The 144,179-nt window shown below is 36.2% G+C and overlaps 8 protein-coding genes across 11 annotated transcripts in view; 2 read left to right on the top strand and 6 right to left on the bottom strand.

The window, feature by feature from the left end:
* Positions 1–14,575, bottom strand: part of LOC110445252 (dynein regulatory complex subunit 7-like) — a 30,082-nt gene extending 15,507 nt beyond the window's left edge. The window contains exons 1-15 of one of the 2 annotated variants that reach the window (XM_021489754.1): positions 14,251–14,575; positions 12,055–12,226; positions 11,710–11,835; positions 11,126–11,320; positions 10,601–10,759; positions 9,945–10,163; positions 9,373–9,492; positions 7,614–7,673; positions 5,383–5,458; positions 5,137–5,265; positions 3,697–3,825; positions 3,193–3,425; positions 2,659–2,874; positions 2,249–2,359; positions 1,965–2,075 (exon numbers count right to left, since the gene is read on the bottom strand). In XM_021489754.1, coding sequence (XP_021345429.1) covers positions 1,965–2,075; positions 2,249–2,359; positions 2,659–2,874; positions 3,193–3,425; positions 3,697–3,825; positions 5,137–5,265; positions 5,383–5,458; positions 7,614–7,673; positions 9,373–9,492; positions 9,945–10,163; positions 10,601–10,759; positions 11,126–11,320; positions 11,710–11,835; positions 12,055–12,226; positions 14,251–14,447 — 2,253 coding nt within the window. In that variant the 5' untranslated portion in view covers positions 14,448–14,575. The remainder of the gene's footprint in view (positions 1–1,964; positions 2,076–2,248; positions 2,360–2,658; positions 2,875–3,192; positions 3,426–3,696; positions 3,826–5,136; positions 5,266–5,382; positions 5,459–7,613; positions 7,674–9,372; positions 9,493–9,944; positions 10,164–10,600; positions 10,760–11,125; positions 11,321–11,709; positions 11,836–12,054; positions 12,227–14,250) is intronic. The other variant, XM_021489755.1, reaches the window with a different exon arrangement.
* Positions 14,576–16,573: 1,998 nt separating this feature from the next.
* On the bottom strand, positions 16,574–28,658 carry LOC110445251 (kanadaptin-like). Its single transcript, XM_021489753.1, has 12 exons — positions 27,817–28,658; positions 26,158–26,335; positions 25,123–25,266; positions 24,465–24,528; positions 23,757–23,899; positions 22,939–23,099; positions 22,267–22,336; positions 19,568–19,760; positions 19,076–19,178; positions 18,476–18,904; positions 17,838–17,931; positions 16,574–17,236 (listed from the first exon to the last, which is right to left on the bottom strand). The coding sequence occupies exons 1-12, from the start codon at positions 28,636–28,638 to the stop codon at positions 17,187–17,189; spliced, it is 2,451 nt and encodes an 816-aa protein (XP_021345428.1). The 5' UTR covers positions 28,639–28,658; the 3' UTR covers positions 16,574–17,186.
* Positions 28,659–44,319: 15,661 nt separating this feature from the next.
* On the bottom strand, positions 44,320–46,847 carry LOC110445250 (GTP cyclohydrolase 1 feedback regulatory protein-like). Its single transcript, XM_021489752.1, has 3 exons — positions 46,710–46,847; positions 46,023–46,117; positions 44,320–45,622 (listed from the first exon to the last, which is right to left on the bottom strand). The coding sequence occupies exons 1-3, from the start codon at positions 46,743–46,745 to the stop codon at positions 45,481–45,483; spliced, it is 273 nt and encodes a 90-aa protein (XP_021345427.1). The 5' UTR covers positions 46,746–46,847; the 3' UTR covers positions 44,320–45,480.
* Positions 46,848–47,050: 203 nt separating this feature from the next.
* LOC110445249 (regulator of microtubule dynamics protein 1-like) lies at positions 47,051–59,378 on the top strand. 2 transcript variants are annotated; one of them, XR_002462339.1, is made up of 10 exons: positions 47,051–47,422; positions 49,074–49,284; positions 50,048–50,220; positions 50,552–50,627; positions 50,992–51,069; positions 52,164–52,262; positions 53,429–53,482; positions 53,697–53,777; positions 54,439–56,951; positions 57,639–59,378. XR_002462339.1 is itself a non-coding variant. In XM_021489751.1 (9 exons), the coding sequence occupies exons 1-9, from the start codon at positions 47,142–47,144 to the stop codon at positions 54,490–54,492; spliced, it is 1,107 nt and encodes a 368-aa protein (XP_021345426.1). In that variant the 5' UTR covers positions 47,051–47,141; the 3' UTR covers positions 54,493–59,378. The 2 variants fall into 2 exon arrangements, 1 of the variants encoding a protein (XP_021345426.1); XM_021489751.1 differs by having other exon boundaries at positions 54,439–59,378.
* Positions 59,379–62,749: 3,371 nt separating this feature from the next.
* On the bottom strand, positions 62,750–66,777 carry LOC110445242 (3-oxo-5-alpha-steroid 4-dehydrogenase 1-like). The gene is made up of 5 exons (XM_021489745.1): positions 66,337–66,777; positions 65,115–65,281; positions 64,474–64,575; positions 64,009–64,159; positions 62,750–62,940 (listed from the first exon to the last, which is right to left on the bottom strand). The coding sequence occupies exons 1-5, from the start codon at positions 66,639–66,641 to the stop codon at positions 62,874–62,876; spliced, it is 792 nt and encodes a 263-aa protein (XP_021345420.1). The 5' UTR covers positions 66,642–66,777; the 3' UTR covers positions 62,750–62,873.
* Positions 66,778–77,245: 10,468 nt separating this feature from the next.
* Positions 77,246–88,347, bottom strand: LOC110445241 (calmodulin-lysine N-methyltransferase-like). Its single transcript, XM_021489744.1, has 11 exons — positions 88,197–88,347; positions 86,400–86,578; positions 85,612–85,673; positions 83,064–83,124; positions 82,315–82,369; positions 81,782–81,845; positions 81,126–81,186; positions 80,662–80,736; positions 79,915–79,978; positions 79,291–79,419; positions 77,246–79,060 (listed from the first exon to the last, which is right to left on the bottom strand). The coding sequence occupies exons 1-11, from the start codon at positions 88,254–88,256 to the stop codon at positions 78,974–78,976; spliced, it is 897 nt and encodes a 298-aa protein (XP_021345419.1). The 5' UTR covers positions 88,257–88,347; the 3' UTR covers positions 77,246–78,973.
* A 249-nt stretch (positions 88,348–88,596) lies between these two features.
* LOC110445248 (probable 3-hydroxybutyryl-CoA dehydrogenase) lies at positions 88,597–104,553 on the top strand. 2 transcript variants are annotated; one of them, XR_002462338.1, is made up of 9 exons: positions 88,597–88,816; positions 92,088–92,224; positions 93,013–93,118; positions 93,529–93,623; positions 94,642–94,738; positions 94,923–95,021; positions 95,217–95,324; positions 101,697–102,290; positions 102,340–104,553. XR_002462338.1 is itself a non-coding variant. In XM_021489750.1 (8 exons), exons 1-8 carry the CDS (start codon positions 88,765–88,767, stop codon positions 101,882–101,884), a joined length of 882 nt encoding a protein of 293 aa, XP_021345425.1. In that variant the 5' UTR covers positions 88,597–88,764; the 3' UTR covers positions 101,885–104,553. The 2 variants fall into 2 exon arrangements, 1 of the variants encoding a protein (XP_021345425.1); XM_021489750.1 differs by having other exon boundaries at positions 101,697–104,553.
* Positions 104,554–108,165: 3,612 nt separating this feature from the next.
* The window catches only part of LOC110445247, a 46,922-nt gene continuing 10,908 nt past the window's right edge, over positions 108,166–144,179 (bottom strand). The window contains exons 2-6 of the mRNA XM_021489749.1: positions 130,902–131,030; positions 122,288–122,340; positions 117,449–117,574; positions 113,888–114,032; positions 108,166–113,377 (exon numbers count right to left, since the gene is read on the bottom strand). Of these exons, the coding sequence (XP_021345424.1) occupies positions 110,985–113,377; positions 113,888–114,032; positions 117,449–117,574; positions 122,288–122,340; positions 130,902–131,030 (2,846 nt within the window). The 3' untranslated portion in view covers positions 108,166–110,984. The remainder of the gene's footprint in view (positions 113,378–113,887; positions 114,033–117,448; positions 117,575–122,287; positions 122,341–130,901; positions 131,031–144,179) is intronic.

The raw sequence follows: 144,179 nt of genomic DNA, 5'->3' as shown, positions 1-144,179 counted from the left end.
CTTACTGGTATGTCTTTGTGGTCTTTGATCATAAATCAAACTAATTGTCTTTATGTTGAATGTCCTATTATCAAGATCACTGGAATCTATGTTCTATGAGCAAGACCAATCTAATTGACATCTAATTACGATACATGTACAAGGTTACTGAAGTCAGTATGATACAGAACCTTTATACATTTAGGTATGACCATTACTTCAATGACCATACAACAATAAAAAGGTCAAGTGGAGGGGACATGATTGATGGGAATGCAGGCTTCAGTCAACAACACATTTCATACACACTAACAAAGTTAGCATCACCATCTGTAAATAATGTTTTTGATTGGCTAAGCAGCCTTGACAATGACATCCCACATCTTAACTTTTATAATTAGAGGAAACCTGGAGAAGTACCCGCACATAACAAACACTAATTGAAGAAAACATTCAATGAAAAATATCACCGCCTTCAGCAAAACAATATGGAAGTGGTGCATGATTCGTCGGGACTAATCAGGAGAGATCTGCCATTGTACTTGCTGTACGGAGAGATTTGTGAGAATCTAACCGCTACATCATGGCTTCTTTGTTATCCAACATTTTCACGTTTTGTAAAATTCTGACTACTGCTGTCAATTTCTGATTCTGTTTGAGAAATCCAATTTCAATTTAACATGTTTCTATAGTTTCCAACAGTGCAGGGTTGCATCACTGTAAATTCAATGCCAGTTTAACTGCAGCAATAAATATCAAACAACGTTCCACAAACCTCATGGTTCTGTTGAGCTCAGAAAACAAATCCACAGTTGTTTATATCTTTCATATAGCAGCAGATAGATTTCAGTTTCAAAATGCAATGGTAGTAAGGTTGGTTAAAGGCACAGGGTTGACAAGTAGGACAGTAATTTAATACTTAGATAAGAGATAAGTAGCTAGTGTAGGGGAGGATGATAGTGGGGAGTGGAGGTTTGGAGGTTGGTAGTGGGGAGTGAAGGGGTAGTGTGAGTGGAAGTTGGTAGTGGGGATTGGAGGTTGGTAGTAGGGAGTGGAGGTTAGTAGTGGGGAGTGGAGGTTGGTAGTGGGGAGTGGAGGTTGGTAGTAGGGAGTGGAGGTTGGTAGTGGGGAGTGGATGTTGGTAGTGGGGAGTGGAGGTTGGTAGTAGGGAGTGGAGGTTAGTAGTGGGGAGTGGAGGTTGGTAGGGGGGAGTGGAGGTTGGAGGTTGGTAGTGGGGAGTGGAGGTTGGTTTTGGGGAATGGAGGTTGGTTGTGGGGATTGGATGTTGGCTGTGGGGAATGGAGTAGTGAAGAAGTGGATGTTGGTAGTGGGTAGTGGAGGTGAGGTTGGTAGTGGGGAATGGAGGTTGGTAGTGGGGAGTGGAGGTTGGATGTTGGTAGTGGGGAGTGGAGGTTGGAGGTTGGTAGTGAGTGGAGGTTGGTAGTGGAGAGTGGAGGTTGGTAGTGGGGAGTGGAGGTTGGTAGTGGGGAGTGGAGGTTGGAGGTTGGTAGTGGGGAGTGGAGGTTGGTTTTGGGGAATGGAGGTTGGTTGTGGGGATTGGATGTTGGCTGTGGGGAATGGAGTAGTGAAGAAGTGGATGTTGGTAGTGGGTAGTGGAGGTGAGGTTGGTAGTGGGGAATGGAGGTTGGTAGTGGGGAGTGGAGGTTGGATGTTGGTAGTGGGGAGTGGAGGTTGGTAGTGGAGAGTGGAGGTTGGAGGTTGGTAGTGGGGAGTTGAGGTTGGTTTTGGGGAATGGAGGTTGGTTGTGGGGATTGGATGTTGGTTGTGGGGAATGGAGTAGTGAGGAAGTGGATGTTGGTAGTGGGTAGTGGAGGTGAGGTTGGTAGTGGGGAATGGAGGTTGATAGTGAAGAGTGAAGCTGAGGTTGGTAGTGTACTAATGGGGAATGAAGGTTGGTTGTTGGACATGGAGGTTGCTAGCAAATTGAGGAAGGAGGGATGAATGAGACATCAGCTAGGACTTACCAGTTCTCTCCTATGTTTCTTTGCCTTCTCATTCCTGTCAGTGTCATACACAGAAATGTCCAGCTCTGATGCAGTCTCCTCTTTAGTTCTCTCATTTAGTACCTCACGAACCTGTAACAAGATCTAGATTATATTTGAGTTGTCTTTTTAACATCAAATTTTAAACTAGATTCATTATGAGACATATGATGAATTCAATAATTTATACTAAAAATGAAAGTTGTTTAAAACTATAAGTTAAATAAACAAGATGTAACATAAGGAAACCAGAAAACAGATTGTACCTCCTCCTCAGAATCTCGGACATCATTACGACATTTCTCTTCTGCCTTGAGCAGTTCCAGCAGCATCTCGTACAGTTCTACATTCTTGTTCATTGGTGAAGTAGGGTCCACCTGTCCAGACAGACAAAGAACATATATATATCGTAATTCTGTAGATTTTCGATCAGAAAATCATTTTGACACTTGAAACAGGTCAAATACAGGTAAAATATCATGACTGTATTTTGGTTCTTTATAGCAATGGGTAAAGAAAGACAACTTTTACAAGATGATACTTTTCACTTTCTCACAGAAAATTGTTATGATAGTCAAAAAGAACAATTCTCGCTCAACACTGAGCTGAAATTTCTATTAGAAAAGTAAAATTTTGTTTAAATAAAAAGACAGTTAGCAGAGTAATTATGCCATACCTGGAAAGTTTGATGCATCTCCGAGTTGAATGTTAGGGTAGCACCTTTCTCATCCCAGTTTGCAGGTTTGAGGTACTCGCGCGTGGAGGAGGCTATCCGTGGGTCCTCTGTGTGGTATGTTAGCTGGATCTTGTCCTCTGACACCAGAAACACCAATTCAGAAATGTCCTCACTAGCTGACTTTTTAGGGTTTCTGTCAAACTTCTGAATCATCTTCTGCAACCCCAAACATTCACAACCAATTTAATGAATGTTTCAAAAACAATGTAAAATGATGGTCATCATCGCATTGAAAATATAACTGTTACACAAACATAAAATAACACATACAACTGTATCCAATGTTATTTTACAAACACATCTTTTGAAGTTATTATAGTTTTTTTACATTACGTAGAAAATAAAGGTAAAACCTTTGTGTTACACCATCATCTTTTCAATGTGCTATATATACACCATGTTTTAAAGTGCTTATCAAAGAAATGAACAGAATATAGATGCATTTGTAGCCAGGAACTTAAAGTGGAGCCCTACCACAATGGGTCGCATGTTGTTGGCACCAGTTCCATCCTGTGGACCAAACTTCTTTGTCCGTTTCCCAAACTCTACTTGTTTGAAGTACAGGTAGTCATCCCTGTGTCTGTACTCTTCGGTCATCTCAGACAGACTCTCAACTCGCTTCAACAGTCCATCCACTCTCGCGTCATCGTAAAACAGCATGATTCTGTCATTCTCCGGCCCTGGGCTGCTTGCCTTGAACTGGTGCTCTATATGCAGAGACATACTGGTTGGTCAGTATATAACAAAAGCCAGTACAACATAAGAACTGATGCTCAGAGATATATTCTATTTAGGGAGGTATAGCAAATGTCAGGTGTTACATTTTCCATTTACTGTGTTATCTTGCATTGGCTATCAGATGGAAAAATGTTTAAAAAAAATAATATTGAAAACACATGAAGTATACCTACTCAAGATAAATAATGATAACTGGTACAAAAAATATTTGAATCCAAATTAAAATGAATGCTGTGTCACCTTTGAGACACTTGAGTCGTCCAGGGTCAAAATACTCCGTGTTCCAGCCAGTTCTCTGGTTGTGGACTTTGGTACACAGCTTGTCTATACGGTAAGCAAAGTACTCTCGTATCATGATCAGGTCTGTCACTGAAACATACACCTCAGTTTGTAATATGTTTCTACCCTGACCATACACCACAGTTTGTGATATGTTACTACACTGACCATATACTACAGTTTGTAATATGTTACTTCACTGACCATACACCACAGTTCGTAATATGTTACTACACTGACTATACACCAAGGTTTGTAATATGTTACTACACTAACCATACACCAAAGTTTGTAATATGTTACTACAATGACCATACACCACAGTTTGTTATATGTTACTACACTGACCATAAACCACAGTTTGTAATATGTTACTACACTGACCATACACCAAGGTTTGTAATATGTTACTACACTGACCATACACCACAGTTTGTAATACGTTACTACAATGACCATACACCACAGTTTGTAATATGTTACTTCACTGACCATACACCACTGTTTTTAATATGTGACTACACTGACCATACACCAGTGTGTAATATGTTACTTCACTGACCATACACCACAGTTTGTAATATGTTACTTCACTGACCATACACCACAGTTTTTAATATGTGACTACACTGACCATACACCAGTTTGTAATATGTTACTTCACTGACCATACACCACAGTTTGTAATATGTTACTTATTTCATATAAAAATACCTTATAGATTTAATAAAGAAATTGATTGGACAATTTTTTCAAAGTTATAACATTACAAGTAGATCAATCCGATTTGCTATCAAAAGTGGATACAAAATTGTGAAAACCCTTTTTTTAAACTATTAGGGAGCACTCAGTTGCTCTCCAAAATGTATACAAACATAGATCCCTGTTAAATATAACCTCCATCAAGTTTTAGCTTCCACAAAATATATATATCTGGTCATAAGTTCTGATATAAGCCAAAAGCACACTTTTTAAGCTTTCCATGCAGAAATATCTGTTTTAGAGACAATCAATTATTTGTCTACTAGGTTTTGGTATAAGTGCTGTTTCTGGGCCAAATATTTTGCAAAAATAACACCAGCATTTTACAAAACAAATGTTTTGACGGGTAATAGGTACTGGTTTTCAGTTTTATATCTTTAAACCCTTTCTAAAACCTACTATTTCGTAATGTTAGTTTGTAGTGTAGTAAAGGAGATGCATTATGGAGGGTGATTCTACTCCAATGTTAGGGATATAGATATTAATATTTGGCAGTGACCTATATTACATTATTTTTGTCTATGTATTTTTGGGTCAGCTTAGAGATAGTCTCTGGCACCAACGTACATGGCATTCCTGTAAGGATTGAAGTCTCTACTGCCTATAATCACAGTCTGAACACAAGGAAAGACCACCTACATTCACGGTTATCATACATGGATAGTTTGGAGACCAGGCCATCCTTCATCAGGTAGTGGGCAAACTTCTCCAGCTTGGCACGTTTATACAGCTTGGTCTTCTTTCCTTGCGGACACCTCATCTGGAAGTCTGGAAGTCACAAACCAGTTAGCAAAGGACATTTATCATCACATCATAGACAACAGCCATTATTGCATACAATACAAATTTCAACACCATATTCTAGTGCGACATAAGAATACCCACCCCGTAAGGAGAGTTTGATTGGCTCCACCCAGGATGGCGGCATGTCCAGGTGTTTGTCCATCTCATTCTCCTCCTCCTGTGAAACATAATGCATCAGATATTAGTTTGAACTCCTAGAATATATATACAGGTTTGTTCATTGACATCTCAGTAAGGAAATGCATGAGTAAATAACATCAACAAATGAACAAGACATCATGAATAATTTGCTAAAGTGCAGATGTTGATTCTAAACATGGAAAAGGAAAATAAAAGATTGAGTTATGTTTTGTCAGAGTATGAATATGAAACTTAAAGTCTCTGACACAGTAGATAAAGTACACAGGAATCCTCTAATGAACTTAACCTTGACCATAAAAAATTGTAAGCAGGTACTCATGATTTTATTTGATGAAGTGTTTATGTACTCTTTCAACATTTGCATCAACCTTTTATACCCCACGCAATAAACATCCCAGAACCATTGGTAGTGTGTAAAACAGACAGAAATAATTAAACCAATTTCAAACTAAATACCAGCTAGTGTATTATAAGTTATCACCAGTGTTACAACATGCAATTAGGGAATATAAATTAAAAATATTTTTTAAAGGTAAATATTGTATTTATGAACTGACATGTGGGAATACACCGTCATGTGTGAGACATATTTGCTTTATCAGTTCAAAAACCTTCACTGAATACCTAGGTCTGTAATTATCTGACAGCAAATTGAGAAAGCACAAGCAATCAGTCAGCATATAAGCCGTCACTCCCAATACCAGTCGATAGTTACTGCTGCTTTGTGAATTATCATTTCAATTCAGCACATCCAGACATATTGTCAGGAATTTCATGCAAGCATACATATCAATTGAATCTGTATAAAGCAATTCTTTATAAAAGAATAAACTCAATATATGAGCATTCTTAAAGATTTGCCTTAAATAAAATGTTAACGTTTTAAATATGTTTCTCTAAAAATACCATTATTCCTGAAGTGTGCTCAAGGCCAATAGCAGGGTTACTATAAGTGCATGCAAAGAGAACATGTTTACCACTTGTTAATCTGAAATAGCTTGTATACATATGAATTTACCAAAACAGCACAACACACAACACCGTCCGCCATTTATCTGTCACAACTTTACAATATGGCGATACCACACTATAATAATTAAGCAAATCACTCTGCTGGATAATGATGATACATTTTTGTCCAATGTTAGAAAACGCCTTTTGAAATGCCATTTAACACAACACAACACTGTCTTTATAGGCGCCTTTATTAAAACAGTGATTCGGAAGGGTTCAAATTGATACTTTGTACCTTCTAATTTTGACCCAATTATGATGTCAATGTATTTGTTGATACATGTTTGCGGAGGTGAAAAGATCATAAAAAGTGTCGGACTAGATATTTATCTACTCTTCCCATCTTCACAATATCAAAGTAAGTACTACAATAGTTACATCCCACCAGATAATCAATGAATCTTGTCAAGTTTGTAATGAGACAGATATAACCTTGAGGAGATACAATAAGCCTACTAACAACTTATCCCTATTGTTGTGACATACACACATAAATTTAGCCATTTAATCATCCAATACCAACAATGCATTACTGACGGCCTGATCATCAAGGTCACCGTCGAATAAAATCTCAATGTGATACAAAATGTGTTGTTTCTTTTAACTTTTCTTCACAGTCAAAAACAATATTGAAATCCTTGAGACTACCATACCACCACTACATGTGTATAGATTCTAAAAGATCATTTGAGGACCAGAAACGAGGACAACTTGTATGGACAGGAGCAGAAACGAGGACAACTTGTATGGACAGGACCAGAAACGAGGACAACTTGTATGGACAGGAGCAGAAACCTGCATCATTGCTGTAGAACCAGAACATTTAACAACTTGTATCTACAGAACAAAAAACATGGAAAACTTGTATCCATAGGACTAGAGGACTAGATACATTAAACTACTTGACTCTTTTGAACTACAAACATGAAACTGCAGGTATTTATACAACAAGAACCAGTATGGAGTAACTGGACCAATTAGGACCAGAAACATAAAACTACTGGCATATATAGAGCCAGACACAGAGAAACAGACTTTGATATTGTGACGAGGAAGAGTCCCCCTCCCCCTACCCTCTTACTCCTACTCTCCTAATCACTGTGCCAATGATGAGTAGATATAATTATAATGTACACAGTTTATGTGATAAAAAGAACCTCGGAGAAGGTGATCTGTGTGTTGTCACGGTGCAGTGCATTCAACCTCTCACTGCCATTCTGAAAAGTTGACACTTTCATGCATTACATATTGAATCATGGATCTGGTTATCCACACACTATAGTTGCAACATGCACAAACAAAATTAAAAAAAAAAAGATAAAGAAAGTTCTTTCTGCAAAAAAACCCTACTTTACATGTTTATAGGTAGTATGAGACTATACGACTATTAATAAGTATATCAATAAACATTACAACACTTAATACAGCTCAGCATAGCATCTACAATAGTTAACTAAGTCAATGATAAGTCAACGATAAGTCAATGATAAGTCAACGATAAGTCAACGATAAGTCAACGATAAGTCAATGATAAGTCAACGATAAGTCAATGATAAATCAATGATAAGTCAATGATAAGTTAGCAGGGTCAACTAAAAATATAAAGTAATTCTTTCGCCAATGAAAAGTTATTTTTTAAATACTTCATGGGTCAATTAATTGAACAGTAAGCCAGGTTTTTACTGGTTCCTGCACAATTGAATGCTATTAATAATTCATACTTTCTGAGGTCAACTGTAAACTCACACTCAAGGGAAGCAATCAATATCTAGTACCTGAAGTAAAATCACAACAAGAGAGACAACCCTAACAATATTGTCATCCTAAAGTAAAGTATAGTTTATTTCTGAAATCTCCACATTACCATAGAAAGAAGGGTAAGTTTTTATATCAGGCATATTAAATCTTAATTTTAAAATGTTAAACAGTCACTAACAAGAAATTACCTTAAAAAATTAAAGGACTGTTCTCCCTATCGGTAATAAACAAGGACGAAATGTATTTCAAATTTGTTCAATATATAGACATTTACTAACCCTACATCGTTTTGTTTTTGTGGAAAACAACTATAGCACAGGGGAGGCAACTCATACACAAACTGAAGTTGTGGCAGAGGGGAAAAAAATATGCATCAACATGCACGAACAAATCACATTATAAACGACCTGTAAATTATCTACGATCTCTAATGCACCAGTTGAAATCAACTAAGGGAAGCTAACTACTCGAATAAAATTATGAAAAATAAAAATACGGTCGTCTTGGGGCAATGCCATCATGATTGGGATGAAAAGTACGTTATTTTTTATACTTTAAAGAAGTGTTACTTTGTCAGCATTCGTGTGAACAGTGCATAATACCACGATAATGAGTTCCCCAACCAACTGAGTAGCTGTCATTCAATTATTACCAAACATTTTGTTAAATAAACCAAGGTACCATATACAGCATTACCAGCGAAAGTATCATGGCGTTTTCTAACATTACGGAAGTATAAGAGTTATCTACCTTGGAGCGACCCCTGCTGACAATTGACATGCCTAGATAAGTCATGATAAGTCAATGATAAGTCAACGATAAGTCAATGATAAGTCAAGGATAAGTCAACGATATATACATTTACACAGCAATGATTTCATTTCAAATGAAAATGAGATCAAGACTTCAACACTCCAAACAACATTAACCGATATCACTACTTGATGATTAAGGGATAAGTGTAATATTTCTCCCGAGGAATTGAGTTAGAAACATATAGACAAATAGGCGTGTAACTTTAGCAGGAATGTCAGTGTATCTGATATCATCCCTGATTCGTCATAAATAAACCTCAAATATGTTAGACAAGTTACGCAACAACATCCAACCTGTCATCTTCACATCAAAACCTCGACCACCATCTGTATCGTCGCTTACCTCATCGTCATCCAGGTCACCGATATCATCATCCACATCGGGGATCTTCAGCAGGGGCTTCTCCGTGATAGGAAACATGTACTCCCACCTAGTGCAGTCTCCAAGGTCATAGCTGAGACCCTGAAGGTCAAATGGTGCAGGGAACAGGTTAATATAGGCAATACTGTACTTGTTTCTGAACTTAAATCTACTTTTTGTCACACAACTATCTATTATCGAAGTATGTTAACAAAACATGAACATTACATTTAAATATTTATATATCAGTATGCTTCATCATGTATAGGTGTGTTTTAATGTAACTTCAAAGTTTAAAGAGTAAAACAGGTCTTATAATGAAGACCAATGGGGCCAAATTAAGCACTGTTTATTAGCTGGGATTCACAAAACGTTTTATTAAATATTTTCATATAGGATTTGAACAGTCTTCTGCAGTAATTTCACCCAGTTTTTACAATGGAAACATTACAGTAGTTCACAGGTAATTTGTAAATAGTAAACCTAACTCTATTCCATTGTCAGTTGAATGTACATGCCATAAAAAGTGTTTTAAGTCCAGCACATTGACCCACCTTGACCCCGTCGGAGCAGTCCTGCATGTTGACCCAGAAGTTGGAGGCATTCCATACCGATTCAATTCCAAGGTAACTCTGACTGTCCACAGGATGGGACAAACCAGTAAAGGGCTCAATGAAGAAGCTCTCCGGGACTTCCCTACGCCCGGCCAACACAAGTACCCAGGCATGTACACGTAGACCATATAGCGGATCTGGAGGGGGCTTTTCTAGCTCCTACAACACAAACATGAACAGCTCATCAAATCAACAACACATCTACTAGAACAGGTGTCCTATTGTGTAACTATTACTATGTCATTCTGTGATATATGTTCAGCCACACATTATTTACATGCTAAGCTTTGTTAATTATGTTAACATGTCATAATTAACATTAGTGCTGTTGAAAGCCAAAATATGTACTTTTGAAATCGTTCAAATTAAACAACCCAAACTTTTCAATGTTTAGTATTTCGGACTGTAATGTCATTCATGTTCAAGTTCTAAATGGAATAGTATGGACTTATCCTCTTTGATGGTTATTTGTAATGCACTGGGCATTAGTTCTCTCATCACTCATAACAGAAACAGCAACCAGTATTTTTCGTACAATGATCCAAATATACTGTACAAGTTACATTATTATTAATCACACCTCCCAGCAAACTTACTGCTTGTTTCTCCTCCGCTTCTTTTTTCCGTTGCTCTTCCTCTGCCTCTTTTACAGCTTTTGATTTTGATTCTTGTTTGAGTTCAAACTTGCTGCGTAAATCTTTAGGAGCCTTTACTGCATACTTCTTCTGTTCTTTCTTCTGAACCTCTTGCTTCACCTGTAGGGTTGAAAGAAATACCGATATTTCAATTTCACAAAGCAGACAGGGCACAATCTATATAAACTATCATCTCCAGTTTTTGATCATTCATTTCAATGAGTATCCACAGTGGTATATATGTTATCCTGATCAAATACATATGCAAACATAAACCTTCTGACAACAGTTTTTATAAAGCCGGTACAAGCACTGTAGAATGTCAAAGGCAATTTGATTGCACAAAAGAGTGAAGACCCATGTTAAATAGGGTACTCAAAACATTTTAGGACATATTTCAAATAAAATGAAACAAGTCAAAAATATCATTTGAATATCAATTACATTTAGCAAAGCCCATATATACTTATTGAAGTTTTACTGTACCTCCTCCTTTTTCTTCATTAAAGGACAGATTTCCCGTGACTCATCAGCCAGACAAGTTTCACGTGTTGCATAACCATTGACCACCAGGGCATCATACCCCACCCCTATCAGCAGGGAGCACAGTAATGTACTGTAGTCAAAACAGTTTCCTCTCTGACGCTTCAGGATGGTAGTTGGGGACAGCAGTCTCCGAGGCTACAATAGTATTAATATTCATCGGCTTGATTACTAGTCCAGAGAAATGATGAAAATTACATAAATGATTCCTGGATGCAGGCCTCAGGTCTCTGAATCAAGAACTTCTGCTTTGACCTGTGGTGCTGCTCTGTCAATGGAAAAGTCTATTCACGTCAGCTTTAAAATCCTAATAACACTGGCTTTATCACTAGTTTTGCTTCATTTGGGGATGAAACTACATGATCTGCTGGCAGGATGTTTCAATGATATACCACCCACTCATTTTCTCATACCTTTAATCTGTCCTTTCTGTAATCTTTAAGGTGTTATGTCTTATTTTCAAAATGAAAATAAGTATTAAAGAAAACTAGTAAGGTGTCCATTGTTGATGATAATAAAACTCCTACCAGTTCAGTTTGTGGCTCCAAGGTCTCAAAGTTGAGATAATCTGCAACAAACTCAGCAGCCCCTTCCCAGTTATACAGCTCCTTGAATTCCAGTTGTGTGGGTCTTATTGTGGTACACACAAATTTCTAAACAGAAATTAATCATACAATGTCAATTATTTTCTTTTCATTGATTAAAACCTTTTACAGTCAAAGAGCATAACACCTAGAAAGCATTTAGTATTTAATTTGTCATGTCATAATTTGTTTTCTATTTTGCAGTTATTTTGAAAGATTCTATGGCATCAGCTCAGATCTGATACACATTGCTGATAAAAAAAATATTCATGTTAAACTTGGTATTACCTCTGTTCCACATTCATTGACAGGGTTGAGTAACAATGGCTTCCTGTCCCTGTACAAATGCACGTATTGTCTCCGGAAATTCTCTGCATATTGTAAAATCAGATTCTCTTTTGGCAAATTTTCTTTGTATGAGGCAGGAAACTCTGTTTGGTCAAACTCTTTCATTGGTATTCTGAAACAGAATATCAGTAAAACAGAGAATTACGGATAAACAAATCCAAAACATATGACATCAATACAGCCATTGCTCCCAGAGGCACACAAGACATTAATGATTGATTGCTGCAATTAGAAATATCTGCAGTTAGTATTTCAGCTTACCCAGGCCGCATGTACCCCTGGTACATTGACTTCCAGAGTTTCATATAGCATTATATGCCAATCCGTCATGAAACATTAAGAATGCATCAACATACATGCTACCCTAAACCTTTAGGGATGGGTGAATTCCTGTGAAACCTTATTAACTCACTATCACCATGGAGGATCTGCTCCAAGTATTTGACAAAAATATTAGTCTAGCTGACTGTGCAATTTTAGGCCCTTGACATGGTACCTTACAAAAAGCTGTTACATAAACAGACAACATCTGGAATACATGGTTCCATGCTCATGCATGGCCAACACAGTTCCTCACTGCTAGGACAATTAATGAATTCATATTCAATGGATAGATCACCAACCAAATAAGAGTTGATTCTGGCATTCTACAAGGTACAGTCCTTGTCCCAATCCTGTTTTTGTACCATATTAATGATTTGACTGACTGCTTCAAATCACAACCTTGCTAATTTGCAGATGACTGTCAGACTGTATCAAGGAATAAAAACCTAGCTAACACAACCTTGCTAATTTGCAGATGACTGTCAGACTGTAACAAGGAATAAAAACCTAGCTAGCACAACCTTGCTAATTTACAGATGACTGTCAGACTGTATCAAGGAATAAAAACCTAGCTAACACAACCTTGCTAATTTGCAGATGACTGTCAGACTGTATCAAGAAATAAAAACCTAGCTAACACAATCTTATAACTCTCCAACAAGATCTCTAACAAATGAAAAATTGTCAAAATCATGCTACAAAAAATGTACATGAAATTCAATGCCAATTATATGAGCAGTAATTCTGAAAAAAAAGTAAACACTTCTATACCCTAGATGAAACATCATCCAGTAAGTATCATCTAATTCCAAATCCTTAATTAGCACTACCATCACTTGAGGATAGTCGTCATAACTTCAGACTGACATATATGTACTATTAAAAAGTTGTTAGAGCGGTTAATTTGTTACCAGCCATAACCACCTCGTTAATGCTTGTCAGTGAGAAAACTGGAGGAACATTGAAACAAGAGACAGCAAAATGTTATTGGTAAACTAATTACCTATGCTACAGCAGAGGATTCACTGTACCATGATATGTAGGACAGAACAATATTTAACAGAACTCATTTAGACTGGACTCATCTTAACTACTCACTTATGAAATGTGAGTGTGGTTAAGGCATTAAGATTCTCACCCTCTCTCATCGACTGCAATCTTAACAATATTTGGGATAAGCAGTGTATAGCGGACCTGGGCTAGGTACCATGTACCACCTACCAGGTCGCACAATTGGTTTTGAGCATCCATTTAGATAAAGGAGGCCATATTATGCAGGGTTCTGGGTTCAAATACTGGTCCGACAGTGTATTTTTCTTCTCCTTTTACAGTGTATCACCAACTCTTGTTTTAAGTACTGGCCATGGATCTAGGTTGTAAATAGAGATGTCTTTGGTAGCAATGGAAAGATTTAGAAAATTTAAGGAAGGAAGGATGGAGGAATTAATGTAGGAGACCTGGATTGGGTTGTTCGCCCAGGCAGCTCAAGTGGTTGAGCATCTGTCTAGAGTTAGGAGGGTCACTGGTTCGAATCCCAGTCTGGCAATGCATTTTTCTTTTCCTTTTTACTGCAGTTTAACCTTATACAGTACAGTAGCTCATGTTTCTCTGGCCCTGACATCAGATTTGGACATTTTCGCGGATAGATGTCCCACACCAGTACAGTGGATACAATACAGATCAAATGTGACTCATTGATCACTAACAGAGCAGCTGTGTCAGGTATCACTCACTTTGCAATCTTAATCAGTTAATAAGAATCTATTGGAAAAATATATTTCAAAACAACAGTTCCCAAAAATATATACTTACGAAAAATCTATTGTTGGAGGATGCACGATGATTTTGTTGAGCTCATTCTTCAACGCTTCAGCATCTTCCGTCAGCTCTTCAGTAACGGTAACTTCTGGGATTTCTTTTTGACCATCGACACCATTTTCCTCTTTTTCTTGATTTTCTTCCTCTTCTTCTGCTATGTTATCTGGTTGTTGCTCTGGGTCGTCTGCCATGTTGTTTAATTTATGTACCGTATATGCAGTCGATCTCTAGTTTATTTACACAATATAGAAGCATCCATCACAAACCGATCACAACGTGTGCCAAACAACACACTGTTTAAGATTGTTACGCTATCGTAGCAACCATACTAAATAGTTCGGGTATTTATTGAACTACACAAAACATAATAATTTGAAAGGGACTTAAATGTTTATTCAATTTAAATCAATGATTCATGAACAAGGAAAACGTATGTCAGCAATGACAAAAGTTAAAAGATATCAATCATAAAATACACGCGTATTAATACAATGAAAAATATAACTACTTCCTGTAGGAGTTACCTCCCTTGACTCTATGGTCTAGGTTGCAACCCACCGATAATAAAAGATAGGGTTTTTTTGGCCTCTAGATTTCCGATTGTTCAGTGCAAATAATACATAATGTACGTTGCCAATATAACTTTTAAATATATATGATGAATTGAACACACAGTGTTTCTGAGGGGCTACCTGATTATGGTAGAGGATGCTTTTTAATTGTTTTTAAAAATACAAGCAGTAACAATTTTTTTTTGTTTTCAAATATATGTTCAAATGTTAATCATAAAGAAAAAAATAACTTTAAATACACTTTGTTAAGATTAACTAGAACAATATGACCCAATATATCAGGAAGGGCTTAAATTACATAATGCAACATAGGTTAAATAATTTGATGCTTGTTAATCTCCAGGGAATGTTCTATGGGGTATAATCAAAACCATTTGAACAAGAAACTAATATATCAAATATTGTTATAAATAGTTGTTGTTGTTTTTTTACAAAAATATTTTGTCAGTTAGTTAAAAGTAACAAAACATTTATCATCTTCACTAAAAGTTTTCATTTGGCCTTATCGTTATAAAACAAGAGGCACAGAGGGCCTGTATCGCTCTCCTGGATATTTGAGCAATCATGGGAAAATATTTTCATTAAAAGTACTTATGCAAATATTTCCATATATTTGAGTCTCCTTTGCTTAAGAATGTTCCAGACTAAATGAAACTTTATAACATATATCATCACCCAGGACCTCCTTGTAATGCCGAAAAAGTTGTTTAAAGATATTTACATATTTGACCCCTGTGACCTGTGATCGTGAAAGTAGGTCAGTCATTTATTTGAGGAAACTTACAAGCACTTTGTGCAAGGTAATGTCCCAGGTACCTACTGGCCAAGTTATCATTACCCCGGGCCTCCTGGTTATTCTGAAGAGGTTGTTTAAACATGTTTACATATTTGACCCCTGTGACCTTGAACGTAGGTCAAGGTCATTTATTTAGGAACACTTTATATCACTCTGTCCTAGGTACCTACTGGCCAAATATCATTGCTATAGGCCTCTTGGTTATTCAAAAGATGTTTAAAAGTGTTTAACACGTTTTTACCCTTGTTACCTCGAAAGTAGGTCAAGGTTATATATATGAGGAAAGTTTAAATCACTCTCTCTGATCAAGGTACCAACTGGCTAAGTATCAGTACTCTTGGCCTCCTGGTTATTCTAAATATGTTTAAAGATTTTAGCTTGGTGTTCTTTAATGTAGGTCATGGTCATTTATTTTAGGAAAGTTTATAGCACTTCATGCCAGGTACCTACTTGCCAAGTATTAATACTCTTGGCCTCCTGGTTATTCAGAAGAAGTTGCTTAAAGGTTTTACACATTTGACACCTGTGACCTTGAAAGTAGGTCAAGGTAATTTATTTGAGGACAGTTTATAGCACTCTGTCCCAGGTACAATGTACCTACTGGCCAAATATCATAGCTCTAGAACTTGAGTTCTTAAGAAGTCATTAAAAAAAAGTTGACTTTGTGCTAGGTGTGGTAAAAGGGCCATCAAAACATCTGTTATCTTTTCTTTATACAATTCTTGTCTAATTTTCACACCATTGTACATATTTTTATATCTATTTTTCATTTTATGTCAATATTCCATTTTCCTATTTGTATATGTGAAATTCTGACTTGCATCAAAAATAGGAAATTTTATGTTACAATTTAGTGGCTATTTTTGCTTTATACACCAAAAAAATCAAACTACTTGATCAGGATCATTTCCTTTATCAGAATTGAATCAACAACACAACACCATACATATTCTCATCAAATGATTTTAATGATTGAGGGTCACTTGAAAAATTGTGTGAAGTCGGGAGATTAATCCATCGTCCTAATTGGCATCACACAATATACTTATCTACTCAAATTTAGAATTGCATTAAATATCCCATTTTAAAGCTATGTACTTTATGTACATGTAACAAAATTAGTGATAAATTTTATTACATACCTTCAAATGTGTAGACATCATTTTTTTCACAATCGGCTTTAACGGTGAATACAAAATACATTGCTTTTGTAAAATTATCTTCAATTATATACACCTACAGAATCTGTCTCCCTGGTTAATTCATGTCCATGTTACTTTGTATAAAAGTCGATATTGTTATTATACACTGCATGACTTTGATACCATCATATCATGCCATAACATGATACCAGTCAATACCCGGGTCATTACGACAGCTTCAATCACACCCAGGTAATCACAATTGCTTCAACACCCTGGTTAATTATTACCCAGGGTTTTCACAAATGTACCAGCACCACTGTTTCTATACAGGTCAATGGGGAAACTTTGTTGGTGTTGTCAATTCTGCCTCAATAACCATTATTGTGGTTGAGATATTTTGTCAAAATCTGGACTGCTTCAATACCCAAACCTGTCATTGAGATGTGTTTTGCCATCTCCTGATTGGTCTACAAAGAAAATATAAAATCATCAATATACAAATGATCAGATATCACAGGGACAGGATCCCAATAGTCACTAAACCTAGTTAATCATATAATAACTAAAGCAAATTATTATAAACAAAATCTAGACGATTAATCTAACTTAATATAAACATAACTTTACCATAGTTAATTTCAACATGATAATTATATATGCTTTACAGTATAAATAATCTTGACTTCTCATGATTTTTTTTTGTGATGTATTGTGACTAAATATACACATAGATATATACATTAATGGTCAGCTCTCTTCAAAATTAAATACAAAAAAAATACACCTTGCTAGGTGTAACAATTACAATAAAACCTCAAAATATCAAATGCCCCTCGTTTTATTTGCCACCTTGCTTACTGCCAACCAATGCCCCTTATTTTAGTTGCCACTTTGCTAACAAATTTCAAAGTCCCTTATTGTTTTTTTTCCATAAAAAATCTTGTGTATTTTCCCCATAATTAGTGAATTTACTGCCAAATCTCTTTATAATGCCATTGTTTCTCTGGCCAAGTTGTGGCAGTATAACAAGGTGCTACTGTACTGTTAATGTAGAGGTAAGGTACATACTTGATGGTGGCATCCACACAGCATAGTCTGGGTCTGTGCTGTCATATGTTGTTGCTGTCAAATCAGGGTCAGGTTTTCTCTTCTTACTTTTTTTCTAAATGTAAAACAACATAATTTAAGTAACTGTTCATCAACACATTAAACATACCTATCAAAGTTATTTAAATTCTGTAGGTAAATGCAAAGGCCAGTTTATGCTTCTATAGGACTCCAATAAGGTAATAGTTGCCACCAGCAACCTCTTGACCCTACCTTTAAAGTTTAAGATTTGAAAAGAGTGTTCAGTGAGTATTAATGATTAAATGAAAATTTGGATAGCATGAAATAAAACAATATCACTTAACATCAATTTAGTATAAAAGGAAGTATGTGCACTCACATGTAAGGTAAGTAAAATATGTAAGATATTTGTTTTTGTTGAACCTAGCATAGATATAAACACACATGATGAATCCATGAAATTTATTTCTCATTTCTCTACAATGAAAATGATTCTACCTTTTTTAAGAAACAAAAGAATTTTTGTCATAATCCATACAATATAATCTAAAGTTATGCAGTCAAATGCTCTTCACCTATTGGTCAATCAAACCGCTTTGAAATGAGATACCAGGAAATAAGTATAGATATATGCTTACATCTGTTGTTTCTGCCTTGCGTTGTCTCTTCGTTTGTACTGCCTGCTGATCAACTTTCTCTTCTTCTTCTGTCACTTGTGAAAATTCACTGATAACATCTACAGTTTCTACTTTATCCCCTTTCTGAGTGAGTACACTTTCACACACTGAGCCTCCAGCACTCTCTGGTACCTCATCAGGGAACACAGCCCTGTGCTGTGTGGGGTTTGACACAGGGGGTCTGGGTGACTCCTTTAACTCACTTGACTTAGTGGCAGTCTTTATCACAGGTTTTGCAGCACTGATTTCTCGTTTACCAACAGAGACTGGGGTTTTCACATCAGATTTATCTTTTTGACTAATATTTTCTTCCTCCTCCTCCTCCTCCTCCTCTTCTTCTTCCTCTTCCACCTCTGTCATTTTGTTGTTGTCAAAACTCAAAGGAATGTTCTGTGTAAGGAGGTAATAAAGCAAGTAATTTATCATTTTCAGTAATTAAGTTCCATTCTTTACCTGTAAGTAGAATTGATGTCCAGAATAAATTTGAGGTGAAAGTATCTTTAAATTAAAATGTATTATTCTAAATCATTGTTTCTCTGGGATTATCAAATTTTAACTTACCACAGGTGCTGTAGGCTTTTTAGTGGCTTTTTGTAAACTTTTTAATTTCCCAAAAGCAGGAAGTCCTTTCACATCAGCTTTCTTGATCGTAGAGGGATCTGGTCTATCAAAAATCAAACGAAAAACAGTTAAAAAGAATCATGCATTTAACAATTTTATTTGTAATTTTGAAAAATATCACTATTGAGAAGTAAAACTACCCTTTAAATTAGTCCAATACAAATCTAAATTTCATTACTGAGAGACATTATAACATATTGGTAACTTTGTCTGTTATGACAAACTTCGTAGTATTACTGTGTACCCCACCTCTCTAGTGAACAGCATGCTGGTGATCTCAACAAAATTTCTCAAGCTATACCTTGTTTTACTTAATGGGATTGGGATCACACATAAGTGACTCCCTGCCCCACTCCCACAAACCCACACCCTGTCTACCTATTCCTGGAATAGCCCTTAAAAACATCATTTCAATTAGGTCCTGTGCGTTACCTTTTCAGCTCAGGTAACGCGGCCGGTTTAGCGATGTTGACAAGTTTACGTGTTTTCTGTTCCTCCTGTTTCAGCTCCATAAGACGACGTTTCATCTTCATCTTGGTCTTCGTGTCCATCATTCCGGCTTTTATGGCAGACATGTATGCATCGAGGGCATCCACCTCACCCTCATTTGCCGCTGCAGCTGCATCTGTAAGGAACAACTTATTTTTCAGATCAATGGAACAAGACTTTTGTTATAACCCCCTAAGGAGAGAGTTTTTCTACATTACTGAAATCAGGATTACACATAGTCCATCTTGTACCACTATATGTATACCATGCAACATGAAGAGAATGAGAAACTATTTCCTGTTACTGTTTTTGTTCAATGTGAACAAAGCAGTCCTATGCCGTGCAACAATATTTTGAAAGGAAACTACTGGAAAAGGTTTCTCTTGAGCTTAAATGCAGCAGGACAGTCAATACTCAGGAATCCATAACAGGTTCATTAAAGAAAACAGAACTGCAGTATCTCACTGCATGATAGTATGAGGTAACTACGTATACTGTCGGGGCTTCTAAAGAAGCAGGTGCTTCTTCCTGTGTGAGGTAACTATGTATACTGTCGGGGCTTCTAAACAAGCAGGTGCTTCTTCCTGTGTGAGGTAACTACGTATACTGTCGGGGCTTCTAAACAAGCAGGTGCTTCTTCCTGTGTGAGGTAACTACGTATACTGTCGGGGCTTCTAAACAAGCAGGTGCTTCTTCCTGTGTGAGGTAACTACGTATACTGTCGGGGCTTCTAAACAAGCAGGTGCTTCTTCCTGTGTGAGGTAACTACGTATACTGTCGGGGCTTCTAAACAAGCAGGTGCTTCTTCCTGTGTGAGGTAACTACGTATACTGTCGGGGCTTCTAAACAAGCAGGTGCTTCTTCCTGTGTGAGGTAACTACGTATACTGTCGGGGCTTCTAAACAAGCAGGTGCTTCTTCCTGTGTGAGGTAACTACGTATACTGTCGGGGCTTCTAAACAAGCAGGTGCTTCTTCCTGTGTGAGGTAACTACGTATACTGTCGGGGCTTCTAAACAAGCAGGTGCTTCTTCCTGTGTGAGGTAACTACGTATACTGTCGGGGCTTCTAAACAAGCAGGTGCTTCTTCCTGTGTGAGGTAACTACGTATACTGTCGGGGCTTCTAAACAAGCAGGTGCTTCTTCCTGTGTGAGGTAACTACGTATACTGTCGGGGCTTCTAAACAAGCAGGTGCTTCTTCCTGTGTGAGGTAACTACGTATACTGTCGGGGCTTCTAAACAAGCAGGTGCTTCTTCCTGTGTGAGGTAACTACGTATACTGTCGGGGCTTCTAAACAAGCAGGTGCTTCTTCCTGTGTGAGGTAACTACGTATACTGTCGGGGCTTCTAAACAAGCAGGTGCTTCTTCCTGTGTGAGGTAACTACGTATACTGTCGGGGCTTCTAAACAAGCAGGTGCTTCTTCCTGTGTGAGGTAACTACGTATACTGTCGGGGCTTCTAAACAAGCAGGTGCTTCTTCCTGTGTGAGGTAACTACGTATACTGTCGGGGCTTCTAAACAAGCAGGTGCTTCTTCCTGTGTGAGGTAACTACGTATACTGTCGGGGCTTCTAAACAAGCAGGTGCTTCTTCCTGTGTGAGGTAACTACGTATACTGTCGGGGCTTCTAAACAAGCAGGTGCTTCTTCCTGTGTGAGGTAACTACGTATACTGTCGGGGCTTCTAAACAAGCAGGTGCTTCTTCCTGTGTGAGGTAACTACGTATACTGTCGGGGCTTCTAAACAAGCAGGTGCTTCTTCCTGTGTGAGGTAACTACGTATACTGTCGGGGCTTCTAAACAAGCAGGTGCTTCTTCCTGTGTGAGGTAACTACGTATACTGTCGGGGCTTCTAAACAAGCAGGTGCTTCTTCCTGTGTGAGGTAACTACGTATACTGTCGGGGCTTCTAAACAAGCAGGTGCTTCTTCCTGTGTGAGGTAACTACGTATACTGTCGGGGCTTCTAAACAAGCAGGTGCTTCTTCCTGTGTGAGGTAACTACGTATACTGTCGGGGCTTCTAAACAAGCAGGTGCTTCTTCCTGTGTGAGGTAACTACGTATACTGTCGGGGCTTCTAAACAAGCAGGTGCTTCTTCCTGTGTGAGGTAACTACGTATACTGTCGGGGCTTCTAAACAAGCAGGTGCTTCTTCCTGTATGAGGTAACTATGTATACTGTCGGGGCTTCTAAACAAGCAGGTGCTTCTTCCTGTGTGAGGTAACTATGTATACTGTCGGGGCTTCTAAACAAGCAGGTGCTTCTTCCTGTGTGAGGTAACTACGTATACTGTCGGGGCTTCTAAACAAGCAGGTGCTTCTTCCTGTGTGAGGTAACTACGTATACTGTCGGGGCTTCTAAACAAGCAGGTGCTTCTTCCTGTGTGAGGTAACTACGTATACTGTCGGGGCTTCTAAACAAGCAGGTGCTTCTTCCTGTGCATTTTTGCTTTAAAGTAGACATTTAAGAAATAAAATAAAATTGATTTGCTGCACAAATTACAACATTTGAAACCTTCACTTTATCTATCCTGTTTATTTTTTTTTTCTACATCATGTATACTTCTATGTCCCTTTAACTTGTTTATCCATTTTTAGTGTTTGGTTCTATGTTGCCTTTGTTGAGTGGACAGGACGACACTTTACCTGCTTTTGCCTTTTCCAGTTTTGCCTCTATTTCTTTTATTTCTAGAAGGATGTTTTGATGTTTTTCCATCTGTAAATACACTACTAAATATAAGTACATCATACAATATTTAATTACACATCTAAAACAAACCTTTTGATATATTATTAACATGTTTTAAGGAAATTATTAAGACAAAATACAAAAATATTTAGAAAATGAAATCATACACTGGAATTGCATGTTGTAACAATCTATCCATGTACACTTTTATCAGATTTATTTTACACTCGATCATTTTCATATTCAAAAACATAAAACACCAAATTCTTTTTAACACAGAATAGATTGACCATTTTTACTTTCTTTCCATGAACTATTAAGATATCTAACTGTACATGAATTTGTTGATATTTGTCTGATAACATAACACTAGTACTTGATGAAATTCAATATAAGTGAATTATGTATCAGATAAGTATCTAGAAGTTTAAGACATAAAACAACACAGCCAAGAATGATTCACAAAATAAAATTACACTGGCTAATGGCAACACTGACAGCATTAGAAAGCCTACATACATATGTTCTTTAAATTCAAAGGTTTATAGTATTAGATAATGAAAATCTAGCATAACTGCCATTTCCAGTTGTACAGAATTGGCCAGGAGAGTGCACGTGCTGCTACATACCAGTGTGTTGTAAGTCTGTGCTGCTTCTCCACTCTTGCCTGCCTTGTCCATTCTCTGTTTCCGTTTCTTCTCTATATCTCCTGTCCGGTCGAGATATATATCCTCGTCACTATCATAGAAGTCATCATCAGCCCAATTCTTCTTTTTCTTCTTTCTACTTTCTGTGATGTAAATGAATCTAACATCAGGAACAAATACAATGTATATAGTGATGTGATATCTGAAACCAAACATTTGTTTCATATTCATGTAGTTTGAATTTTATTAAAGAAGATACCTTAAACGTTTTTGCAAAAGTATTGTATCTGCAAACATTTTTAACATTCCAAGTCAAGCAACAGAACATGGACTTTATGAGATTTCATTCTGTCCACTTTTGTCCACGAGATCTTGTTAGCACTACACTGAGACCAACTATCTAGAAATTGTCGAAGCAAATAGGCTTTACTTTATAATCAGGGTCGTTTTGTTATTTTACAGATTAAATGTCTGTAAGAAATTTAAGAAAACATAATTTTGTTAAGTTAAATAAACTGTCACAGATTAATATCTATATAATTTATTAATTAAATATACAATACAAGCATTTATCATAATATCATTTACATCAGGATAATAAAAGCTAGGAAAACATTTTAAACAACATATCACAATATGTATCATGATAAGACTACCTGGTACAATGTATAACCATATCAATATTAATTACAATAAATTTTATCGTGATACCAAAAACTAATAAGTCCTGGTAGAACATGTTTTCAAAAAATAAGGCTTCTCCAGAACATGTGGTATCACTAAGAGGATATCCAGCTTACCGTGTTTAGACGCCCTAAGCAGTCCCTGCTTGTCCAGGATTCTGCAGGCCTCCAATGCACATTGCACCACAGCATCCCTCTTCTTACCCGACACAACTGCCTCAGCAACCATAGGCTCTCCTGATGCTGTGTCCACTGGCAACCTGAGGTCACATGGAATAGTTTCTAATGACATTAATAAATAAATGTCAGTCATTATTCCACAACCTTCATACGGCAAAGTTATCATACATGTACATACAGAATAGGCTTGTCCTCATCCAGTAATTAACAAATTACAACATATTCCATGCAGATATTGTGTCAAGGTATACAGGATACGCCTGTTGTACACACTTCTTTTCACAACTTACAAACAGAAGTTGATCCTGGTTCCAAAATGACAAACAAATATCTTCTTGTTACTCGACTTATATATACTTGTTCCCAACAAACATTCTCCCCATGGCTTACATGTATACATTCTAATACACAGGTTTAAATCCCTGTTCCACATCTAACATGCAGACCTATACAGTACCTAACCTTATACTCTGGGACACAACATATTGGTCTGATTAGACAGTATGACTTAATAAACAGGTGATATTAGGTAGTCTTCATTAAAATGTGATTACAGAAATATATAGGAATAGACAGGATGTTGGAATACTCAGATGTCATATTTGACAGGTTTCACTGTATGCGTGTTAGTTCCATGTCACTTACTCCACTGTACACTTGTATTTTCCCCGTCCAGCATCCACTACTTCATATTCAGGCTCTTCACAACCTGTAAAACCAATGTAAACCCATTGTAAATCCAATATAAACCCTACTTAAAACCTATAACTCCATGTGAACCCTATGTAAATCTGAAGTAAACTTAATAGTGGTATTAACACTAAGAAGACCTAATGTAAACCTATGTAAGCCTGGTGTTAACCCAAAGTTAACCCAATTAAAAACCACTGTAAATCCAATATAAATCTAATACTAGACTTTTCATAGAATATTGAAATACAAAATTGTATTCTACATGGTTTATGATGCACAGACTTGATTACATTCCCTTACTAGAATTTTTTTTTCCTTTTCATGATTTATTGAAGATTTAAAGAATGATAGAGTCTGACCTTGTTAGTATTATATAGCTAGTTGTTGTCACCTGTATACAAAGTTACAGGTAGAAAACTACATTTAGTGTTCTAGACATTTTCAAAGGATGTTGTTTACACTTCTACAAATATTACTCTGTAAAGTTGAGTGAATACAAACAATTAATATGTTATATCTATACAACTTCTAGCCATAATTATATGTTTTAGTCACTTTAAAACTATGCTGGTACATATGTACAGATAATTATTACACAAAGATCGTTTACCTTCTCGGTCGAAGTATCCTTTTAGAGCTTTCTTTGGATCGTTAATGTAGAGAGCTTCACTTTCTGGAGTAAGGACATTCAGGGCCTGTTGCATTGCACTTTCTCCTTTGTCTTCCTCCTCATCTTCCTCCGCAGCATCATCACCTGTTACGCATGTATAATCTGATCATTATCATGTTGAAAATCGTTTTGGAAAATGAGTCTTGGCTGAATTGATGAAATCATTTGTCCATAAATGATGGTTGAATGGATAGACAAATTGTATGTGTTATGAACTGCAAGAAGTAATGAAGATATATTCTGAAAAAGAGGCCCCAGGGCCTTGAATTTCTTACTATTTTGAAAATGAGGTTGAAATCTGTCTAGTTATTTGAGAATGACCCCATAAATGTTAGCCACCTTTATTTATAGAACTTTTGATCCCCTGGGGTAAGGATATTACGACTATATATTTTAGTTAAACCTGGCTAGTTGTTTGGGAAGAGATGTTGTTCAAATCAAATCTTTGCATTCTTCTGCCTCTTTTGATCCTGCCCTCAGCCCCAAGGAGTCAGCCTCTTATCTGTATAATTTAAATTTATCTATCCCCAGGGGCTAAACACGACACAAATATAATTTGGTTTAAATCTACCAAGTAGTTTGAAAGACGAAGCAATTAACAGCAAATCGGCCAATTTTACACCTTTTAACTGACCCCTAATGATCATTAGCCCCCAATTTAAAGAGTCTGCTCAATTATTTGTATACCTTTGTATCCCTATGGGCTAAAGCATGCTATCACTACAGTTTGGTTGAAAACTGCCAGTAGATTCAGCCCCTTTAATTTGTATTTATAATTCTCATGCTCTAAGGATGCATGCTCCAAACTTCCATTGAATTCTGCCCTTTAGTTTGGGAGAAATGTAGTTTAATCCAATAGTTGAGAGGTGACAAACGATCAACAAACCACCACCTCAAAGGGTTTACAAGAATGAAGAATATGGATCACTCAAGATACATATAATACAATGTATACACTGTATATAAAAACATTACCAATTCCCCAAGAGCATCCTCTAGCTGCTTCAATTCTTTTCATTTCTTCTAGTTTCTGTTCCTCTGCAGCTATCTCTGCTTGGCGTAGTATCTCTGCTTCTCGCTTCTGTCTCTCATACTGTTCCTTCATCTCTGCAGGTGTCAAGTCAGACTCTTCTTCTGTGTCTTCATCTGGGCCCTACAGGAGCAAAGCATCCCATTGTAATGTTAACGTTATGTACAACAAATTACCAAAACCTACTAGAACACTGATCACATGTCAGGTCTGGCCCCACCATGCCCAGAATGTGAACTCACACTGCATACATGTAAAGTAATAACCTATAAATCCTAGATTAGATTATGCTCCCACTGTATGAGAAATTCCAATATACCCCGGTAAACAACAAAATACATGGGACCTAATAAATAACAAACTGGCAATTTAAAGTGTTGTAGCAGAAATGGACTGGGTTGATCGTGGGCGACCAGGTAGCTCAATTGATATAGCGTCCGTCTAGCTAGGGTTCAGAGATTCCCGGGTTGGAACCCCGGTCTGGCCGTGCACCTTTTCCTCTTGTTACAGTGGTGCCTGTGATCAACCCTTGTTTCAAGCATTTGGTGTATGCTTGGCAATTTCAAGGGGATATATATATATACCCGAACTTTTGTTGTAAATAGTTGTGTCTTCGGGGTCGAAGATTTAGAAAAAGGAGGGAAGGATGTAGTGGAACTGAACAGGTATGTACGTAGCTCAATTAGAAAAAGGAGGGAGGGATGTAGTGGAACTGAACAGGTATGTACGTAGCTCAATTGGTAGAGCGTACATGTGACATCCTATTTATATCTTTTGGTATGTTTTAAGAAATTATTCTGGAATGAAATTTATATACAAGTGTAACTTACTGCAGTGAAAAATAACATTACTTATAATTGAAAGATTTTGTTATTTTTTTCTTAATAGGAACATGTGAGTTCCATGGATTCCTATCGATTGCATAGCCCAATATTTTTCAAAGAAAATAAGCTATAAGGCAATGAGCTTTCAAAGTTTTCTTTTAAAATGTAACATTAAAAATTGACTTAACTTAACCCAATATATAAGTGTCTTACTTTTGTGAACCATTTTTAACCATGATCAGAAATAGGTCATATTTGATAAACAAGGAAAAAAAGCCACAAAATTATCTCCCTTTTTAAGCTTGGTAATAATTTCAAGATAAGACCATAATAAGCAGCAAAAGAATGATAATTCATAATTACTAAGAAATTTGATATCAAAACTTTGATAAACTATATTGATTTTATTCTGGCTTTAAATAATCTAATAAACTTTGGCCAATTTGACATGAAAATGGGTTCCAGGTTGTTTCGCCCGAAATTCTGTTCGCCCTAGGTTGTTTCGCGATAGGTTGTTTCGCCCTAAAACAGAAATATTAGGACGAAATATTGTATGGTATTGTCTTTCAATTTTAGTAGTTTTAAGTCACAAATTAAGTCTTCTTAGTCTTCCATATCATTAAAATCAATTTCATAGAAAAAATGTGTTTGTCTTATTTTTAAGCGAATGTGACAAACGGCAGCTGTGACAAGCTGACTACGCTCTCACATACTCTACATGAAATATAGCGAAACAACCTGTTACCCCGAAAATGTAAGGTATGAAATTCATATACGTACTTGTAAAATATGAATGCGGGTACTTCCTCCAAACTTGACCATGTGTCCAACCCGTATTCTGTAGTATTTATTTGGGTAAGTCTTGTGCTTGTTTATCCATGTCCCATGGGTGCTGTCAAGGTCGTACAGGTACCATCCCCTCTCCTGTCCTTCTATTGGATTCTTACAATATTGTATGACAGCATGGTACCTTGACAGTGAAGGGTGCTCCATAGTAACATCACAGCTAGGCAGTCTACCAAACACATAATATGGCTTCTCTAGGTTGAAAGTGGACACAATTGTGCCATTCTTTAGGACATCAAATGAATACTTATCTTCAGGCAGGCCACTCCAACTAGGCTCTTTATAAGGAATTACCACCTGTGTTTGCTTGAGTTGTTCTGCAGGAGAAAGTGTAGAATTCTTTGCCGTGTCTTGACTGCTTGTCTTTACCAGATTTATATTGGGTTTAATATCTACTTCTACACTAACATTTTGGTCTCCTAAAACTGCTCCATTTGATTCTGTAGAAGGTTTACCAAATGAATCTTCGTCTTTTTGCTTAAGGTCACATTCATTATTATCATTATCATTATTATCAACTGACGTTGATTCAACTTTTAATTTTCCGGATGTTTTCGTACCCGTTTTCGTGGTGTCGTGTTTAGGAGAAACTGCCGGTAATCCTGGCATTTTAAAAGAATCTGGAGTGGATTTAGGTGACTTAAATAGTATTTTGAACTCTACTTTTGTATCTGGATTAATCATTTTCTCGTCCAGTTTGGTTGTTTCGCTTTGACTTGTGTGGTCAATTCGCTCCAGTTTGTTTTTGTCCGCCATGCTGTAAGGTGTACTTCCGGTTCACCGAGGTCAAACGTGATCCTAATATTACAGCCCGAGATAGTAGGAAAGCCGGTGGATAAAGTACCTTTTTTTTTTATTAAACTATATATGAATCGAGGGAGGGTTATAATAATAATAATACTATTTATTCAGGTAAAAGGCAAATAATACACTTCTATCACATTTTGCAGATTGGACATAAATATATATATTATCACAGAATGAGATCTTCTTTATAAGTTATTTATGCCATAAGACTAGAAGTCAGTCAGGTGTTAAAACTGGATTGGATTAGATTGATTTAGGCCTTTACCTGGGATGACCCATAAAGCGTCATTTGGCTTAATTCCTATGGGGTCCCTTATATTAGATCTAAATAAATCAATTCAATTCATAAAATAGTTACATAATTATATAGTATATATTGATAATTTGATAAGACTCTAAGACACTTCTTTTATAAAAAATAGATATAAAATGTTACATGTGCCATAGGCTATAATCATTAAAATAATGCTGGTAATGAATTAAGAAGTAATAGAGTAGTTCACTGAAGTTTCACCATTACCCTTTTTTTGTTCTGATCTAAAATTTGATGTCAAATGTTGTCTGACCAGAAATTTGAATCTATGTAAGTTCTTGGTTGCCTTAATATTTTCTGGTAATGCATTCCAGTCCTTTATTGCATTATAAGAGAAAGATGTGGACTCTACCCCACTTATATTATTTATATAAAAGTTATATTGGCTTGATCTTGTACACCTCTTGTTGTTCCTTTCAAAACCTTCCTTCATATAAGCTGGACATTTTTCATGATTTTTTTTAAAAACATGGGTTAATCTCAGTTGAGACACTCTATTACTTACATTCAACATGTTTAATTTTTCCAGTTCTGCAAAAGTTATTCTTTCCCTCCAATCTAAATTCAAAATAAAACGAGCAACCTTGTTTTGTGTAACTTGAAGTTTGTGTTTAAGATTTTTAGAGATACCCTCGTACCAAGACGAACAAGCATAGTCAAAATGACATTGGATAAGTGCCGAGAAGAGTGTTTTTCTTGATTACAGCCTAGATAGACGTTTTTCTGGTTCGGTATACAAAGTTTAGTCTCCGAATAATTTTCTGTATTGCATTGTTCACAATATGTTGTCCTGAAAGAAACTGGTCTAAGATTACACCCAAATATTTTACATGTGGTTTGAACTCAATAGTATGTCCATATTGGTTATATCATATTTATGCGGTTTAAGTTTCGTTTGCGAACCTTTCTTGTTTCTGTCTATTTTATTTTAATAATTTGTTTTATTTTATATATTACTACGATGGAACATTATCAGGGCAATTTAGCAAAAAAACTGTGTTACCAACTCGAAATTTCGTGTTAACAACACGAACAAAATACACTTGTTATTTTTCTAATCGCGATCGGTACTAATGCTCTTCCGTCTATTACATTAAAATGTAAAAAGCAAAGTACATAATGTATCTGTAAACAGTCCATATAGTCTCCATCTAATTAAAGGGTCATAGGGTCACTATGAAGGCGTATAGTGGGGCACTAAGACTGAGGTATGCCATGACAAAGTGACGGACGGACGGACAAAATGCAAACTATTGTCTGGTAGAATACACCATATACTGCATATGACACATATATTTCTGGAGAAGTAGTGTTGAATCCACTGGGAACCGACATGTTCTAGGTAAAATTTAGTTAGATGTACTTTCCACCAATCTTCCCGACGGTACTAAACACCTTTTTTTGTACGTCCACTATAGAATGTCATGTGATTTATTTTGTGATTCCGACATCGAGACCTTTCCTTCTCGTTTTTCTGGAGCAGACGTCTTGTAGTGAAGGCACAGTGAAGGCACGTGTTATAGAGAAGACGTGTTGTAATGAAGGCACGTGTTCCAGAGAAGACGTGTTGTAGTGAAGGCACGTGTTATAGAGAAGACGTGTTGAAGAGAAGGCACGTGTTCTAGAGAAGACGTATTGTAGTGAATGCACATGTTCTAGAGAAGACGTGTTGTAGTGAAGGCACGTGTTCTAGCGAAGACGTGTTGTAGTGAATGCACGTGTTCTAGAGAAGACGTGTTGTAGTGAAGGCACGTGTTCCAGAGAAGACGTGTTGTAGTGAAGTCACGTGTTCTAGAGAAGACGTGTTGAAGTGAAGGCACGTGTTATAGAGAAGACGTGTTGACGTGAATGCACGTGTTATAGAGAAGACGTGTTGTAGTGAAGGCTCGTGTTCTAGAGAAGACGTGTTGTAGTGAAGGCACGTGTTATAGCGAAGACGTGTTGTAGTGAATGCGCGTGTTCTAGCGAAGACGTGTTGTAATGAATGCACGTGTTCTAGAGAAGACGTGTTGTAATGAAGGCACGTGTTCTAGAGAAGACGTGTTGAAGTGAATGCACGTGTTATAGAGAAGACGTGTTGAAGTGAATGAACGTGTTCCAGAGAAGACGTGTTGTAGTGAAGTCACATGTTCTAGAGAAGACGTGTTGTAGTGAAGGCACGTGTCCAATGACTTAGAGAAGTCGCGAGTTCTAGAGAAAAGACCAGTATGAAACCGTTCTCATGTTCAAACTCAGCTTTTGTGCTCAAATCGAATTTCTTTATCCGTTTATAAATCGGGGAAGAATTCGAAAGAGGATTAAAGCAGAAAATGTTTTAAGGACCGCCAAAATAACATATATTCAAATAATTGCGCATGTCTTCAAATAATTGAAGATAGGTACAGTTCAATTGAAAATAGGTTCAATTCAATTGAGGATATGCTGTATTATCTATTTGAACCTAGGTTTCATTTATTTGTACTTAGGTTCAATTCAATTGAAGATACACTAGACCATCTCGTATCTTTTAAAATCAATCTCTTTCCATGTTTCACTCCTAGTCTGATATTTTATCTTAAAATTGTTGAAGTTGGTCAGTACCATTTAGAAGTAGAAGTACACGCGCATGGCAGTTGGGCGCCATTCTCAACACATGCGCTATCCAACCCCATCGTCTTCTTATGATGTCACTGATTCTGTCAGTTTCTGCAAGCTCTCTTATTTTTTTTGTTTTTAACTTTTTATGGCCAGACTATTCTAAGTATCTTTCTGAGACATTTATGTAATAAGGTGTCTAGAATTTTTTCGTCTCCTTTGGTCTTTTTTCATGTTTCTGCTCCATATAAAAGCACAGATAATACATTTGAATCTTTAACTTTGTCTTCCTGTTGATTTGATTGCTTGCCCAGATTTCTGTAAGCTTATGAAAGCCTAATCTTGCTAGTCCTAGCCTTCTTCTTATATCTTCATCTGCACCGCCTGTTGTATTAATGATTGCTCTAAGATCTCTCCAATCAGCTTGTGCATCTCTTTAACAGTTGTTACAATGTCTGCTTTTAGAATTTCTGTTGTGATGTTATCAATACCTTGGGCTTTACCCGACCTCATCTCTCTTATAGTAAGCTTTGTATCTTCTATAGTAGGTGGACCTGTATCAATATCTTATTCCTAAATACTATCTGTGTCAACATGTGCAGGCTCTGTTGGATCAGGCCTATTTGATATTTCGTGAAAATTTTCCTTCCATTTCTTTTTCACATCACTGTCCTTCATTAAGATATTCCCTTCCTTGCTCTTTACCATTCCTATGCTCTTTGGTCTTTCATTACATAATTGCTTTGTGACGTCATACACACCCTCCATGTTTCCCTGGTTTGCTGCTGTCTCTGGCTCTGTAGCCAGTCTATCAAGCCATTGCCGCTAATCTCTCCCCATGTTCCTTTTAACATCTTTGTCTTTCTCCCTCAGTCTCTCGTTGACTCTCTCTCTGATTTTGTGCTATCTATTTTATTGTTAGGGATCTTCGTTCTTCCACCCTTTTCCAACTTTCTTCACTAATCCATTCGTGATTTTTCCTTCTACGATACCCAAGTACAGCTAAAGTTTCGATGGATGCTGTCTTGAAATTATTCCATCTGTTTTCTAAATCTGTGTCATCATTTGTCTGCTCACTCAGAATGATGAGTCTGTTTCTAAGCTCGATCTTGAACTGCTGTTTCACCTCGGTTGTTTTCAGCTCACATGTTTCATATCTGGTAGATGTTGTTACCTTTCCAGCAGCCTTATCAAGTTGCAGTTTTGTCTTGATCACGATACGGTTGTGATTGCTGCCTGCACCCTGTATGTTCTGAGATCTATGATTGATCTCTTGGACTTCCCATTTACTGCCACATGGTCTATTTGGTTATGGTAAAGTCCATTTGGCGATGTCCATGTGTGTAGATGAATATCTTTATGTGTGAGCATTGTTGATGCAATGCTAGGTTGTTGATGGCACAGAAAGAGACAAATCTTTCTCCATTGTACAAATAATTATATCTATATTTAATTATTTAAAGATAGATACAATTGAATTGAACCTATCTTCAATTGATTGTACCTTTCTTCAATTACAGTATCGTTTTTTAAGTTTACATCTGACGTTTTTTTATATGTTTTTTTTTTTTTATTTAAGCGAGCTACAAGAAAATTGGTTTAAGCACAGAATCCATGAATACGGGCCCAGTTTTCGGTGATTCAGTGAAAACCTGTGCTCTGGAGAAGACAATCATTTTGTTCTAGAAAACATTGACCAGTGTAATATAGAAGACCTGTATTTCAGAGAAAGCTTCTTTTCTCATGATAGAAGACTGTATTTCGGCGAAGGCCTCTGTTCTGTAGAAGACTGTATTTCAGAGAAGGCCGCTCTTCTATAGAAGACATGTATTTCAGAAAAGGTCTCTGTTCTATAGAAGACAAGTTTTCTAGAGAAGACCAAACCCGGGTTTTCATACCAGAGAAGATTTCTGCTCTAGAGAAGACACGCGTGATATACTGAAGACTTGTGCTCCATAGATAATACCCGCGTTGTGTTTAAACTTGTAGTCAGTAACTATGTGTTCTTGACAATCGCAGGCCACCTGTTCATGAATCTGTATTTGTTAGACAAATTGTGTGATCCGGGCAGGTTACGTGTTATAGATCAGTCAGGTTTCTCGATATGGGTACATGTATCTGACATTTTAAAAGAAATCCTACACGGCGATGGTAACTAAGGTTCTGGGTTGGAACCCCCATCCTTAAAACACTATACAGTCATGTATCCATGCACATGCTTAAACAAGTAAAAAGTCTGCATTTACAATTTAGTTACAGGTAATGTTACCAATCTGAGCCATAGTTCAGTAGCGAAACGATTGTGACGTCACAATAGGTTATACACGAACTATAACGCCCATAATTGCACTGATTTCATAGTACTTTCATGGAATATATATGTTTGTTTGAAACTTCTGGTTTTCTTTCACATTTCAAGCTACGTGTTGGAATCTTATCTATACCACACATAGGGAAACTACCAAGCTTACAACCCATTTCACGCTCGTGAAGTCACAATGAGACAACAATTATGACGAAACGTCATGAAAATTGGGAAAATTCCGAAACCTCAATTAATGCGGAAATTGCTGACATGGTAAATTAAAAACAAAAATGACTTATTAAACTGAATAGGTCTGAAAGATGGAATTAATTTTTACCGTGTTCATTTTTTTGGCTAAATGGGATATGCTAAATCTCGCTGACAGGTTCGTTTTTCGTGCTATTCAAAATGGTAGCCAGTCAAAGTCGTATCATGGTATTCAATGTATATGTCATTCACATACCAAGTGATAGATTCTATTTATCTTGCAATCAATTTCATGTGTGCGTGACGTCACAATGGGACACAATAAAATGACATCACAAAATCGGAAAAGAATCTGTTGTCGCGATACTGATATACGTATGCTTCCTCTCAATAACCAATCATAAGGGTGTTTTTGGTGGGTTTTTTTTATCTAAGAACCTCACAGGGACGATCAATATTTCAAAATGTTTGTCAATTAAAATGCCTTTTAAGGATTTCTGAAAAAGTTTTGCCATTGGAATGTAACTTAAAAATAACTCATTCGTGTTCAGAGAGTAGAATAAGAATTACTATATAAATGACTACCATATCACCATAAAGCGAATTATTGCTTTATATATTACATTTGAGTCGTATAAATTGAAAATATCATGGGGAAATATCGCCTTTAAACGTCTACGTGACACTTGATCTCATGTTTGCGAGCCCTTCGTGTCTTTAGGTGAGGGCAAGTGATGACTGACTGGCATTTCCTGACCCTTTCTTACTTGAAATCCTGCAGTTTCTTTTGGTCACACCTGATACGATGTTTGTCACAAAAACAACTTGACAGTGGTAGCAAACATTGTATATCTGGTACATCTGTATCCTGTAATCCGTCCTGTGTTATTTAGTATATCATTTGATCTTATTATGACCTTGTCTGTAACACGTTTAGGGTGTATATATGACTTGTCTGTAACACGTGGCTGATGTTGAACAATATAGAGCACGTGTTGGGATGAACACGTTTTCCCTTACCCTTGAACGTGATCATAACCCCAGTAATTTCGAGGGAGGTTTTCCTTAGATTAGCTTTTCCAAACAAATTGCTCGTTCACTGCATCAAATTGTGCAATATTTGCATCTAAAATTGACCCATCTGCTCTTTTGGATAACCTAAAGGTCAAGTATCAAAATTTTGCCTGTAGTCTCTACAAATTTTGGAGAAAACAAGAAACGACGGTCACAGAGTTTTCCACGTCAAGTCAAGCAAATTTTATTTGAAAGTCGGTACATGGTTAAACAAGGCAACACAAGCCTAATGAAGGCTTTTACAACCGACTATATAACAAATAAAAATGGAGGTAGCATTATATAAAACATATCAAGCATGCAAATCTATGACACTGTTAAACAGAAGCATTGTTAAACGTGTAAAAGATAGGTAGTGTGATTCCAGAATGAAAACAATCAGGAGAATAACTTTAAGCACATACATTAGGTTAAACATTATTTAAACAAACATTCAAAACAAGGTGGCTACAGTGCCCCAGATATGTTTTCTTAACGTCATTAAAAGATGTATGTAGATAATCTGACATGCTCTGGCAGTGAGTTCCATGTACAGGCAGCTAAAAGAATAAAACTACATTTGTAATAATTTTGTTCCATACTAACTGTTGTACTTAAGGGACTTATACAAATTTTACTGTACCTGCAATTAATTATAAGTTTTTACATAAATAAAATCCTGTAAATAACAGGGGCTTTGTCTATTTAAGATTTCATAAGTTTGTATAGCTACTTGTCTCCACCTCCATTTGCGTTTCTGTCTGCTCTGTACAGCTGGAAACCCGTTACTCTTGAAATTACGATTATGGGAAGGATTGATCTANATGTAAATAACAGGGGCTTTGTCTATTTAAGATTTCATAAGTTTGTATAGCTACTTGTCTCCACCTCCATTTGCGTTTCTGTCTGCTCTGTACAGCTTGAAACCCGTTACTCTTGAAATTACGATTATGGGAAGGATTGATCTAGTTTCCTGTATGGTAAATATGTGTACTAGATTGTCACATAGGAAATAAAAAAGATTTAAGGAGCACGTTACAATGTCTGAAATAATTGGCGTGGTTTTGTCGTCAAACAGAGCCAGGGTTACAGCCACATTGGATCGACTCAAACATATTTGACTACCGCTACGGATTCTCCACGAGAGATGTGCTATAGACAAACCCCGTGCTCTAAATAAACATCCGGCTCAAGTTTTCTTGTTGGATTTATTGTGTCCTTACTGTTATTTTGATCTACTTCTACAGGGTAACGACCAACTTCAACAATTTTAAGATTTATGTCAGAGAAGGGTTGAGATGGGTAAAGGAAAGTTTTTTGACAGAAATAATTTAGTTTGTTTTTGCAAAGCAGAGGCTTGATTTGAAAGAGTTTGTTATCAGGCAAAAACAATATCTGCCAGGAGGGAGTTTATTCCACTCTGATATAGTTCGAGGAAAACATTGCTTTTCTAGATAGAGTTTGGAGAAGGGAATTTGCGCTGCACCGTTTCAAGTTTGTCAATATTTGTTTGGGTGTGGGGATCCCATACTGTGCAAGCATATTATAGTGATAGCCGTACTACCGTATTTTACCGGCAATAAGCCCCCTCTCGCAAATAAGCCCCCTCCCCACTTTGGTAAATGTCCTGGGAACAGGGTGGATGCCTGGCATTAAGCCCCCTCCCTAGTTTTGTCTCCATCTCAAAAAAAAAATGTATGTTAATTTTCGTCTCTGACATAAGCAATATTATAGCACATGATTATGGAATATGATGTAAACATAACAAAATATCAAGATATCTAGATGGCTTACCTTAAAACAAAACATCGTTCTGTTGCTGAAAGAACACCATCCTTTCGTTTTTTAACCGGTTGTGTATTTTGCAGATTTCAATGTAAAACGAAACATGTTGCTTGTACAAATCCATTATATCTATAGTCTGTACTGAAATAGCAAATTATGAAAACACTTAAAAATACTTTTATACTTTTATTTTTCATATCAAATCTTTCTGTCAAGGTCAGTTCGTTCATATTGCCATTGTTGTTGTTGTTGTTGTTGTTGTTGTTGTTGTTGTAGAATCCTCCACTTCCTGGAGAACTGCAGATCCACTTGAGGTTAATGGTTCCACATAAAGTCCTATCACACAATTATAAAAACCTATTATGATAAAACAGAAGATCTGTGATCTTCAAGTCTCTGGTGAGAGTTGATCGCACATCCATGGCTCCCATTAAAAACGATTTTACCTCTCTGTTACAACTCATAAAAGTATTTTTAAGTGTTTTCATAATTTGCTATTTCAGTACAGACTATAGATATAATGGATTTGGTACAAGCAACATGTTTCGTTTTACATTGAAATCTGCAAAATACACAACCGGTTAAAAAACGAAAGCATGGTGTTCTTTCAGCAACAGAACGATGTTTTGTTTTAAGGTAAGCCATCTAGATATCTTGATATTTTGTTATGTTTACATCATATTCCATAATCATGTGTTATAATATTGCTTATGTCAGAGACGAAAATTAACCTACATTTTTTTTTGAGATGGAGACAAAACTAGGGAGGGGGCTTAATGCCAGGCATCCACCCTGTTCCCAGGACATTTACCAAAGTNTTCTATATTGTTTAACATCAGCCACGTGTTACAGACAAGTCATATATACACCCTAAACGTGTTGCAGACAAGGTCATGATCAGATCAAATGATGTACTAAATAACACAGGACGGATTACAGGATACAGATGTACCAGATATACAATGTTTGTTACCACTGTCAAGTTGTTTTTGTGACAAACATCGTATCAGGTGTGTCCAAAAGAAACTGCAGAATTTCAAGTAAGAAAGGGTCAGGAAATGCCAGTCAGTCATCACTTGCCCTCACCTAAAGACACGAAGGGCTCGCAAACATGAGATCAAGTGTCACGTAGACGTTTAAAGGCGATTTTTTCCCATGATATTTTCAATTTATACGACTCATGTATTATATAAAGCAATAATTCGCTTTATGGTGATATGGTAGTCATTTATATAGTAATTCTTATTCTACTCTCTGAACACGGTTGAGTTATTTTTAAGTTACATTCCAATGGCAAAACTTAGTCAGAAATCCTTAAAAGGCATTTTAATTGACAAACATTTTGAAATATTGATCGTCCCTGTGAGGTTCTTAGATAAAAAAAAAAAAAACACCAAAAACACCCTTATGATTGGTTATTGAGAGGAAGCATACGTATATCAGTATCGCGACAACAGATTCTTTTCCGATTTTGTGATGTCATTTTATTGTGTCCCATTGTGACGTCACGCACACATGAAATTGATTGCAAGATAAATAGAATCTATCACTTGGTATGTGAATGACATATACATTGAATACCATGATACGACTTTGACTGGCTACCATTTTGAATAGCACGAAAAACGAACCTGTCAGCGAGATTTAGAATATCCCATTTAGCCAAAAAAATGAACACGGTAAAAATTAATTCCATCTTTCAGACCTATTCAGTTTAATAAGTCATTTTTGTTTTTAATTTACCATGTCAGCAATTTCCGCATTAATTGAGGTTTCGGAATTTTCCCAATTTTCATGACGTTTCGTCATAATTGTTGTCTCATTGTGACTTCACGAGCGTGAAATGGGTTGTAAGCTTGGTAGTTTCCCTATGTGTGGTATAGATAAGATTCCAACACGTAGCTTGAAATGTGAAAGAAAACCAGAAGTTTCAAACAAACAAACAAACATATATTCCATGAAAGTACTACGAAATCAATGCAATTATGGGCGTTATAGTTCGTGTATAACCTATTGTGACGTCACAATCGTTTCGCTGCTGAACTATGGCTCAGATTGGTAACATTACCTGCAACTAAATTGTAAATGCAGACTTTTTACTTGTTTAAGCATGTGCATGGATACATGACTGTATAGTGTTTTAAGGATGGGGGTTCCAACCCAGAACCTTAGTTACCATCGCCGTGTAGGATTTCTTTTAAAATGTCAGATACATGTACCCATATCGAGAAACCTGACTGATCTATAACACGTAACCTGTCCGGATCACACAATTTGTCTAACAAATACAGATTCATGAGCAGGTGGCCTGCGATTGTCAAGAACACATAGTTACTGACTACAAGTTTAAACACAACGCGGGTATTCTCTATGGAGCACAAGTCTTCAGTATATCACGCGTGTCTTCTCTAGAGCAGAAATCTTCCCTGGTATGAAAACCCGGGTTCGGTCTTCTCTAGAAAACTTTTTTTCTATAGAACAGAGACCTTCTCTGAAATACATGTCTTCTACAGAAGAGCGGCCTTCTTCGGCGATTCATGGATTCTGTGCTCAAACCAATTTTCTTGCAGCTCGCTAAAATCAAAAAACATATTAAAAAACGTCAGATGTAAACTTAAAAACGATACTGTTATTGAAGAAAGGTACAATTAATTGAAGATAGGTTCAAATCAATTGAAGATAGTTCAGAAAATAGGAACGCCTGCAAGGAAAGCAAAGCATACTACTGGCAATGGAAGGGAAATGGCAGACCAGTGGAACCAGACAATGTTTTCTATACAAACATGAAAGATGCAAAGAAGAAACTGTCATTGGTTCTGTTCCAGCAGACTCCCATGTGCTATGTACTCTACCGATGGTTAGCTGGTCCACGTCCAGATATTTCAGGCTCGTCTTTCCTTTTGCATCCTCCTGTAGTGTTCTTTCCCAGTGTGAATTTACAGCCTGGTACACTTTTTTTTCCACGTCAGTTTTTTCCAATAGGGTTTTCCAGTATGTCGTGAGCACTAGGCAAGTTATACTGCTGTACGACCATCTGTTGATATCAGCGGGTGAGAATTACTGTCAAGTAACAGCTGGACTGTTTCATCTGCACTGAAGGATGAGATGTCAAAAAGTTCATCGTCTTTCTCAGGGACTGGCATCTTTTACATTTTCTTCATCTAGATATATTTTCTGACCAGGTTGTGACTTGCATAGGTCTTCTAGCAGTATGCGATCGAGCTCCACGTGGTTATTAAATGACTTGTCCATATTACTGCCCTGCCGGGTTCTGACATTGCTAGTTCTTCAAAGTACTCTGCCCATCCTTGCCTAATATCGTCTGTCGTTTTAAGAGACTGTCCATCAACAATCAGATGGGATGTATTTTTAGCTCCATCTTTCCGTTGTTCTTTTATCAGCTTATAAAAGATGGTCTGGTCTCCTTCATGAACAAGTTTGTCCTGGCTCTATCTCCTACACTACTAGTCACTGGAAATTCATACTTGGGGTATGGGTTCACCTTGGTGAGGTGGTGTGTCATGTATCAAAAGTAGGTCACTCTGGCCTATATTTTTACCTTTGACCTACATCAAAGAAAAAGTTTGTCCTGGCTCTATCTCCTACAATTCTAGTCACTGGAACTTCATACTTGGTGTATAGGTTCACCTTGGTGAGGCGGTTTGTCGTGTATTAAAAGTAGGTCACTCATGAGCCTCCATTATTTCCTTATACCTCATTTTACGTTGCGTTGCAGCAGCCTGGCGCTGACACTGCCTAAGTTTCTTCTTTGCATCTTTCATGTTTGTATAGAAAACATTGTCTGGTTCCACTGGTCTGCCATTTCCCTTCCATTGCCAGTAGTATGCTTTGCTTTCCTTGCAGGCGTTCCCTTTTTATGAAATTTGTATCAACCAATACAGTTGTCATCAAAAATGGCTCCTGGACATCGTTTTTTGGAAGACTTTTATCCATAAAACATGTCTCTTGCTCATAATGCTTGCAACCTGCATACAGATAAGTTCTTGTGTTGTTTTTGTATGATTAAAACAATGGTTTTGTGTTAATTAAGCCTTGTATATGCTCGAATTTCTTCATAGTACGGTATATATTTAAATCATGTAATGGCACTAGCCAAACACCAGAGAGCCTGGTCGTGGTGCTTTTAATTTTTTACACCTCTGAATGTTGGTATTATGTCTTAAAGAGTACTGATTGACTTATCAATAAAATATAAAAATTGTGTTTGGAAAAATTAAATTATCGAGACAAATTGATGATAGAAAATAAGTTAAGAAAAACAACAGCACCAAGTTTTTGTGACTGTTATAAAAATATTCTGTCTGTTAGTTGTTATTTTAACAACATGAACAACTACAGTGGACAAGTACATGGTATTTAGTGTGTTCATATATCAAAACAGTGGTATATATCCAAGATGGCGGACATTTGTGAACAGGGGGGTTGCTCGCCATTAAGCCCCCTCCCAACTTTTGGCCCATCTTTTCTCTCAGGAGGGGCTTATTGGCGGTAAAATACGGTAGTGATATATATGTCTGCACTTTGGCTGATATTGAGCCAATTTTAAGATTTCATCTCAAGAAGTCTAAGGTGGAATTTGCCTTGGCGCAAATATTTGCTTATGTGGGAGTCATTTGAGGTCAGAATGTAGTGCGACATCCAGATACTTAGCCTGATCTACATGCTCTAATATATGTCAATGTAAGTTATAATAATTGATTAAATGAGTTCTAGTTTAGTATAAAAAGAGAGGAATAAGCTGGGTCCAAGAACTGATCCCTGGGGTACTTCAGAATGGCAGAGTCAGACTTCTCACCGTCAGCTACTACTGTCTGGGTTCTACCAACCAGGAAACTTTCAATCCAGTTTGTGACATTGGCCCTTATACCATTCTTTTTCTTTGAAATCATCCTTTTTCAGAATTTAATACCTACCTGTATGTTGATGATAATTGGCAGGTACCTGGGATGAAACGATCTTAAATATCCGCAAAGTCACAAGGGTAAAAATGCTGAAAAGTAAAACGAAATTATCAATTTTAAGTGTTCTGAAGTCTGTACACACAGTAGTGTTTGTGTAGGTTGCGCGTGCAGTTTGAAGGATACATAATATAGACAAATCGCATGTTATACATGTGTTATTGACAAGTCATGTGTTATTGACAAGTCATGTTATATACAAATCGTTTGTTATAGACAAGTCATGTTATATACAAATCGTTTGTTATAGACAAGTCATGTTATAAACAAATCGTTTAGTATAGACAAGCCATGAGTTATTTACAAGTCATCTTATATACAAATCGTTTGTTATAGACAAGTCATGTTATATACAAATCGTTTGTTATAGACAAGTCATGTTATAAACAAATCGTTTAGTATAGACAAGCCATGAGTTATTTACAAGTCATCTTATATACAAATCGTTTGTTATAGACAAGTCATGTTATATACAAATCGTTTGTTATAGACAAGTCATGTTATAAACAAATCGTTTAGTATAGACAAGCCATGAGTTATTTACAAGTCATCTTATATACAAATCGTTTGTTATAGACAAGTCATGTTATATACAAATCGTTTGTTATAGACAAGTCATGTTATAAACAAATCGTTTAGTATAGACAAGCCATGAGTTATTTACAAGTCATCTTATATACAAATCGTTTGTTATAGACAAGTCATGTTATAAACAAATCGTTTAGTATAGACAAGCCATGAGTTATTTACAAGTCATCTTACATACAAATCGTTTGTTATAGACAAGTCATGTTATATACAAATCGTTTGTTATAGACAAGTCATGTTTTATACAAATCGTTTCTTATAGACAAAACATGTGTTGATTTGATTTAAAAATATATTTTTGCCTATTTGTATAAGCAATGGGATTTGGCACAAACTTATACGAAGCCCTTTCCATGAAGTCATATGTGTTATACTGTAGACAAGTAATGTGTTTTAGACAAGTCATGCGTTATAGAAAAATCACGTTATAAAAAAGTCATGTTATTGACATGTCATGTGTTATAGACAAGTCATGTGTTATAGACAAGTCATGTAGTATAGACCAAGCATGTGTTATAGACAAGTCATGTGTTATAGACCAGTCATGTGTTATAGACCATTCATGTATTATAGACAAGTCATGTGTTATAGACTTGTCATGTGTTATAGATAAGTTATGTGTTATAGACCAGTCATGTGTTATAGATAAGTCATGTGTTATAGACAAGTCATGTGTTATAGACAAGTCATGTGTTATAGACCAGTCATGTGTTATAGACAAGTCATGTGTTATAGACCAGTCATGTGTTATAGATAAGTTATGTGTTATAGACAAGTCATGTGTAATAGACAAGTCATGTGTTATAGACCAGTCATGTATTATAGACAAATCATGTGTTATAGACAAGTCATGTGTTATAGACAAATCATGTGTTATAAACCAGTCATGTGTTATAGATAAGTCATGTGTTATAGACCAGTCATGTGTTATAGACCAGTCATGTGTTATAGACAAGTCATGTTTTATAGACAAGTCATGTGTTATAGACAAGTCATGTGTTATAGACCAGTCATGTGCTATAGACCAGGCATGTGCTATAGACCAGTTCTGTGTTATAGACAAGTCATGTGTTATAGACCAGTCATGTGTTATAGACAAGTCATGTGCTATAGACAAGTCATGAGTTATAGACCAGTCATGTGTTATAGACAAGTCATGTGTTATAGACAAGTCATGTTATTGACAAATCAAGTGTGTATAGACAAAGCATGGGTTATAGACGAATCAAGTGTTATTGACAAGTTATGATCACGTCCGTCTTTTAGACAAATCAAGTGTGTATAGACACATTATGTCTTACAGATGAAGCAAGTGGTATAGAAAAATCATGTGTTCTTGACAAGTCATAGGTTATAGATAAATCAAATCACATGTTATAGACAAGGTACATTTGTATGTGTTTTAGACGTATCATGTGTTAAATACAAATATTATTTTATAGAAAAATCAAGTGTTATTGACAAGTCATGTGTTTTAGACAAATCTGATGTTATAGACAGGTCTTCTGTTATTGACGAGTCATGTTATAGACAAATCATATGTTATAGACATGCCTTGTGTTATTGATAAGTCATGTTATAGACATGCCTTGTGTTATTGATAAGTCATGTTATAGACAAATAGTGTGTTATAAACAAATCTGATGTTATAGACAAGTCATGCAAACTTTTTTTGGAGAAGACATGCCCTACACAAGCCACATATTATAGAGGAGTCAGATGTTCTGTGGTACAGCATTCAGCACCAAGGTTTTTGCATGATACACCGAGTTCTTCTAAACCTGTGCTTGATATTTATGTTAGTGAAATGAAACTAGTAACACAAATTTGATTTGAAATGTTCTAATTTATTTCTAGTGTATGATTTTTCTTACAAACACCATGTAAAATAGTACACATACACAATGCAATGCCTTTACACAGAATTTAAAAATAATAACAAAAATACACATATATTATGTTTTCAGATCTAATATCACATACCTACACATAAATAACTTAATTTGTCACTCTCATCACATTACCTCTCTCACACACCTACTTACAGTACACCATGTCTTCAACATAAACATCACCTCCACCACGATGTCATTACACCACAATAAGATTGACTGAACATCTACATTTACTCATATTTAGGTTGTACATGTACTATAATACTGTCATTAATTCATGTAAATTCATCAAAAAGCGACCGTCATAATTTGAATTATAGTTTATATATATTATATCAACCAATCATAAGGCTTTGCAACCCTATTTGAATCCATTTCAGTAAACTTTTTTTTTCTGTATACAAAGGCTTTAATGTACCCGTTAATCATTTCCTGTTAAGTTTCATCTACATGCATAAACAACCAACAGAATTTGAGCTAGATATAACGTCCACCATTCAGAAATCTTGGTGGCCAACTACTCTAATTTCAGATTCCATAGTTACATACTTGCTGCACACCACATCATAAAAGTCACGGGCATGATCATTTGTGTGTCATCATAGAAGAATTGTTTGACATTCATGAAATACAAAATACTATCTGGATACATCTAGCATCATTGTGTATCAGTTTAGACATAACAATAATTTAAAGCTGTTATTTCTGCCTGTGTAAGCTGCACTGCCTATGAAGTAAGAATATATCATACCATAATACTTGAACACTTGTATAAATAATAAACCACACACATGGCCAATTTTCTTAATCTCAAAATTATGTTCCAACATAGAGATTATACACAATCAATGAAATTAATGATACATGTATTCACACTTGATTATATTTAGGTTTTTGACATTAACATGTTTCTTGTCTAAACAAAAATAGTTACTGTGTCTTCTACAGCTTTGCATTGTTTGTATCAGGCAAAATCTTGCACTTGAATATGTCGGGTCCCATAAAAACATGAAAGTATAATGCTGCCAGTCTTCTGTTATAGTTTTCTGGCTGAATATGTATTTGTCTCTATGTTGTTTAGCCTAGTAGGCTTCAGATATTTAGCTGAAGTTCAGGTTTTTGGAGTGTCCAAATACAGGTCTGACCCACACCAGTCATTGCCACAACATGGTAGTTTAACTTCTCTAGCTTATCCAAAACCACACGCGGAGGATCAGGTGTCCGGTACTCCATACTGTAAAAACAACGATAATTCATATTAAGAACTTAATAATTTTGAATTATCTGACATAATCACAGACTGAATCAAAGTTTAATTTTGGTAAAAAGCACTCTCAAAATCTAAATATATCTTTTGAAACTTTCATGTCCATCATAAACATGTATATATTCCATTATTTGTCCATGGGAATTTTAGCAATATAATTGTGAAAAACTGTTTTGATTTGGTGATCTGCAGACTTTTTAGAAATTCATTTGAACAATAAAAAAAACAAGTTTGAAAAAGCAAGGCCGGGAAGAAAATTTAACTCAGACCAAAGAATTTTATCAATTTCTTTTAAGAAAGCCTTGTACGAGTAATTTGCTATAAACATTTGTAAAATGGTGTTCCAGCTCAATTTAATTAAGCATACAAATTATTTCCAAGTGTTTTCATCAAGGATGCGCCAAGATGTTCCATCAGCGATTTATCACTCCACTCATCTCCAACGACCGTTGGCCCACTCTCCTAAAAATAACAAGACAAATAATTAATTTAGTGTCATTCAAAAAGACATCACTTATGTTTTGACACATGGATGATGAATTTATCCATTTCTTCACTGTTCAGAAACATACAAATTATGTATATAGGTAGAACATGAATGTGTTTCATCTATCATTATAATGTTTCAATTTAAACAGAAAATCATAATGCAAAATAAATTGCTAGACAGAAATTCATATATATTTATCAATCCGTTAATGACTGCTATATTATTGTTCACCAAATATGTATCACAGGGGCTTAAAGTTTATACAAAAATATTATAAGAACTAAAATAATGCTATGTCTAGACTTATGTGTTGCATATAACTGTTACAAATATATACAAGCCCTTGTGATTGCATGGATCCCGAATGGAATTATTGATAGACATATATAATCAGTATAATTTTGCAATTTGGTTCAATAAAACGGCTAGGCACACCTGTACATTAATTGCATTTTCTCAAATATTATCAAATATTTTCATTTTAGCGCGAACGGAAATGATGAAAAGGAATAAAAAGTATGTTTTCTATGCCCGTATCAAATTGACGAAATGAAATTGAATTACCAGACGAATCTGAGTGCTGATAAGAATATGAGGCATTTTGACATCAAATTTGACAGATGACCGGAAGTTATAAAGACTTGAGAGTTATGTGCGCTTGCTAATTAATTGAGTTGTGTATATTCCTAACGACACCATTTATTTAAGCTTATGGACACAAACAATTTAACAAAAGCTTATATTTATCCTAGATCATAAATCAAATGTTACCAGTATCGGTATTCAAAATGAACTATTCATAAATCTAAAAGGCTGCATTCAAGCCATGAAAATACTACACCGTACACCACATTTACTATTGTTTATTTACAGATGGCGCTACATGTGACAGTTATCTACTTCCGGTTATAAGAGTCTGCTGTGGTGGTGGTACGTAGGGCTACAATTTTTAGACCCTCTGTAGTTTCGTTTCGTTTTTGGCTCTTCAGTTTCAGAATGTCCTCCTTTCTGCGACCCAATTCACCCTTCTTTGGTGCTCTGGGGACAGGTATATTCATTGGATTAGGTGGAACAATTCTTTACTTGAAAATAACTGGGACATTTCTCCGCGAAATCCAGCGGCTGTCTGCGTCCATCAGTGAACTGAAACAAGAGGTGAAAGCACTCCAGCAACAGCTGGAATCTGTAAAGAAGCGTCGACGTAGTCCAGGGTTCTATTCTGTTCACGCTAGCAGTGGGGACGACGACGATGAAATGTTTGAAGACGCATATGGAGGGTACATAATTTATGTATTGTTTTTTCTTCTCTCCGACACTTTGAATCTGTAGTACNAAAAGAGTTGAAAGTGGGTGCATTAACAATGTCAGATGGTAATTTGTTCCAGTCTAGTATGGTACGAGGAAAACATGATTGTTGTCTAGTTAGTGCTTTCGAGTATTGCTGTTGGAATTGGACCTGGTGGGAATTTCTAGGAATTCTTCTGGCTCTGTGCATCTTGTCAGTCATGAATATGGCCACTGTGCCCTGATGAATTTTATGGAACATCTTTAGGCGTGCATCTTTCCTACGATCTGACAGGCTGCGCCAGCCAAGAGTACCAATCATATCTGTTACACTAGAGATATTCCGAAAGCCTGAAAGGTTTGGAGCTCCCTCGACTTTGACAGACTCTTTTGAGATTGCAAACTGTCATTGTAAGTTTTGGTTGAATGCACTTCACTTGTACCTTCACTTCCCTATGGACAAAAAAAAGAGCAAAAAAAAAAGAGCAAACATTTTGCTTTTTAGCTCACCTGGCCAAAGGGCCATGTGAGCTTATGCCGTACTCCGGCGTCCGTCCGTCAACTTTTTCTTTTAAACGACTTCTTCTATAGAACTGGGGGACCTAGGGTCATGATATTTGGCCAGTAGGTACCTGGGATGGAGTGCTATAAACTTTCCTCATTAAAATGACCTTGACCTACTTTCAAGGTCACAGAGGTCAAATATGTTCAAAAATTGAAACAACAATATCCTAAGAACCATTTGGACTAGCGTCATGATACTAAGGTATGTTATGTAGACCAGCAGTGCTAATAATCTTTTTCTTTATGACAGTAATGAGGTCAAAGGTCAACTTTAAGTGCTAGTCAGTGGTCAAATGTCAACATGTGTTAAAAGCTTTAACAGTCTTCTTCTCAAGTTCCATAAGGCCCAGGGTCATGATATTTTACCAGTAGGTACCTGGGATGGAGTGCTATAAAGTTTTTCCTAATTAAAATGACCTTGATCTAGTTTCAAGGTGATCGGGGCAAATATGTTCAAAACTTCAAACAACAATATCCTAAGAACCATTTGGACTAGAGTCATGATACTTGGTATGTTATGTAGACCAGCAGTGCAAATCTTTTTCTTATTCACAGTAATGAGGTCAAATGTCAACTTTAAGTGCTAGCCGGAGTCAAAGGTCAACGCGGGTTAAAAGCTTTAAAATTACAATTTCAAATTTCAAACAACAATATCTTAAGCGTTTAAGAGATGTTAAAATGTCTTGTGTTCTAGTTACCAAATTTGGTCTGAAGTTACCTATATGTCAGTTTCATGTAACAAAAGAAACAGGTGATACAGGCCCTCTGTGCCTCTTGTATTGTTACATGTTAACCTATAGACTATATTTGATTAAATGGATTTTTTTTCTGATTTTGCATTTATGCAGCTTTTGATCCATCCAGTTTTCATAGACTGCAAATGTCATAAAAAATGGAAACGGTACAAGAGAAATTTACAAATTTGAATCTGTTGTAGCCACCAGCCACCAGTGCATTCATAAGTCAAATACCAATAAATGAAGCACATTTATGTTAGGCTTCATCACTGCCAAATATTAATTTGACTGTGTACTGTGAAATGTTAAAATTCATCGTTTAGGCAAATTTGGTTTTCTGCAGGTCAGGAACTGTTAGTTCGCCAAGTGATCCAGAGTTTGTAGAGTCCTTTCGGGAATTAAATGCGGAGGATATTGCACCAGGGCAGACAAATAGACAACAGTCAGTCGATGAACAGAAAGTCCAAGTTTACGAGCAAGTAGATCAGCTTCTGGAGGGGGGAGATGATGACAAACAAAATGCCTACACTCTTCTCCTTAAACACAAATCACAGGTAAATTATTATTGTATACAAATGTCATTGATGATGCTACCTAAGTGTACCTGTTGTATATTGAACAACATGTTGATTGTTGAATTATCTGGATGATACTGACTTCCACTGGCACCTTTCAAATTATACAACCCCTATAATGTTGTGTCAACTGTCGTAGTCCCTGGCGCCTGTCTAAGTTTACCTATAATGTTTTTGTTACTGTTGTAGTTTCTGGGGGATGCTGACTACCACTGGCGCCTGTCTAAGTTTACCTATAATGTTTTGTTACTGTTGTAGTTTCTGGGTGATGCTGACTACCACTGGTGCCTGTCTAAGTATACCTATAATGGTTTGTTACTGTTGTAGTTTCTGGGTGATGCTGACTACCACTGGCGCCTGTCTAAGTATACCTATAATGTTTTGTTACTGTTGTAGTTTCTGGGTGATGCTGACTACCACTGGCGCCTGTCTAAGTATACCTATAATGGTTTGTTACTGTTGTAGTTTCTCGGGGATGCTGACTACCACTGGTGCCTGTCTAAGTATACCTATAATGTTTTTGTTACTGTTGTAGTTACTGGGGGATGCTGACTACCACTGGCGCCTGTCTAAGTATGCCTATAATGGTTTGTTACTGTTGTAGTTTCTGGGGGATGCTGACTACCACTAGTGCCTGTCTAAGTATACCTATAATGTTTTGTTACTGTTGTAGTTGTTGGGGGATGCTGACTACCACTGGCGCCTGTCTAAGTATACCTATAATGTCTTGTTACTGTTGTAGTTTCTGGGGGATGCTGACTACCACTGGCGCCTGTCTAAGTGTACGTACCAGGTGGCCCAGATAGAAGGCAGTGTAGGCAATGAAGATAAGAAAAAGGAAATGGTGTACAGTGCAAAGGACAGTGCAGCCCAGGCCCTGACACTCAACGAAGATTGTGCCAGTGCCCATAAATGGTAATAGTAGCTGGTATAATGAACCAGGTTTTGTACAGTGTATACATATTAATATTAGACTCTGACTTCACATTCACATTAGTTATGAACAGAAGTTTTTTTGCATTAGTGCAGAATATTGGCTGATAATGTAGTTTGGAGTATCTAGAAGTCTGTTACAAGTGAACGTCATATGATTTAAAAGTGATGACCATTGTGCACAACCACATGTGCAGATGGGACATTAGCTTATTAGCATTTCTAACAAAGAAGTAGAAATCAGTATTATCACTTCTATGTATGTTCCCAATACTCCAGATTTTACATCAATACATTTTCCATTCTGATTCAGGTTTGCAATTACTGTGGGTAGCATTGGAGATTATGAAGGAACACAGGCAAAAATAAAAAATGGATATGTATTCAAGGTTGGTACCATTAAAAAGTCTTGTGTTGTAAAATAAAGGAAGATCAATAGATTCTGATTGATGTTGGTTGCTACATTGTTTAGTTTATATTGTATAGGTTGATTGATAGATAACAAACCTGCATACCACAAAGTAAACAGCTGATAATAGATGATACACATATTACTTTTATTGTAAGGAAAACTGATTTAGTTTGATCGGTTTGTAATATTTGCATATCAAAACAACTTATCAAATAAAATAAGATAAGACGACGTACACTGAACAAATCATATGGATTCCCTGAGGTTGATACAGATATTTAATTTGTATTTTGTGATATTGTTTTGAATGCATTTTTGAGTTATCTCCCTTCCTGTTCTAGGAACATATTGAGCGAGCTATACAAATCAAGCCGGATGATCCCTCTAGTCACCACCTCCTGGGCCGTTGGTGTTTCGGAGTATGTAGTCAATCATAGTTTATGTTTAGGTTCTGAGTCACAGTTAGATAGCGAGTCTGGTCACAGGTACTCAGTTGAAGGTACTTGCCGATTCCGGGCATATTATGGGTACTCTTTGATATATATATATGTATACATTTCATAGTGTAAAGTTAAATAAGAAAGTCATTCTGTTTGATAACTTTTTTGTTGTGTGAGGATCTAGTTAGAGTTTAAGCTTTCACGATATATGTACCTCACTGTATAGATCAGCTACTGTTATATATCATTTACAGCTCAGTTCATAGAACTTGTCATTTTGAATTTTTGATATGACATTCATAATTACTTTGGGTGCCAAATGAAAGTAGGTCATTGCTTAAATGTATGATGACAAGTGAACATGTTTTATGTAGATAATGGCAGGGGTACATTGTTTTAAATATGTAGATATGATGTATAATTACAGGTGAACATGTTGTATGTAGATATGATGTATAATTACAGGTGAACATGTTGTATGTAGATATGATGTATAATTACAGGTGAACATGTTGTATGTAGATATGATGTATAATTACAGGTGAACATGTTGTATGTAGATATGATGTATAATTACAGGTGAACATGTTGTATGTAGATATGATGTATAATTACAGGTGAACATGTTGTATGTAGATATGATGTATAATTACAGGTGAACATGTTGTATGTAGATATGATGTATAATTACAGGTGAACATGTTGTATGTAGATATGATGTATAATTACAGGTGAACATGTTGTATGTAGATATGATGTATAATTACAGGTGAACATGTTGTATGTAGATATGATGTATAATTACAGGTGAACATGTTGTATGTAGATATGATGTATAATTACAGGTGAACATGTTGTATGTAGATATGGTGTATAATTACAGGTGTACATGTTGTATGTAGATATGATGTACAATTACAGGTGTACATGTTTTATGTAGATATGATGTATAATTACAGGTGTACATGTTGTATGAAGATATGATGTATAATTACAGGTGTACATGTTGTATGTAGATATGATGTATAGTTACAGATGTACATGTTGTATGTAGATATGATGTATAATTACAGGTGTACATGTTGTCCTGGATTGAGAGGAAGGCAGCTGCTGCCCTCTATGCTGCACCACCTACATCAACCGCTGATGAGGCTTTACTCAACTTTCAAGAGGTAAGGTAATGTTACAGACACTTTCTAGGTAAACAGACTTTTTTTCAGTCAAGGATTGTATGCATTTTTGTTTTGAAAACCTGATTAACTAATTTTTGCTCCCAATTATAATGTTTATTTTTATTACTTTTGCAACATCATAATTATTACATGGGAAACTAATGACTAATTCTCTGAGAGGAACTGTTCTTGAATTTTTAGGAACTGATGTGGTGAAGTTATAAAAAGAAAAGATGAAAACCTTGGCCTCAGAATGACTGAGGAGTCAGAATCAGTTAAATAACGTTACAAGTATTCCTGTCCTGAATGGGTTGTTATTTTTCATGAAATGCATCCCATACCCAATGCCCCATGGGATTCTGACGGTTTTGCACAAATCGATACCCGGTTAATATTACCTTAATTTTATTTGGCAGGATATAGTGGTCAAATGGGGTGTACATCCCTTTGTCTGGAGAGCTTTTTCGAATGATAACTTGAGATGGAATGATCATACAAAGTTCAAAACTTGTGTTGTGGGTTGCTCTAATTAATGTGAAGAACCCTGACAATTTTGGGTATGGTCTTGACAGGGTCATCATTGCTGTAATAGAATTCTGATTGGTTGCGCTTGTCCAGATGATATTGAGAACAAATGATCGTACAAGGTGTGGGTTGCTCTAGTGGACACGAAGAACCCTATGAATTTTGGATTATTCTGACAAAGGTCAAAGTCACTATTGTTAAAGATAGGATTCTGCTTTGTTGCAGTTATCCAGATAACTTGAGAATGAATGATTATGCAAAGTTCAAACTTGATGTGTGGGCTCCCATAGTTGACGCAAAGATCCCTTTGGGAGTCTATCGGGGGATATTGTATCAATACCTCTCTGTATGTCTAAGTTTGTTGCTTCACAATTGTGAAAGGTTATGATATCTATTACAAAGCTAGAAACCAGTTCCTGCCTGCCATATATGCTTCCCTGAAATTGCTATTCAACTCCAAAGAAGGTCACTGTTCCTACAAGTAAAATAAATATTTGACAGTGTATCAAGCTCCTTGCAATTAATTCCTAAACTTACAACAATCAGCTTAGGATTACTCTTACACTGTACTCATAAACACTTTGTTTATTGAAGAAGTTTGTATGTCATCATGTGAAATAAAATTAATAATTTATTTTCAGGCAGAACGACTGAACCCTGGAAAATGGAAAGAAAATATGTTATTTATTGCAAAGGTAATAGAATCAATCTTAAAATAAAATGTCTGCTTTGATGAGGAATATTATAACTAATAAACAGTCAGTGACTTTGTTAATGTAGAGATGTTAAAAGATCATATGTACATGTAATCACTTCAGCCTATACACCATATCTTTTTGTAGGGGAAAATAGTAATGCTGATAACTGCTGAAATTCACAAACACTGCATGATTAATTTTGTTATTGCAGTGCTACATAGAACTAAGAAACTATGTACAGGCTGTTGTCTGGTTAGAAAAGGCCGTCACCATCCCAGTAGTTAGTCTAGATGTAAGTATTAATATATATCACCTCCAAGTGGAGATTAAAGCAACTTCTATCTTATCTTTATCAGACCTAGGTAGAGAATTGTTTTCAAATGTGTCTTTGATTCCTTGTATTTGTGTTTGTCTGGGACAACTCAGTAGGTGTAATAATTTAATTTTAATCAAGCAATCACCAGAAAAGTGACTCAACAAGACAAGTGAAATAGTGTCAACATATTTTGACCCTGAACTTAGTAAACTGGTATATTTAACCTTTAACTTTCTAAAGACTAGTGAATTTTGACCTTAAACTCATGACATAAGTGTATTTAAACCTTAAAGTCACTATTACTAGTGAATTTTTTATTTTGAAATCATAAGGCTAATATATTTTGACCTTTAATTAACTATAGACTAGTGTATTTTGACCTTTAACTTCCTACTGACTAGTGTATTTGACCTGAAACTCTAAACAGACTGGTTAATTTTGACCTTGAACGTCTTCAGACCAGTGATTTTTTACCAGCTTGGACTTTCTACAGACTTGCAGTGTATTTTGACCTTGAGAGTCTGTCTATTTAGAAACAAGAATATTTTGAATTTGAACGGTATCTACAAACTGTTGAATTTTGACTCTTAACTTTATCAACATGCTAGTGAATTTGAACCTTTGATTTTCAATACAGGACAAAACCTCTCAGGTAGAAGTGGAGACATTGCTGGCCAAGTACAGGCAATAGTCCCAGCATTCCAAAGTCTGCTGTACGAGAAGTATGACAAGCAAGGACTCCAGGATTTTTTGTTTGGCGGATGACAATACTGGTGTAGTTAGTAAAACAATTATGAAATGCTCCTAGATCAAACCTCTTACACAGTATTTTGCTACAACATTAGACTGTTTTATGTGTTAAAGTTCTGGTGATCTTCGCTTAAACTACATGGTATAGGCTTTACCAACGTGGTATAGGCTTCACCTTCATGGTATAGGCTTCACCTACATGGTATAGGCTTCACCAACGTGGTATAGGCTTCACCTTTGTGGTATAGGCTTCACCTACATGGTAAAGGCATTACCTACATGGTATAGGCTTCACCTACATGTTATAAACTTCACCAACGTGGTATAGGCTTCACCTTCAGGGTATAAACTTTACCTACATGGTAAAGGCATTACCTACATGGTATAGGCTTCACCTTTGTGGTATAGGCTTCAACTACATGGTAAAGGCTTCACCCATCTGGTATAGGCTTCTCCTTCATGGTATAAATTTTACATACATGGTAAAGGCATTATCTACATGGTATAGGCTTCACCTACTTGGTATAAACTTTACCTACATGGTATAGGCTTCACCTTCATGGTATAGGATTCACATTTGTGGTATAACATTTTCTTACATGGTATAGCCTTCATTTGTGTGGTATAGGCTTAACCTTTGTGGTATATGCTTCACCTACATGGTATAAACTTTACCTACATAATATAGACTCCATTTATCTAGGCTTCACCAACGTGGTATAGGCATCACCTTCATGGTATAGGCTTCATTTACCTAGGCTTCACCAACTTGGTAGTAGGCCACACCTATTCTTATTAGATCAAAGATGGTCACTGCTGGTAATCACCTTGTTTGATATGGCACAAAATTGGCACAAAGTTCACCAGAACTTCAACCTCATACCTGGAAGACTAACTGTTGCAGTAACATGTTTATGTAACTATTGTTATGATTAAACAAAATTCTGTATATCAATCCATCACTCCTGGTTACAGAACATATTTGACATATTTTGGGATTACCAAATTCCTTTCGAACATTTTGCTCAAATTTGGAATTGACTTGCACATGTACCACTACATGCTAAATTGATTTTTTTGTACAGTATGTCTATAATATTCAGGCCATAAACTACGCATCTTAGCAATCAAGTCCATTATACATTGTTCAGTTATACACGTTAATTATTTTTGGTCCGTTTCAAATGTCTCAAACAGTCATTTCTTGCCTTGATAAATTTACCTGTGAACAAAATATTGATTGAATGCTTTTATTCATCAATTTGCTTCTAATTAAATTTGAAATAAAATTTGTTACTATTATATGTGAAATTGATAAAACGTATTGTTCTCCTAACTGTGGCTTGTTTCCTCACCATTATGGATCAATTTGATGCCATTTACCTGTTAAGACCTCAATTGTACCTCTTATTTTCATGAATTTGTTGCAAGAAATATGTGGAAATGTTAAAATGGTTGAATGGGAACAAATTGTTCATATCAAATGATTGCATGTTTTATTAATTAGTACAGTAATAATAAAAACTGTGTACATTGTAATTAAGGATCGCTGTCCAACTGCTATATGCATTAATCTCCGGGATCCCTTTCATTTTATTTCGGATAAAACAGCTGGGCCAGGACACTCCGTTGATTTGGTAGCTCAGTTGATGAGAGCGATAGTATACAGTCTGAAGCACAGATTCAGTTCTAGCCTAGCTGATTTTTTTCACTAAGAACACTGTTCACCCTTATTATTTTTTCATAGTCATGCAAAGTATAGTTTTCTTTTCAGGAATGATTTATCAAAGGTAGTCATTCCCCCCCAAAAAAATAAAAAAATCCAATGCATATTTACAAGGCAGTGGTACAGGGATCTTTATATGAGAACCATGAGCGTTTTGTGTTACTTGTTCGAGCAATGAGCCATGTTCAGTATATATACATTGTATGTGTTCGAAGTGAGAAATATGTGTGTTATATAGTAATGAGAATTATGTAGGGTTTATGTCTTAAGTGTGAGATCTTTGTATATCTGTTCGAAGTGAGAACTATGTATGTTATATATAGTAGTGAGAATTATGTAGGCTCTCTGTGTTAAGTGTGAGATCTTTGTACATCTGTTAGAAGTGAGAACTAGGTATATTATATAGTAATGAAAATTATGTAGGTTTCATGTCTTAAGTGTGAGATCTTTGTATATCTGTTTGAAGTGAGAACTATGTATGTTATATATAGTAGTTAGAATTATGTAGGCTCTCTGTGTTAAGTGTGAGATCTTTGTACATCTGTTAGAAGTGAGAACTATGTATGTTATATAGTAATGAGAATTATGTATGTTCTTTGTGATAGGTGTGAGATCTTTGTACATCTGTTAGAAGTGAGAACTATGTATGTTATATAGTAATGAGAATTATGTAGGTTTTACGTCTTAAGTGTGAGATCTTTGTATATCTGTTCGAAGTGAGAACTTTGTATGTTATATATGTAGTAGTGAGAATTATGTATGTTCTCTGTGTTAGGTTCGAGATCTTTGTACATCTGTTAGAAGTGAGAACTATATATGTATGTTATATAGGAATGAGAATTATGTAGGTTTTATGTCTTAAGTGTGAGATCTTTGTATATCTGTTTGAAGTGAGAACTATGTATGTTATATATAGTAGTGAGAATTATGTATGTTCTCTGTGTTAGGTGTGAGATCTTTGTACATCTGTTAGAAGTGAGAACTATATATGTATGTTATATAGGAATGAGAATTATGTAGGTTTTATGTCTTAAGTGTGAGATCTTTGTATATCTGTTTGAAGTGAGAACTATGTATGTTATATATAGTAGTGAGAATTATGTATGTTCTCTGTGTTAGGTGTGAGATCTTTGTACATCTGTTAGAAGTGAGAACTATATATGTATGTTATATAGGAATGAGAATTATGTAGGTTTTATGTCTTAAGTGTGAGATCTTTGTATATCTGTTTGAAGTGAGAACTATGTATGTTATATATAGTAGTGAGACATATGTAGGTTCTCTTGTGTTAGGTGTGAGATCTTTGTACATCTGTTAGAAGTGAGAACTATGTATATTATATAGTAGTGAAAATTATGTAGGTTTTACCGGGGTATGTGTTAAAAATGAGATCTTTGTACATCTGTTAGAAGTGAGAACTATGTATATTATATAGTAGTGAAAATTATGTAGGTTTTACCGGGGTATGTGTTAAAAATGAGATCTTTGTACATCTGTTAGAAGTGAGAACTATGTTTATTATTTAGTAATGAGAATTATGTAGGTTTTATGTCTTAAGTGTGAGATCTTTGTATATCTGTTCGAAGTGAGAACTATGTATGTTATATATAGTAGTTAGAATTATGTAGGCTCTCTGTGTTAAGTGTGAGATCTTTGTACATCTGTTAGAAGTGAGAACTAGGTATATTATATAATAGTGAGAATTATGTAGGTTTTAATGTCTTAAGTGCGAGATCTTTGTATATCTGTTTGAAGTGAGAACTATGTATGTTATATAGTAGTGAGAATTATGTAGGTTTTATGTCTTAAGTGTGAGATCTTTGTATATTTGTTTTGAAGTGAGAACTATGTATATTATATAGTAGTGAGAATTATGTAGGTTTTATGTCTTAAGTGTGAGATCTTTGTATATTTGTTTTGAAGTGAGAACTATGTATATTATATAGTAGTGAGAATTATGTAGGTTTTATGTCTTAAGTGTGAGATCTTTGTATATTTGTTTTGAAGTGAGAACTATGTATATTATATAGTAGTGAGAATTATGTAGGTTTTATGTCTTAAGTGTGAGATCTTTGTATATTTGTTTTGAAGTGAGAACTATGTATATTATATAGTAGTGAGAATTATGTAGGTTTTATGTCTTAAGTGTGAGATCTTTGTATATTTGTTTTGAAGTGAGAACTATGTATATTATATATAGTAGTGAGAATTATGTAGGCTCTCTGTCTTAAGTGTGAGATTTTTGTACATCTGTTAGAAGTGAGAACTGTGTATGTTATATAGTAGTGAGAATTATGTAGGTTTTACCGGGGTATGTGTTAAAAATGAGATCTTTGTACATCTGTTAGAAGTGAGAACTATATAGATTTCATAGTGTATTAGAATTGGAGGTGATCAATGAGAGAACCCAATATAGTATGTCTGTGCCATCAGAGCCATACTTTATTATCTGGTTGGATATTCCATTACCAGGTATATGTTTACTCTATAGGACAACTAGAAAATATGTTCAACAGTTTGAAACTGCATGTACATTGCACACTTATATTAAAAAGAGGAAAATGTTAAAATATAAATGTAATCAGGTAGAGAACAGGATGTGTAATTCCGTAAAGTCTCAGCATGCTATTTTGTAAATTGTCAATAGTGCAGGATCCCTGATTTACAATAAGATCAATTGATTGACAAACATTAGTATAATATTTCAATATTTAAGGATTGAGATGCATCTAGTGTTAACTTTTATGATGGTATGCAATCATTTAAAAATATTCCATGATGTGCAGTAACACTGTAAAAATATGTACTTACAATGAAGAACACTAAAATCTGTACTTCATTGGATAAACTTACAATGTACTACATGTACATGGTATATATATATTATAATGCACTACACTGTGCACTTACAATGTAATACACTATATATATACACCTACAATGTGCTATGTTATACATTTACAATTCATTTCAGTACAATGCTTTACCATTTAAAACAAGAGACCCAAGAGCTTTAGCGGTCACATGAGTTATATCATAGGTACTGGAAGCTTTATTTTATTGTTTAGATGTGATGTGGAAGGCAGCATGTAAACTAAGTGAAAAACAATACCACTGTCATGTCATCAATGGATAAGAATTTTAAAATATTGGTAAATGTTCCCTTTGGGGCCCCACCCTAACCCCTGGGATGGGGCAGGAATTCCAATTTCACAATGTAATACCCTCATCCACCAAAGATGATTCTCACAAAGTAAGAATAATTTTCTGCTGAAATTGGATAAAATATACCCAAAAGTGTTATTTCCTTATATAAACTAAAGTAAACTTTACCCCCTCCCCAACGGATGGCTCAGGGGTCCTGAAATTGACAAATTCAATAAAGCTCCTGATCAATCAATCAGATTTTTGAAATATTGATTAATTTTCCCTTTTGGGCCCACCCTGGCCCCTAGGGTTGGGGTAGGAATCCGAATTTTACATTTTAAAACCATCTTCCTCCAAGGATAATTCTCAACAAGGAAGAACAATTTCCTACAGAAAATTGCCAAATATACCGAAAAGTGTTGTTTCCCTATATAAACTTTAGTAAACTTTACCCCTCCCCAAGGGAGAATGGATAGCTTTGGGTCCTGAAATTTACAATATAAATAAAGCCCCTGATGATCTTTCCATCTATGCAGAGAAAATGACTGTTGTACCTCTGAGTCGGGAGAAGAAGATTTTTAAAATTTTGGTTAATTTTCCCTTTGGGGCCCCACCCTGGCCCCAGGGACAGCAAAGCTCAGGTGACCTAAAAACCAACAAGCAAATGTCTACAGTGAAACCTTGTTTATCTGAACACTCTGCTAAGTTTGGCGGAGTAAATCAAGGCTACGATGTGACTACAAATGTAGTAGTGTATTTGTAATATGTACAGAAACAGTTTGAGCCCAAATAATCAAAGTTTGACTGTATTAAAGAAATCCTATATTTTGAGATTCAACACTATAATTTAGATAATAAAATTAGGTTGTAGTGTTCGGTATTTCAGTTTCTGTACATGTGTCGATGCTGTACATAATGTGCATGGTATTATGTAGAATCCAATCGACGTTGTACTGATAATCTACAAATCTTTGCATCCATATTTTATTGTTTTGATTTAATGGCCATTATAGTGTGGCATTGATGATTTTTGAGCAATTTATTTATTTTTCATTTCTCTTAACGTGATTTGTTAAATGACTATCAAGTCGAGTCATTGTAAGCGACAGGCACAATAAATGTGTTGCCTGATGAGATTCTTTGTCTGTTAAGCCACATTATTTGTGATATATCCAGCCATTTTTTATGTTTAATGAATTTATGTATGAACTACATAGATTTTTTTTTATAATAAATATGTTTACCATTGCTGTTGCTGAACAATATTTTTTTCCCCCTTATCTGAGAATAACTTATTATTTTGAGATAGAGTTCTCTTATCTATTTTTCTAAAGTAAAAATCCTCAACAGCAAACTGATTCCATTACCAGTAAAAGACACAACCAAAAACAATGATTGAATATTGAGATTATAGTAGTTTTATAATTTGAAGTAGGTAATTTCCAGTTGACTAAATGAGACATGTGATAAAGGCTGGATGTATCTATAATAATGGTTAAAATAACCCGATCTGGGGAAAGCTAAACAGATAATTTATAGTAATGTACAGTTGTATCAATTCTAGAGTTACTGCACACATATGACTTTATACCGGGTTTTTTCCTCAAATGATGACATGGACAAACAAATTCTGCGTCAAATAAATATCACCTGATTGTGTCCTATGTCTAATCTGCAACTGATACTTCCCGTGTTATGTACAGTGACTGATAAACAGACTGTGATTATGATGTAACGTGATTGTGGATATTTTTGACTGTTTACCAAAATATTAAAAACTTAAAAATCTAAACAGCCTGTCTTGCTTTGATGTTATCAGTCAGCTAGCAGATCACAAAACCTTATTACACGATATCATTAATATGGCTGAACGCTTTCCTTACAGCATTCCCCAGTTTCGGTTTACCATGACTAGATGGAGTATCATGTAACATTCTTTGGTCTGTACCCTACAGGTCAGGAACAGGACAAGAGGTCAAAGGGCAAATCCTTGTAATACTTATCTAAGTTTTATCTTCTAAATGGCCGAACATTTCCTCATGAGACCTTACAGATATGTTTATCATGACCAGGTAGTGTGTTTTCAAATCAATTTCATGTTCATAACCTAAAGGTCAAGGTCATTGCTAGCGAGCGAATGTCAAATCATTGTAATGCTTGTGTAGACGATAGCTCCCAAATTGTTGACATTTTGTTTTGAAAATGTATGTGCATATAATGAACACAAAATGTCACATAGCACTCTTTTAAGTTTAAAGATCAAGGTCATTGCAAGGGTCAGAAGTAAAAATCATTGTAGTGCTTTCATAAACCGTATTTAGATAGGCTCTCAACAAAGGACTATGTATGGTTTGGGCCTATTTTGGCCCCCAAATGCATCAAAATTCAAAACCTTTAAATGAACTTTGAAATGACTGTTTCTTTAATTTTAAATTCTTCCCAAACACTGTCATGAAAATATTTATTTGTATTTCTTATTATTGTTGCCATAGTAACAAGTTCAAAATTGCATAAATTAGAAAAAAATGAATATTCAGTGAATTTTGTCATATTTTGCATCGTTTTTCTCCTGGAAACTGTAGAGCGCATGCTTGAACAAACTCAAAATCAAAGGATAATGTGTAGGCACCTGTAATACATCTTTAGGAGAAATATAAAGTTTGTTCAAGATTGCGCTCTATGGTAACTAAGAGAAAAACTAGGCAAAAACCTTTACCAAAATTTACTGAATATTCATATTTCATTAAATTATGCATATATTAACTGGTTACCATGGCAGCCATAACTGAAAACCTAAATAAATGTTAACATAATAGTACCAGGGAAGTATTCAAAATTAAAGAAACACTCATTTGAAAGTTCTATTGAAGATATTTAATTTCAATGGATTTGGGGGCCAAAAAAGGCCCAAACCATACATAGTCCTTTTTTTATTATTTGACCCCTGTGACCTTCCAAGTGTGTCAAGGTCATTCATTTGAACAAACTTGCTAGCCATTCATCTCAGCATGCTACTGGCAAAATATCATGATTTAAGGCTTAATCGTTCTAGAGAGGTTGTTAATAGAGAAAGATTGATGCCCGACAAGGAGCATCGTCGGAAACCCACGCTCGATTGTACTAGCTCGATAAATGCTAGTACAATCGAACGTGGGTTTCCGATGATGGACGAACAGATGATGGAGGAGGAAGCTGCACTACAACATCAGCTGGCTTGGCCCTTCGGGCCAGGTGAGATAAAAGTGTTCAAAAAGAAATATCTGAAGTTAAAAAGATTTTATGAAAGTGTGGCCATGTAATATATAAAAGAAACCAGAAACTGTTTTTACATTAGGTGTAAACTCTTGTTTTATATCAAGCAGAAATATATAAAGTAACATGAAATCACAGAACCAATGTATAGTGTATGAAGAAACTGGTAATAGGACAACAACATGAGATTAACAAGGTCAGATCAAGAATGGAATCACAGCTTTTCTCTCCTTGGGATAGTCTTCAAACTTTTCCAGGTAATATCTACAACATAAAACAAATTCTTCAAAGTTTCTGAGGACTATTTTTTTTTACTGGTGGAAATATTATCATCATGCAAAACATAACCATTATCATTATAAACTTTTGAATGGATACGATGAATTAACAATAACCACAGTTCAGCTTAGTATATGTTAGGCCTTACCAATCCTTGTAACGAAATATTTCTATAGGTATCTGACAGTGACCTACAACATTTCTGTAGGTATCTGACAGTGACCTACAACATTTCTATAGGTATCTAACAGTGACCTACAACATTTCTATAGGTATCTGACAGTGACCTACAACATTTCTACAGTAACATGAAATGGAAGTGTGAACATGACTATATATAGATTCACAGTGATGACAGATATGAATGAAATATCACTGCTGCTAAATTCTTTATCTGTGTGACACAATTACACTGTTTACAGATCACTGTGGGTAGCTCTAGATCTATGAGTGTTGACCCTGACACTCCACTGGGTCATTCAGCATGCAGCTCATTCACTTAACATGTGTACTCATCTTATCTCTGTACTCCATAACCTCTACCTGTACACATACTGAGTTACAGTAAATATCCATCAATTTCAAGTTTATTTTACCTGTTCATGAAAGTATTATTTAGGCTCTTGTTCAACCAAGTGTCATTACAGCTTCTCTTACTTGTTCAACTAGCATCATTGAGGTTCTCTTACCTGTTCAACCAAGCATCATTAAGGTTCTCTCACCTGTTCAACCAAGCATCATTAAGGTTCTCTCACCTGTTCAACCAAGCATCATTAAGGTTCTCTCACCTGTTCAAATAACCTTCATTGAGGATCTCTTACCTGTTCAACCTAATTCCATTAAATTTGTCTTACTTCTTCAACCAAATTTAAAATAATTAAGGTTTTCATACCTGTTCAACCAAATTTCATTAAGGTTTTCTTATCCATTTTTCTGTGGCATTGATAGGTTCTGTATTTGTTTGTTTTATTACCTGTGGTGTTGACAGGTTCTATATTTGTTTGTTTTATTACCTGTGGTGATGATAGGTTCTGTACTTGTTTGTTTTATTACCTGTGGTGTTGACAGGCACGTGGTCCAATATTGCACACAGTGAACAGAGCAAAGCTGTATGCTGGCAGAGTACCACAGGCCACAGCAAAACCACACCATTCACACATCTCTCCAAAGAAGTTAGCACCAGACACATACTTAAACATTCCTCCTAAAATTACAGTAATGGGCAGTAATGAGCTCAGTATACATATGTAATTCAAAGTAATTAACTGTTTGGTAAAAATTAAATCAAGAACAGGATTACTCATAGTAATAAAGAAATGTATGTAAAGCACCTGCTGTAGCTTCTTATTACATTAAACGTTAATAATAATATTTTAGTAGTCTAGGAATTGTTGCTCTTACAAGTAAAACCTTATATTTATCATTGAATTGTGATCATGCATTATATTAAAATGTCGTGGTGACTATGTTATTTACAGAAAATACCATATTGCCATACTGTATAATATAAATATTTACCTTGTGGAATTTTGTATCCCTTCTCCCCTGGTTTTCTGAGATTGCGCAAAATGTGGTCAGAATGTATATTTATAAACATTCCAGCAAAAAACATAACTAGACCTGCAAAATGTAAAAATAAAATCACTGTTGACATCAAGTTAATTGCATAGGAAGCAAGCACCTTAGGTTTACAATGTCAGTGACTTGAAAATCTACTTGGCCATCTTCTTTTACGTTTATTATTGCAAGTTATTAAAGTAACAATTAACTGACTGTTATCATTACTGGTATACAATATACATGAACTTAGCTTTAAACTCTACAAAAAAATAATGTTACAGTGTGGAGGCAATAAGAACAGCTAATGTCAATGACTCCCTTAACTTTCAAACAAATCAAAAATCATATAACATGGTTCCAGATGAGAAATCGCTTCTAACTTTATGCACTATGATCAAATTAACCCTTTTGGCCCTAAACCTCGGCCTCGAAGAAAGCCCTTCTATATGTAAAACTTGGTGTTGTCAATAGGTCAGTAAGTTTGGGATGATCTTTTATTAAATGGTGACTATGAAACATGATAGAGAAATTGACATTTTCCAGATCATTTAAATTTACTTCCTTGATAACAGTATTAAAGTTTGCCAATAAATAAATACCTAAGTAGAATTGCGGGTTAAATGTTGATCTGTCCCCAAACTCTGCATGGTAGAGGAGGTGTCCTGCCTGGACGTAACCATTCGCAAGACAGAAAACAAGGGCAAGGACAAATGGAACCAGAGGAGTCGGCTTACCTCCCCTTATCAGAAATGGAAATATCAGTGCCCTGAAAATAAAAATGATTTACCTAAAATTAAAACACAGAATACAAACATGTTGAAACATCGAATAACTTAACTAAAGAATAGGCTTATTAAAAACTAATGATAATGTCTGTAAGACATGACAACCAGATCTTGGCCCTGAAGTCCGTAACTTTTGTGACAATCAATCCATGGACAAAATAGCTATGGTTGACTTATAAATAGCAACAGTGAATTTGGGACTCTGACATACAAACTCACCCATGGTATTCTCATACTTGATCTTTGTATAAATTTTGATATAAATCTGATCAGAAATGATGTCGAGGCAATGTCCATATCCCCTCATTTTAAGGGGGTATAAAGATAGAGGGCATAAGGGTTTGGGGACAGCAGAATAATTTTGGTTTCTCCATTGTCCCTAAGAGTCTGGGTCAGAGGAAACTCGGGCTATGTACATGTAAGTTGGATACAGCAGATATCCAGTCCTTTACCTTAACCTGCAGTGCTAGAAGTCAATATAAGATATATAGCATACATATGTTTGTAGAGCGCACTTATTATATGTAAGCTGTCTCTTTATTTGATTAGAATATTAAATAAGGATGGAACAGGATATTTTTTTTCAATGTACATATATGCTGTCAGTGCATACGAGATTCCTGGAACATCCTAATGTCGACTAAATGTTTGCGTCTTCAAGTCGCACTGGTAAGGGTGGGGGGAAGCTTCAAAATGACACTGATCCACTGATCCAATTGCGTTCACAGCCCAGTGAACAGTTTCTTCTGGTTATGCTAATACTAATACCGGCATATCTATACTATAAAGAAGTATTTTTATTGTACGTAACGTCTGTTGATGAGTGTTACACCTCAGCTTATTAAATACAACGCTTTGGGGATATCAACGACAAATAGGAATAGATGACAATAACAAGTAAACACATCTATAGTTTCATGATTATATTAATAAACCTTTTGACAGATAGATGATAGTAAGCACATGGTGTTTGTTTATGTAACCAGCTATTTAACTATCTCCTTCACGAAAGAGTTCTTATCGTTGTTTAACTTACCGCTGTAAATAATGAATAATAAAACATGATAGCAATATCCTGTTAGGTGTGTGCGAGATCCTAGGAGAGTCTGTAATAAGCAGTAGGTACAATGGGACTAGAATGGACGGAATCTCCTGCAGAAACCAAGCCAGTTTTCCATTTATTTGCAGACCCCATCCTCCTCGTGTGTAACGTCCGTACGGCGCGTTGACAAACTGTAGCGATATAAATACGACAACTGCCCAAAACACATAGACGTAAGATACCACCTCAAATACAATCTTGTCCATGGTTACAACTAGCGCTGCTCCCTGGGCGAACATCGTACCAGATTTGCCGATCGTGATGCTTGATTGTTGACATTAGAGTACCTCGGCACATGGCCTGTCGTTCGATACATATTTCCGAACGCCGATTGGTCAGTTCATGCAGGCCGATGAACTGTGGAACATGCATGGCCTTAGAGATAATCGTAACAATGAGATATATCCGGGTCACCGACAAAATAAATACATACATATTTTTAGATAAATACAATTACTGAGCAAAAAAACAGCAAGTTGTTATAAGAATAGGAATAACATTCGGAATATGAAGAGTGTCATATTACGGAGGTCATATTTTACATGTCCTTCCGATCGACTTACATTAGGGTATGTTTGATCAGCGACATACATTATCGTATCCCTATTTTGATATGTACAGAATCTAACTAACTATACTTTTCAGTTAGATCTATATTACAGCCGAATTTAAATGAATGTGGTAGGCCTACCGTCACTGTACCCAAAACGGGACACTTATGGGGAAAAGGCCCTAGAAGCTGTCATTCAATGCAAATAAGTACTTTATGTATACAGTTTTCATTTGATAATACGTTTATGACAATTTAACTGTATGTTAGCTTTATTGGCTGTTGATTATCGATACATGGACAATTTAAAGGTAAAAATAATGACCAAAACAAAACTTTCCCGATTTACGTGCCGTGCGACGCTATTTATTTGATTTAATACGATTTAATGCGAAAATAATGGATGCAGGCTGTGAGCCTCTATATCCATATCAATTAATTATATACAATAATGATTTGTTTACTTCTGGTGTGCATTGCATTTTTACGTTTAACCAATAATCAATTCGATCAACTAGCAGAGCATGTTAATTTTTCTCGTTTCCAATAATTTTCCAGTAATATTTCAAATTGTTTAACATCAGTTGCATCTGTGACATGTTATGGTAAACTATTCCACTTGTCTACGACACGGGAACTAAAAAAGTTTTTTCTTATATCCAAATGGCATCGTTTTTTTAATATTTTTTGGTGAATGTCCCCTTGTTTTACTGTTGGTGTTCACCTGGAACAAGTTAGTAGCGACTCATTTATCATAAATGTTATTTAAGATTTTGTAGACATTAATCATATCCCCTCTGTTTTGTTGCTCTCCTCTGGACGTTCTATATCAGTTCAATATCTTTAGTTTTATACGGACTCCATACACTCGAGGCAAACTCCAAGTGCTGTCTTACAAGTGCCTTAAATAGTAGTTTAAATAGTGTATCATCCATAAAGGTAAATGATATTCTAATGACTCCCAATATGCTATTCGCCTTGTTCACACAAAGTTGGATATGTGTTCTAAAACTTAAATTTTCATCAACAGTCACACCAATATCCTTCTCGGATGTTATATTTTCCAGCTCTATTTGTTCTCCTGATGGTCCTGGTATGTAATATTTTCTTTCTTCTATAGTTTCGTATTGTCTGCAAATAATGGAGATTGGGATTCTGGAATTTCAGGTAAATCATTAATATAGACTACAAACAAAAGAGGACCAAGAACACTTCCTTGAGGGATAGCGCTTACTACTGGATATGTCTGTGATGATTCTCCATTAACCATTACTCGTTGACATCTGTTGTTCAAAATATCTTGTATCCAGTTGATGACCTGGTTGCCGGTATTACATAGCCTTCAAGTTTCTTTATAAACCGCTGATGTGGGACTTTATCGAAAGCTTCCATAAAGTCCATGTATATTACATCTAATTTGCCTCCCTATCAATAACTTCGGTCCATTCTTCTGAGACCGTCAGCAGTTGTAACTGTGTAGATCTACCGGAGACAAAACCAAACTGACTATTGCTAAGTTAACCATTTTTATCCATGTGTTTTACTATGTTGTCTCTAACTAGTTAATCTAAGATTTCCCAATTACGCTGGTCACGCTGACTGGTCCATAGTTTTCCGCCTCTTATTTTGAACCTTTTTTGAAGATGGCCGTTATGTTTGCTTTTTTTTCATGCTTTTGGTAATTTTTCTTCGCAAAATGGTTGATTAAAGATTTCTGATAATGGTGTACTGATTTGTTTTTCTCAATTCTTTTAGAACTTTGGGATGCATCATATCCGGTCCTTGAGATTTATTTTCATTTAATTTGGATACAAGTTTTTCTACTGTCTCTGCTGTACATACAATTTCCTCAAAAGTGTTCTTTAAATTTCGCTTTGGATATCATTTTCAAAAGTCTATTTTATTCAAACCAATGCTAGTTTGGAGAAGAAATTTAATCATAACCCTGTTTGACTGTATAATATTTGAAATATGCCTTCTTTTCTGCTGATATTGATCGTTTATTCCCAAATATTAGCCAAAATACCGAAGTGTCCCTTTTAGGGTACAGTCACACCGGTTCAAGGGCCAACGTAACCCTGGTGGTATTTCGCGTTTTATTTACAGAACCACGCACCCGAAATACCAACTTGTAATAGGGAAAAAGTGGATAGTATTTATTTATGAAAAATTAACAAACATTTTTGGATCTGATAGTATGGAGTAAAGAAATTCATAGTTATCTAAAAAGTGTCCCGATTTGGGTACAGTGACGTTAGCCTAACACGTTAGCGTCTCTAGATCTGCTCTCTACACACCAGAATAGGTCCAAACATACGCACGGTAACACATTCTCAGTTCCATATTTATTTATTGAAGCGAACTTTTTTTTATATCTGACGTTGTGGTAGCTGATTTTAGCTACAATGCGGAGCGAGGTTCAGTTAAAATGATGATGGTTATATTAAGGGCATATGCCTTTAGCTTAAAAAGGAGAGAAGGGGTAAGGGGTGGTGGGAGTCGCCCTTGGGACGCTGAGATAATCAGTAGGCACCTATATCAAACATTCAATGGGTGATCACCATTCGTCAATCCTCGATATCCAGTCAATGCTCATTTACGCTCTAGACATCGCTCCTTTATTCCTACATCAAGTGATATCACCTATGGGTAGTAAAGGGAAATATCTCATTTTCTTAAAGATACATGTACATATTAAAAAGGTACAAAGCTAGCTTTAACATTTAATACTTTTAAAAAGAGAGATAGTTCGTTTACTTCAGGTAATATTAACTGAAAACCTGTTTCAAAACATTGGCGTACTATACACTTTTTTATCAACCGAAAAAATCCTTTTAGAAGCGAGAGAAAAAAATCCAAATATTTGGATTAAAAGAACTAGAAAAAACAACGTTTAATCCCCTGGGAGACGACCGGGAGTGGACGGTATTTATTAACCTTCTCTGCGTCGTTTATTGTGCACGTCTTGTTTAGTGCATGTGCCCTGTTAATCTGTACATCCATGGTATCGGTTACGTAACTGTTCCCTATCAGGACTTAAGGTATTAAACACATTTCCTGTTGCTGTGACAACTATTTATTCAACTTGTTTCCCACGAATTGATTTTGCTGATATTTTGAGTGACCATCTGTCAAATATTTGGATTGTCCTGCACAATGCCAGTAAACCAGTGATAACGTCCTGGTAGAACCATACCTTCTACTTCATACTGTATAAAGTACATACTTGAACACCTGCTTGTGGTATCAAAACACGATATTCAGCTGTTAGTTCATACATGTGATTAATTAACTTGTCATTTAGTTAAGACTAAAGATGACGGGCCATGTCGGCCTTCCGAGTTCCTTAGGTGCAGCCCCCTGATGTTGGGTCATCGTTTTATAGGAGTTTCTGAGTGACCACATACATGTATATGTGTTACACACATTCATATGTACCCGATAGATAGCACCACAAGTACCACCGGTAAAAGGATGGTATACGGTATTGTTTCCGCGATTGGCAAGAATGGACACTTTCAAGGTCCGTCTATGTTCAAACCAAAGGTAACATTGGTGTGCATCAGGGTTTCTCATTTTGCACACATCGATATCTATTGGGTATATCATGTTTGATAGTCAATCCTTGTTCGGAGGAACCGATCATCTGAATCAAGAATAGTTCTAAGGAACAGTCTAAAGATCAAATCAATGAAACACTTTCTCGGACCATCGCCCTCTGAGCAACTTAATACACAACCATACACCTCCCCCACCCCACCCCACCCCACCCCCAATGTCAAGGTCACGGCAATAATAATCACGATATATATTTGTCCTGACAGTCAGATCTGAGCATACGTATGGGGTACATAACTTATGAATCTTTCTAGATATTCTTATTATGACTAAATTGTGTTGCATATCCACACTCTTGTATCCGACAGGTCAAAGTGTTGCAACTATTGTCTGGTCTTAACTTATGAACTGTTATACTAGTATTTTATGTGGTAGAGATCTATATGTATTATGACTTGAAGGTATGAGAACTTTTAACCATAAAATAACTTGTGCAGGAACCCTCAAAAGACATGTGTGGGTATGACATGTACCTTCCAATTGTATGAGGCGACTTATGCGGGGAACCTTCCTGATCAGTATCGGGGGACATTGGAACAACCCAAATTGATCTTGTTGTAACATTTGGGTCCTAAAACTTTTTCCATGTGTAGTTATTGGGGGCATATCGTGCCGCGCACGCGCGTTTGCTTTAGGTGAACAATTTATTTAAACAAAAACTTGAGTTTGCAACAATTATGAATCAAGTTATATCAATCGCCTTGTCGCCTGGGATGGAAGCGCGCAGGGGGTCTTAATGTGGGAGGAAATTGGAGCACCCAGATTAAACCGTGTAGCCGGGTAGGTGACCAAACACTTTTTCAAGACTGATCGGGGAATCGATTCCCAGCCGCCTTGGTGACAGACGGGCGCACTATCCACTGCACCACCTGACCACCCTTTATTTGCTATATATTTCAAATGGCATTTCAGAAATAATGTTAATGATATCTCGTTTTCTAAAGCAAAATTATAAAATGTCTAGATCAAGTAATTTAGTTTAACATTTCTTCTATAAAGATTTATAAAAATAGCTTTAATTTTAACGGTGTTTCCAAAGTCACTTCTGGTTAGCCCGTTGTCAGAACAAGAGGCCAAATAGGCCTGTATTGCTCGCGGTGAATTAATCTAATGCACCCAGTATAAGTTTTGAGATATTTTTGTTCTCTCTTCTTTCTGATCTCTTTCATATTATTGATTTGACACTACCTCGACTTTGGCCTCAGTGTTGAGCATTTCACCATGCGAGGAAGGTTATAGGTTCTGTCACTAGAGACAAACCCAAAATTAGTAAACCTTGTACTTGCTTGCCTTTGCTTGACGTTCAGCTATAACTGGGTGCAAATATAAGGTGACAAGGTGAGGTATCATGCTAGTGTCCAAGTTATGACATTTCAGTAAGATGATCTTTGAGTGGCCCGCCATCTGTGGACACCGGCTTCCTATGGCCTTGGCGGTAAGTTAACAAAGTAATTTGTATAATGTGACAAGGTTAGGTATCATGCTAGTGTCCAAGTAATGACATTTCAGTGAGAAGATCTTTGAGTGGCCCGCCATCTGTGGACACCGACTTCATATGGCCTTGGCCGTAACAAGTTAACCAAGTAATTTGTTTGGAAAATCTTGATGATCCCCACCCCTAACCCTCCCCAATACACACACATTTACATGCTACAGACAAAATGCCACCACCCCCAGCCTCTTCATTAATCAAAAGAAACTATTTTTTACACAATTCATCCCTGTAATCTTGAAAGGCATTCACTTGAACAAACTTGTTAGCCCTCTATCACAGCATGCTAAAGGCCATATATCATGACTCTAGGTATATTGGTTATTCATATGAAGTTGTTTAAAGTAAGAATAAGATGGCAGATGGAGAGTCAGAGGACTTATCCTGCACAATCCCAGTCTCACTTTGCCCTGCAAGTGGAGGGTCATTATTTTACTGTATCCATGGAAACATATTAGGAGCAAAAAAAAATGAGAATAAAATATAGTTTTAACATTTTATTTGCATGTTAACCAACAAAATGATATGCATAGATGCTGTTTGTGGCAAATGTTGAGTCAGACTTTCCCCTATTTCACAGACGTACTCTCAGACATAGTCATTATATGTTCTCCTGCATTGGTAGACTTTTTAGATACAAAATATATTGTCAATTCAACACAACACTGAATACAAATTCATATATTAAGTAGTACATTTTACATGTACATACATATAAATATCTTCAATTTAGCTAGGAAATGCATATAAATATATTGTAATTAATCCATACAAATAGAATACAAAGAAATGAAATGGTTGACTGGTGTCCATAATATTACATGTATCAGTGATAAGTTCACTGATAACTGGTATGGAAGGTTTTTCGTATGCTAATTGATGATTTCTTCCTTTTTCCTTCTTTTTTCTCTCTCTCCCAATGATTACATATAAGTATTTACTTGCTAAATTAAAGAGTCTGTACCTGGTGTGTACATCCTTTACCTACAGAGTATCAGGAAAGTTTCCACTTTTCAGTCAGTATTACTTAAAACTTCTGTCCATTGATTTTAGAGTTGTACATGTTACTATGGTCTCATAAATTTACGTAAATATACACTTTTTATTTATTTTACAACAATCGTGAAACACTTTATTTCAAATTATATCAATCACTCATGTTGGCCTGGATTTTAGCGTGCGGAGGGTCTAAATGTGGGAGTAAACTGGAGTACCGGTAGAAAACCCACGTGAACGAGCAGGTGACCCCATACCTTTTCACATCCAATCAGGGAATCGAACCCCGGTCGCCTTGGTGAAAGGTGAGTGCGCTATCCACTGCGACCCCAACGACCTCAAATTTACGTACATTTTTATATGTATACACTAGTATTAAAGTCTCTTCACAGTTATGTTTTTGTTTCATGATGTGACAGTCATAACTATGTTATCAAATATAATATTGCTGTATAGGGAATTACAGTAAAATAATCTCTGTAAGGAAATGACTGTACAACAATTATTCACACAAAGTTAATCTTTCCATAAGGCAATCAAAAGTTAAATCCAGATGCAATTAATTCCATCCTAAGGCATTGAATTACAAACAATGTCAAGAATTACACAAAGTCAGATTCACGGTCAAGGTGTAACAGATTTGTAACTGCCTCATCAACCTCATTTGCATCAATTACAGTAGGTGAGTGCTGTCACACATCAGCTAGATTTGTACTTGTCAAGTACAGGTCAAAATGGATGATTAAACTATACAGTCCCCTTTTAGAGTATTAATTTGTTGTATCTTTTAGAAAAATAGTAAAAGATTTGGGAAGTTTCTTGCTAAGTGATTCCTGGAAATAGTACTTGCAAGGGGAATATTTTAATAGAGAGAAACTGAAACAACTGCAATGATTTTTTGCTACTAATATGCACTTTTTAGACAGGTACGTATCAGATCTTACTAGATTCTATAATGACAGGGATGTATAATTTGCGCACCTGACGAATTGATGAGTATGTGGTAATGAATACATATTTTTAATCATGAAAAAAGTGCTTGATTGTGAAATTTTCTGATCACTATTTATAAATATACCTATATAGGGCATAGGCCTACATTGTACTTCTAGCCTCTAAAACAACACTTCCTCAAACAGAGTGGAATGTTATGTATTGGGGTATATATTGGTATGTTGCAAAATGCAGAATGTCTATAAAGCATTGGAATAAACGACTTAGAATTGCACAACTCTGTAACTCTAACTCTGTAAAAAGCATATTATACAGCCGAATAATGTAAGAAACAATACACAAGTACTGCTATTATATGTCATATATAAAGTAATATCTAAAAGCTTAAAAAAAAAAAATCAGCAACACCCATCAATAAATATACATCATATGTACACATTATGTACAGTTAAACCTTATTTTCGTCAAATACTGGAGGACATGATTAAAGCACAGTATGGAAGTCTTTTGTTTATAAAATAGCAATTACATGAGGGAACACACACCACTAATTGATAGGGAACACACACCACTAATTGAAAAGGAAACACACACCACTAATTGATAGGGAACACACACCACTAATTAATAAGGAACACACACCACTAATTGATAGGGAACACACACCACTAATTAATAGGGAACACACACCATTAATTGGTGAGGGAGAAACGCCACTAATTGGGTGGGAAAACACGCCACTTACTGGAGTGAAAATACAGTGATTTTTTTTAAAACCTTCCATTGCAATTTTAGATTTTTAATGAATTCAGAATATATGAATATTTATATAAATAAACAGTGATTGTATGCAAAATTTAAACAAGAGACTCATAGGACCTGTATCGCTCACCTGAATATTTAAGCAGTCATATCAATATATTCTCATTAAATATTATGCTGTACTACAAATATTTCACTCCAAAACTTTGTCAGCTCCATTTGTTGAAGCTACCAGCCAAATATTATTATATGATTCCATGCTTTTTGGTTCTTCTTCAGAAGTTGTTTGAAGTGTTTGGCATATTTGTTCCTGTGACCTTGTAAGTAGGTCAAGGTAATTTTTCTTCACATACTTTGTTGGCTTTATCCCAAGAAGCTACCAGCCAAATCCTATGAATCAATGCCTTTTGGTTCTTCAGAACAAGTGGTTTGAAATGTTGTTGACCTCTGTGACCTTTAAAGTAGGTCAATACTATTTTCATTCTCAAACTTCGTTGGGCTCCATTTCAAGAAGCTTCCAGCCAAATATGAAGACTCTATACCTTTCAGTACTTCAGAAGGAGTTGTGTGAAGTGTTTGACATATTTGACCCCTGTGACCATGAAAGTAGGTCAAGGCTATGACAAAAGCACACTAGCCCTTCGTCTAATAATATACGGTACATAAGTATGTGTGGCGTTATAAAGTATAACTCATTTGTTTCACTAAACAAGTCAAATTTGAACGGTCACATTTTTTAATCAATACATTATTTATTTATTTATTTATTTTTTGTTCAGATACACAAAAGAAGACCTAAAGATCCTCCAGAAGTTACTTCCCTGTACACCTTTATTTCACCTACATCCATAACCATGGCAACGGTACAAATTTCAGGCAGGATCAAAGGCCACACAAAGTGTCCGTACCATAAGGACAATGAGGTGGTTCTCCTCTGTCAGGACTGTGGATTACTGATATGCATCACTTGCTCCATAACAACTCACAAAACACACATTGATAGCTTTCGAGAAATTTTGAAAATTACAAGTGAACAAAAAAATACACTACCAGACTTTATGAATAAAACAGAAAACATTGAAATTCCTAATCTCAAAAATGAAATCCAATCAGCAAGGAAAGAAATTTCGACAAGTGAATCTAACTACTAACAAGAGGCCCAGAGGGCCTGTATTGCTCACCAGGATATTGAAGCAATTATGGCAAAATATTCTTTAAATGAGATCCAAGGGAATAGGCCAGACCCCAAGGCCAATCCTTGTAGGAATCTGTATTAGATTTTTTTCATGCCCAACAATTTTATGTATGGTTATAGGATAGGGGTTCTCAACTGTTTCCAAGCTGTGAATCGGAAACTAGGTCCCTAGGGTTGTGGCCAGACCCTAGGGTCAATTCTAATATCATGACTGCATTCATCTCTTTATGCCCAGCACTTCTATATATAGTTTTGGGGTGGGGATCATAACCATTTAAAAGTTATGACCCAGGGTTTAAGTCTGCAAGGGTTGGGTAGACCCTGGGGTCAATTCTAATATCATGACCACATTCGTCTCTTTATGCCCAGCATTTGTATATATAGTTTTGGGGTGGGGATCATAAATCATATTTATTTTTTGTTCATATACACAAAAGAAGACCTAAAGATCCTCCAGAAGTTACTTCCCTGTACACCTTTATTTCACCTACATTCATAACCATGGCAACGGTACAAATTTCAGTCAGGATCAAAGGCACACAAAGTGTCCGTACCATAAGGACAATGAGGTGGTTCTCCTCTGTCAGGACTGTGGATTACTGATCTGCATCACTTGCTCCATAACAACTCACAAAACACACATTGATAGCTTTCGAGAAATTTCGAAAATTACAAATGAACAAAAAAATACACTACTAGACTTTATGAATAAAACAGAAAACATTGAAATTCCCAAACTCAAAAATGAAATCCAATCAGCAAGGAAAGAAATTTCGACAAGTGAATCTAACTACAAACAAGAGGCCCAGAGGGCTTGTATCGCTCACCTGGATATCGAAGCAATTAAGGCAAAAATATTCTCCAAATGACATCAAGGGGAATAGGCCAGACCCCAAGGCCAATCCTTGTAGCAATCTGTATTAGAATGTTCATGCCCAGCAATTTTATGTATGGTTATAGGTTGGGGATCTCAACTGTTTCATGCTGTGAATCAGAAACTAGGTCCCTAGGGTTGTGGCCAGACCCCAGGATCTATTCTAATATCATGACTGCATTCATCTCTTTATGCCCAGCATTGGTATATATAGTTTTGGGGTGGGGAACATAAATCATTACCATTTCAAAGTTATGACCCAGGGGTTAAGTCTGCAAGGGTGGGGCAGACCCTGGGGTTTATTCTAATATCATGACTGCATTTGTCTATTTATGCCCAGCATTTCTATATATAGTTTTGGGGTGGGGATCATAACCATTTAAATGTTATGACCCAGGGGTTAAGTCTTTAAGGGTAGGGCAGACCCCAAGGCCATCCTCGAAGGGTATGTGCATTCATTTCTATATTCAGCAATCGTATATATCGTTATGGGGTGGGGATCTCAACTGTTTCAAAGATATAAACCAGAAACAAAGTCCCTAGGGGTGGAGAAAGACTCCAGGGCCTTTTTTTACATCATGCTTGTGTTTATCTCTTGATGCCCAGCGAATCTATATATGGTTATGGGGTGGGGATCTCAACTGTTTCAAAGATATAAACCAGAAACTAAGTCCCCAGGGATGAAGAAAGACCCGAGGGCCTATTTTTACATCATGATTGTGTTTATCTCTTGATGCCCAGCTATGCTATAAATGGTTATGGGGTGGGGATCTCAGCTGTTTCAAAGACACCTAGGGGTGGGGAAAGACCCCAGGGCCTATTTTTACATCATTTAAATGTATAAATACATAATTACATAAAAAGTACACAATATTGACCCCACCCTACCTCTTGACTCCTTGACCCCAGGGCCATAAATTTCATGCCTTTACTCTCTACTACTTGTAGGAGTAGAGATGAAGATTTTTAAAGATGACTCCATTTTTTACCTTTTTGGCCCGGCTCCTCAGGCCCCTGGGGGCATAGCCCCATAAATTTCATAAATTCAGATCCCCATGTCCTAGTGATGTTCCATGTTAAGTTTGGTCAAAATTGGTCCAGTAATTTTGAAGAAGAAGATTGTAAAAAGTAAAAATGTAAAAAGTTGACGGACGACAAAGTTGACCCCCTCGGGCCAGGTGAGCTTAAAACGGATGAAGGGTTGTCTCAACAACTATATACTGTGAGTATTGTGGCCTCTCAATTTGAGTATTGTTTACGTTATATAATGCTGAATTTCAACATTCCCCTCAAATACATTATATTTCATTTAATTCTGCAAGTGATTCACCGTTTGGTACCCAAAGGTCCCTTTTTAAAATAAACAAAAAAATATTTCACTACCAGTATTTCAATTCACAACTGAAGGAATTTTGTGAATTTATAATTGAAAATGATCTCAATGTCAAGAACTTTAGGCAAACCAATACCAGATAATTCTTCTTTAAGTTTGATATAGTAAAAATGGTGTAAGTTTAAATGTACTATCTTATTATATGTTGACTAGTAGACTCCATTTACATTACAGCCAGTACACTACAAGTACAGAGTTTTGTTTTACATTTCGGCCGGTACACTAATAATATACAAGTACAGAGTTTTGTTTTACATTACAGCCGGTACACTACAAGTACAGAGTTTTGTTTTACATTTCGGCCGGTACACTAATAATATATAAGTACAGAGTATTTTCTATACCAGGTACCAGTATATCCTTTACAACCTGTCCACACACACTCAAAGTAACAAATTCCAAACTTCAAGGTCGTCATGATCAATGGACAAGCAAAAAAATGACTGTTACATACATACTAAATGTGGAATTTGTGTCCATATAGATTCATAGATTCAAAAAGATGTATGTTTGAAGTGTAATATTTACCAAAGATTTACAGGTGAATTGAACTTTTTTAAATATATTATTACAGTGAGCAGGTTTTTTTTGTAATTAAGGCACCTCCCTAAAAATAACTGGCATTGACCCTCATCCCCGCCAATTTCCAATATTATCATGTAATCACCTTCAATTATTTTATTTGTTAGACAGTTTTAATCGGCTGGTATCACCAGGTCTTTTGAGATGCACATGTATCAGCTGGCCTTGTTGATGCGTTCCATGGACAGGAACAGGGGGAAGTGTATGTTGGCATCGTAGTGATCCAGCCCTTTAGCATCCATCTGGAAACCGTAAAGGGTAATCATATACTTGTATCAGAGGCCACATTTTGATTAACATAAAATTTCTTATGGCAAGTGGTTCTTAACACAACTGTGAAACATGAAAATAAATGCAATAGGAATTCCCAACACAGGTGGTGTATGATACCTGCAGGAATCATGATTGTACTTATTTGCCACCCTTAGACAATACCCGGTTGACTTTAGACCATAAATTCACTGGACTGTACCTGCTTGTGGAGACTCCAGACAGTAGGGTCATACTCCTCCTTGACACTGGTATGAAACTTCTCTCCCGCCAAGCTCACAAACTGGTCAAATGTCTTGCCTCGTCGAGGTGCATACATAAATACCTTACCCTAACAAATTAATGAAATATTCTTATTTCAGACAGGTGCATAAACCTATAATGTCACAAGAGTTATGGCCCTTAGAAATTGCTAAATTATAAATACATGTACAATCGGTAAGTACAACGTTCCAGTTTGCAGTATACATCTGCCTCACAATGTTAGACTAGAACCTAACAATATTATATAATCTGATTGAAGCGGTTACCAATCGACTGAAGAAAAAGTTGCAGCATAATCTAAGATTATTGATACAGAGTTGAATACGATTATTTTTTCAAATTCCAGGTCCTAGCTAGTACCAACAGGATATGTTTGTGTCCTACCCAAACCATTCAGAAAATACTAACTACCTTATTGTTAAAAAAAGGAATTAAAGGAGTGTAACTTCAGCTTGACTCCAAAATGCAAACAACTTTATACTGCTGGGGCCAGAGGATCTAGCTGGAATTCGGCACACCAACTGCTTAAACTAAAGATGAATTCATAAAGAGAAAGACTTACCTCTGGCTTCAGCATTGTATGAACTAAGTCCACCAGATCCTTTCTACCTTCCTCAAAAAACAAACTGAAAACACAGAACAGTTCAGTGATAAAACAGAACAGTTCAGTGATAAAACACAGAACAGTTCAGTGATAAAACACAGAACAGTTCAGTGTTAAAACACAGAACAGTTCAGTGATAAAACACAGAACAGTTCAGTGATAAAACACAGCCTCTTCAGTAAGATTTACAGCGTCATTATGATTTCCTTGGTGTTGTGTGGCAACATGATTTAACGTTAATAGACATTCAGCCACAGTTATAAGTATAGGACTCTAACATAAACAGAAATCTGTTAAATGTAACTATTTGTGTTATATGGCGTAAGTATAATATCACGTTAATAGACATTCAGCCACAGTTATAAGTATAGGGCTCTAACATAAACAGAAATCTGTTCAATTTAACTATTTGTGTTATATAGCGTAAGTATAATATCACGTTAATAGACATTCAGCCACAGTTATAACTATAGGACTCTCACATAAACAGAAATCTGTTCAATGTAACTATTTGTGTTATATGGCGTAAGTATAATATAACGTTTAATAACATAGTGTAACCAAACATAGATCTACCTTGATATCAAATTATTATCAATCTAAATTACTAGTGTATAACAAGGGAACCTAACAAAGAATAGGTGTTAATTTACTTAAAAATGAAACTGTATGCGTGTTCAAAACTTCAGTAACTTGTATACGTACCAGTCTGCACACAGGATGATATCAAACTTATCTACAAGGGATTCCTCTACCGGCCCATCACCCCACCGCAACATTCTGAAATGTCCACACAACTTTCTATATGAAATCCTGCTTACAATGATTTTATGGTTAAAACAGAAAAATATTATGTTACACAGTAACAGAAGTGCAAAATTAATACCAGTACATGTATATATGTATCTACAGTGGAACCTCCTTATCCTGGACGTTTTTTGCGTCACTGACATCTGTATGGTAACTAACATTTTAGAGGTTTTTAGAATAAAAATAGGTGAATTGCATAAGATTTCAGACACATGATCCCCTTGCATTGGTAAATGTAAATTAGTTGATCGGCAAGCCATCAACATTTTCCCCTTCAATACAAGCAACACATCCTTTAAATTAGCAATCTAACAAATGATGTACACGTACAAGCATGTCAATGTAGAGCAATGCTATACCTGCTTGTGACTTTTGTCTTTCCAAAGGCAGAACTGTTCTTTTCAATGATCTGGTTTAGATCTGAAGAAGAAATGGAAGAAAATGTTCAACTTTGATATGTCATCCTTGGGTCAAACCTGATTTCCATTTTTTATTTAGACTAGAAATAAAATCAGCAATGTGAAGATGTTTTGTTATCTAAACCTTATTAATGTTTTGGTGAATTATTTTAAAAATTGTAAAATGTCAACATTTGAAAAATATATCTAGAAAAAAAGGGGTTTTGTGGCTTATGGTCAAATAAAATTCAATTTTGGGATTTCACTATCAAGGTCAAGGTCAAGAAAAGTGCATAAGGTCAATGTCAAATAAGAGAAAATGATCAAGAGTGGAGGATAAAACGTATTCAAAAATAATAAGCAAATCTAGAATTTCAAATTGTTTTATTCAGAACCGTATGAAGCTTCCATTGCCACTGAGTGAATGATTATATACATTTTTTTATCCTTATGACCTCCACATGACCTTCAAAACAAAATCTGACAGTGGTATCCATAGTACGGTCGGTATTCTACAGGCGATGAGTCTAGCATCCATATAAAGCACTGGTAAACAGTGCTGTCCTATTAACAGAAATAACTAGTTTTGGCTGGTCTGTACTACACAGTCCACTTACTGTCCACAGATTCCTCATTACCATCTGTCAACAGCATGCTGTCAGCCTCCGACAATATGGACAGCTGGAAAAACATTTAACAGCTTTGAATAACTATAAATGCGTATCTTCAGTGGTAATCTTATATCTGGGCTTTTCGCGCTTTAAACATTGTAAACTAAATTATGATTGTGCTAACTGAATTTATTGTTTTTCATTACATAATTCATTGTGTGTGCCCTAATTCAGCAAGGCACTAAATTTGTTACAACTCAATGATGCTCAAAAGTTTGAGTGTCGCTCCATTTACAACAATTAAATAGAATCTGGCAAAGAGGTTTGGAAAAGATGGAAAGGCTTTCTGAATCATGATGCAGAATGATCATGAATGACTACTCTGTAACAAATGTGAGAGAGAAACAATGTGTAGTTCATAATATATTCTGCATACAAACAGTTATAGACAGATACCACTATCGAAAAGCACATGGTTATCTAAATGACCACCAGACATATACCTGTCATGGACTTGCCATATTTGGAAAGTGACTTACCATGACCCCTGCTAGACAGGTCATCCCGCCTCCAAGCTCACATACTGTTGCTCCCCTGTCAATCAAAGTTCTCTTTGTAATGTCAATCAAAATATTAGTAAACTAATTATTTCCTTCATTGATTTAATCAAAACTGATTTAATACTTTTTGCAGATATTGTAATGTGGCCTTCCTGAAATGGTTGATAAACAGATAGATTAACATGATAACCAACCCACGTTGGGGAACCTCTATATTTAACAATTAAAGTATGGGTATGAGGGATATAGCAAGTTTATGATCCCCCGAGGCCAGGACTATTTCCCGAGGCGAAGCCGAGGGAAATAGTCCTGGACGAGGGGGATCATTAACTTGCTATATCCCGAAATACCCATACTTCAACTGTTTTATTATACCGATACAAACACTCCCTTACAATATTCTAAATATTATTAGACAACACATTTTTCAACAGTTGGGACACTTTATTAACAAAACTACAACAATGCGAGGTGAAGGTTGGTCCAGAAAGTACGGGCTCTGCTGGCTGGAAATTTGATTGCGCTGATTGGTCAATATTCGGTCAGGCCTCGCCCACGACGTCACTCAATTTCCCGCATTTTCAGAGGGAAATAGTTTCAAAACTATCGTACTCCTCCAGACGAACTATTTCCCTGGCATGCAGTTAGAGGGGAAATAGCTTGTTTATGTGGTTACTTTTGTATAGTGTAAAATAAGTAGAGGTATAATAAAAGTAGTTGATACATACCTGAAGTCATTAAGGTACTTCTGAGTGTGGTAGGCCATCACTTCCTCTGAGGGCCATACACCTACAATAGGAACAACAAACATTAAATACAGGCCTAGTGTGTTAGGAACAAGGTGTAAATCTGCTATTCTGCCATATTTGTGCATATTAGATATATGTGTGTCCCATATAGAACACTTTATTTATATACCCTGGACAGGCTGGTGTAGCCACCCTTTTCCTGGTGTGAGGCATCCTTGTCTCACCCGAAGTTTATATTGTATCATCAGACGTCATGGTAACAATTAATACACTGAAGTAATGCCAACATTGCTACTGTAGGGTGAGATAGGGGATACTAATGAACCTCGGGGGAAGCTGTTCTTCTCAGTTTCTTTTTCTTTCTTCCTTTCCTCTTTGTTCATACATCTGTATATATATTTTTGATAAATATCTTTGTTGCTGTTGTCGTGTAATTTATATAATGAAGTGTATTGAAGAAGGAAATGCATTTGGATGAAACTGTTTCAAACTCCGAAGTATTGCTTGATAACTTTAGTACTATATTGATAAAAGATAGAAACACTTTTGGTGGTGGTACCTTAATTTATGCAAAAAAATGATGTAATTTTGAAACGACGGGTGGATTTAGAATCATTGAATGATGAAACAATTTGGGTGGAATTAGTCTTAGATAATGAAAAGTAGGTTATGGGTTGTATTTATAGGCCTCCATGGCAAAATGCAGCATTAGGTTTCTGGGATCGTTTGAAATATTCATTAGATCTAGCCTATGGTAATACCCCAAATGTAAAGTTAACATGTGATTTAAATGTCGACTTGTTGTCAAACCGTAAAAACCAGCTGTGTGATATATTGAATCAGTACAATCTAAAAATGTGAAGGCATTTCTAAGTTGAGATAACTTGTGCCAAATCCTTTTTGTTGAATGACAAATAAAATATGTTTAAATCAATCAATAAATCAAGTTAAGTTGCCAATCACTCAGCAATCTGCAATTGACACCTTAATCTTCCTTCTAGGGGCGAGATCCCTAACTCTAAACAGAGGGAGACAGTCTATAAACCCCCTATTATGGGTGCACTCAATATCCTGTACTGTTATACGTTGTCACAATCAGATGACAATGTTTCACAATGATGTCACAATCAGATTGTGACAACGTATAACAGTACAGGATATTGAGTGCACCCATAATAGGGGGTTTATAGAATGTCTCCCTCTTAACAGAGGGAGACATTCTATAAACCCCCTATTATGGGTGCACTCAATATCCTGTACTGTTATACGTTGTCACAATCAGATGACAATGTTTCCCAATGATGTAACAATCAGATGACAATGTTTCACAATGTTGTCACAATCAGATGACAATGTTTCTCAATGATGTCACAATCAGATGACAATCTTTCACAATGATGTCACAATCAGATTGTGACAACGTATAACAGTACAGGATATTGAGTGCACCCATAATAGGGGGTTTATAGAATGTCTCCCTCTGTTAAGAGGGAGACATTCTATAAACCCCCTATTATGGGTGCACTCAATATCCTGTACTGATATACGTTGTCACAATCAGATGACAATGTTTCTCAATGATGTCACAATCAGATGACAATCTTTCACAATGATGTCACAATCAGATGCCAATGTTTCACAATGATGTCACAATCAGATTGTGACAACGTATAACAGTACAGGATATTGAGTGCACCCATAATAGGGGGTTTATAGAATGTCTCCCTCTTAACAGAGGGAGACATTCTATAAACCCCCTATTATGGGTGCACTCAATATCCTGTACTGATATACGTTGTCACAATCAGATGACAATGTTTCTCAATGATGTCACAATCAGATGACAATCTTTCACAATGATGTCACAATCAGATGAGAATGTTTCACAATGATGTCACAATCAGATTGTGACAACGTATAACAGTACAGGATATTGAGTGCACCCATAATAGGGGGTTTATAGAATGTCTCCCTCTGTTAAGAGGGAGACATTCTATAAACCCCCTATTATGGGTGCACTCAATATCCTGTACTATTATACGTTGTCACAATCAGATGACACTGTTTCACAATGATGTCACAATCAGATGCCAATGTTTCACAATGATGTCACAATCAGATGCCAATGTTTCACAATGATGTCACAATTAGATGACAATGTTTCACAATGATGTCACAATCAGATGACAATGTTTCACAACGATGTCAGTCAAAAACAACACAACATAAATACCATTTTTTGAGAAGAATTAAGTTTTTTGAACTTTCTAAAGAGACTGAATGTTAAGGTACCAATGTTCTCAATTTTTATGTATGGAAATAAAGAATTAATGAATATGAAACTGAGAGAAACATCCAAAGAAATGTCAATGACATCAGTTTATTTACAAACAATTATAGTTAGTTTGCCAGTAATTTATAAACTCAAAAATGTTATAGGTAATTCTTTTTACAGCATAATAAGCAACCCTGAGCTCAGCTATTTATCATAATTGAGATATCATCAGTGGCAGGTACCTATACTTACAAACATTTCCTGTATTGTTGAAGCCTAACACAGTCTCTGCATTTATAGTCCCAGCCAAATGTCTGAAGAAAAGGGTATTACATCAATGAATGGTAACCTTGGTCCGAACAATTCAATTCTAACTAATTAAGCATGGATCGCCTTCAAATTTGAAGTCAGCCATGTGAACGTATATTGTGCATGCTACAAAATTTCATCAAAGTCAGGCTAAATAGGGTAACTTAGATACCTTATTGTAGTACCTCAACAAATTATTTCAATACATCTTTTTCCACAATATGTTGCTAATATATATATAAGCAAGTCATTGTAAGATAATAAAATATATTTTAACTATGCAAATATTACTTCAAATCCTCCCATACACAGTTTCGCAATGTCTGTCATGGGATGATGTCGTCCACTCCTAATAGACAGAGACCCTCATATACAAATGTCAGACCACAACACAGGTTTTGGTAGGAACAGAAGAAGAGCACCCTCACCCATTCAAATGTTCTGCAGGGAGGTTAAACAGGTCAACTCTATTCTAAAGTCCATGAACTTACATCCCATTTTGACTTTTAGAGTCATTGGGACTCCGTTCAGCCTTGATTGAAAATTATGGGTCCTAGATAAATATTTGGGGTCCTCATAAATGATGTTTAGTATACATTGCTTAAAGTCATATACATCAATAAAATATGGAGACTGGAATTTTACAAGTTGTCATTTCTGGGGGTCATGGGGACACAAGTATTCAGGTTTTGGGGGTCCAGGCTGAAATAGAAAATGGTGGAATTACATACCTAATGGTCATGGAGAAGTTGAGTACCTCGGGACATGTGTAGTGGTGCCATGATGATCCACTATTCTTCAAGTTTTCGGACGTAGATAGTTCCCGAGTCTGTAGCAGACCATAGCTGCCAAACCGGCGTACAGATACAGAACTATGACAAGTCTCATCAGATCTCTGTCCTTTTAACGCCTGATCATGAGTACAATATAAAGAACAGAATTGTGTAATGAGTACATTTAGTTGAGATATCTTTTATGGTCAAGATACATTCCTGAAATCAGTTTATATAATACATATAACTGGGTACTAGACAAGTTTAAACTAATTTTTGGTTAAACATTACATACAAAAATACTGCTACAGAAAAAAACTATTAACCACACACTGAATGCGCTAAAGCAAAACACTGTGCTTTGGAGCAAATGGTTGACTACTAAAGTTGAATGCTCTATATATATATGAGATCACAACCTTGAATTCGACAGTTGAATTCAAATTTCAAATGCTTTTCTTTTCTTATGTTCTGATATTGTCTCGGATACAAAAAAAAAATTGATCACCAATGACCAGGTAGCTCATGATCAATTGGTAGAGCCTCTATCTATAGTGTTTTAACGGTCCAAAGTTCCAATCCAAGTCTAGCCATGCTGTTTTTCTTTCCTGTTACAGTGGTGCCTGTGACCCGAGCCCTTATGAACTGTATATACACTTGGCCATTAATGGGATACCACACCTGGGTTCTGAGGAGGGCCAAGACTTGAAAAAAAGGACAGAGGATCATTTTTTAATACTGTAGTGGAACTGGACTGGGTTGATCCCTGACGTCAGATCTAGAAACCCATATTTGCTTCACTCACTCCGAGTGTCTGTCCGGAGTTCAGAGGTTCCAGGTTTGAATCCTGGTTTCAGCTGTTGCCCTTTTCCTCATGTCACATTGATGCCTGTGACAAACACTTAATTGTTTCAAGAACTGCAAGTGACTTTGCAGGAGGATACCCAGACCTAGATTGCAAATTAAATAGAGCTGTCAATTGCCGTCAACAGAGGTTCCAGGTTTGAATCCCAGTCAGGCCATGTAATAATTTCCTTACCCTGTTGCAAAGACATGATTAGTCCAATTTCTCAATTTGTTATCAAATTCAGTAATAGCTTTTGAAAATTACTGATTTTATAGTTTACAAAATTGTGTATGTGAATCACAGGTAGTCTGAATGAACAGTGAGGCTTAGAGGTAACCTGTACATGTGCTCTGTCTGATACAATGTGGTTCACAGGGACCTGAGAATTTGTTACAGCTAAATTTAGACCTAAACTAAGGTGTTTAGAGTAATTTTACACGTTTTCTTTTTTGTTTGAGCGGGGGGGGGGGNTATGAATCACAGGTACACTAACCTATACCTATATATAGTCTGAATGAACAGTGAGATGAGGCTTTGAGTACCTGTACATGTGCTAGATGTCTGATACAACGTGGATCACAGAGACCTGAGAATTTGTTACAGCTATATTTAGACGTAAACTAAGGTGTTTAGAGTATTTTTTTTATTTTTTTTGGGCGGGGCGTGGGTAGATTGTTTGGGTAAAAATGTCATCCCCAATGATGATACTCAAGTAATTATTATCATTATTGGGGTGGCGTTTTTACCAAAAATCGATCTAAACCCACAAACGTCTAAAATTGCTCTTAACACCTTAGTTTAGGTACAAATATAAGTAATTATCAGGTCCCTGCGGTGTGGATGAGTGATCAGAGCACCTGCAGTTGTACAATGTATATATTTTTACATAAAATATATCAAATAATTACCTTTGCTAATAGTTTCCACCGCTCCCTTGCTTTTTCGGAAGAATTCAGGTGTTTACTCATGATTTGAACAGAATCTATTTATAACTCATCATAAACTGGGAAATTACTCCACACTGTAGGTACATGTTAATCTACAACCAAGGACGCCAAAAAAATTCCATAGTAGGGAGAAATTATTATTTAGACTTTTGTGTAAAATATTAATTGAATATTATAGTAAAATATAATTGAAATGATATATGTATTATATCTAAAAGTAAAATTAATGAAAATTGTATTTTACAAAATCAAATATTTTAATGTAGAAGTTAAAAACACAAACTAGTGTATTTAGTGTTATATACACAAATTAGTATTTAGTGTTATATACATAAATAATTACTGTTCCCTTCTAGTTCAAGATGGAGGACGGAAGTATCAACAATGGGTTTCCCGAGCATCACATGAATTGATTGATATGTTTCTACCGATATGCATCATTTAATTCATTAATAATTATGCAAAGTTCGTCTTCTCCATGATGTAACACACTAATCTAATGATACTATGTTGAAATTATACTACTAAAATGGTGAAGATAGCTGTGATAGGCGCTGGGTTGCTTGGGATAAAAATCGCAGGTAAGAATGAATGACTAAATGTAACGTTTTAGTCTTAAAATAATACTGTAACATTAGAGTTCTTATTACACATATCATAGTGAACGATTGCAAAATAACAAGTTTATCAAGCGTCGAATCCTTTACTTGTCCGTTATATTTTCTTTCTGCGTTTACAAATATATATGAGGATAAATAAATAATCTATATTTCTATCGTCGTTTACACTGACGTTCCCGCTGTATAGTGGTATGAGGCGACTAATGTGGTTTAACTGAGTAGTCAGATATCCCTGTCCATATCATCATATATCCGCCACCGCTGGGAATCGAACCGAAAGTCTTGGGAGAGTGATCATGAGTTGTCTGAAGCTCACGCTTGATTGCAGACACAGTAGAATGACAGTGCGCGTTATCGATCACAGCTACTGGGGCACCCATTTCATTGAATATACACTTAATAACTCCTTCAGTAGTTAGTGACATAACACAAAATTCTATCAGTAAGTAAGTATAAATGATTTTTTTTTAATGTAAAAGCCCATTGTAAGCATCATGCTTAAAAATAAATCAGAGACCTACATATGTATATATATGCAGGTCCTACAGACCTGTATATATACATTGTATGTTTGTCTCCTAGTTCATTTTTCATATCAGAGAACCTATTTCTGTGTCTGACCTTTTTTCATTGCTGTACAAATAACCCCAGTTTATTGATGTCATCAGTTTTTGCATTGGGTTGGAAGGTAAACACTTAGGTTAGGTCTGTGAAAATGTTGAAGAAAATGAGGTGAAACCAAGTTGATCAAACTATACAAGTTTTCTGGTTTGGTCGACAATTCTATAGACAACACCAAAAATATACCATAAATGCTTTTCTGTGATTGTCCTTTTCTATTCTTAGTAATAGTACCCAGTAAATATGAGTACATTTTGTTGCCATTCAAAAATGTAGTGTTTTCTGTCACAGTATAAAGTATGTGTGTACATGTGTTATAAGTAGACAGGCACACAAACTGGACGACTAGTGATCATATAGAGTCAAAGAAATGATTGCAAGCAGACTTTCCCGGTAAAATCAAAGAGAAAATATTGTTGATAAACAAGGTTAAATACATAGCTGTTTAATTTTGATCTTATTTGTTTATACAGTAATTTCACCTTAAGAGCTCAGAAACTTAATTAACAGGTCACTCAATGACCAAAGGACCAATTAAGGTGAGCTTATGCCATACCGTGGCGTGCGTCATCCGTCCGTCCGTTAACAATTTCTTTAAACAACTTCTAATTCTTCTTAACCACTGATTGGAGTTCAACTACATTTGACTGGAAGCATCCCTAGGTGGTGGAGATTCAAAATTGTACAAATGGTGGGGATGACCCCCCAGGGGGCTGAGGGACAGGGCCAAAAGGGGTCAATTTGGATATATTGCTTTAAGCAACTTCTTCTCTGGAACCAAGAAGTGGATATTAACCATATTTGACTGGAAGCATCCCTAGGTGGTGGTGATTCAAAATTGTACAAATGGTGGGGATGACCCCCCAGGGGGCTGAGGGGCGGGGCCAAAAGGGGGCAATTTGGCTATATTGCTACAAACGACTTCTGTAGAACTATGCACTGGAGCTATGCCATTGATATCGATCATATTTGGTCGGAAGCATTCATTGGAGGCAGGGATTCAAAATGGTGGAACTAACCCCCCGGGCTAAGGGGCGGGGCTCAAAAACGTTTATTACTTGAAAATGGTTGAGATCCCTACCATATAACCATATAAAGAGAAGAATGCACATTTGCTTCCAGGATTGCCGTAGGGTTTGGCCCCATCCTTGGAGACATAGTCCCTGGGTCATAACTTTGAAATGGTTGAAATCCCCATCCCAAAACTATATATACAAATGCTGGGCATAAACAGACGAATGTAGTCATGATATTATAATAGACCCTGGGGTCTGACCAAATCCCTAGGGACCAAGTTTCTTAGTCACAGCTTGGAAACAGTTGAGATTCCCACCCTATAACCATATATACAATTGCTGAGTATAAAGAGATGAATGCACATATGCTTCCAGGATGGCCTTGGGGTCTGCCCCACCCTTGGAGACTTAACCCCTGGGTCATAACTTTGAAATGGTTAAGATCCCCACCCCAAATTATACAATTGTTGGGCATAAAGAGAGGAATGCAGTCATGATATTAGAATTGATCCTGGGGTCTGGCCACAACTCTAGGGACTTAGTTTCTGAGTCACAGCTTGGAAGCAGTTGAGATCCCCACCCCATAACAATATATTACATTGCTGGGCATGAAAAACCTAATACAGATATGCTGCAAGGATTGGCCTTGGGGTCTGGCATATTCCCTTGGATCTCATTTGGAGAATATTTTGCCATGATTGCTAAGATATCCAGGTGAGCGATACAGGCCCTTTGGGCCTCTTGTTTATTATCATAACAATGAGTAAAAACACTCTAAACATGAAATACTGGCTGCATAGAACCTTTTCATATAATTTGATTCTATTTTGTCTTTTTTGGTATTTCTAACTTAATAATTGACAGATTTTTGATACCAAGGTTATAGAACTTCCTTGCTATTTCACCTACATATACGAAACTTTTTGTCCTTATGTATCTTGCAAAGGCAGAATGTTACATACTGAAATTTTGTCTCGCAACCCTCATCATATAGATTTTTTAGACATATTTTCTAATGATGATTTTGAATGTGTGCACAGGGAGGCAATCCCTATAAGTTTTGAGAATGGTAAAGTCAATGTCAATAGAAGCACCTTTTCTGATGTCTATGGCTGGTGAAGTACAATATGCTTTCCCATTTCAACACAAGAACGTATCAGAACAAAACACAACTTTTGTTCATACAATGAGCCTAATTGGATGGGATGAGATGCGTTATTTTTATTTAAACTTGCAGTACCCTTGGTTACAATTTTTTGATGTGGTTACTCGGGAGGAAAACATCATTCTTTTTTTTGCTATAATATGGGGAGTTTATACATCCTGTGATGAAAGCTTATAGCCAAAACTAGTCACATGTCATTTTGATATTTCCGTGTTACTAATTGATTTCTGTCATATCAGTCACATAACAATTTGTATTAACAATTTTAAAATATAAACTTTGTTTCATTTCTTTTTGCATTCACAGTATAATATAACAGAATACATAATTGTTGAAACAGGAATCAGAAACAAGTTTTACAACATTTATATATCCATCTTCTGAATTCAACTGTACATATGGTCTGAATCTTTTTTTATTTGTTTTAAAGGTGAGCTGGCATACCATGGCCATCGTGTTAGGATCCACGACTCTAACATAAAGAATCTTAACAGTGTATTCCAGCGAATGGAGGAGGATAAAAAGAACCTGAGAGAGGAGGGAGTATTGCTTCATAAAAACTTCATTGTAAGTAAACGTATAAGACTATATATGTCACTATCTCACATATAGAAATATGTTTGTTTTGAAAAAAGAAAAAGTAATAATGGAGATAATTTAATGTCTCAGTTTTAGTATTTGGTGGTGTACAGTACTTACTACGTAAGTAAAAGTATCTAGAAAGGGTCACATAAAACACAGAGCCTCGTACAGGAGTACATGTTAAGTCTCTACCCCCAGAGCCTCGTACAGGAGTACATTTAATTCTCTTCCCCCAGAGCCTCGGACAGGAGTACATGTTAAGTCTCTTCCCCCAGAGCCTCGTACAGGTGTACATGTTAAGTCTCTTCCCCCAGGGCCTCGTACAGGAGTACATGTTAATTCTCTTCCCCAGAGCCCCGTACAGGAGTACATGTTAAGTCTCTTCCCCCAGGGCCTCGTACAGGAGTACATGTTAATTGTCTTCCCCCAGAGCCTCGTTCAGGAGTACATGTTAAGTCTCTTCCCCCAGAGCCTCGTACAGGTGTACATGTTAAGTCTCTTCCCCCAGGGCCTCGTACAGGAGTACATGTTAATTCTCTTCCCCCAGAGCCTCGTACAGGAGTACATGTTAATTCTCTTCCCCAAGGTCCAGGGCCAGTGTTGTGTGTGAGTTAACTCATTAGTGATATTGTATGTAATATTTCCTCCTCCAGGTTCAGGCTCATTGTGTGTATGAATTACCTAATGAGTGATAATTAATGTTTATTATAATGTATATGAGTTAAATAATTAGTGATACTGTATGTTACATTATTTGTATTTCCAATCTGCAGGGCCAGGTCCTATGTATGAGCCGGCTAGAGGAGACAGTCTGTGATGCTGACGTTATAATTGAATGTGTTCTTGAGGACCTTGAGGTGAAGAAAGATCTCTTTGAAAGTAAGTGATTGTGTGTTATGGATTTATTAATTAAAATACAATAGTTTATTTTATCAGTTTGGTAGTTTATGATTATGCCCATGCATGATATAACATATGTATTAACAAAATTTGTTTGTGATATTTCACATATATATATATATATATATATATATATATATACCTGCTTGTACGAGGATTTCCCATTGAGATATATTTCTATGAATGCATTTATGATGTACTCAGACTTACATTTATAGTGAACATCACAGTTATAATAACACCAGTCAGGATACTACAGTAAACTATACCTTATTTACATCTATTGCCATGGAAACTATAACTAAAATGCTCAGTTATGATGCATGTGTCAATTTGTGGAAAGTTATGCTGTCCTTTATAAATACATTTACAATGTATTTGTTTAACAGGAATTTCTCACCTGTGTAAGCCAGAGGCAGTCCTGTGCAGCAATACACTGCGGTTGAAGATGGATGATATTGTTCAAAGGACAAACAATAAAGAGGTATGCTTCATGTTTATAAGGATTTCTTCTAAAAGTAAAACATTGATTTATATGTACTCACTATATGCAAGTACAATTCTGCCTGTTAATCAATGCGTGATATAATGAAGGGACATAACTCTTATCACCTTTGTGCTGCAATGATGGAAGTAAGAGCCACAAAACTGGGGCCTGTTCGTTTATGCGGAACAACCGGTACGTCCATATTTAAATGTAACATTTTTGGATATAAATCCTGGCGGACCTGCAAATGATTATACAGGCCTTGCAAGGCTTTGTCAAGGCTTGCCTGGAAGAAGCATCAGATTTACTGGGTCCGACCTTATGTTTTAAACAAATACCGGGGTAACACTGGTCCAACCGGGTCAACCATTTGGACCGCGATAAACGAAAATGGCCGAGAATATTTTCTGTCTAAAACTGTTCATGAAGTTTGTGATCCTTGAAACATGCATGTCTTATATGTATGTGATCATAGAGTAATGTATTCTTTGGCAGTGTTGGCCACCATTGATCCTTCTTTTACACTAGAGATAAAGTAAGGAAACAACTATGTATTGTTAGGGCTATCTTTGCATGGTCTCCTAACTCATCAACATTAAAACCCTTTAGTGCAGCTTTCTTATCGCTGTTTCTGTAATTTTGAATACTTCCCTTATATCATTATAAGGAAAGTATTGGTATTTTTAATTATGGTTGTCATGGTATTACCAATGGTACATGTAACTAGTTGAAATTTGCATAAAGTAGAGAAATTTGAATATTAAATCAATTTCAATGAATTTTGCATTTTGTTTCGGGTGAATTTTAATGGAATTTGATGCCAGAAAAGGTTTAAACATTTATATACATTGCTTTACTGATATCTGTATGGTACACTAATGTCATCCCACTGCCAGAAATCATACCATGTATGATTTTAAGAAGGTGTAGCATATTTATAGCAAACTATGAACCTGAGATCAAAGATATACAGATACTGTATTACATTGTTGACCAGGAGTTGTGTTTGTTACAGAGGACGATGGGTCTGCGTTTCTTGTTCCCCGTGTACTGTATACCGGAGGTAGAAATCACACCCAGCTCATTCTCCTCACAGAAAGCCATTCAGAAAGGTAAGATTATACTTAACTCTTAGTCAGATAAGATCCAGAAAACTTGTAACAAGAAAATGTCTCCAGAACAATTATACCAGGCAATGAAAGTGTAATACTTATCATTGTACCCGAATAAAATATTTGGAGTCGTGTCTCTCATTGTGTATATAGAAGTGCTACAGTAAGTGTTAATATTTTTCAGTACGGATCATGCTGGAGAGGATGGGGAAGACTTTGTTCTTCAGGTCTGGTGGGGAGCCCCTCATTTTGTCGGAGGAACAGCGAGAGGAGCGTAAGAAAGGTACATACACGAAATTAGGAAATGTAGAAAAGGGCATTGATTATGTTATACAACAGATAATAACCTGTCATATCTCAGTGCTGAATTGCTATAGATACAAAAGTGTTATTTTAAACTATTTTCAAAAAATAGAATATGGTGAGTTGTCATTTAATGCTGCTGATGTCCTGTTGATCATCTTCTTTTTGTCTACAGCTCGTCTGGAACAGATCAAGAGCTCGTCGGGAGTGGGCCACCTGTTTGAGAGTATGATTCCTGCCTTATCGCACCAGGGCAATGTCCCGCAGGACGAGGAGAAGAAAAGTGAGTACTACAGAGTGGGCACTACATGATCACTCATTTCTATAACTGTATCGCAGCTGCTTAAATTGTTTTTAGAAAGTGAGAGACCATATCTTGTGACTTGGTAGTTTTACATATCAAGGACTTTGAAATCTTTTGAGCCGTGTCTTTTAATTGACAAAAGGTCATATAGAAAGTTTAAACTTGGGTATACCCTGTAAGAATGTGATTCGAAAATATTTTTAAAAAGGTGATTCTAAGGATTCTGATGCATTTTCCAGGACCCTGTATGGATATTCTAACCCACCATTTGTTGTTATCGAGGTATAAATTGACACAGTAACACAGGCATGGGGATCAAGTGGCTCAATGGGTAACGCACTAGTCTTTCTCAAAGATGGCAGGGTTTGATTCCCTGTCAAATGTTAAACAGAATCAAGTCACCTGCCTGATGCAAAGGATTTCTCTGGTTACTTTCTTCTTTTCGCATTCAACCTCTGTGCACCTCCATCCAGGCCAACAAGCTAACAGAGTGATAAATATAAGTTGGAAAAACTTGCTTCATCATTGTTGTAAGATAAAGTTGATATTTTATTGAACATTTGTATAGAAAGATTGACTCAAACTCTAATATAAACTCTGAACAAGTATTGGCCTGTACCTGTATGTATAGGATAAACCACGAGTTGGTGTAGAATAGGCCAGAGAAAACACCCCTATCGAGGGCCGAGGTAAAGTTGATATTTTATTGAACATTTGTATAGAAAGATTGACTTATACTCTAATATAAACTCCGAACAAACATTGGCCTGTACCTGTATGTTATAGTAAAGGACAAACATTTGCCTGTTTCTGTATGTTATAGTAAAGGACAAACATTTGCCTGTTTCTGTATGTTATAGTAAAGGACAAACACTGGCCTGTTCCTGTATGTTATAGTAAAGGACAAACACTGGCCTGTACCTATATGGTATAGTAAAGGACAAACACAGGCCTGTACCTGTATGTTATAGTAAAGGACAAATACTGGCCTGTACCTGTATGTTATAGTAAAGGACAAATACTGGCCTGTACCTGTATGTTATAGTAAAGGACAAATACTGGCCTGTACCTGTATGTTATAGTAAAGGACCAACACTGGCCTGTACATACCTGTATGTTATAGTAAAGGACAAACACTGGCCTGTTCCTGTATGTTATAGTAAAGGACAAACACTGGCCTGTACATACCTGTATGTTATAGTAAAGGACAAACACTGGCCTGTTCCTGTATGTTATAGTAAAGGACAAACACTGGCCTGTACCTATATGGTATAGTAAAGGACAAACACAGGCCTGTACCTGTATGTTATAGTAAAGGACAAACACTGGCCTGTACCTGTATGTTATAGTAAAGGACAAACACTGAGGTCTTGTACCCAATACTTTCTAAGATATAGGTTATAAGAAAATTAAGTTCCTTAAGGAATGACCTTGATTGTGATTTAAATCCTTTTGTTTTTATCCTCTTTCTTGCTGATAGGATTTACCGGTTAACAAGAAATTAAAATTCCTAAGGAATTACTTGTCAGTTCTATTTTATCAAATCAATAATAATAGCAGACCATTTCTAACTCAATATCTCGACGATAACTCAATGTTGTTAGGGTAATATATAATACATGTAGTATATTTGAAGTACAGATAAAAAATAATTGTGTATACCACAGGTATATTTCATTAATAAAGAGTTAACATGAGAAAATGAACCCTTTTCCATTTATACACTAAACACTGACGATGGAAAAGAAATGATATTTGCACACCTAGGGTATGTGTTTGTGTGTCATTGACCGATATAAACAAGTGATGACAGATCGGCTTATATCCCGAGTCCTTCAGGAATAATCATAACAACTGACCACATGAATTCTAGGTGAAGAAATGGTCATTATAGTTTCATTAATACCACAATCAAAACATTTAAAATTTCTGTTTTATATCCATTATATTTATAAAATATATATTTTATATTATATTTTTTAAGTTAATTGTAAAAAACTGTTGATTTTTAAAACATCTTTCTCTGTCAGAAATTGTCATTCATGTCAACAATGTATTATGTGTTTATTGATGTTTCTTTGATGATTCTGAGAGGATGAGTTTATTGGTGGTTTAGAGGTGTGGAGAGTTGGGCTGGTGCTATATAGGGCCTAGTATTGCTGCTGATTGACATATAGAGGGTGCTTCAGTGTCTCTGATTGAGCTGTAATTAGCAGGGACTTAGGCGTGTGGACCCCATGCTGAGCTCCTCAGCCTCATCAACACTGCATATCTGGTATGTAGAGTGCTTTGTTTCTCTGGCTGCCAAGGAGACGACCTCTGATAGGGTCTTAAAGGCTTATGTTTGGGTTTTTCCTCTGTCTCATCAATATCTTCATAAATCCCTTTGCCTTCCTTGTGATGTCAATGTATTGGTTCTCGGTGAGTTCACTTAACTCACAATATTCTTTCTAAAGTAGAAATAAATAAGGTATATTACCTTTCATCAATTTTTTCTCAATATTTTTTATCACTCATACAGCGCTAGGTCCAAGACCAAGGACATTTAACTTTAATTATGTTTTTTTTTTGTTAATTGTTATGTGAATAAGGGTCATGTAGTGCAACCTAAAAGATAAAACCCACTACTAATGTTTTATAGTAGTTTAAGCAGAGAAAATGTACTGGATTATAATCTGCTTGGGTTTGTTACCAGTCCCTCATAAGGACAATCAGTGTGATAGTTACCAGTCCCTCATAGAGACAATCTGTATGATAGTTACCAGTCCCTTATAGAGACAATCTGTTTGTGATAGTTACCAGTACCTCATAGAGACAATCAGTTTGTGTTAGTTATCAGCCCCTCATAGAGATAATCTGTGTGATAGTTACCGGTCCCTCATAGAGACAATCTGTGTGATAGTTACCAGTCCCTTATAGAGATAATCAGTGTGATAGTTACCAGGCCCTCATAGAGATAATCTGTTTGTGTTAGTTACCAGTCCCTCATAGAGACAATCTGTTTGTGTTAGTTACCAGTACCTCATAGAGACAATCTGTATGATAGTTACCAGTCCCTTATAGAGACAATCTGTTTGTGTTAGTTACCAGTACCTCATAGAGACAATCTGTGTGATAGTTATCGGTCCCTCATAGAGACAATCTGTGTGATAGATACCAGTCCCTCATAAGGACAATCTGTGTGTTAGTTACGGGTCCCTCATAGAGATAATCTGTTTGTGCAAGTCACTGGTCCCTAATAGAGATAATCTGTTTGTGTTAGGTACTGGTCCCTCATAGAGATAATCTGTTTGTGATAGTTACCAGTACCTCATAGAGACAATCTGTTTGTGTTAGTTACCGGTCCCTCATAGAGATAAACTGTTTGTGTTAGTTACCAGTCCCTCATAGAGATAATCTGTGGGTTAGTTACCAGTCCCTCATAGAGACAATCTATGTGATAGTTACCAGTCCCTCATAGAGACAATCTGTGGGATCGTTACCAGTCCCTCATAGAGACAATCTGCTTGTGATAGTTACCAGTCCCTCATAGAGAGAATCTGTGTGATAGTTACCAGTCCCTCATAGTGACAATCTGTTTGTGTTAGTTACCAGTCCCTCATAGAGACAATCTATGTGATAGTTACCAGTCCCTCATAGAGACAATCAGTTTGTGTTAGTTACCGGTCCCTCATAGAGATAAACTGTTTGTGTTAGTTACCAGTCCCTCATAGAGACAATCTATGTGATAGTTACCAGTCCCTCATAGAGACAGTCTGTGTGATAGTTACCAGTCCCTCATAGTGACAATCTGTTTGTGTTAGTTACCAGTCCCTCATAGAGATAATCTGTTTGTGATAGTTACCAGTCCCTCATAGAGAGAATCTGTGTGATAGTTACCAGTCCCTCATAAGGACAATCTGTATGTTAGTTACCGGTCCCTTATAGAGATAATCTGTTTGTGCTAGTTACTGGTCCCTAATAGAGATAATCTGTTTGTGTTAGTTACTGGTCCCTCATAGAGACAATCTGTGTGATAGATACCAGTCCCTCATAAGGACAATCTGTGTGTTAGTTCCCGGTCCCTCATAGAGATAATCTGTTTGTGCTAGTTACTGGTCCCTCATAGAGATAATCTGTTTGTGCAAGTTACTGGTCCCTAATAGAGATAATCTGTTTGTGTTAGTTACTGGTCCCTCATAGAGATAAACTGTTTGTGATAGTTACCAGTCCCTCATAGAGAGAATCTGTGTGATAGTTACCAGTCCCTCATAAGGACAATCTGTGCGTTAGTTACCGGTCCCTCATAGAGATAATCTGTGTGATAGTTACCATTCCCTCATAGAGACAATCTGTGTGATCGTTACCAGTCCCTCATAGAGATAATCTGTTTGATAGTTACCAGTCCATCATAGAGATAATCTGTGTGATAGTTACCAGTCCATCATAGAGATAATCTGTGTGATAGTTACCAGGCCCTCATAGAGACAATCTGTTTGTGATAGATACCAGTCCCTCATAGAGACAATCTGTTTGTGATAGATACCAGTCCCTCATAGAGACAATCTGTGTTAGTTACCAGTCCCTCATAGAGACAATCTATGTGATAGTTACCAGTCCCTCATAGAGACAGTCTGTGTGATAGTTACCAGTCCCTCATAGAAATAATCTGTTTGATAGTTACCAGTCCCTCATAGAGACAATCAGTTTGTGTTAGTTATCAGCCCCTCATAGAGATAATCTGTTTGTGCTAGTTACTGGTCCCTCATAGAGATAATCTGTTTGTGCTAGTTACTGGTCCCTAATAGAGATAATCTGTTTGTGTTAGTTACTGGTCCATCATAGAGACAATCTGTGTGATAGTTACCGGTCCATCATAGAGACAATCTGTGTGTTAGTTACCAGTCCCTCATAGAGATACTCTGTTTGTGTTAGTTACTGGTCCATCATAGAGACAATCTGTGTGATAGTTACCAGGCCCTCATAGAGATAATCTGTTTGTGTTAGCTACTGGTCCCTCATAGGGATAATCTGTTTGTGTTAGTTACCAGTCCCTCATAGAGATAATCAGTGTGATAGTTACCAGTCCCTCATAGAGATAATATGTGTGATAATTACCAGTCCCTCATAGAGATAATCTGTGTGTTAGTTACCAGTCCCTCATAGAGACAATCTGTTTGTGTTAGTTACAAGTCCCTCATAGAGATAATCTGTTTGTGTTAGTTACCGGTCCCTCATAGAGATAATCTGTTTGTGCTAGTTACTGGTCCCTAATAGAGATAATCTGTTTGTGTTAGTTACTGGTCCCTCATAGAGATAAACTGTTTGTGATAGTTACCAGTCCCTCATAGAGATAATATGTGTGATAATTACCAGTCCCTCATAGAGATAATCTGTTTGTGCTAGTTACTGGTCCCTCATAGAGATAATCTGTGTGATAGTTACTGGTCCCTCATAGAGATAATCGGTTTGTGTTAGTTACTGGTCCCTCATAGAGATAAACTGTTTGTGATAGTTACCAGTCCCTCATAGAGAGAATCTGTGTGATAGTTACCAGTCCCTCATAGAAATAATCTGTTTGATAGTTACCAGTCCCTCATAGAGACAATCTGTTTGTGATAGTTACCAGTACCTCATAGAGACAATCTGGTTGTGTTAGTTACCAGTACCTCATAGAGACAATCTGTGTGATAGTTACCAGTCCCTCATAAGGACAATCTGTGTGTTAGTTACCGGTCCCTTATAGAGATAATCTGTTTGTGCTAGTTACTGGTCCCTAATAGAGATAATCTGTTTGTGTTAGTTACTGGTCCCTCATAGAGATAATCTGTTTGTGATAGTTACCAGTCCCTCATAGAGATAATCTGTTTGTGTTAGTTACTGGTCCATCATAGAGACAATCTGTGTGATAGTTACCAGTCCGTCATAGAGACAATCTGTGTGATAGTTACCAGTCCCTCATAGAGATAATCTGTTTGTGTTAGTTACCGGTCCCTCATAGAGATAATCTGTTTGTGCTAGTTACTGGTCCCTCATAGAGATAATCTGTTTGTGCTAGTTACTGGTCCATCATAGAGACAATCTGTGTGATAGTTACTGGTCCCTCATAGAGATAATCGGTTTGTGTTAGTTACTGGTCCCTCATAGAGATAATCTGTTTGTGCTAGTTAATGGTCCCTCATAGGGATAATCTGTGTGATAGTTACCAGTCCCTCATAGAGATCATCTCAATCTGTTTGTGTTTGTAACAGTACCATTATTTGTTTAAAAATGATGGTCACTAGGCTATAAATTCCATAATATTATTTCTAAATCACTTAAAATGATTTGATAGTTTTCTTGTGTGTATGTTATGTTTGTGTCTGCCTGCAGAGGGCATGGAAGAGGATCGGGACCCGGACTGTGCCATCTGTATGGACCGAATGCGAGACTGCCTCCTCTGTCCCTGCCACCATATGATCACGTGTTACGAATGTTCAAAGATGCTCCATAATCGGCGGGATGGGTGTCCAGTATGTCGGAAGGACATTACAGAACTTATCCGGGTCTATCACTCATAACTACTGAACTCTTGTGAGAATTTTTACAAAATTCTTTGAGGATGTTAACAACAGAAGGGGACATCATCCAAGTGAAATGACCACTGACCATCGAAGGGGCGTCAGCATGGTTCCTGATACAGAACTCTTTTGGAGGATGCCCCACTACCTTTTTGATAAAGGGAGGACAAACACTAAGAAATGAAGTTTGGAAAAGATGTGATTTATCTGTACCTTCTAAATTTACCTCTGTTACAATATTGTGTACAGTCGTGTTCATAGGATTATTGTAGTGTTTGTTTTACTACTGTTTTAATACAGTAAAGAAATAATTTATTGTTGAGTGAACAAAGACAATTCAGAAGATGATACTAAATTGTACTGATGCAGGATCAAAATGAGGAATGATATGTACTTAAATATGTAGGTAGCAGTAAAGGGATGATTTCAATGTACAGCTGTACTTAAATATGTAGGTAGCAGTAAAGGGATGATTTCAATGTACAGCTGTACTTAAATATGTAGGTAGCAGTAAAGGGATGATTTCAATGTACAGCTGTACTTAAAGATAACAGGCAATTTTAATGTATATAGGAATTAACTTATGTTTTAGCATTACTTCATGGGGAAATTCTTGCGATATATAAGTAATTGTCTATATATTCTCACAGATACATGTATATGACGTTCAGGGCAATGAAATAAAGAGACATGCATAATAATTTTTACAAAAAAAAAAACAATAGAAAAATTATGCCATTTACTTTATGGTTTGGTCATAAATTTCAAATTGTGGTTGTGACATGGGAATCACAAAGCATCGTATTTGTTGTTAATAGCAGACACTCGCAGTATGTGGGAGTTACCCCCCTTTACACACGCTTCTATATGCACTGTGTGTGTGTTTATATTTACTGCCTAGGATCCAAATCATAGCAGAGCACTTAACTAATAGAATTCTTTATATTGTTTTAATGTGACAAGTATGTATATTAGGCTAGCTGTTTACTTGTTTCAGCAGCATCTAGTCTGTAGATGTAAATAATAATCTGGTGTTGTATTAACTTGTATACATATTGATTAAGAACAAATTTCCAGAATAATAGGTATTTCAGGTAAATGAAGAAAGTAACCGACACACATTTACCAGCTTTTACTTTACAGGGTGTACCCATTCAACCCTGCAGACTTCCTCCTGCTGAATTATGATAAAAAGTGCATCCTAACACTTTGATGTGTATAGAATAAAAACATAAACAAAGGCTGTACTGACATGCCCATGTAACAAGATATAACAGCACTCCCAAGATTTTACATTGTGTCTTTGTCACTGTTTTCAGCCAACCATGAATTATTTAAAACAAAACAAAAACTTGTTCAAAGTTACTTTTTTTGTTTCCATGGCTTCACTGTGATGTGTGTAGATATGGATGAATGATCACAGTTAATAGATCTAGATGTGAAACTTCAGATAATCACCTGTAGCCATCTACAAGACAATATCACTTAAAATTTTAAAAAAAACTGTGGATATTAAATGGAGGGAATTTAACATCTGTGAATAGCTGAATTGTCTGGTCCATCAGGCAGCTGTCGTGTCTAGTCCATCAGCTAGCATTTGTGACCATGCTGAAAAGTTGATGATTATCCACATGCTAAAGTTAGCATAGTGAAGTGGGACGTGTATACGAGGATGGCTGTTTGGCGTGAATCAAAGCCTGGTGATCGGTTATACCAGTCGCTGTTAACAATACCTTACCAGTGTTTCATTGTCTTATGTAGAAGTAAGTTTGCTTGACTTCAACATTTCTGTATTGTCATCTTTCAATTTCTTAATCATGTGCAGACAGATGATCTTCACAATATTCTAACCCGATTGTTATATTTGTAAAAACAAATTAGCTGGTCTATCACATTGTGTTACATATATTTCAGGCATTAATTCCTGTGATGGGAAGTAAATAAGTGATTATCATCGGGAAATCAAATACCTAAAAATTGGTTTTATTTGGAGTTTTACTGTTTCTGAAATTATTATGCATCATGAAATATTGTCCGTTATATCTTACTGTTAAGAATAAGCTAACAATTAGGTTTCAGTAAACTGATGTCAGACATCTTAGAATTTAATTAAAGATAATGACAAAGTGTTTATTGATACTACTAGCTACATTTAAGGTGTTGTCTATTTAGATATTAAAATTTGTTTTGTGTTTTGTTTTTAATGAATAAAATCATTTTGACTTGCTATCCTTTCATTAGAGATTGATGATCACGCCAAGGCTTGCACTTTACACATTATATCTGCGAGTTGTACCGTAGTTATATTCAAATACTTTAATAAGTAACTACCCTACACATTATACAGACTGCGACTTGTGTTGGAGCTACCTTCATGATCTGATTTAGAATTAATGGAAATACTGTTAATACAAACCTATCGGTTAAGATTCATTAGATAACAGACAAATGTGTTTAGTGTTGAATTCGTTTAGAACTGAAGAAACAAGATACATGTTTCAGTAGGGTAGTTTAAAAACTTCATGATAGGTATCGTATATTTCCTTTGAAATGATAACACGTGGACTAAGATGTATCTGTGATATTTGTTAACTATTTGTAGCGGCATTGTCACTTTTTGTGTCATTTCTATAACTATTTAAGTTGTTATCGAAAAATAAACATTTATTGTTTTCTTCATATTTTGTATCGTGGTTTTTATTTTATTTTTCATGTATGAAAATATTGTAAAGAGTACCTGCTGTTGGTTCTATGATTACAATACAGATCTACCGGTAATACAGATCTACCGGTAATACAGATCTACCGGTAAACAAGATGGGTAGTTTGATCAGTTTGCTTTTCATTATTTAACCTTAAACATGGTCTCGCCTGATATTTTTGGGTTTGTTTGTGTTTTACGTCCTATTGACAGCTATGGTCATTTAAGGACGTGCCAGGTTTTGGTGATGGAGGAAAGCCGAAGTTCCCGGAGACAAGAATTCCACGGAAGTGGATGTGTCGCCTGCGCAGGAAGCTGGGAGATTGTGCTTAGCACTGCATGAAGTTTGAGTTTGATCGGCCCAAGGAAACTCAAGTTATCGCACGAAAACAGATTTTCTATTTATAGTAACAGTGACCTTAACCTTTGACCTTCGGACCTGAAAAGCAATCTCAAGCAAGCACTTTTTGTAAGGAAGCACTGCATGAAGTTTGAGTTTGATCGGCCCAAGGAAACTCAAGTTATCGCACGAAAACCTCTGTGCGGACGCCGCCGATGCCGCCATAGCAATACCTATGTGTCACCAGCTTTTCGCAGGCGACACAAAAAACACGACCTATGGCCGGTACCTGGCGACTGCTCCCCGAGGTGTGATATAAAGTGCCCAAGAGCTTGAAACTAAATATTAGATTGAAGTCAAGTGTTCTAAAGTATAGAAACTTACGAGTACAACATTACACTGGCGGTTGTATCACAGAAGAGAAGAATAAAGTAGAGAACCTGAGTATAGACTTTATTCATAATAATACACATAGTTGGGTAACAGAGGATACTGATTGCAACGTGGCCGTTATACCAGCCCATATCTACAGTGGAACCTCCGTAGCCTGGACACTTTTAGTTTACAACACATATTCGCAATAACTTTCTAATTCACTGAACATTTTCAAAATAAATATACCAGTAAACAAAGACTAGCATCCAGATTCAGCTGAATTTCATTATAGCTTATAAATAATTATACAATTCCTGTCCAATCAAAATAAATTTTAAATTACTAACATTGTCATATGTCGATTGATGTGCAAAAATCGTCATTGACCAGATACAAAACAATTTAAAATTCAGTTCAAGATTTTTTTATATACCAGGTATGTATATGACAATGTGTCTTATATAAATTAGAGAAAGAAAACAACACCTTTGTGTAAAAGACTAGTGATGTGAGTTACCAGAGTCCAGTTTAAGGGGGTTCCACAGTACATACCATACATCTTATTCTATAGAGTGAACATAGCTAAATTACACATTAATGTTGATTTTATAAAAAATTTGATTTCTGCCAACATGTGTAGCCATATCTCTTTAACTTAAATGGAAGTGAGGGCTAGTTCAGCCCCGGTTGATTATATTTAAAACATGTTAAAATTCCATACAATTTAAAGGAAACTATTAAAATCATTAAATGATACTTAAATACTCGATACTTTGTCAATGGAGTTGTCTATAAATTAAAAATAGTGCTTATTACTAGAAACTGTAGGTGGCTATGGAATGTATGTACTGATATTATCAACAGTTGTTTATTTTGAAACGCTTATTTCTTTATAAAGCATTTCTTTTGTTATGGAAAATTACGAACTTAAATTAAACTTGCTAAATCTATTTTACATGAAATTTTGAAATAAATATATGTGAAAACAAAAAAGATAAAATATTTTTCCCGATCCTTTGTCATGGCTATGCCCAGCACCCTGTCGACGGATTGTCATGTATGCTCAAAGAACATGCAACATCTACCCTAAACTTGTACTAGTACAGCTTTTAACAAGATTATGCTCACTGCATTTTATGACAATAATTCATGTTTATATATAAATATTGAAGTTTTTCTCCAACAAAACATTAACTTTGACCCAATTTTAGTAATCTGTAGAGTTGAGGTCATCGGATAGAATACAAGAAACTTTTCAGAAGGTGTCAGGTCATCTACTGGGTATATATATAGGATCAGATGATAGATTGATTCCTACAGTTGGAGATCATATATTTAACATGAGAATATTTCTCCTCAGAAGTTTGATGGTCCAGTATATTGTCTGATTGTGGTGAAATAAACAAATCATGTCAGACACATGACTTTTACAAAAGGTGACATATTGACCTATGAATAAGTTTTATATCGTACATGTATAATATGCTCTTATTTAAGATGCGAGACAAATCATGACATCCTACAAGACCACTTGGAGATATCTATTGGTGGTACAGAAAACATTTTCTTTTAAAACTTATTTCTGAAAAATTACATGTTTGAAATCCTTCCACCGCAAAGGGGGGTAACTCTGTTATATCTAGATAAGTTAAAAATGTCTGAGGACTGTTCTGAGGATTAATTTCGTCACAAGTAAATATGTTGGAAAGTTGTTTTTCTGAGGACAATGCCAGGCTTAGGTGATTTTTCAATAATTACAATTATATAAAAATTATTATCTAACCTGAACTTGGTTGAAAATGTCACAAAACTACTCTTTAAATTCATTCATAAATGTTCACCCGTCAACGAATAGGATTAACTGTAATCTTAATATGTTATTTCCATATTTGATAGATCACATATTTTAGGTGGCAAGAAATTTGCAAAACTAAATCCAATATAAAGTACTAAATTAAGAAACAAATTCCATTCTTTCAAGACTATAAACTTTTATAATTACTGTCTATATTTAAATCTAATTTGAATACTGAACTTGATTAGATCTTTTAACAATTGCAATTTGTTTAAATTGAACAGAATTCAAAAGGATTTGATTTATAAGATCCAAAATGTATATACTGGTTTTCAATACCATTACACTATGTATCAAACTTTTTGATAATGGCATGCATATAAATATACAACCAAAAATATACTGCAAATCTTTTATTTTTGTGAGTATTGATTTCTGTATCAATTACTCCAAAGAATCTGATTTCACAACTCGATGAAAATTTTACGAATGAATGTTTTTAAATTTAAACCTTTTAGCCCACAGACATTGATAGTAACCCCCTTTAACTTGGTACTGGATATTGATACGAGGTAATAATTGCTGTAGAGGTTAAAGTTACTACCGGGGGTATTCAATATTTGCACCATACAGAATTCAGCAGATCTCTCGCGACGACAGCGAACCTCACTTACGCTAAGTTGAACCGATCACTCTACGAACTTGTTGTCTTCTTATATAACGATCTAATGTCAAGTCTGAAAATGACATAATTATTAGTAATCCAGGATGTTTACGGAAGTAAGAAGTACAATATAATGTGGTTCCACTATATAAGGTATTTTTTGGCGACCTAAATATTAACATTTAAAATGTGTTTTATATATTGCACTTAAATACATATTTGTCTAATTACGGAATGTTTTTACAAAATGCATAGACACACATATATAAATGATGGAAACATATGATAAAAGATATATACAGCAATGTTATATATTTTGTATATAAGTATTTATAATTACATATATTTTGTATACAATTATTTGTATTTACACAAATAGATTTTGATAAAAAATGATAATAGGACATCAAAAAGAACCTGTTATTGATAAAAATAATTTATTTTACATATATACAATATTTTTCAATATCTATAATAAGCCTTTAGTTCAGAAAGCTGTGTATTGCATTTGACACAAAAATGAACATTTTTTCTTTTTTCACGCTATGACATTGCAGATCAAATTTAATAATATATATATGTAGTTAATAATAATGCTTCAGCATGTTTATTTTCATCTCTATTACATTCCATTTAACTCAGTTAAACCTACATATTACCTATATGTGTTATCTATCTGTAACACTGTCTTTATGGCGTTTAACTTACTAATTTTATTTTATTATCCATTACAATTTGCCTTTATAATTAAATTCAACCTATAAATTTTATAGAATATTTTTAGGTGGTATACGCTGCCATGTAGACAAATGTTGCCTTAATTGTTCATATTTTTCTTCAGAGTCTGCATGTTAACATATTTTTTTCGAAACTTTGGATACATATTACATGTACTGGCTGGAGGTACACATGTAAATATAGAGTGCTTTTTGACAGTTACATATGTCTGCTAGAAATATTAAACTTTGGTATATAGCCGACAATAATTCTAATGCTTCTAGGACATTTTCTAATATGTACTCTATATTTAATGTCAATTACTATTTATTTTAATGTTCCCATCGTAAGACTTTCACCAGATAAAGATATGAGTGATCTGAAAAAGTAATAGACATGATATTGGACATTTGAGATGGATTATTTTTTTTCTCTGTGGTCCTTTAACTTTAAGTATTGTTTCATCTAGAAATAACCCTAGAATGTTGGAAAGTAAATCTGTTTAAAATCTGTTTTTTTCTTAATTATGACCTATGACGTTTTAACAACATTACCAATCTTAAGATCCTCCGATTGAGTAAACATGTCTTAGAGCACAGATTTATATCATAAACTGAGGTAGCAATATTTGGACACACAGATACACGGTACAGACAGATAACTATTTGCCCCAGTAGTTCAAACTCTGGCCCGCTAAATGATAAACTAACATTTACATATAAAATTACTTAATATTTCTGAGGAAAACACGACTTTGTAAAATCATTTACACAACATTATAAATATATACTCTACAGGTGATGCTGTCTATCAATTCTCACCATGCTAGTGTTTCGTGTGTGTACACAAAACATGTTTGATGAATGAAGAGTTCAAAATATATGTACCAGGTTTCAAACATACATGACTTTCCAGCTAATCGTCACAGCAGAAAATATCAGATATTTTACATGATTTGGCAAAAAGTTGCATGGTTTTTGACACATTTCCTTCCTTGTACAACATATATACACATAATATACCAGACATAAATGATCTATGTTATGTTAATCAAACATATGTATGTTATACCTCAATACATGTATGTGTCGATTCCTGGTACATTTTCAAGTGTCTGGAAAGGAGTAAATAGTATGGAATGGCATGATGGTCATTTTGTATACCACTAAAACTTGAATTTTGTTTGACACGTAATTTGAGATGATTTTATGTATGAATGCACAGTTAAGATAGTACAAAGTACCAGTGATCTATACCAGTCGTTCTGTAATTAGAAAACAACTACCTTCATTTAATTATAGGTCCCGGCATAAGACTTCACCATGTCACAAAAACTATGTTTATAATGATAAATAGACAATGATGGCAGTAAACACAAGTGTCATGGCCCTCCTCCCACACAGTGGCCCTTCTCCAACACAGCTCATGTTGGAATGTTCAACATATAGTATGTCTTGCGTAACCAGAATGACGTTATTCTGTAGTCTTTAAAAATATGAAAATATGAGGCATTATATTAGTACACATCACCGAGGTAGAATATCTATATACATGTGACCTTGAACACAGCTACTGCCCTCAACTTTGTTACCATATGTATCCAACAATAAGCCCATGCCTGGTAATAAGCCCACCCATATCTATTGGAGTTCAATAGAAATGTCAAAAAAACTATTTCATTGTCCTGTAGCAAGCCCGATCCCCTGATCTGAGTCAGAGATTGTATGTTGGCCCCTGAGCTTATTGATGATCAATACAGTAACATCATTAAAGTTGACCTTGAGTCAGAAGCAGCTAGGGTAATTACTCTGACCTAAACTCATAGGTAGCAGGATTAACACTGACCTTGCCCCCTATACAGTACCATCATTGAAGTTGACCTCGAGACAGAAGCAGCTATGTTAATTACTCTGACCTTAACTCATAGGTAGCAGTATTAACACTGACCTTGACCCCTATACAGTACCATCATTGAAATTGACCTTGAGTCAGAAGCAGCTATGGTAATTACTCTGACCTAAACTCATAGGTAGCAGTATTAACACTAACCTTGACCCCTATACAGTACCATCATTAAAGCTGACCTTAAGTCAGAAGCAGCTATGGTAATTACTCTGACCTTAACTCATAGGTAGCAGTATTAACAATGACCTTGACCCCTATACAGTACCATAAACACCAACACTGATCACTAAGCATCCGCAATAGCAGATACTTAAACTCCAATGCTGCAATAGCACTGACCTAGACCCCTAGGCAGCAGCAGTAATAGTGACCTTGACCTTGTCTTACCTCCTATAATCACCAACATTAATGGTCAAGGTAGAAGTAATAGGTTACTGAAGTTATCTTACTAGCACAGTCACTGCCTGTATATCTTGTAAATTGTATATGGTGTTATTTCTAACTGTTCATGAGTGGTCAACTTAAATCAACCTTGACCTTTGGTTGGGCAGAGGTAATCTTGACCCGTAACAGAGTGGTGTTTATTTTTGTCCCACATTTTAGCTAGCAGTCTGTGTCATCCACCTCAGATGTGGTACTCACAGCGACGTTGAAGCCTCCATTACCTGACACTTCATACTTTGACGTAAGTGCATTCGTGATGACCTCATTGTTTTCCTGATCTGTACTGATGGACTGTTCATTGTGCACATCCATGAGGCTGAATGGTGTTTTGGTGGGTGTTGTTTCCGGGGAAATGGCTACATAATTCTCCCCATTAGCAGTAGTGTAGGGTGGTGGAGGGGTAGAACTTTCACTGTGACTGGTTGATTCAGAAGTTAGAATCATAGAATCAGAATTATCTGATAAATTTGCTAGATTTTCTCTTGCCCTGAATATGTTTGCCCTCATAAGTCTTGGGTTATCAATGTCATTTAAGTTTTCTTCAGAGGAAGTCACACTATTGTCATTGTAAGTACTCTGTAGTACCAGCGTACTTTCCCCTTCATCGTCCAGTTTCTGTTCTGTCCAATCACTGACCGAGTCATTCTGGGGAATGTCTGAGAATAATTCTGAGCGCACCAGTCTTTTTCCTGACCAATCAAGATCACTCTCCTCTCCTTCAGATGATTTGTTGACGTCCTTCAGTGAACCTGTGTGTTGTTTCTGTTCCAGCGATGAGAGCTCGGTCCCTGCGTATGACATTGATTTCGACACTGCATTGTGCTCATAATTTATTGTCCGTTGCACACCACTTACAATGTCGTCCCTAATCACATAGGCTATACCTCCTTTAGGATCACCAGAGGAGTGGGAATTTTTCTTCTTTTCTGATTCAATGGCATGTAATTCCTGCACAGAGATGTCGTAAGCCACACCACTTTGCGTCTCCTTGGTATTCCTCTTTGGGAATGGTGTAGAAAACAAGCTGGGGTCAGAGGTCATGTTTAGGCTGAAGTCCACATCTGATAAATCTTTTTCTATTTCAACCATTGTGTCTTTGTTTTCAGATGAACTTCGGTCATCATCATCATCAGCAGTATCATCATCCTCACTAACAGAATCCTGTAGGTGGTGCTTGTTTGTCTGCAAGCTGTCTCCAGTGTCCCCTGCTGGGGAGAATAAACAAGGCATCACTGCCTCAAGTGGCTCCTTGGAGAGGAACTGAGGCATGATTGCGTCCTCTTCAATGGGTATTTGTGGACTGCGTGGTCGGGTCAATGTACTCTCCATGTCAGACAGGCTGTAATCGACGAGAGTGTGACTACAGTCCCCACCACTGTCCTCTCCCTCCTCCTTAGGGACAGGTGGCGGTGGTCCAAGGTCTGGAGGGAGTTTGCTTGGCATGGCCACCTCAGTCAACTCTTCTGACTTGGTTACTAGGGGAGATAACTGAAAGCTTTTAGAACCAACACTAGTATCTCTGTCATGTTTTTTTGCAACAATAAAATCCTCAGAGACCTCGAGTGTGTTGATTGGCCGACACTCGGATACCATGGAGACGGAAGGTACGATGTCTTCACTTGATATTTCCTGAGGAATTTCGCTGAAGTCTTGCGGTGTTCCTGGCTCACTGCCCTCTTCCCCGGAGTTTTTCTTTTTCCTACGTTCTGGCTTCATGGGAGGAGGAGACCTCAATTCTATGTTAACATAATCTGAATTTAATACCGGAGAATCTGTTTTGATTTCAAAGTCAGGTAAAGAAGCCTCTACTTTTGTTTCATTTTCTGGTATCACTACACTTTCATTAGCACTTGTGTCGGGGTCCTCATAACTTAGACGTAGCATATCTAGTTTATCTTCCTCGTTTAACTTATCAAATACATCCACAAAGTCCCTGGCAGTCTCGGCGTCGGTGCTATCGTTAGTTTGCAATATTGGCTCGGGGATTTGGGACACAGGAGAATCTGTCGGCTTATCTTCCTTAACAAACTTAACAGCTGGAGTAAGCTTTTTATTGTCTTTATTTCTTAGCTGCACATTTTTCGTTTCAACTTCTACGCTAATATCATCCACGTTATGAACTATTACATCTGAAGACACCACAGCTTTGCTTAAATTAATATTCTTAGCAGGAATCACTTTGATCTGTGGAATCTCTGTCGCCCGTATTGGACTGGGTTTAATCTCCTCTGGGACACTAGTCTGTTTTACATGTAGTACATTCTTCTTAGGAGAGCCATTCGTCCGTGTTTCCGATCTCATTTCACTAAAGCTTCTTTTAGGAGTCACTTTCCCCTGCCGATTGATCTTTATTAAGGTGTCCACTGATTGGCTGCGATATAACGGATGAGCCAGGCGGGTGCTTTGGTCGCTGAGACGCCGGTTCTTCTGACGTTGATGTTCCTTCTGTAGTGTGACCTTGACAGGGTACGGGGATGCATAACTTAGGATGGTCAGGGCATCTTCAAATACCATGTTGGCAAACGAGATAGTTACACTTTGAATTCGGTCTCCTGCAAGACACAAAGAATCAATCAGACAAATGCCTTTATGGCATAGAAACTTTAACAGTTAAATATTACATAGGTATTTACACACTGTATACAACCATTTGACAATCATTTGAAATTTGCTTGGATCTTTGCTTCCAGTGGAAATCTGCACATACACTTCACAAAATATAAACATCCACATCAATTTGTGTGGCAAGTGGATTGTGAAGTAAATATTTTAAATTGTTCGAAGCTTAGTCATAATCATTACATTCACCTTTATTTCGTATATACAGACACAGGATATTATTAGATTTATTACTATTGTTTGGCCAGAAATACACCCAACCTAGGGCTGATTTTACTAGTATATACCTAATATCAGAATAAAAACTTACTATCTTCGAATTTATACCCAACCCCATAGCCTTAAACTCACCAACGTTTGATTACCTATTACATACACAAAAACACAGACTGACATATTATTTGCCAACTTTAAATTATCCAAATCTGTGAAATACTACTTACCAACTTTGAATTTACCCGACTCTATGGCTGGGCCCCTGTTGTGAACCTGACTGACAAAAATCCCATCCCTCATACTGCCAGCGATGTTGAAGCCTAAGCCGATGAAATCCTGGCTCTGTAGCCATACACTGGTCACTTCCGGATCCTGTGGTCAAGCAACAAATACATACATCAGTTTGACAAGAAAGAGTAGCCATTGATTCTTTTAAGTTGAAAATAAGAAAAATGTTGGTTTCAATTTCATATTTATTCAACCCAAGCTATTGTATAGAGGCCATATAGTGTTACCCAATCCATGTCCGTCCTGTTCTGTCCTGTCCCTCTGTCATCGCTCTACTGACTTTATTTCTAAACAGATTTTGATGATCAAACTTTACACAATGGTCAAGTACGTAAAGGGAATACCTCAAACAAGATCATGTTTTGGGTTCAAAGGTCAAGGCTAAAGTTATTGTTACTATTTATAGAAATTTGTCAACTGAATTTGTCAGTGAAACCCCCTGGCAATACAATTCGTTAACAGATTTTCATCAACCTTATCCAAAGGTCAAGGATGAGAATACTTTGAAAGTGTTTGAATTTCAAGAACCAAAGGTCAAAAGTCAAGGTCATTGCTATTGTTTACATTTATTTTATTTTAAATTACGTTAATTAAACTGCATGGAAGTGGGAGCATTTATGTTTCACAAACATCTTCCAGGCTTTAGAGAGGTAACTAGCTCATACCCCCGGTAGTTACAGTATAAATCTGAGTTAGGGGTCATTTATAGGGGAATCAGCCGTTCTTCTTCCTCAGAGGTATATTTCATCTCGCATGACAAGTAACAAAACATACTTATAAAATTCTGTAAAAAAGATCAGTGACTTGACAAACAGTCTTTGTGAGCTAGTATATAAAATGATAATTAAGTCAAAACTTAAATTTAGTTCAGTCATCTAACTCAACCCGACCCATCACATAGAAATTATAAATCCTACAGGTAATTATAATGATTTATCTGTTCTAACTTCCGTGACAAACAGGTGTGTTCTTATGGTGAACAGGTATTGCCTGTTTGTATATTTGTATGCATACCTGTATATCTCTTCATAAAAGTGAATCACAAATTAATGTAATAATGTTGGGATCTATATATATATATATATCCCTGAAGTTTAAACCGGTTTCATCAAGATCAAAAACCATATACTATGACTACAAAAATAAATTCACAATTTTTTAAAAACACTTATAACACCCCTGATAAAACTATATTAGGAGAAATTAAAGTGATTACTTTTGTAATGCATAAATGTTAAACGAAGGTTAAAAGTTAAGTAGATTTGACCTTAAGTACAGTTGAAGTGCTACTATATATATATGTATATAATTTTAATGGCTAGTTCTTTGTCACCTATATCTAGTTAGATATCTACTTTATGTTATCAAGATTTAGCTCAAACTATTCCAACCTTTGAATAGGAAGAGTTCAAATGGGGCTTTAGGGGTGAATGAGTTAAAAAGGAATTTCAAGATAAAAAAAATCCACTGAAAAACTATTAACAGGACACATGAATCTCATTTTGAGACTGTTAATATATCCGACTGATTGGGTGATCTAATGACCAACATCAGTCAGAGGTCAGTCAGAGGTCGCTCAATACCAGGACAAGTGTATACCTATTGGTGTATACGTATCCAAACAAAAGTACAGAAAGGCCTGTAGTTCATTTATTATACCATACATCATAAACTATACAAGAAGAGTGAGGCCCTGTATAGTTCTGTCTAGTGAAGGTCATGTCAAGGTCACCAATACCATATGTCACAGCGCTATACTTGATGGGTGGGGGCCGTATGTGGTAATCCCTGTGTGGTGAAGAAACCTTTCACCAACATTCAGAGTTGTCAACCTTAGATATATATATATGAAAACTCTCAGCTGTATACAACCAATTAAATGAAGCCAGCGTTTGGTATACAGCAGTTTCTGGGAGGTACAGCACAATTATTGTCGTAACATTCAACACATTCATTTATCTTGATACGATACATACAGGCCTTTTATAATCACTAATTTCTTATTTCTTATATTTATCATAATAAACAAGAAGTTATCTCAAAATACTATTCATATTTAATCTAAATGCCTAAAATACGAATTGAAAATACTATTTAGGTTGAAAACTCCACTCGGACACGATCATTGCTATTAATCTCTGTTTGGCATTATCCTAATACATGTATAAACATCCCAGTTTGCCCCTGGCATTTAAAAACTGACCACTGACCAAGCCTTTCAGTGACGATCCCTGACCACACAATGACCCAACAATTTATACCCTCGATGTGTCATCGCCTATTTTAGACAGTAGTATAAACACTATGACTTTATCGGGTACGAATCAGTTGTTAGTTTCCAGTGAATATTTCGGTCAGTTTAACATGATCTATTTGGCTGTTATTGTTCAATAACAAAAGGCATACACTGTATATCTATGCTGTGAAAAAATTCTAACAATAAAGTTGTTTTTATTCGTAAATTTAAATTGACTGAGTCTGGTATTTCAAGGGTCTTTTGAGTTTTACTTATGTATAATTCACTTCTTTTCATGTCCATCAGATAAATCTCTGCACTCAAAATATTTGCACCGAGTAACTTTACAGGGGGAGCCACACCAAAGCTGTACAATAGGCCGACATACATTAGCCGTTTGTTCAAATTTCCGCTGACATGCTCAATGCTTTGTGGCGCCAGAAAGTGATCATTCTGCTAGAAAATAGGGTAAAATTTCTAGCACTTGATTGGACAAGAATAAAAGTAAATGCGTGGATAGGAAATCACAGCATGAACAACTCAATAATGGTTGACCTGTTCAACTTTAAAACAAGTTATTTTGTAAGAAATATGAAATCTTAAATTGATTTATTATTTAATTTTCTGTTCTTCACCAAAAGGTTAAATCAATTAAGAAAAAAATACTTTGACAATAAATGCACTTTGAACATTTTGTCAATGTGAAAAATATATCTATACTGTATGCTGGTTTTTAAATAAAGTATTTGTTGACCCCAGGCCTCAGTGAACCCTATAGACATGAATATAATTGACAACTATGTACTAGAACCATAAGCTGCAGGCTAGATAATACCCCTGATACTGTCTTAGGGTGAAATGTTTGGAAACTAATACCATTAACAATGAAAAATCACTTTAAACATTGATAAATTGTCCGAAAGTTTTATTGAAAACTACGTACTTATATAAAAAAAAAAACGTGGCATGGACAAGCTTGTCTCTACAAACAGATGAATGGACACTCCGATAGCTAGGAAAAATGCATGGCCAGTCTGGTATTTAAACCCAGGACCTCTAAACTCTAGATGAACACCCTAACTAACTGACCAGTACCTGGTCACTAGCAATCAGTCCAATCCAATTCCACTACAGCAGTATACAAACATACACTATTGTTGTTTAACATATTCAACTAAACGTATGATAACCTTACCATACACTGAAGATTTATTGGACCATGATATTGACTTCCACACATTAACGTGTTTGACCTTGACCTTACCATAGACATGAGTCCATCATCAAGGGAGCCCACAGACCCATTCCTCTGTAGTCCTGGTACGTCCCCCACTGGCAAGGACGCCCAGTTTTTCTTGGATGTCTCCTTCCCTCCATTGGTCTGTGGCACCTGAAAAAGTTCAGACAAAGTAATTGTAGAAACAAAGTCATCTAACATCTTTGTCTGGTTTCTCATGAAAGAAAATGAACCAGTAAAAACATTCACAAATTCCTTTTAATGTCATGTGTCATTTATCAGAGGAAATTGTGATATTAAGTGGAATGTGACATCAAGAGGACCTCTATTTTTCTGTGAAAACTACACATCGTTTAGTATGAAGAAAAAAGTCGTAAGTCCATGTCTAAAATCATACTTTTGACCTGAAATATCAATCCATTTTTGTCCAAACTCATAAAAACTAGATACCTCTTTTACTTAAATTCAATAGATAGTTTTACATACTCTAAACAAATGTGTGAAAATGGACCTTAAGGGCAATTACAAGTGCCATATGTTTCAAAATGCAGAAGTAGTTTTTAACATGATAATTTTATGTGTCAAGGCAAATGAAAACGGTACATGTCAAAAGACATGATGTAAAACCAGCTAAATCACAAACAAAGTATATAGAGAAATATTGCGATTAAAGGGAAGCATGATATTAGGAGAGATGTGATATTAAGCAATATGATATTAAGTGGAAGGGAAAGTTTTAAACTTTCTGGAAAAGCTGTCACTTTTAAACAAGTAAAAACAAGACGGCATGTATTTTGATATTTAAACAAGGATTTGTAGACATTTTTTTAGACTTACAATAATGATATAAATTCTTTCATTTAGACAAGGTATATATACGTATCATTTAGACTTTTGTCTAGATTAAAACATGGCACTGTAATACACCTACTTTTTACATAAATTCTTTTGATGAATTATTAACTGTTTTATGCTGTTGTCATCACTGACATAAGCTATAAACCAATTCCACGGGTTGTTATTGTGTTATCATTGCGTACAGTATTTTTACATTTACTGGGTAATGAGTGTTATTATTATCGAGGCCCACAGAACAGGTTTGATTTTAATTGAACCAGAAATGAAAGGCTTCACTGAAGGACAATGTTTAGTTTCCCATATACATTTACATAACCAGATTATCTGGTATTTGAGAAGCTTTTCTACAAGGGAAGTGCTATCTCTTACAAACAGAAAGGTTCTATCTTTTGATCTTGCTCATAAAAAAGAATTATGACAGATAATACGATGATCATGCAGTTTTCAGACTTTTCTCATGTTGTAAATCTGCAATAAATACTTCTCCAAAGAGAACAAAGCACGGACAATCACCCCATGAAGGCTTGTAATGGTCTTTCTTTTCTGTTTGTCATCCAAGTTCTCACTGCTGTCTTCAAATCTTTGTCAAATCACAAAGTCTGATACATAAACTTGTCAGACACAGCATTGATTAGTCAAATCTTAAAGTCAGAGATTCAAAATAAAGTCTGTTACATCACAAAGTCAGAGACATAAAACAAAGTCGGTCATAGCAGTACCAGTAAATACAGGTATATCTGTGGCACACCTGTAAAATAGGACCAGTACCAGTATATACTGGTATAACTGTGGCACACCTGTAAAATAGGACCAGTACCAGTATATACAGGTATAACTGTGGCACACCTGTAAAATAGGACCAGTACCAGTATATACTGGTATAACTGTGGCACACCTGTAAAATAAGACCAGTACCAGTAAATACTGGTATAACTGGGGCACACCTGAATAATAGGACCATTCATACCAGTCTAATACAGGTATATCTGTGGCACACCTGCATAATAGAACCATTCATACCAGTATATACACTTATATCTGTGGCACACCTGTAAAATAAGACCAGAACCAGTAAATACTGGTATAACTGTGGCACACCTGTAAAATAGGTCCACGTCATACCAGTACCAGTAAATACTGGTATATCTGTGGCACACCTGTAAAATAAGACCAGTACCAGTATATACTGGTATATCTGTGGCACACCTGTAAAATAAGACCAGTACCAGTATATACTGGAATATCTGTGGCACACCTGTAAAATAAGACCAGTACAAGTAAATACTGGTATAACTGTGGCACACCTGAATATTAGGACCAGTACCAGTAAATACTGGTATAACTGGGGCACACCTGAATAATAGGACCATTCATACCAGTCTAATACAGGTATATCTGTGGCACACCTGAATAATAGAACCATTCATACCAGTATATACAGTTATATCTGTGGCACACCTGTAAAATAAGACCAGTACCAGTATATACTGGTATATCTGTGGCACACCTGTAAAATAGGACCAGTCATACCAGTATATACAGGTGTATCTGTGGCACACCTGTAAAATAGGACCAGTACCAGTTTATACAGGTATATCTGTGGCACACCTGTGAAATAGGACCATGTAGTACCAGTATATACATGCAGGTATATGAGTGGAACACTTTTTTAAAACAGAACCAGCTATACAGGTGTATCTGTGGCACACCTGTAAAATAGGACCAGCACCAGTGTATACAAGTTTATCTGTCACACACTGTACAGGTATGGACACATATAGATAGATTTGGCATCCTTGGATTTGAAGCAAACAACTTCTATATTTTCAGTTATTCTAAAATGTAAAAATCTTTGAAGGTATTTATGACATAGACATTCACATAATATATAAACCTGAGGTAAAAATCCAATATACAAAACGCTCCATAAAACTCTTACTTCTCATTCATAATAAAAAACATTCACCGGAACATTTAAGATCTTTAGATAACAAAAGCTGGAAGTTTTAAGCTTCTCATAGAATTTGAATAAGATGTGGACACACAAGAGACTGCGGTATTTATACTATCCATGTTTTGTTCTATGGGACCTACTTTGTAGGTGCGAGTTACATGCCTGGCCTATAAACATGTCTGTATGTGGCACGACAATCACGTCCCCACACAGCCCACACAAAGGGAAGGTAACTCTATATATATCCCAGTATTAGAAAACACCGACTCAACAGCACAACAATAGAAATTTCATGTGTTTTTCTATAATACTGAGATCTGATGAGAGTCTATGTCCAGGTTTTCTGCTCAAAAAATATGTTATGAAAAACATCTGTTTTTACTTTTTTGATTTCGAAGGGCTGCTCAATTAATTTTATATGCGACACGAACTGTATAGTATAACGTACATTAAATAAGCTATATAAAACCGCATTTACATTTTCATGATCACAAATAGAGGATTCAATGGCATACCTTCCTGAAGGTTGAGTATACGCGTATTGTCATTCTCACAAAGAATAGTGTTTTTAAGGTATGTCATATTAAAAGGTTTGTAAGGACATCTGGAAAGAAACTAAAATCAAAATGAAAGACAGCATAAATCTTTAAAATCAATGATGAGGTCCTACCAGACCTTCCCAAGGATACCATTATAGCTGTATGTTGAAGCGTCAGTGTGTGACTTTTACGGTTATGCTTTGACATTAGTGTGGACAGAAACAGACAGGTAGGAATGTTACACAATTTAACACACCACACAACCCAAGTTTTCTCATAGCCACATACATCCACTCTGTCAATGTCATTTCATGGGGCAACGCCATTCTATTACTGGTAAACGATTGTGTATGCTTTTTTGTCATTGTCAGATGATGGTGTATGCTTTTTTGTCACTGTCAGATGATGGTGTATGCTTTTTTGTCACTGTTGGATGATGGTGTATGCTTTTTGTCATGACTGGATGTTCGTGTATGCTTTTTTGTCACTGTCAGATGATGGTGTATGCTTTTTATCACTGTCGGGTGTTGGTGTATGCTTTTTGTCATGACCGGATGTTCGTGTATGCTTTTTTGTCACTGTTGGATGATGGTGTATGCATTTTGTCACTGTCGGGTGTTGGTGTATGCTTTTTGTCATGACCGGATGTTCGTGTATGCTTTTTTGTCACTGTTGGATGTTGGTGTATGCATTTTGTCATTGTCGGGTGTTGGTGTATGCTTTTGTTATTACCGGGTGTTTGTGTATGCTTTTTGTCATTAGCGGATGTTCGTGTATGCTTTTCGTCATGACCGGATGTCAGGGCTCACGCTGTCGGTAGCCAAAGTAGCCATTGGCTACTTTTATTTTTTATTGGCTACTCAAAACTTGATGTGGTTACTAAATTGACTACTTATTTTTAAAAATGGGGAAACTCTGTATCTTTGTCCCAGAAAACGATCAGTCTACTCGAGCTTACGTGTGTATTTTGGCTGACACTGATTGCGTAAATATAATCAGGGCCGTCACAGATCAGCGCGCGCTGTACGACTGCGAGTTAATCAATGCTTTTGTCTAACTTGTAAAGTCAATTATCAAGCTTCAGATGGCAAAAGGTGTTATAATTCGTGTACAATAATGGACAGTGGGGTCAAGTTAATTGGATGACCCATTGACGTTGAGAAAACAGTCTGATAAGCGAGTCACACATAGGTGGCAGACGTACATTTGATGGCGCCGTAAGCCGATCTGATAAACTCGTTTGAACAAACACTGCATCCAACAAATTTATGGGTTCAGTACATTTACCTACCGTAGTAAGCAGAAATACGTCCGATATGCTTGATTAGAATTATAAGTATTGCCTTGAAATTTGTATGGATTTTGTCACTGTCAGATGATGGTGTATGCTTTTTGTCACATAAATGTAATTATATGAAGATGCATGCTGTATGTAGTTGTCACATGACAGAGCAGTGCATGCTTTGAATGACTTCTGTCCGTGCCACTAGAGGGCGCCATCAGTAGGGTACTCACCTTTGGTTTTACAGGAGAACCTTTGTACTCTTTACATTGGAGATAGCTCACTCCTGAAAGACAGAAAGACAAAGTTAACAAATTGCACGTTTTCAAATATTTCTAGATAAAACTTTTTTTTTTCCTTTGAACTGGTTGGACTTTGTTAACTGTATTGTAAAACAGCCATGAGTACCAGAATAACAAAACCTTTTCTACAGTCAGCTACCATAGAACCATTAGTTGTATAGGTAGCTACCACTACCAGACAGCCACAGAGAATTAAAAAGACCTCAGAAACAATCTACCAACCAACGATGATCTTTGCTGAGGTTAAACAGAAGGCCACGAAAAATGAAAAAAAGTGTGTAAGACAAAGACATTAGATGGTAAGTATTACAAACATAATGTAATCTGACGGAGAAAGTAGACAAAGACATTAGATGGTAAGTATTGCAAACATAGTGTAATCTGACAGAGAAAGTAGACAAAGACATTAGATGGTAAGTATTGCAAATTTAACATAATGTAATCTGACGGAGAAAGTAGACAAAGACATTAGATGGTAAGTATTGCAAATTTAACATAATGTAATCTGACGGAGAAAGTTGAACTGTAGAATGATTACCCGAAGTTCAGCAAATATAACGTAGCACAAGCCTGGCTAAAGGACACAGCATGTGGGACAGATTCAATACCAAAGTGTACGGTAAAGGTTTGATCCAACAGTGCTAATTGGTCAAGGCAGTTTGTGCTGTAGCAATGACATGGGTCATGGATACCAGAAATGGTAGATATTTTTCTATCCTTGATGAACGTTGATATCTATTGGTGTTAGGTATCCTTTGGCAAAATCTTTAGTATTTGTTTTCCTTCTTGAAAAACAAATATGAAAGATTTGGCCAAAGAAAACTGAACACCAATAGATATCAACATTGATGTTGTCGTAATAATTCTTAATAGTAAGAATCACTGATATAAATAAACAATGGAGATTTCAAATGTCAATTTGTGTGACTGTACAAAAAAGTGTTGAGTGACAGGCCCTGTGCATGTGGTATACAGGTAAGTCTATACAGGTGGGATATTTATGAACCTGTGTGTGGTAGTAACAGGTGACACATGCCTGTTTCTGTCCAGGTAGTGCTAATATAGAGCATTCTTACATGTGTTTTACATGGTCTACCATTCGGGTGTGGCCCTCGCCCGTATTTAGACAATTGTCGCTGATGACAGAGCCATGTCAGCCATATAGATCATTATCTGTCACTGCGATGTCTTGCAGCACTTTCTCTCCTAGTCTTATACATGTACAGCCCTCTTTTTCAAGGACTTCTCCAAGCCTGTGATGATATTGATAAAGTACTAGACAAATACAGTTCGCTCTGGAAAAAATGTTCATTTTGAACTTTTTTGTTTGCTAGAACTGAATTCACCCGATAAATTCTACCAGGTGTTTATGTAAGATATTTCACATCAAAGTTATTGCAGGTGTCTATATCTCGTAATCCCAAGTAAATGATTGATTTGGTGTGCGAGTATGTTGGCTCTGTGATCACTTGTTTCTGCATGCGAGGCAATTTGAAGGCAAGCAATGTCAGTATGGATGATCAAGTGGGAGTGAAATAAATATAAACGGTTCATGTTTTATCCTAAAATAATACCTTCAGCCATAACAAAGGTAGGAGTTTTATAGTGTCATTGCTTCTCTCCTCTAATTCTACTCTATACTGTAATATATGTAGAGTGGTAGGAATTGTAGTGTCATTGCTTCTCTTTTCTAATTCTACTCTATACTGTTATACTGTAGAGCACTTTTTAGTGAGCCCTTATATTTAAAACTATCTTCCAACAACTTGTATGCAAGGATTTAATTTAAAAAATGTAAGCAACAATTAGCTATATCAATATATATGGTGTACAATTTTACGAGATATCAACAATCAAATCTCCTTGTTTAATTACAGAAAACTAGAAAATCTTGGTTAAAATACTTTGTGTGAACTAAAATTGCTAGACAACTAAAATCATGTTTTCTGTCCTAGTACTGACAGGGAACACTGGGATGGACGCCACGAGTGGTGCAGGAAACAGTCTAGAGCACCTGGTTTTTAGCGGGGTTTCATGATGCAAATGCATGATTACAAATCAAATTTGGGTTCTGATTTTGTCCTTGTGTGTTGACATTGGTATACATAAAATAAAATCATATAAAAAAAAATATGAAAAGAAACTTTCATCTCATCAAGAAGATTCTGTAGACTCCATGATGAGATGAAAGCGCTAATGACATGTTATCGGGATTTTTTCTTTTTATATCATTTCTTCATGCGTACGTAAGGATCAATTTACTGCTGTTATAATATATACATTGTATAATGATATATACAGATGTGTTTCTATTTTACTTTAAAATCCATCAGCCAGGATACTATCTCTTCCTTGTTGACTATAACATCAGATAAAGATGAATTAGCTTTGAGATAGCCTAATACTGTACCAGGACTAGGAACATGTAGGTTTGTATGAGAAGCTTTGTTACATGACGAGTCAATGATAAACTTATAATCAACTTCAGTCACAGGTCACATGTTTAACTTCATTTACATAACCAACACTGGTCAGAACAGGCCCCAGAGCTGTAGCGTTTATATAGCACACAATATTACCTAACATATCCTATAAAAAGGTCCTGAGCTGATAAGTATTATTTTTCTCTTCAATATACATTCACTATACATAGATAATATAGATACGCTCGGGAATCTTAACCAGGTAGTCCAAAATCATCAACAGTAACCTGCCAATCACCCAGCACCATTAGTACTGGAATATACTGGTCCTATGGTGTGATGATGATGGTACATTTTTTCAGGCTACATTGTGTGCACATTAATACTTTCTGTAATCAACGCAACACCTTTCTCTGAAAAACACCAGGACCCAAGAGTTAATACATCAAAATCCTACTGTTCTCCATCACAATAAAATGGAGTCAATGGGACAAAAATACCTGTCCAGCTGACACAAGCCAAATGGATTGTTTTTGCTTGGGGCCAACAAACTAATGTTAAATTGACAAAGATGATATTATCTCTGATAACATATACAAACCTCCCTGAAAGACCATCTATATATAGCAACCACCTGTCTATAACTAGTAAAACCTATCTACAACAACACCTGTCTACATTGTCTACCTGTCTACAATGCACACTTGTCTACATCGACACCTGTCTACAATGACTTACTGTATACAATGACCATTACTTTTCTTTCACACTTAAGCGGTCCTTATAGATGGGTTTGACATTTACTTTCAATTTATTCATACCAGCATTATGATCATGAACTCGACTAATTTGACTGATTCAAGATCAATTGGCATTTCTCAGAAGTAACACTGGTTTGGCTATAAAGATAATTGTCAGTGACATCTTTGATTTACCTTATTAAACAATAATCAGATTATTTTTTTTTTCTTGATTTCTGCTTATTAGAAATCAATTTGTGGTAGAGGATATATGTTGGTGTATAGTAGAAATCAATTTTGGTTAGAGGATACGCTCCGAAATCCTGTTGGTGCTGTGCTTGTCCCCTGAATGAACCCTCTAATACCTGACAGCCACCAACATCACTTTGTCTTTTCCTAAACCACAATTGTTGATAAGAAAAACATTCAGATTTTACTCAGTAATGAAATGTGCTGTGTTGATGTTTATTGTGGTCAGTCCTAGGCTTCAATGACCACAGATAATGTCCAATTTTGGCCAACTTCCAGATCAAAACTGGACATAATACCTAAAGCGTTGCCAGAGGTCCAAAAGAATCGATAACCTATGCCAGTGTCCTGTGATCTGTGATACTTTACCTGTTCCTGTGTCCTATGATTAGGGGTAAACACGTTTTAGATGTACCTAATGGTCACTTACACCAGGTGTCCACCGTCCAGTTTCAGCTGACCATTGTAAATCACCAGGCTACTAACAATCACTGTCTGGTGTCAGTTTCCTTAATTCCATTGATTTTTAATCATAATCCTATTTCCTTTAAGTTTTCTATCAATCAAGCTTATTTTCATCCATTTCCCGGTTTTTTTCTGCGACCATTGTCCACACAACAATGCCAGATCCGATATCATTTGGTACAACTGTTCCCGTCACATTGTGACTGAATCGATATCTAGTACATTAATAACCCTAATATACCCACTCACATCTTTATTTTTGAAGTATTCATTATTAAGTTAGTAATGGAAGATAATTTTTTTAGTGACAACATGATGGCCAATAATTTGGTAATTGATAAACTGTCAGGTATAGATTTATAGTTAATGAACCTCAAAGATGCAGACTGTAGCCCTCAGCATCACTAACATATTCTTGTACTCTTTTACTTCTTACACTGGTCTATTATGTACTTGTCTTTATTTGGAAATAAATATTAACAATAATTTGTTTCCACGGATGGTTATAGCAAGATAATTAATGTGAATGATATGTTAATACTACAGAACAACTAGACCCACATTTAACGCTAATAGTACATGCGAAAAAATAATTATATATAGCCTATAGCAAAAATATCAAAGGGTATAGTTGAAAGAGACAAATACATAATTATCATTTCACAACAAAATAGTCATTTTTCATCACCAGACATTGTAAGTCTGGTCTGTGGTTGTAAACAGAAGAGCTTGGGCCTCACATAATCTTGTGTTTTATAAAGCCACTACTATTCATGATCGCATTAATAAGTGATAAATTACAGGTAATTTACAGGAGGAAAATATGTGGTTACTGTAGAAGGGGAGCTGAAGGCAGGATACAAATATGACTGATCGAGATATAATGAGGTTTTTGATAAATCACCCTGATGTACTGGTGTGTCTTTTACTACTTTCTTCTTATTCTTGTGATCTGTCAGGAATTTTACAAGGTTTTGCTGGCTGCAACAAATGTCATTTCTTTTTGACAGAGTGAGCCTTTTCAGTCATCTGACCAATGGTGGCAATAGTAATAGCCCGTCATCTGACAAAGTGGGGAAATAGTCAGAGCCAGTCATTTGACAAAATAAGGCAATAGTCAGAGCCTGTCAACTGACAAAGTGCAGTAATAGTAATAGCCCGTCATCTGACAAAGTGAGGAAATAGTCAGAGCCTGTCAACTGACAAAGTGCAGCAATAGTCAGAGCCAGACATCTGACAAAGTAGGGCAATAGTCAGAGCCAATCATCTGACAAAACAGGGCAATAGTCAGAGCCAATCATCTGACTAAATAGGGCAATAGTCAGATCCTGTCAACTGACAAAGTAGGGCAATAGTCAGAGCCTGTCAACTGACAAAATAGGGCAATAGTCAGAGCCAGTCATCTGACCAAGTAGAGCAATAGTCAGATCCTGTCAACTGACAAAGTGCAGCAATAGTCAGATCCTGTCAACTTTCAAAGTGCAGCAATAATCAGAGCCAGTCATCTGACAAAGTGTAGCAATAGTCAGAGCCTGTCAACTGACAAATTGCGACAGTGGTTAGATACAGCCATTAGACAAAGTGTGGCAACAGTCAGTAAAGTCGACAGCCATTTATCCTGATGTGGAACTAAACACTTCCTGTGAGGTAATTTGAGTAGAGGAGGAAATACCTGTGGGGCACATTGTGGAAGTAACACAGGTAAGGAGTGCAGAGCATCTTATCACAAATCATCTGTATGCATATTAGGTAGAGCCTGTATAGACAAGTTTTCACAAAACATAAGGTGCTGATACAGTCATCTGATACCCCCCCCTTATCACTCCATCAGTAAACTAACCCTCCATGGAATTCAGTATATTTCTGCTTCGTCCCCCTGGAATATTGGGCCATCCCATTACACACTACGCGGGGGGTGGGGGAGGAAGGTTACCTAATCAATTTAGGTAACCTAATCAATTTAACTTGATATGGATCTGGCACTTTGTAAAAGGTTTACATAATGTATGCTTGATATTAAATTTCTGGCCTGGAATTTCAAGTAGATATGTATGTTTTCAACACGTGATACTGTAATTCATGTCATGAACGTGGTGGCACACCAATACATTAGCAATGGAACAAATTATAAACATATATGATTCACAAACATTATTCAGTTTTATGTATGATTAGACACATGAAAATAGATAGACTGTGAATCTAAATTTAGATTCAAAATGAGATATTGACACTTAACAAATACATAAAATTGACTGAGGGTGCAATCAAGAAAACAATTTATTGACAGCCTTCCAAATGTATTTTAGTAGTGGGGCAAAAGGTAGAGCCACTGAAAGTCATAAGACATTGTGACAACGGTAAATCATATGTTATATGACAAAGTGGAACCATGACAAGACATAGCTATATGACAAAGTGGAACCATGACAAGACATAGCTATATGACAAAGTGGGACAATGACAAGACATAGCTATATGACAAAGTGGNAGACATAACTATATGACAAAGTGGGACAATGACAAGACATAACTATATGACAAAGTGGGACAATGACAAGACATAACTATATGACAAAGTGGGACAATGACAAGACATAACTATATGACAAAGTGGGACAATGACAAGACATAACTATATGACAAAGTGGGACAATGGCAAGACACAACTATATGACAAAGTGGGACAATGACAAGACATAACTATATGACAAAGTGGGACAATGACAAGACATAGCTTTGTGACAAAGTGGGACAATGGCAAGACATAACTATATGACAAAGTGGACAATGACAAGACATAACTATATGACAAAGTGGGACAATGGCAAGAAATAGCTATATGACAAAGTGGAACCATGACAAGACATAGCTATATGACAAAGTGGAACCATGACAAGACAACTATATGACAAAGTGGGACAATGGCAAGACAAAACTATATGACAAAGTGGGACAATGACAAGACATAGCTTTGTGACAAAGTGGGACAATGACAAGACATAGCTATATGACAAAGTGGAACCATGACAAGACATAGCTATATGACAAAGTGGGACAATGGCAAGACAGCTATATGACAAAGTGGGACAACAGCAAGTCATATGTTATATAACAAAGTAGGGCATCCACAAACAGTTACACTACTCCTTTTGTTTTAAAGCTATTGTGTATGCACAAATTCTGCATTATAATGTACTTTTATCTTGACATCGCAATAAGTCCCCCAACCAAACCTTATTCATTAAGGTACTATGGCCATCTCAGTTTTTTCAATGTTTTTTAATGTATCGGTAATTATAATGAGACAATGAGTGGACTATATGTAGCATACCGCTGTAGACCACCAAAAAGGAGGGGGTCAAGCAAGAGTGGGTGAGAATGAGACAGAAAGATGAAGACAAGTGTGAAAGACACAGAGACTCATAAGGGCAGGTGAGAAAGACACAGAGAGACACATAAGGACAGGTCTGAAAGAAACAGAGACACATGAGGACAGGTGAGAAAGAAACAGAGACACATAAGAACAGGTGAGAAAGACACAGAGACACATAAGGACAGGTGAGAAAGACACAGAGAGACACATAAGGACAGGTCTGAAAGAAACAGAGACACATGAGGACAGGTCTGAAAGAAACAGAGACACATGAGGACAGGTGTGAAAGAAACAGAGACACATGAGGACAGGTGAGAAAGAAACAGAGACACATAAGAACAGGTGAGAAAGACACAGAGACACATAAGGACAGGTGAGAAAGACACAAGGACACATGAGGACAGGTGAGAAAGAGACAGAGACACATGAGGACAGGTGAGAAAGAAACAGAGACACATGAGGACAGGGGAGAAAGACACAGAGAGACACATAAGGACAGGTGAGAAAGACATAGAGAGACACATAAGGACAGGTGAAAAAGAAACAGAGACACATGAGGACAGGTCTGAAAGAAACAGAGACACATAAGGACAGGTGAGAAAGACACAGAGACACATAAGGACAGGTGAGAAAGAAACAGAGACACATAAGGACAGGTGAGAAAGAAACAGAGACACATGAGGACAGGTGAGAAAGACACAGAGACAAATAAGGACAGGTGAGAAAGAAACAGAGAAACATGAGGACAGGTGAGAAAGAAACAGAGACACATGAGGACAGGTGTGTACAGATGTAGAGGTTTACACTGAGGAGATAAATGGCTGGCACTAGTGATGAAGAACTTGAAATTGACTTGATATCTATCTCCAGCAGTGTGTCTGTCTTCAGCTCACAAGAAGAAACAATAGGTTCACCAAATCTTCCAAAACATTCTGTAAGATAATTCATCTTGCACTTTAAAAAGTCTTATCAACAGCAGAAATTTGTTTTCATAATATTTCAGAACAAGTGATTGGTAAATATTTGTTTTTGAACACTGTACCTTGCTTCAACTCAATAGTACCTCGCCTGGGAAGTACCTCTCTTGAACAGTAACTAACTTAAACACTACTTCAATTGAACCGTACCTATAAATTGAACAGTACCTAACTTGAACAGGGCCTCGCTTGAGAAGTACATATTTTGAACAGTACTGGTACCTCACTTAACCTTAGTTTGTTTTCATTCATTTTATCTTGATCATGATGCCAGTAACATGCTGCTATAGGGAAGAAGATCCTCCGAGTACTAACCTTCCTCAGCAAGACTGATGTCGACATCACTGAAGGCTGGATTAGACACGCCCCCCTCTGGAGACGGGACATCCCTCACTTCTTGTAAATGGTTTTTCTTCGAAGGTGTGCCAGGGGGACTGGACAGGCCTGAAACACAGAAACAGCGGTGAATCTACTGTCAAACAGTTAATTCAGGAAGAAAGTCTAGACCAGAACATACACAAAATATGTAGATAATACATTAATATTGAATCCATCAGAATTGTTCAGATGAACCCCTTGGTATAAACCATCAGGATGTACAATCAAGACAAACATGCACTCTTTGTGTGAACCATTTTTTGTTTGTTTGTTTGGGTTTTACATCCTATTAACGGCTATGTTCATTTAAGGACGTGCCAGGTTTTGGTGGTGGAGGAAAGGCAGAGTACGCGGAGAAAAACCACTGACCTTGTGGCCAGTACCTGGCACCTGCCCTACGTAGGTCTCAAACCAGACATCCAGTGGTGCTCAGGGCTAGTGGTAGCAGAATGTCAGACGCATTAACCACTCGGCCACTGCGGCCCCTATGTGAACCATCTTATGTTGTCACCCATGTATACAGCTAGGTAGACTTGAGTTATAAAGCTGATAGTATATGTAGGCTACACATTTTACCTGAGACTTGAGTTTGTGATGTCACTTATAGTAATTACCTGTTTATAGCATCACTTATTATAAGTTCTATATTAGTGCTATAAACGCATGCTTAATCCTGTGTATCTTTCATTTTTATTAACAAAGTCCTAATTATACCCATCCTAAAAGATATGATTATCGTATCTTACAAGTAAAATTCTATGAAGAGGAACTCTTTTTGAAAGAACATGACGTCAGTTATTTATATCCAGTAGCATGTATCATTCAAAGCATGGTAATCGAACCATACTCATATTTCTAAACATGAAGAAGGAAATACAAACTGAATTTTATTAAACCTCATAATTTTACTTCAAAGGACCAATCCATCTAAACAGGATAATCACAGACTATTAAGATTGCTTTTAAATGTTCGTGTTCTATTTGTACAAGTGTTGTTACCTATTGAAAGAGAAATATAATTAAAAGCAGGTTGATTTTAATACTAGTCAAATAGGCAAGAGCTTAAAAAGGAAAACAAAGTAAAAATCTTTAATTTCACTGCAATAAACACGGACATAAATATCTAAAAAAAAATCTTACACATCTTACAATTCCCGAAAAGGAAGTAACAAGTTCACAGAACTGTTCACATTTTCAGGAAAAGGAAGCCATTTCAACAGACAAGATTATATGCTTTCAAAACACATGTCAACTTGCCTTCTTCCTTAATTTATATTTCCTGTAAAGTGTCAGGTTATACAATAGTGTATTATTCTTTACAAGGAGCACTGGAAATTAACTATATAACACACGTTTATACAGTAGCAGCTGTCATCCTTAGAGTTTCAAGTTTTTGAAGTTAATGTCACATGAAAAAATCAAAACTATTGTCACATGACAAGTTTAAATTTATTGTCACACAGCAGTTTTCAAAGGAACTGTCACATGACAGGGTTTACAGATACTGTCACATGACAGGGTTTACAGGTAATGTCACATGACAGGGTTTACAGGTAATGTCACATGGCAGGGTTTACAGGTAATGTCACATGACAGGGTTTAAAGGTAACTGTCACGTGACAGGGTTATAATGTTACTGTCATAAAGCAGGGTTTAAAGAAACTTTCCTGTGACAGGTTAAAAGGAACTATAGCTATCACATGGCAGATTTCAAAGGTACTGTCATATACAGCTGTAGCAGGTTTTAAAGCTGTAGTCACATGACAAGTTTTTTTTAAAGTTATGGTCACATGACAAGTTTTTTATGTTTTTGTAACATTGCAGGTTTAAAGCTACTGCCACATTGCAGGTTTTCACACTTGACAATGCCTATCAAATCAAACATGGATAGAAATACACCCAAAAGATAAAAGGTCAAACAGATATTGGGCCCTACATCAATAACTCCGATATACTTGATCCCCGGCCTTTACACACCGTACACAGCCTGTACATAAGGATGGAGGTATTGATGGAACCTGCCTTTTAACTCATTGATCCTATACTTATCACTAAGCCACTAGAATTCATCATTTAATCATATATAAATCCATACCTCAATACCAGGAATATACACCAGACACTATGTGATGGAGTGTGTCTGAGAACCGCTACCTAAAGAACCCAAATATATAAGCATGTCTATAAAATAGGCTAAGGTGGGCTATCAATCCTGGCTAAACCTTTGTAACATAAATTCTTTGGTACAGAAATGATTTACACAAATATTAATTTTGCCTTATATTGATTGAATAATGCAAAACCAGTCCTCAGGTGATTAGTATCTTTTATGATTATGATTTAATATTATGAAGTAAATGTGTAGTTCTTCTTTAATTGATAAATATTCTTAAATCTAGCAAACGATACTGCAGATTAAAATGCAAGAATTCTACATGTTGGTGTGAAACCTCAAGATTGAGAAAACACTATAGGTTAACATGTCTCTTTTTTCATTTTTCAATTTTTAAAGAAATATTTATATGTATGTAATATACATTTTTGTACTAGAACCATTACTTCTTTCTTTTGAGGAGTAGCAATGTATTGTCACCAGATCAATTACTGTAACTGTATTGCCTCAGCTCTGAGTGATCGAAGCACATTCACAATTATGTTAAGGCTTAAGTATGCAATAGAGCCCTATGATATATAACCTAAATAGCTCCCTAGGTGCTTAGCAATTTGGGAAATCTGCATGATTGCAGAACATTCCAAAATCAAAAAAAAGAAAAAAATCAAATAAAAGACTTTTTTATTTCAAGCAAACTTGTTAAGAAATATGAAACATATACAGGATGCTCAGACAAGAAAAGTGCTCTTTTCAGAGATGATAACCTGCCTAGGTGTATGTCCCATCCAATGATAACCTGCCTCGGTGTATGTCCCATCCAATGATTACCTGCCTAGCTTTATGTCCCATCCAATGATAACCTGCCTAGGTTTATGTCCCATCCAAAGATAACCTGCCTAGGTGTACGTCCCATCCAATGATAACCTGCCTAGGTTTATGTCCCATCCAATCATAACCTGCCTAGGTTTATGTCCCATCCAATGATAACCTGCCTAGGTGTATGTCCCATCCAATGATAACCTGCCTAGGTGTATGTCCCATCCAATGATAACCTGCCTAGGTGTATGTCCCATCCAATGATAACCTGCCTAGGTGTATGTCCCATCCAATGATAACCTGCCTAGGTGTATGTCCCATCCAATGATAACCTGCCTAGGTGTATGTCCCATCCAATGATAACCTGCCTAGGTGTATGTCCCATCCAATGATAACCTGCCTAGGTGTATGTCCCATCCAATGATAACCTGCCTAGGTGTATGTCCCATCCAATGATAACCTGCCTAGGTGTATGTCCCATCCAATGATAACCTGCCTAGGTGTATGTCCCATCCAATGATAACCTGCCTAGGTGTATGTCCCATCCAATGATAACCTGCCTAGGTGTATGTCCCATCCAATGATAACCTGCCTAGGTGTATGTCCCATCCAATGATAACCTGCCTAGGTGTATGTCCCATCCAATGATAACCTGCCTAGGTGTATGTCCCATCCAATGATAACCTGCCTAGGTGTATGTCCCATCCAATGATAACCTGCCTAGGTGTATGTCCCATCCAATGATAACCTGCCTAGGTGTATGTCCCATCCAATGATAACCTGCCTAGGTGTATGTCCCATCCAATGAGAACCTGCCTAGGTGTATGTCCATTTAATGAGAATTAGTCATTCCCGGTTTTTGTCTTACCAGGTAAATAAGGTTATGAAAACTGATCCGTCATTATTCCAACATTATCTTGGAATCCTGCCTGAATCCAGACCTAAGGTGTCAATGTGTGCAGTATTAGGCATGGAGTCAAGATTTAAAAGATAGTTTGTGAACAGGCTTTCTTAAAAAAGATTGATTCCTTAAGAGCAATTGAAAAAAAGAAAATTGTGCAGCAGAATGTACACGAATCTGTTCAGAAATTAAACACTTTTGATTAACTTTGTAATTCATGTACAAATTGTTAACTAAAATACTTCTCACAATTTTTGCTTTGGCAAATTTAAAACCATATGTTCATACATTTCAAGGAGGAGAAAGTGAACATAGATATAAATTTGGTCCAGGACCAGCCATCCCTAATCCTATGGAATATTATTCCACTTGAATGCATGCCATCATTGATACAATATAATCAGCCATTGAACTAATGTTCCACCCACACAATCATTATCCTAGCCCCAGCGTCACGGATGATCATACATGAATAAAACCTGGGGTCACAGGTATCCATGCATGTATGAACCATGGGGTCACAGGTATCCATGCATGTATGAACCGCAGGGTCACAGGTATCCATGCATGCATGAACCCTGTGTCCTTCAGTACATTGAGATTTAAATCAGGGAGCATCACAGCTGAATGTAGACTTGATGGCTGACTGTAACAGGCTATCACACTTCCTACAGACAATCGGAGAGTTTTATCTCCCTTACAAATCAAATCTGCTCTACTTAATGTATAGCTATCAATAACTAAAGCATTTATCAATGAATGAAAACAAAATTGTGTAAATATCATAGTACAATCAAATGTGCCCTTGCTAAGATTAAGAGACAGCCCTTGCTAAGATTAAAAGACAGACTCATCAAATATCAAATTAAACAGCAATATTTACTTAGTTTACAACTATACATTTCTTTACACAATACAAGCAAACTATATAATTTGATTTTTGAACAACCTTGTGTAATGACCTTGTAAAATCTCAACTGATTGACGGAAATAATTTATTTTTAATTTCACACACAGCATGTTTGCCTCATCAGGCTGTGTCTTCATATCCTGTTGATTAATTCTCCTCATTACAGTAAATACACACTCTTGGGTATGGCATGTAGTTCATTAAGTTACAAACAGAGCATGTAGTTCAGCATGTCACAGGTAGTTCAGCATGTCACAGGTAGTTCAGCAAGTCACAGGTAGTTCAGCAAGTCACAGGTAGTTCAGCATGTCACAGGTAGTTCAGCAAGTCACAGGTAGTTCAGCAAGTCACAGGTAGTTCAGCATGTCACAGGTAGTTCAGCAAGTCACAGGTAGTTCAGCAAGTCACAGGTAGTTCAGCATGTCACAGGTAGTTCAGCAAGTCACAGGTAGTTCAGCAAGTCACAGGTAGTTCAGCATGTCACAGGTAGTTCAGCAAGTCACAGGTAGTTCAGCAAGTCACAGGTAGTTCAGCATGTCACAGGTAGTTCAGCAAGTCACAGGTAGTTCAGCAAGTCACAGGTAGTTCAGCATGTCACAGGTAGTTCAGCAAGTCACAGGTAGTTCAGCAAGTCACAGGTAGTTCAGCATGTCACAGGTAGTTCAGCAAGTCACAGGTAGTTCAGCAAGTCACAGGTAGTTCAGCATGTCACAGGTAGTTCAGCAAGTCACAGGTAGTTCAGCAAGTCACAGGTAGTTCAGCATGTCACAGGTAGTTCAGCAAGTCACAGGTAGTTCAGCAAGTCACAGGTAGTTCAGCATGTCACAGGTAGTTCAGCATGTCACAGGTAGTTCAGCAAGTTACAGGAAGGGCATATACATGTAGTTCAGCATTAGTTATAGGCAGTGAATGTAGTTCAGCTGTTCCCCGGTCACTCATTTCTCTTAGGCTGTGTTTCTTGTCAACATAACAGGAATGTTGCAATGAAACAAATTATGAGTGGTTGTGTAGGATTTAAAAGTGAGTGCTAACTTTGGTGAGGGGGGACACATTGTGAGGGGGGACACATTGCCTGAAAGATATCTGGTTGTGTACTAGGGAGACTCACAGAAAGAGACATGGCCAGACACCAGAGAAGATACATGGGCAGAAACTGCTGACCTGAACCACTGCCGCTGTAAGCAGCTTACAGCCTGCTGAGTGATATGTATTCCTGCAGGCTCTACACTTTGATGTGGTGGTGCTACTTACCCTACAAATCTATTTCTATTCACTTCAAGTACTCAAATTTTATCTGATTAAAAGAAAAATTCCTCAAGTATTGCCTAATGATTCAATAAATAGCTTTAAAACATTGCTCATTTTTAGGTTTTTGAAAACGTTTTTCGGTATTCCGCTTTCAAAGGGAACATGAAAATGTGTTGCACAGTCTGATTATGACCCAGCTAGACCCTCCACTTCTACAGGGTGTATCCTAATGGATGAAGAGCTTCTTAGATAAGGCCCAGATTTTCTTTACACCAGTACAAATTAATCAATAAACTGGCATTTTCCTAGACTCATTTCCCTCCAAATTTGAATTTGAATTTTACACAATTGAAGTAAAACCTTTTAATACATTTCTTTTTCTATTTAAGGTAGAGTATCCCAGAACTCAATGTTGTATCTCCAATGAAGAAGAGTTCCAATTTGATGGCCTTTTTCTCACTAAGAGTTGCTTGCATGCCCATTTTCTAAAGCAAAACCAGATACAAAAGAAAATGTTTATTGCTGAACAGTTATTCCTTTTTCACAAATATATCCCTGCTATGGTAATTTGAAATCCAGACTTCCTGATTAAAGCAGGAAGACATCCATTGAACAATCAATCAATGTTTGTTTAAGAATAATTATACAATGCTCTTACTTCCTTAAAAGATCCACAACATATAACTGTAGTGAGACTCTCTACCTTGAGACAATTTTGTTAATTGAACAATATCTAAATTAAATAACACTTCTCGATCCCTGCCATTAATGAACATGAATCAAATGGAATGCATATTTTCACTTGCAATATTATTTTCAGGATTGTTCAAAGAGCAATCTTTGTGTCTGTGAGGTCCCTATAAGTAGTTAATACCAGTGTGTTTGGATGTATATACTGTATGTTTACAATACAACAACTGAGGGATGGGTTACAAGTTTAAGGGTCAGAGGTTTCGGATAACATGTACATGTAGCTACACCTTACGAGGCAGTGAGAGACACAGGTGAGGATGATTGATGCTACATGTACCATATTTGACACCTTGAATTTAATGGGGCATTAACTCCCTTGCAGGCACACCATATAAACACCCCTCCACACACGGCCCCCTATACACACACACACACTCACAAACCCCTCACCCTCCCATTGTTTATGTAACCCCTTCCCCCCATGAATCATATACCCCTCCCCCCATTCCCAATCGATATGTCACAGGCAATATGACCCGAGCATGACCTTATTTGGACTTAGCTATGTGACAGGCAAGACAAGATGACCTGATCATGAATTTGTGACCATTTGTGGTGTATATTAATCATTTTTGTTCAGTTTAGAATCTTTGATATCTTAAGTGTAATAAAATTAGTGTCATGTCTAAAACTGCCCTAAAACCATCCCCACCACCTTAATAAGTATTTGTGATACCTTCAGCTTGATACTGTACTACTTCTATACCTGTCCCCTGAATCATCCAACACACAAGACTTAAGTCCCAATAAGAATGGTGTGTACTCATTATCATTTCATGCAACAGTTCAAAATGTAATTTAACACACACTAGTAAAAATGTATCATTTAGTTTAATTGACTTAGTTCTATGAGAAATATGGACTTAGGGTCCCTGTCCCACTGCAGACAAACACTACACAATTTCACTGTCGTTTTTCTAGGCCATGGAAATGTGTAACCACTGATCAGGTAACTCAGTTGGATAGGTATGGTCTGTTGCTTTTTCACTCGCAGAACACTGTGTTTTTTTGCTTACCCAGCATATCAACTTGATAAATTTTACATAAAAAATCCACAAGGCATGGTTTTCATTTCAGAAACAATTTATTAGAACTATCTATTAGCATGCTGGTAAGCAAGTTCCAACTCATGGGTACAGTTTTTTAGCAGCAGTGGTATATGGGGATCTTTAAAGCTTTGTGATCCTACGGTCAGATCTGGAGACATCTGTGGTTTAGGATAACTACGGTACTATTGATCACACAACAGGTGATGAATTGTAAGTTACTTATATACCAGAAGCGGCTATGCATGTCAATTACCTATCTCTAATTCACTATACACAACATGTATGCACAGGTACACACAGGTGTGTATAAAAGACAGTCTATACCTGTTAACCTAATTACAGGTACGTTATTTAGGTCATCTCACAAAACAGTTTCTTATGTCGGGTATACAATACTCTGGAGGTTTAATGCTTAGCCAGGCACATAAAACACTTTACATATATGGCCTCTTAAGTGGGTTATAATGACCTAGAATGGAATTTGATTACCTGGCTATCATGTGTATCTACCTGTATAACAGATAATTGTGTACCTGCCAATCAATACCTACCCAATAGACAGTCTGGCCATCCCAGTACAACAGTCAGTAGTAGCCTTGCCTTTGATTTACTTTAATTAGAATAATGTCCATTTATTTCCTATCTATTTGCCCTGAAGATAGTCATCTTATAGTGTCAGTATATCGTTTGTCTCCTCATTTGATGTACCCAGTATCACACAAATATATGTTTAATTCTGATAAATCTCTTCATCTTGTTGCTGCTTCTGTAACAGGTGAATGTTCATTTCCATTTTAATTCATCTCTTCATTTATGAACAAAAGGTGAATTTGAAAAACCCATTATAATCTCAAACTATTGGCCACACATTTTCAAAATTTCTAACACATTTACAGTTATATATATATATAAAGCCCCCTATTGGATATCCGTCCAACACTGGGTATATAATGCTACTTTTGAATGAAATAAGAAAGGAAGGTTATCCGAGCGAGATTATTACCGATTACATCATCATTATAATCTACAGAGCGTTAGTCGTCACTTGGCAATGAACATCTGTTTTGTCCTAAACCATATCACCAGACACCTACATTTATCTATGTATATACCAATCTTAATCTGATATTAATGTACAACGTAAGGTAAACATCCTGATAGTAATACAACACACCACCTGTCTCATTACACAACAAGCCACACAAGTCCATTAATAGACATTTATACAAATATCCTATACACCAACTTGCATTATTCAGCACACCTGTGTGCTCAAGCAAAAACTACTGAATCGTACCTGAGGAATTATACCTGGTAACGAGAAATCAATCACATATACGGTAATTATACTGATCATACCTGAGGAATCAATCACTTAGTCATTAACTCCTAATTAATGTCCCTATTTAAATATTATATCTATATAGGACATAATTACTTGTTGATATAGATTACACCTACAACTTACATAAATATGCATGTTTCGAGTTTGTTTATTCACGATACTAATCAACCCAGATTTGTATACTATATTGATTTGTCTGTTTACAGTAAAAGCAGACAATTAACATCACTTCATATAATTTCCTGATGGTTGAGTTTGACTGCATTTTCAACTGTAGTTTGTAACCACATAATCTGGGATTATCCCATGGCTGTTGTTTACCCTTAAAAGTCTCAACTGTTTTGACCATAATTGACCATCATCTGGTTCTGTCTGGGATAATTATAACCCCTGACCTTGCCTCAGTCTGATTGCCTGGTAACCTGGTTTCCCCATCACCTTGACTGAACTGATTACCTTGTGATCTTGCCTCACCCTCACTGACCTATAACCTTACTTTATCTCATTAAAATATGACCTTGACTAAACTGACTGTCCTTGTGACTTTACCTGATCTTCAATAACCTAAACAAACTGATTGCCTTAAATTGTGACCTTGCCTCAATGCACCTTCACTAACCTATGACCTTGACTGAACTGATTGCTGTGCTGCTTTGCCTCTTACTGCCCTGTCACCTTAGCTTGACTGAACTGCTGCCTTCTGACCTTGCTTAACCCTGACTGAAATTATGACCTTTAACCCTCTCAAACTTATGACCTTGGGTGAACTGATTGTCTTACGACCTTGCCTCACTCTCACCAACCTATGACCTTGACTGAACTAATTTCCCTTGTGACCCAATACTTATCATCAAAGCTAGGAAGACAAGGGTACAATTGTTACACTACAAAAGCAATACAATTGGTAGTGTTTTACAAGAGACAGTGCTGATGTGTCATTCATGACGTGATAGATGTACTGTGAAGACATTAATGATCCCAGTTGGTGACCTCCGGAGTGTGGATTATGAAAGCTTACGCAAAGGTAACAAACTGTACATGGATGATCTGTCTGTCCTAGGCAATCTGCCTGTCCTAATAAAAACATTGACAAATCCGATCGAATGTGAAAAGGTATGTGGTCACCTGCCCAATCATATAGGTTTTATCTGGGTACTCTGGTTCCTCCCACATTAATTAAGACACCCCTTTATTGTGGATTTAGATATAAAGTTATTTAAAATATTGATAATTGCTTTTGGGTGCAGGTAATAAGTATGATTGAAGTATTATCTGCATTATATTAGGTTTTAAAAAAAAACAGGATCAGAGGCACCGAACGAGGTTAATTATCTGTACTAATGATTTCAGTACACAAAAGCCTAACAACAGTGAATGATCAGTGCTAAATGTTGGAGTACACAAAACAAGTGTGATTATATACCTACAGCCTACATTTGGTGAATGTTAAAAGTTAAGATTTGCTCCAGGGGAAAGGCGGTCCATTTCATACAGACTTTATAAAAGTCATGTACCTCTTTAATATGATTAATCCGTCCATTATCCAACTTTATACCCCAAACCAACACAGGACTGGCATACTGCCCAAGTGTTAGTCCAGAGTACTGTAATACTATATTACTTATCTCAAATTAACGGAAATAACATAAAAATTCACTTTCATAAATAAATAATGTCTTAGTGTTTAATTTTTTATGAACACTATGTCAGATTTTCCAAGCATGTACTTAGGCAGCCATAAAATTGAGGGTTTACTTCCGATGTGTTGTATAGTGAAGTAATTCTGTGTGAAGTTTAATGATCTCTGACAGGAAACCTGCAGATACCTGTTCCACCATTAGGCACACAGGGAACTCATCTTACACCTATAATCTTTGCTCCAAGTGTCTCCATTACAGACTGTGAGCTAACTCGGATGACATTCCTGTTACAGTGACTGAGCAAACACATGACACTGAGCTAACCTACTGGATCTCCACACACACATTTCATTGATATTCTGAAGACTATATCAGAGATATTGGTCACTAGTTAGATAAAATAATCAGTTGGTTTCTTAAGGAGGCATGCTAACTTACATCTAACATTTCTTATGCTAGAGTTATCTCCTCTAAATTTCATTTTAATAACATATTTTAATAATCATAATTTCCAGAATACCTTTTATCAATGTGTGGATTCTAGCATTGAACTGTAGTTAGGAACTCTTTGGAACAGAGACACATGACATCACAGTGAGGTAGCTTGTATCCTTAAAATCATTGTCTTTGTACATATGCTCTGGATGAAAATGGTAAGATTTTAATTTTAATTTGTGCTTTGGATGAGAATGGTGTGATTTTGCTAACAAGTCATTATAGTATCACATACCAAGTATATGTAAATTCACAATAAGTGAGACTGACTGGTTAGCATGCGAAGAGGCCATTAACGGTCTAAGTGACTATGGGGTTCCTCTAGTGATCCTGTCATTTTGTCTACTACATAGAGCTATTTACCGATGATAAAACACCTTCAGGAGGTCTCACTCCTCGCGTGATTCGGACCAATTTTGTCATGAGACTGACCCCTATATTATATACTACTCGCTCCACTACAGAATTGGGCAAGACGCACGCACCATTGGGGAACGAAGATAAAGCCTAAAGTATTGTGTCCCTGTCAACTGTCAGGGACAAGCTTTGTATACTGGACCTGATGGAAACCTGTGGCGCCAATCCTGCAAACATTACAGGCTTTCTTTCAAAAATAAATTGGAGGGATTAAGGAGATGAGGCAGAAGTTCAGTGACAGGGTTTGTCCTAGACAGAGTCAGGTGTTGAAGGTCGTCAGATGTTGTCAAGGTCACGTAAAAGACACTGATGCATAAAGGGTCCATTTCCTGGGGCAAGGATCTAACTAAGCTTTATTATATAAATCATACAGTAGTTAAAATTCTCCATTCTATATCTTGGTCATGTTCAGACCAGAAGTTTAACAAACCATAAAGAAAAAGGAATGTTTACATCAATATAAAGTTATATATAATGTGTGTATTATTTCTGTTATAATTAAGAAAAGGAATTCTATATTGGTTTTGCATTGGAAAAAATTATTTCAATTTTGATTGAATAATATACTGTCAAGTATAGATGATATATTATATTCATTCGGATTTGTAAAAAATATCAAATGCCATGTTTTTAGTCCAAATATTTTTCTGATAGGTAGTAACATTTAGTTTTTTCTTTCAGTTTTTTATATGGTTCAGATAGCTTAGCATAAGGTTATCTTTCATCAGTGATTTTGTCAAATATTACCTCATATAGTGCTGAAGAGATTATGAAATATTTCACAGGTCCACGTACTTGACGACAAGGAAAATAAAACATTACCTGGGTCTATCAATACATAATATAGATACCATTGTGTCAAACGATTTTTTAAACAATATTTTCAAAACTGTCAGCATAATGTATGGACTCGTGTAAATAATGCAGTTTATGATAATTTGACTATCTAAATAATTCCTTTCAGTCTATTTGACCTTAATGTCTTGGGGCTGTATTTTATTTCAAAACATAATTAAAAAGTTATAAAACCATATGGAAGCAATCATTTTAGAAAAAAACACTTAAGTAGAAATTTTATATGCAGGCTTTTCTATAACAGATCGTGATCTATCCCATCTGGCTAGATATGAACGCACCTTTACAGTGGTCGTTATCACACCTGACCAGACAGATGAAACTGCACTGAATAATTGATTAGCAAATAGAAGAATTACACCTGCATGCTGCGAGTCAGAACTGCTAACGTGATTATAAAACAACATGTTTTTCTAACGTTAATGATATGTAACATGATCTGGAGATTGTTGATTAAGTACATACATGAACATATTAAGGTACATAAATGTACACCTCAAAGTACATAAATACACATATCAAAGTATATAAATATACCTATCAAAGTACATAAATATACCTATCAAAGTACATAAATGAAACTTGATTTTTTGGGTATCCACCCCCCTGTTGTTACTAAAAGTACATAAATGTACATATTATAGTACAAAAAATGTACATTTCAAAGCACATA

This window comes from Mizuhopecten yessoensis, unplaced genomic scaffold (genome assembly GCF_002113885.1).
Source record: "Mizuhopecten yessoensis strain PY_sf001 unplaced genomic scaffold, ASM211388v2 scaffold2137, whole genome shotgun sequence".
NCBI lineage: Eukaryota > Metazoa > Mollusca > Bivalvia > Pectinida > Pectinidae > Mizuhopecten > Mizuhopecten yessoensis.
Note: the sequence above shows the minus strand (reverse complement) of the source record. Positions and strands in the feature narration are given on the sequence as shown.

Bases quoted from the DNA above. Each gene is read 5' to 3' on its own strand.
- LOC110445251 (XM_021489753.1), bottom strand. From the start codon at position 28,638: ATGGCGGACAAAAACAAACTGGAGCGAATTGACCACACAAGTCAAAGC. The intron at 25,267-26,157 runs GTAATGTTTTTA...CATGCGTAACAG, and splicing joins AGGATGCTCTTGGGGAATTG to GTGATGATGCTGCGGAGGAA. The intron at 23,100-23,756 runs GTAAGCTGGATA...TTTACATCACAG, and splicing joins GCTTAGGGCGTCTAAACACG to AAAGTAGAAAGAAGAAAAAG.
- LOC110445250 (XM_021489752.1), bottom strand. From the start codon at position 46,745: ATGCCTCATATTCTTATCAGCACTCAGATTCGTCTG. The intron at 46,118-46,709 runs GTAATTCAATTT...TGTTATTTTTAG, and splicing joins TCAGCACTCAGATTCGTCTG to GAGAGTGGGCCAACGGTCGT. The intron at 45,623-46,022 runs GTATGCTTAATT...TTGTTTTTACAG, and splicing joins AAAACACTTGGAAATAATTT to TATGGAGTACCGGACACCTG.
- LOC110445249 (XM_021489751.1), top strand. From the start codon at position 47,142: ATGTCCTCCTTTCTGCGACCCAATTCACCCTTCTTTGGTGCTCTGGGG. The intron at 51,070-52,163 runs GTATGTAGTCAA...GTATAATTACAG, and splicing joins TGGGCCGTTGGTGTTTCGGA to GTGTACATGTTGTCCTGGAT. The intron at 52,263-53,428 runs GTAAGGTAATGT...ATTTATTTTCAG, and splicing joins CTTTACTCAACTTTCAAGAG to GCAGAACGACTGAACCCTGG.
- LOC110445242 (XM_021489745.1), bottom strand. From the start codon at position 66,641: ATGTTCGCCCAGGGAGCAGCGCTAGTTGTAACCATGGACAAGATTGTA. The intron at 65,282-66,336 runs GTAAGTTAAACA...TTTTATTTTCAG, and splicing joins ATTATTCATTATTTACAGCG to GGCACTGATATTTCCATTTC. The intron at 64,160-64,473 runs GTAAATATTTAT...CTGTAATTTTAG, and splicing joins GGGATACAAAATTCCACAAG to GAGGAATGTTTAAGTATGTG.
- LOC110445241 (XM_021489744.1), bottom strand. From the start codon at position 88,256: ATGAGTAAACACCTGAATTCTTCCGAAAAAGCAAGGGAGCGGTGGAAA. The intron at 81,846-82,314 runs GTAAGTCACTTT...ATGTTTTTCCAG, and splicing joins CCTGTCTAGCAGGGGTCATG to CTGTCCATATTGTCGGAGGC. The intron at 79,979-80,661 runs GTACGTATACAA...CTGTGTTTTCAG, and splicing joins ATCATCCTGTGTGCAGACTG to TTTGTTTTTTGAGGAAGGTA.
- LOC110445248 (XM_021489750.1), top strand. From the start codon at position 88,765: ATGGTGAAGATAGCTGTGATAGGCGCTGGGTTGCTTGGGATAAAAATC. The intron at 93,119-93,528 runs GTAAGTGATTGT...TTTGTTTAACAG, and splicing joins GAAGAAAGATCTCTTTGAAA to GAATTTCTCACCTGTGTAAG. The intron at 95,022-95,216 runs GTACATACACGA...TTTTGTCTACAG, and splicing joins GCGAGAGGAGCGTAAGAAAG to CTCGTCTGGAACAGATCAAG.